Source organism: Sus scrofa, chromosome 5 (assembly GCF_000003025.6).
Source record: "Sus scrofa isolate TJ Tabasco breed Duroc chromosome 5, Sscrofa11.1, whole genome shotgun sequence".
NCBI lineage: Eukaryota > Metazoa > Chordata > Mammalia > Artiodactyla > Suidae > Sus > Sus scrofa.
Window position 1 is genome coordinate 17491667 of NC_010447.5, and position 138182 is coordinate 17629848.

Sequence of the window (138182 nt, forward strand, 5' to 3'; positions counted from 1 at the left end):
GTTCCAAGTCACAGAAATGTTGGAAAAAAAAATGGTAGCGTTGGGAAGGGGGCCCTCAGGCTGGTAAGTCTGGATGGAGTTCCCAGCCTGGCTGTTGGGACGGAGGTCTGGAAGTTTGGCGGGTGTGCCTCCAGCAACGCTCAGGTATATGGCTGGTTATGCCCCGTCTTCCTCAGCTACGTTTCCACACCTAGAGGGCCTCCACCTGGCCCTGGGCTCGCTGAGATGTGGGTGAGCAGGGCGGACTAGAGGCTCTGAAACATGGGCCCTGCTGATGTCTGCCTCATCCGCTACCCCAGCCACTTAGTAGTTGTGGTGGCCTGGTCAGCCCTGACTTGGCCAGGCTGTGGGGAACCATGCCAGGGACAGGAAGCATTTTGGGTGGTCTGCCCACAAGGGCTGCCTCCCTGCCGTGGGCAAGGGTGGTGAGGCTCTCTCTGCTCTGCTGACTCCCATGGCCTCAGACAGGTCTCAGCCCACGGAAGCCCCGGCTGAGAGAGCAGTGAGGCCCACGTGCCACCACGAGGCCCAATCTCCCTCGCCACGGGACAAGGCCATGAAGCTGGGGTCAGCAGCCCTTTATGACTGCGGCAGTGCCTTTGATCCCTGCTCTGCCCTGGGCTGCATTGCCATAGCTTGGCACCAGTGGTTTGTAGCACCCAGGCTGCCAAGCCCTGTCATTCCCAACAATGGTCCTGCCTGCTCATAGCTGAATCAAAGCATCACCCCCATCAGGTCCTCAGCCTTAAACAGAGGATACAAAGCAGGGAACACATGCTCAAAGGATGCTCAGCAGGCAGAGTGGTAGGGCCCATCTGCAGGGCCCATCTGCAGTGGGACAGGCATTGCTGGGCCACTGACTGCCCCCAGGCTCAGCTGAGAACTTAGGGACAAATGAGAATGTGTCAGAGGCGCCTCTGTCTGCATTTACTGGGTCATTTTTGTGCAGCAGAAGCTAGTACGATCTTGGAACCACAGAATCTGACTACAGATCTTCCCTGCCAGGCCCCACATGGCAGAGGGTGCAGTGCAAGCCCCCCTGAGCTAGAACCGTGGGTGCCTGCAATTTAGGTTGCAAGGTTGAGAGAGAGAGAGAGATTAGTTCAGTAAGAATGGCCATTCAGGGCCCCTTGGTTTCCTGCTCTGGAGCCACCTCCTGACGCTTCCCTGGATGTCTTAGTCTCCTGCACCCTCTCAGGGCTCCAAAACACATGAAGGCAGGGCTCTCCCTGAGACAGGCCTTGTGGGCATCTGCCACCTCCATGAAATGAGTGATGAGGGTCTGTGTCAAATTATTATTATTATTATTATTTTGCTTTTTAGGGCCGCACCTATGGCACACGGATGTTCCCAGGCTAGGGGCTGAGTCAGAGCTGCAGCTGCCCGCCTAATGCCACAGCTCCAGCAATGTCAGATTTGAGCGGAGCTCACCCCAACACCGGATCCTCTAGCCCCCTGAGCAAGGCCAGGGATTGAACCCACATCCTCGTGGATATTAGTCGGGTTCTTAACACGCTGAGCCACAATGGGAACTCCTATGGCAGATTACAGATAGCTGCACCAAGGCGTTCAGGAAAGCGTTAACCTCTGTGGTGGGAAACAGTGAGTCCTGCCGAAGTTTCCACACCCCACCAGATGCCTTTGCCTCCCCTGCATCCTTTGCCCATGGACCAGTTTGTTCTTGGCTCTGTGGGACCCTGACCCTGAATTCTCACCTGCTCATAGATGCTTTTCATCAGCTCCACAAAGCTCTGCAGGTCTTTTAACTTGGTCTCTAGTTCCGTCCTTCGAAGACACTCTGTATCCAGGTCCTGGGGGTGGGAGCAGCAGTGAATGATGGGAGAGGGAATGGAGGCGGTCCCGAAGCAGGGGTGGGGGGGTGCTTTGCTTCCTGGGTGACATGGGGGTGATCCCCAGAGGAGACCTGGCTCAGAACCTGGGAGGAGAAGCAGGGTGGGGACAGGTATGTATCTCCCTGCCTATGGTCCTGGGGCTCAGCCTGGGGATCCCGAGAGAAAGAGGGCAGAAGGAGCCCCTGGGGCAGGCTGGGCAGCTACCTTCTTCAGCTGGACGAAGGTGAACTCCAGGTCTGTGCGCTTGGAGAGCTCATCCTCATACCTGGGAGATGGGGAGAAGGGGAGAGACACACAGAGAGAGGCTGCTCAGCTGGATGTGGTGGGACTTGGCAAGGGGTCCTAGAGCCCAGAGCCTCTGCAGTCGTATTTGTGCCTTGCGCCACTTAGGAAAAAAGGAGCCCCTTCATTTAGATGGATGCAGTCCTCTGTCTCTATGACACCACCCTTAGGCCCGTGACAGAGCCCCTAGCGCTGGCTCTGGGGAAGCAGACATTCCACTCCCCCTGCTGCCTCCTTCCCGATGATCAGCCATTCCTCTCCCACTGGCATCTGCCTCTTTCCTGGCTCCACTCCACATTCACCTCCTCCAGGAAGCCTCTCCTGATTGTGCAGCCCTTTCATCCGGACATTGGTTCCTTCATCTTTTCCCCGCCATCTCCTCCTCTGAGAGTCTCTGTTTCAAACAAGCTGTGCCTTTGGTTGCGTCTGTTCTGAGCATCTTGCTGACACGTCATCCTCTCCAAACCCCTCCCTTCCCCGCAGCCCTATCCTTCTTCCCTCTGCTTTGTTAGACAGTAGGACACCGTGTCCTCTTCCTTCGAGAGGGAGAACAGGAAGAGCATAGATGGTGCAGTTAGATGGGCCCCCGCTGTGTTTGGTGGCACGTAACTCCACCCCCTCCCTTGTCTAGCTGTGTGCTTGGGCGCTGGAAGTCCACCCCTGTTGCGATGACAGATGGGCGCTGTTAGCACTCCACAAAGGTGGGTTCCCTCTCTTCTCAGATGTACCTCCTTCTTACTCAAGTCCACCTCGTGTTGGGAACACAGACTGTTGGGTGGGGAGAGGGCATCTCTGGATCCCTGATCTTACCCTCTTGGCTCCCTCCGTAGGTGTCTGCCCGCTGCCCGCTCCCATCTGAAGCCCAGCCTGCGCCAGTGGATGTGGGATTCTGTGGCTTCCTGTTTGCTCCCCTCCTCTCCAGGGAATGCCTGAATCACCAGCAGCTCTAATTACAGCCGCCTGCCTGCCCCGGTTGATATCACAGATGGGGCAGCGTCTCCCATGGTCCACGTCAGCCAGCTGGACCTGCCACCCTCCTTTTCCACCAGCTTACCCAAGGGCTGAGGGGAGCAGACCCCAGGGCCGAGAGCCTGCAGGGCACCTGGGTCTCTGAAACTCAGTGTACAGGGCACACACTCTCCCTGGCCACTGCCTCGGCTTCTGAGAGTCTGCGAGGGGCTCCGAGAATGCAGTGACCTGGGGGAGAGGCAGGGTGTCCAGGGAGACTGTTCTGCAATCTGGGGCCTCCAGGGCGAACAAAATGCCCAAGAAGCTTGCACTCTCTCCTGTGACTATCAGAGCCCCCAGCCAAGGATGTGCTGCGGATCCCATTTCACAGATGAGGAAATGGAAGCTCAGAGAAAGGCTTGGAAGCTAGTGTAGTGTCATCAGGCTTCAGAGCCAGATTATTTGGGCTTCATTCCTGGCTTTCTTGCTAGCTGTGTGACCTTGGATAGGCTACTGATATGTGCCTCTGTCACGATGTCATGATAACAGTGATGCCCCCCCTTTGTCTTTTTAGGGCTGAATCTGTGGCATATGGAAGTGCCCAGGCTAGGGGTCGAATCAGAGCTGCAGCTACCAGCCTGAACCACAGCCACGGCAACGCAGGATCCGAGCTGCGTCTGTAGCCTACACCACAGCTCATGGCAACTCGGGATCGTTAACCCACTAAGTGAGGCCAGGAATAGAACCCGCATCCTCATGGATCCTAGTCGGGTTTGTTGTCCCTGAGCTACGATGGGAACTCCAATAGCAATGTCTCGAGGATTAAATGAGTTAATACATAGAGTGTTTACAACAGTGCTGGGCACCCATTAAAGCTCTTGCTATTATTGTTATCTGAGCTCAGTTCTCTCCAACCCCAGGCCTTGGCCCTTAGCCCCTCTGTCTCAGCATTTCCAGAAAGAAACTGTGCGGAAGCCTCATTGCAGAGTGAGCAGGCAGTTCTTGCACGACCTTCACAAATCCTCAGGGCTGGGCTGACTCGAACTGGCCTCCCTCTGGAATTTGGGGTCCTCTGAAAAATTCTCTGCCTTGGGGACAGGGGTCTGTGGAGCCCTGAGTTGAGAAGCTTCCACTTATGGCCACCCATCGCAAGCCCCATGCCCAACCTCTCCCCTTCTCCCCGCCTCTGGCTAGCAGAGTTTCACCTGCCTGGACGCAGGACCCTGGGGAGAGCTGTCTATCGGGGGGGCCCTCTGAGGCACCAAACCTCCTCACTCCCACCGCACTTCCCAGTCTTTTGTGCAGTCATCCCTTCTCCCTTCTCATCAACTCCCCTGCAATTCCATCCCAATTCCCCTCCTTAACCAGATGCCCTTGTTCAGTGAACAGCTTGCACAATTGTACTTGGCATTCCACATTTGCTGTGTGGCCTTAGGCAAGTGGCTTCCCCTTACTGGGTCTCTGCTTCATCCTTAGTCAATGGAAGGGTTAGCTAGCCAATCCTTAGGGTCCCTGCTGCATCAAGGCTTTTGGAGGTCTCCATTGACAGGCTTATGGGGTGCCATCTCCCCCCATTGCACCCCCAATTCCCTGCCATTCTGCCAGCCATTAGCTCCCAAACCCATTCTCAGCCCTTTTCAGCTTGTCACACCCGTACCCCCGCATGGCGCCCCCCCCCAAACTTGTTTTTATCCAGGAGTGAAGCTGATCTCATTGGCCTTGTACAAGCGGGGCACACCCCTCCCTGCCAGGGCTTGGCCTGGCGCCTTCTGGCTCCTAGGGGCCCCAGGCTTTGCACAGCCAGGCTACAGCTTCCCTGGCTTTAGCCTGCAGACCCAGAGACCCTCCAGCCTCACCTCCTCCAACACGGATGCGTCCCTAACCCAGAGAGAGAGGAAGAGAGGCCCTGAGATTCTATGGTAAAATCAGGCAGCAGATGGAAACCAGGCAGCAGGCCAAATGAGGGGGCTGAGCCAGATTAAAACAACAAGGAGTGTTTGTATAGAGCTTCCAGTTACAAAGTGCCTCCCTGGATGTGATCTGGCTGCTCTCACGGGAGCAGCCTTACACGGTAGCTGGCGAGGTTAGGGATGGGGCTCAGGACACACGGCTGTGTGACTGAGGACAAGCCTCTGCCCTCTCTGGGCCTCTCTTTCCTTCCATCGAAGGAGGACCCAAGTCCCCATCCAGCTCTGCCATTCTCTGAGCCTTTGCAGGCAAAGACCTGTGAGGTATCAGTGGATGGAGCCGTGGGCGCCGGTGTCCTGGCATGATTTCTCTTGTTGCTGTCAGAAAGGGCAGGGTCCCTGAGTGTTTCTCTAGGACTGGGAGGGCAGGGCTGGGGCAGAGGTGGCCTCCAGGTCAGGGCAGGGCCCAGCCACGAGGACCAGCCCAGGACAGGGCTGCTGATCATGCCAGTTGGCTGGGAAATTCCAGCCAGATCCATGCACAGATGAAGAAACTGAGGTCCCTGGAACGGGAGAGCATCCGCCCCTCTGAATGTGGTCTGAGCAGGGGGCGGCTATGCGCAGAGGCAGTGAGCGAGCCACAGCCAGAGCCCAGGTCCCTGGCCTCCTGATGGGCTGCCTGGAGACTCTGGGCGTCCCCTCATATCACAGGGCTGGGGTGTGGCTCAAGCACCGCAGGAGGAGGATGGGGATTCCACCATACCCTGTCCTTCCCTCACCCTGGCTGGGGGCCCCTTGCAGGGAAACTGGCCTCTCTGCTCTGCCCAGCCTCCCTGTCTTTGAAGCCCTGGCCAGTGTCTGGTCAGAGAGGGCCACCTCTCCTCTGAGCTACTTCCTTCCTAGATTGGGCGGTTCAGGGAATTCTCGTTGTGGCTCAGTGGTAATGAACCCGACTAGCATCCATGAGGACACAGGTTCGATCCTTGGCCTTGCTCAGTGGGTTAAGGATCTGGCGTTGCCGTGAGCTGTGGTGTAGGTGGCAGATGCAGCTCAGATCCTGTGTGGCTGTGGCGTGGCTGTAGGCGGCAGCTGTAGCTCCGATTCGACCCCTGGCCTGGGAACTTCCATATGTTGTGAGTGCAGCCCTAAAAAGACAATAAAAAAAAAAAAAGGCACATTTGTAGATTGGTCAGTTCAGCTCAACAAACCTGAATCAAAGACCATTGTGTGCTGAGCACTCAGCCTTCCAGGGGACAAGGGAGTGGCCATTTATAATCGCCGGGCACCACACTGAAGTCTCACACCAGCCTTAGCTTGGTCACAACCATCACGGTTCCCACTCCATATGGAAGGAAACTGAAGCTGGCGTGGGAAGCACCTTGCCTGAGGCCATGGAGCTAGCGAGGGGTGTGGGCGGGGCAAAACCCCCTTGCACAGGGGCCAAGTCATGCCTGAGCCTGGGCCATCCTTCCTTCTAGCTGTTTATTCCCCATCTTCCTGTCCCATTAGGTTATGAAAGCATCCTGCACGCTGGAGCTGTGTTTTCCTCTTCTCTCTAGACCCCCCGAGTCCACCCGGAGGTCGTGCACACATTACCTAGAGGGATTGCTTCTTTTTCTTTTTCCTTTTTAGGGCTGCACTTGTGGCATATGGAAGGTCCTGGGCTAGGGGTCGAATTGGAGCGGCAGCTGCTGGCCTGTGCTGATACCGGGTCTGAGCCTTGACCTATGCTGCAGCTTGTGGCTATGCCGGATCCTTAGCCCACTGAGTGAGGTCAGGGATCAAACCTGCATCCTCATGGATACTGTGTCGGGTTCTCAAAGTGCTGAGCCACAACGGGAACTCTGGGGGATCGCTTCTTTATGCAAGTAAACCCCATCATTTCTGCCCCCTGCCTACACCCACCCCCCCAGCCCATGAGAGATCAAAATCCCATGATACATTCAAAGAAGTAGCTCATCTGTTGTCTGGCTAGTGACCAGTTTCCCATTGTCAGCGGGACCTGTGGGCCAGTACTGCTGAACCAGTGAGGGCCAGTGTGTTTATGGGCATAAGAGGAAGGGGTAGGGGACAGAGGCTGTGACGGTGCCCAGGGCCAGTAAGCAAGCACGGGGCTTAGCTGTCAGCCACTACAAGACTGACTTCATTGTAAGGGTCACTATTTATTTGAGGGGATAGCTGCAGGTTCACTGCCTTGTTCTCCTAATATTTAGAATTCTGTGGGCACATTGCAGGTCTTCAATTAGCGTGGAGTAAAAAGAATTGTTCTTTAAAGAAGTTTTGGAGTTCCCATTGTGGTGCAATGGAAACGAATCTGACTAGTAACCATGAGGTTGCAGGTTCGATCCCTGGCCTCGATCAGTGGGTTAAGGATCCTGTGTTGCCGTGAGTTGTGATGTAGGTCGCAGATGTGGCTTGGATCCTGCGTTGCTGTGGCTGTGGTGTAGGCTGGCAGCTGTAGCTCCGATTCGACCCCTAGCCTGGGAACCCCCATATGCCGCGTGTGGCCCAAAAAGCAAAAAACAAAAAACAAAAAAAGAATTTTCCTCTTTTTCTGGCTTGGGCACCCAGACCTTGCGCCAGAATGCAGGATGGTCCCCATCCTCCTTACAGGCCCACAGCCCCCCCTCCCCCCGGGGCGCCCCCTACCTGATCCGAAACTCCTCCACCTTCTCAAGCATCTGCATCAGGTTGGCCTCCAGCTGGCTTCGCTCCTGGCTCACTTTTCGCAGTTCCTCCTGTAGCCGGCCCTGGTAGTCCTTGTAGAGGTGCCCAAGGTCAAAGGCGGCCGAGTCCTGGCTCTGCAGAAAGCACCAGCGGGTCTCCAGCAGCTGGTTGCGTTGCTCCAGGGCTTGCACCTAGGAGAGCGGGAGAGCTGGGGTTGAGAGGGCCAGGCGTGGCCCAGCCAGCATGGCCCCCCCTCCCCCGGGGACTCCATGCAAGTGGCAGCTCATCTGCTCATCTGCTCAGAGCACACCCACTGGGGCCTCGCTCAGCGCCTTCAGATGGCATCTCCAATTACTGATTGTTCACACCGAAGATGGTGAGATAAGGAGGGAATCTGAGAGAGGTGGGGCCAGTTAGCCAAGGTTTCCTGGAGGAGGAGCGGGGCCAACTAGATGGCGGGAGAGGGACTAAGCCGGGAATGTGACATGAGACAGGCTCTCCAGGCCTTCCCTGGGGCTTGGGTGGGAGGTTCCCGGGCACATGGGTGCCAGAGGCCCATCTGCTGCCCACCTCACCAAGTCCGGTCTCATCTTGCCTTGGACACTCAGTGGGGCAGGGCCTGGTTGGTTCTTTAGTGCTAATCCTCCCAACAGCCCTGGACTTGTTGCCTCTCCCAGCCTCGGTTTCCCCAGCTAGAAGTCGGGGGTGATGTCACCCGCCCTGCCTAGCTGTGGAGAGAAGGACCCGGGGATGAGCTTTGGAGCAGTAAGCAGCAAAGACTCCTGCAGTGCATGCCGGGCCTTCCTCTGTGGCTGGACGTCTTTAACCTGTTAAATCCCCAAACAGCCCTGCAGGGTGGGTATTCTTATCAGCTACACTCTATGGACACTGAAACCTGGCACAGGGAGGCTCAGTACCTTGCCCAAAGGTCACGTGATGAGCAAGTGGCAGGGCCAGGTGTGGAATCCAGGCAGTTTGGGTTTAGAATCTTTGAAACACGGCAACATAGGCCTCCAGGCAGTTTCAGGGTCTCTGTGGGCCCTGGGAACCCAGCCGCCCTTCCCAGGACTGGCTTCTGCTTCTGGTTAGGGCCAGGCTTGCCCTGGGGACAAAGATGGGGAGGGCTCTGGACCCTGTGCTCCTCTCAGATCCTGCGTCCTTCACACTCTCCTGCTCAGACTTCTGCAGGGGCTCCTGTGGTTCCTCCCCCCGACCCCCCTCCTCAGCCACCGGCAGGCTGGCAGGCTGGCAAGGTCCTTCTGGAGTCTTCTCCTTCCCTCCATCCAGTTCAGCCCAGCCCAGCCTGCCCCCTGCCCCCGCCTCCAGTCCTGTCCAGGCACAGCCCCTCGCAGGCACTCACTCTCTTTGCACCATCCAGCCCCTCCCCTGGCTGGGAGCTCCCCACTTCCCTCTAGTATGTGGCCCTCAGCTTATCTGCTCCTCTTCTGTCCTGTGCTGCCCCCCTCCCTTGCAGACTGAGAGCCATCTGCTCGCCTCTTGGGGTCCCTGCCCCCTTGGTGTCCAGGACAGGGCTAGGCCACTGAGGCAGGAGGGGTGGCTGGGGCCAGGCTCCTAGACAGTGCAGCCTATTATTGTCCTGATGATGTTGGACAACCAGCCTGGTGACATTCCCTGTGACCACAGGCAAGTCGCTGGACCTCCTTCTGTCCACTGCTGGCACCAGCTCCCAGAATCACAGCCTGAAAGAGCCAGAACCACTGCCAGGAGCCACCCCCCTCTTTTTTCCTTCTCTTTCAGCCTCCCCGTGTGATATAGAGTTTCCGGGCCAGGGCTCAGATCTGAGTGGCCATCGAGACCTAAACCACAGCTGCCGTTATGCTGGATCCTTTACCCACTGTGCCAGGCTGGGGATCAAACCCTCGCCCCAGCGCTCCCAAGATGCTGCAGCTGACCCCATTGGGCTGCAGCGGGAACTCCTAGGAACCTTTTGGATCAGCCAGTCTGCACCCTTCATTTACAGAGGAGGAGATGGGGGCCGGGGGGGGGGGTCGGGGGGTGGGCACGGACTCAGGGAGGTCAGGTGTTTTGTCCAGGGTCACACAGCAACTTGGTCACCAAGCTTCCCAGACAGGCCCATCTGATGCCAGCTGCTCACTCTTGACCTCAAAGTTCTGTTCCTCCTGAATTTGGGTGCCAGTTGTCCCCCCCCTCCCCCTCAACTCTGCCCATGTCCACAGGTTTCCTGGGATACCGGTGCCCTGGGAAAGGCACCTTTGGCACTTGCGGAATACGGGACCGTGGCATTTGTGGGCTGTCGTTTCTCTCCTTAACTCCCGTTCGTGCTGGTAAATTCTCCTTGAAGCCGACTTTAAGCCTACAGTTTGCTGTCATCACAGCCAGACAGGTTCAGTAGGGATGTGGTCAAGAGGGTTTCCGTCCTGCTTGTGTGTGTGAGGGATCGCCGGTGGGGAGCTTGGTTTCTGCTCACTCCACCTGCCTGCGTCTTGATGGGTAGGAGCCCCGTGTTTACACTGAGGGCGGGGTCAGAGGAGAGCTGTGAGGTTCCTCTCTCCACCCACGAGCAACACAAACCCCTTTAGACCAGGAAGTTCTTCCCTTGGTCTAACCTTACGCCCCTAGGCTTTAGTACCTGCCTCCTGGGAGATGGGGCCCTTGGCCAGCCAGTCCAGCCAAGGGGTGTTTGGGGTCGTGGGGGATCCAGGGAAGCCCCCTCCCCCCTGCTGCCCTTGGGGGAGTTGCTTGTTTTTTCAGTGGGTGGGGATGGAAACTCATCCCCCACCCAGAACCTTCCCTGCAGAAAGGTTCCTCCCTCTGGGAACAAAGGCCTCCGGAAGGGGAGGGCGAGGGCGGGAAGTCCTGGCACCCTGTGAGGTGCTAGGTTAACTGCCTCCAACCTGTCAAGGCTGCTGAGCACTCTTTCCCTTTCCTCCCCACCTGACTGACCTCCTCTCCCTGCCCCTGCTGCCCTGAGATCATTGGCTGACCCCCTGCCCTGAGATCATAGGCAGCGGCTATAGGAGGGCCTCAGAGAGCCAGCCCCTGGTCTACCTGCTTCCCATTTTACAGATGAGGAAACTGAGGCCCATAAGCACAGAACTAACTGTGACCCAACTCCAGGGGCCTGCAGGATGGGGAGAGATGTACTTTTTGTGGAGGGGACTGAGCAGCCCGGGCTGGGCTGGGACCCCTTCTGAGGAGGGAGGCTGACCGCCTGGGAGCCTTCAGGGACCAGCCTGACTGAGGAGTCACGTCCCTGGGGCTTGTGGGTCCTATTCCTCAGGTGGGAGGAGGTGTCATCCCCTGCCTCCAGCCAGAACTGGGCTTTACCCAAGGAGCCTCAGGGTCCCTTCACCACCTGGGCCCCCTCTCTGCAGCCTCCTTGGGCACCCCTGGCAGTCCCTTCTCTTGTCCTAGCTCCATCCCCTCTGGTGCCTGCATGTGAGGGTGACAGGGCCCAGTCAGTGGCCTCTGCTGGATGTCAGCATGGCCCTCTCCCTGCCTCTCTCCGCCTCCTCTCTTGCTGCTGCGAATTCCCCCCTCCACTGGCATAAGCTCAGGGCTACCCTCAGAGTAGGAATCTGAAGCACAGAGAGGGTAAGTGGCTTTCTTGAGGAAACACAGCCTGCAAGTGGCAGGATCAACACTGCTGCAGGGCCCCCTTGGTGGACTCCTGGGGGTCTCCCTGCTGCCACCTCCTCCTCAGCGCTCTCTGGTTTCTCTTGGTGCCTCAGAGGGCTCAGAAGAGGATGTGGAGCTGGAGGGCTGCCCGGCCTGTCTCTTCTCTGCCAGGACCCCACCCCCACCCTGGTGACAGCCTCTCATCCTGAGGCCCATGCCTCTCTTTCCAGCTCTGTGATGCACCCCTACCCATGAAGCTCTTCCACTCCTCCCTCCAGCCGGCCCCTCCCCTCTTCTTTGCAGGTGCCTGTGTGGCAGGGACTACCAGGGTTCAAGGGTTCCCTGGGCCAGGTCCATTTATGGGCTTTATAAATGCTTTTTTGAAAATGATGCCATTTGATTCTGACAAGCCCATTACACTGATATATACTGAGGCACGGAGAAGTTAACTAATTTGTCTGAGATTACACAGCAGGTCAGAGGCTGAGACAGGATTCAAACCCCGTGACGCACCTGCAGATTTCATCTCCTTGGCCCCTGCCCACTTCCACTTGGGTCCTCACAGTCTTTACAAGGAGAGAGGGAGCGACCTGAACTAACTAACCCATGTTCTCCATAGAGCTGGCAGATCAGCCGGGACTTCTTGGCCTTAAAGCTTCCTGGCATCCCATCCAGAAGAGCACCCGTCTCAAGGTCAAGGCTCGGATTTGAGGGTTGGGAAGTTCCAGTTCTGCTAAGGATCTCAGAGGGCATCGCCCTGGCTCTGGGAACAGGACCCAGACCCCTCCTCCTGTCCTCGTGGCAGAGGCACAGGATGATGTCAACCCTGGCGTTCGGGGAGAAAAGCCACCCGTCCGAGCCAAATGACATAGCTCATGAAGCATTCCTTTTAAGGGATTAAGCTGGGTTTGGAGAGGAGGTGGCTCTGCAGGGACCTGCCTCCCCAGGGCAGCGGGCTATTCTCCGAGGGTGGCCGCCCAGCAGTTCCGGCTCTGTGCAGCCGGCCGGGCCGGTGGTGGGGATGCTCCGCCTCAGAGGACTGTTGTCCTCTAGTTGTCACTTCCTCTCCACACCCCCCAGCCCGGGCATCCCAAGTGTGGGTGCAGGAATGTTGGTGTGGGCACAGGAATGGGGGTGGGGGAAGGGAGGAAGGACTCTCACCTCGGAGACTGCTGGCTTTGGGTCTTCACCTCTGGGCTGCTCCATCTCCCAGCTAGCCACTGCGGGGTGCTGGGTAGTGTGGGCAGAGCCAGGCACAAGCAGATGCTCTGGCCATGTTACTTTCTTCCCTCTGCCCCTCTCTGTGGGTGCCCAACTAGTGGGGGGACACTAGCCACACACAGAGGGACACAGAGGTAGGGAGATCAAAGGGGCAGAGAAGGGGCAGAAGAATGGGGCTCTGGTTTACAGGGAAGGGCAAGAAGGTTGAGTTTTCCTCATCTGTAAAATGGGCATAAAGATGATTTCTTTCTGAAGGTTGAAGGAAATAGGGGTAATACACAAAGCCCCCAGCACAGTTCCTGGCACACGGTGAGCAGTTCGGGAACAGCAGCTGCTACTATCTGACTATTATTCTCCGGCAGGGCGGGGCCGGGTGGAAGGGGGGGAGCCGAGCCAGGAGGTTTCTTGGAGGAGGTGGGTGAGGAGAGTTTTGGGAGGTGGACAGGACTTTCTCCGAGCTCTTGAAGACCTGTGCCCAGACCAGAGAGTTGGCCATGACAACGGGGTCCAGGAAGTAGGTGCCGGGGACTTGAATCCTCTCCTGCGGTGGGTACAGGGAGGACTGGCTGGCCACCTGTTTCTGACTTGCAGCATCAGCTCCTCACGTTCCTATCACCTGACAGCCCCAGCGGCACCCTCACTCCGCAGCCTCCTTCTGGGCACCCTGCACGCCCCCTGTCCATTTACCTTGGAGTCTGACTGCAGCCCGGCCTCCTTCAGCTGTTCCTACTTGGGCGCATCCTCTTGGTCACACTCAGAGCCTCTCCCTAGTCCACCCCTGGGGCGGGGAGGCGACCCCAGGCCACGCAGCACACTATTATTCAGACACCCCTCAGGGACCACCCTGGGGTCCTTTCTCGCCCACATCAGGTTGGGGCAGGCACTTGCCGCCGCATCTCCCTGCTCGGAGTTAGCCCGCGGAATTAGCAGTGGCGGCTCCCCATTGGCTGCGGGCGGGGGTGGGGCATGATGCTTCCAGAAATACTGCGCTCAGTCGCCTGCCCAGACCTGACGGGCCTTAGTTTTGGGGACCCCCCCCCACTTCTGCTCACCTTGCCAATCAGGGAGGCGAATTTATCATTGAGGGCTTTCATTTCCTCCTTCTCCTGGTGCTTCTGCTGCTGGATCGCTGGGTCCACCTTGAGGTCCAGGGGTTCCAGCAGGCTGGAGTTCACGGTCACCTTGGGGACGGTGCCAGCCGCCCAGCAGCCTGTGAGGCTGCTGGAGCTGAAGCTCGGCCCGGGGGCCCCGCAGCTGCCCCATCCTGAGGCCTCAGGCCGGGGGCCACCCGCCGGGGTCACCTCACAGCTGCTGAGGCTGCTGAAGCCGACGACACAGGAGCGGCAAGCCATCGCGGGCCCCGGGCCCCGGAGCGGGCAGGGCGCGGGGATGGGTGAGGGAGCCTTTGAGGGGTGGTGGCGGCTGACTCCGGTCGCAGGCAGGGCAGGCTGGGGACTGAGGAGCAGACACCTGTCGCACAGTGCTCATTAGCTCCACGAGGGCGGGACGCCTCCCAGCCCGACCAACCTGTTAGATGATGCGGCTCCCGCCCCTCCCCCGGCACCACGCACCCATCTCCTCCCTGGGCTGGGATCTACCTTGCCGAGGGGGCTTCACAGGCTTCCCAGCCAAGCCGGGCCTGGCTCCAGGGGAGGGGGGCACGGCTGGGATGGCTGGCTGGGTTGGGGGTGGGAAGGTAGCCTGTGAAAGGGCGGATTCGAGGAGGAAAGAGAGAGAGGAGAGAGAGCAAGAGAGCTCTGCCTCTCACTGCGACCTCAGTGCATACCTGAAGGCTGACGTAGCTGGGCTTACATACTTCTGGAAAAGATGAGGCAAGCGCAGGCCCGGGGCTCCGGGTGTAGGGCAGCCGTCCCGGGCGGCGTGCCAGCCTGGCATTGGAAAACAGCGCCTTGACTATTTATTTGCTACCTGCTTATCTTCTCTTCCTCCCGCTCTCCCTGCTTCCTGCCTTTGATCGCTCATTTATGGAGCACCTGCTGTGTGCATCCCACTGCCTCAGAGGCTGGAGAGGAAAGAGATGGTCAAGACCAAGAGCCCTTGGCTTTGGAACAGTGAGACTTGGGCTCAAGGCTGCTCACCGCTGGTGTGGCCTCTGGCAGGGTCCTCAACTTCTGTCCTCATGTATAAAATGGGATGAAGATAGCACCCCCACACGAGGTGGTGAATGCAGACGACTTAGGATAGCGCTGGGCACCAAGGCCTCCTTCTGGGAGCTGAGCCTAGAGGGGAGATGGCCACGGTCAAGGGCAGCTCTGCCTCAAGGGCTGTGAGAAGGTGCCCTTGCCTTCTTCCCATCCTTCCTGCCTCTCTTCTCCTTCTTCTGCCCCTATTTCATCTTATTTTTTTTTTTGGTCTTTTTTTTTTTTTTTTAAGGGCTGCACCCGCGGCATATGGAAGTTGCCAGGCTAGGAGATGAATCGGAGATGCTGCTGCTGGCCTACACCACAGCCACAGCAAGGCCAGATCGAGCTCCATCTCAGACCTACATCACAGCTCATGGCAATGCTGGATCCTTAACACACTGAGCAAGGCCAGGGAGTGAACCTGCATCCTCATGAATACTAGTCGGGTTCTTTAACCACTGAGCCACAATGGAAACTCCCTCCCGGTTTCACCTTAAATATGAAGTATAAATAGAAAAGACACGAATTTGCTCCCACAGAGCCTCTGATGGGGTGGTGGAGGGTTCAGCCAGCCCTAGCACTCCCACCTTCCTGAAGTTTCAGAGGCCCCACTCGTCCACTTCCAGGGAGTTGCCAGCTCTCCTGGGCCTGTCTCTTTCTTCCTCTCTGGTCTGATATCCCTGGATGCTTTCCCACTGGCTGGACAGCTCTGTGTCCTGGACCTGGTGCATCCCTGGGTGGTGGGGCTACAGCAGAGAGGAGTGTGTCTGGGAGAGACTCTGGTGGCTGGGAGTGGAAGAGGTCTCAGCCCCTGCTGGGACAGGAGGAGGAGACAAGCTGGAGATGGGAGCCCCTGCCTGGATCTCGTCACCCCTCCCGAGAATCCTGTCTCCAGGGCCAGACCTATGTCTTACACTGTGGGCATTCCTGGCTCCTTGGGGCATAGGACTCTGTACTGAGGCCACAAGCCTATCTTGAGGCTGGATCCCAGGCTCTGATGTCAAGGATGGGCTCCTGAGACACTTCTGGGTATCAGGGTCACTGCAGGGGTGTCTGCATCCCCACTCCTACGTGTGCTCCCCTCCCTCATTCAGCATCCACCTGCATGGCCCACCCAGTCTCCCTGACCTGGTATCTGATGGCATATGGTCAAACTCAGCACCCCGCCTACCCCTGACCCTGGCCACTCCTGTGTGCTCTGTGGGGAGACAGGGAGGCAGACAAAAGCGTGTGGGCGCTGCTGGTGCCAGAGCAGCCGCCGCCATGTCAGATTTGTCCCAAAAGTTGTACACAGATTAGCTCCCTTAATCCTCACGACAACCAGCCTTTGACGTAGATGCTTTAATTCTCATCGGCCCCGATTTACAGAGGAGGAAACTGAGGCTTGGGAGGGTTAAGTGCCTGGTCTATTTATAGCAATTTGTAAGTAATGGATTTGAACACAGACAATTGGAGTTATGAACCCTTCCTCTTTGCTTCTTAGCCTTGTGGCTCCTGGAAAGGGCAGTGGGACAGAAAAGGAAGCTGCCTTCTTGCCATCTGGGGCTTGATTCCACCTCCTAACTATGATTTTATTTTATTTTATGTTATGTTATGTTATGTTATGTTATGTCATGTCATGTCATTTTATTTTATTATTTTTGTTGTCTTTTTAGGGCTGCAACTGCAGCATATGGAAGTTACCAGGCCAGGGGTCAAATCAGAGCTACAGCTGCCAGCCTGCACCATGGCCAAAGCCACACCAGATCTGCGATGCATCTGTGACCCACACTGCAAGGTCATGGCAATGCCAGATCCTTAACCCACTGAGCGAGGCCAGGGATTGAACCCACATTCTCCTGGATACTAGCCGGGTTCTTAACCTGCTGAGCCACAACAGGGACTCCCTAACTGAATTTAAAGATGCTCAATTCTCCAGAGCGTCTCTCTATAACCTAAATCTGTGATTTCTTGCTAACTTCTGCTAACCTCTGTCAGCCCCCAAATTTTGACAAGTTACAGTTAATCTCCGAGTCCCTGGCTTTGCAACTGGCCTTGCAGGACCATTTTCTGGGGCCCGAGCACTGGGTGGCCTTCCTTGCGGGTGGCCTGGCTTCTTGGAGGGTGGAGGGCACACTAACCTCTGGTGGTGATGAGGCCAGGGCTGTGGTCCCACCTGCTTCCTTGCTGGCCCAGCCGTCTCCCTTGGGCACAGTCATAGAGGTGTCTTTGATTGTCACAACTCTGGCTGCCGAACAGGAAGAGCAGCAAAAAAGCCCCAAACAAACATACCTCCGGGGAAGCATCTGCGCCCCCTCCTCCACCCTTCCTCCTTCCTTCCCCTCCCTTTGCCTAGACCTCCCATCACCCCTGAATTGGCATCCTTGGGGGCCCACTGCACAGGCCCCGGCCTCTCCCCCTTCACTGAGGACCTTTTCATGACCCTCTCCTGGCCTTGCTATGGAGTCTAAACTCCTCGGGGTTCAGGCCCCCGGAGAGCAGGAAGCCTGGCAGGTGTTGGGAGGGGGAAGATGGAAGGTGGGTGACATTTTCAGTCTCTCTGGGGGGTTTTTGGGTACCTGGGCAGCCTTCCAGCCCCTCTTCAAGAGACCCACAGACAAACCTGCTGGGGGCTTCTGGCGGGGCATGAGCTTGGGTGACCTGAGCTGCAGATGGCATCTTGTGCCCCTTGGGGATTCTGGAGCCCTGTCCTGGTTGGTCCTTACACACCCCAATGACAGGAATCTCCATCTCCTTCTTTTCACCTGGAGCCCACATCTTTGTCTCTAGTCCTCTGTAATTGATGAAGGGAGGCAATCGTGATTAACCAGAAGGCAGAGAAAGCCAGGAGAGGGGCAAGGGCTGGCTGGAGGTGAGGATGGGGAAGGCTTGGGTTGCTCAAAAATGTCCTCAAATGGAGTCCCTGTCATGGCTCAGTGGTTAACGCATCCGACTAGGAACAATGAGGTTGCAGGTTCGATCCCTGGCCTTGCGCAGTGGGTTAAGGATCTGGTGTTGCCGTGAGCTGTGGTATAGGTTGTAGATGCAGCTCAGATCTGGTATTGCTGTGGCTGTGGTATAGGCCAGCAGCTACAGCTCCGATTGGACCACTGGCCTAGGAACCTCCATATGCTATGGGTGTGCCCTAGAAAGACCAAAAAAAAAAAAAAAAAAAAAAAAAAAAGTCCTCAAAGAAGCAACGTGGTGTGTTTTCTCATTTCCTCTGCTTCCTCCGTCCTTCTATTTCTCTCTCTATGTCACTACTTCCCACCACCGATCTCTCTCCCACCCACCTCTTCTTTCTTGCCTCCCTGCCTACCTGGCCCAGGACTCCTCCGTCTCTCAGTCCTGGGAGAGGTGAGGCATCTGGGTGGGCCGCTGTCGCCTGGCTGAATGGCCTTACAGGAATGGCATCCCTGTGTCACAGTTTCAGCGTGTCGTCTGTGCCCTTTCCCTATTTGGCTCAAGTCCTGCCCTGTGGCACATGACAGCAAATGCATAGCTGCTGGATGAATGTCCCAGGGAGGACACCCCAGCCTGGTTGGGGCTCTGGGGCGGGACGTGGCTCTTGGGGAGACAGTCAGGGACTCTGGGCAGGGGAGACTCCAGGGCACAATGGGAAGGCGACTCCTCTGGGAAGCTTCCCAGATGAACCTGCTCAAGTTCCTGCTCCATCTCTTCTCCTCTCTCCAAAATGCACATCCACACCTATGCCCTCACCTGGTCAGGGCCCTCTCCCTTCGAGCAGCCCATGGCTGGGTGAAAAGAATTTCTTTTTCTTTTTTCATTTTGGGCCACCTTGTGGTACATGGAGTTCTGGGGCCAGGGATCAGATCTGAGCTGCAATTTCGACCTACACCACAGCTGTTGCAATGCCCGATCCTTTAACCCCTGGTGTGAGGCTGGGATTAAATCTTTGTCCTTGGCGCTGTAGAGACGCCCCTGATCCCATTGCACCAGAGCGGGAACTACATGAAAAGGATTTCTGAGGGCCCAGAGCTGGGGACTGGGGAGCTGAGAGTAGGCTTGGGAAGGGCCAGGGCCAAGAAAGGAAGACTAACTACAAGGATGGAGAAATGAAAACAGTGCCTTTGAAGCTTCCTCTGTGTAGCAGGCAGGCTGTGGAGACACGGAGAGGCGCTGACCTGGGCAAAAGTGTCTGGGTGCCTTTCCAGAGGGGGTGGTGAGCAAAGGCTTAAAGGAAGAGGGAGAGTAGTCCGGGAAGGAAAGAGAAGGTTGTCCCAGGCTAAGATAGTCACAAGAGCTGTGGGGTGAGAAACTGTCCTTTTGGGATGGTGACAATGATGAGAGCCAATGTGACTGGTGTCAGAGGTGCTATGGCGCACAGAGGAGCAGTGGTGTCTTGGGAGGACCAGAAGCCTGCAATCCAAGCAATTCATCCCTTTCCATAAAGTCCTTCAGCAGCTCTTGGTGGATTAAATTCTAGAAGATTCTTTGGAATGTCAAACAAAATCCTTTGCACCTGCTGCCGCTCTTCCTCTCTGTGTCTCATCTTCTCATACTCTCGTTCTGGCCATAGCCCCTGTCCGGGCCCACCCCCACCAGCCTGGCCCCATTTCCCTGAACCTGAGTGTGTCACGTGAGTGATGTCATGTATCCGTGTTGGGCAGCGCAGATACGGGCATTTCCATGCCCAGTACAATTCTGTTGGCCAGTGCTGATCTGCAAAAAAGCCTCTGAGAGGGGTCAGGAGGTTGCAGATCCCTGGACACTGCAGATCCCTGGAGGCTGTGAACTTGTCTGGATAGACTAGGGGTTGCATGGGGTGGTGGCAGAGCCGATTTCTGGTCTGGGCTCTGCTACTCACCAGCTGTGTGGTTTGGAGCCAAATGCTTGGCTTCTCTGAGACTCAGTGGCTTATAAAATTAGGTTGTACTGGATGATTAAATTTTTTTTTGTCTTTTTGTCTTCTTAGGGCCACACCTGAGGCATATGGAGGTTCCCAGGCTAGGGGGTCTCATTGGAGCTGTAGCTGCCGGCCACAGCAATGAGGGATCTGAGCTGCGTCTGCGACCTACACCACAGCTCACGGCAATGCCGGATCTTTAACCCACTGAGCAAGGCCAGGGATCGAACCCACAACCTCATGGTTCCTAGTCGGATTTGTTTCTGCTGCACCATGAAGGGAACTCCTAAATTTTTTTATTAAATTTTTTTTCCACGAGTTCCCGCTGTGGTTCAACAGGATTGGTGGTGTCTTAGGAGCTCTGGGATGCAGGTTCAATCCCTGGCCCCACACAGTGGGTTAAGGATCCGGCATTGCCACAACAGTGGCTTAGGTCGCAACTGCAGCTCAGACCTGATCCCTGGCCCGGAGCTCCATATGCCGCAGGACAGCCAAAAAAGAAAAACAAAATTCTTTTTCCAGTTTGGTTCAACATATGTTCCTCAGACTATGGTCAATCTGCTCATTATGCCAGGTACCCGGTGGTTTCCAGTGTGATCCAAGGTCCTTAGCCACGCAGCGTGCTGGGGAGGTCAGGCAGGTGTGGGCATCCGATAATGAGGGCAGGCCTCTGGGGCCCAGGGAGAGGTAAGCAGAGGCTAATTACACTTTCCTGTCTTCGCAGCACTTAGCCCAATTTGTAGCTATTTGCTGTTGGTTGTTTACTTGTGCCCGCCTCCCCTGCGAAACTCTGTGAGCATGGGGTGGTTTTGTTCCCCTGGTGTCCCAGGGCCTGGCCCCACGCCTGGCACATAGTGGGTGCTTGATGGTGATTTCCTTCTGGAGTGAGCAAAAGGCCACCCCCTTCCACGTGGGGCACTTGTTATAGGGTATTAGCAATGCGGGGTATAACACTGGGCACTTCAGATGGTGGAGAGGGACAGACCCCAGGCGGGCTGCCAAGTGAGTCAGGATGGGGAGACACCCCCTCTTTGGAGGCGGCTCTGGGACCCTCCCCTAAAGACCGGCCGCCTTCTTGCCAGGCTGAGCTGGGCTGACCGGGTTGGGCCCGGCCGTGGTTCAGGCTGTGTCCTCTGCCTGGGGTGTCTCGTTTCCCACCACACGTGGACTCCCAGAGACCTGGCATCTCTCCCCTTTGGTTCCTGCTTGGCACTGGGTGGGAACCCTGACGCCCTCTGGGCATAGTCAGATGCCTTAGGTGGGTGAGACTGAGGCAAAAGACAGAGCAGGAGGAAGCCTCCCTAAGCTGGCAGAAGCCCTACTGCACTTAGAGTTTGGTCAGGCATGCCTTGGGGGTAGGACAGGGGCCAAGCCATAAGCCCCCCAGGTCCTTGTCCCCCCATGCAGAACCCAAGGGAGGGGCACATGGGGGTAGGTCCCCTGGTCCAGGTATAGGGAAGGCCCTGCTTAGCCCAGGAACCCCAGCCTGTAACCAGCTGTGTGGGCGCTGGGTTCATGCCAGTGGCATCTCGGCAGGGTTGCCAGGCCTGCTTCTGGGTGGAGAGGGGCAGGAAGGAGGATTGCACAAAGGGAAACTGGGGGGGAGCGCCCCACTTCCGCAGGCTGCTCGCCGCCTCGCAGGGAGGCCCAGCGGCAGCACAGACACGGGGCTTCTTCTTCCCTCCCCCACGCCCTTACCTCCTGGCTGCCTCTGAGCCTTCATGCTGGCCGCTCAGCCAGCCCGCCTGCTCCCTTCCTCAGGAAGTCTTCCCAGATAGCTGCATCCCCTGTCCTTTGAGGGAGAGAGCTCTCAAAAGCAGCTTCCATAGTGGCAGGACTTGGTTGTGTCCACTCTTCCATAACCACTGACACGTAGTAGGTGCGCACAAAATAGTTGTTGAATCAACACATGATATGTCCTCTATTACTTGGCCCTGTGTCCTTCCTTCTTCCTTTCACCCTCCCTTCCTTCCTTCCTTCCTTCTTCTTCCTCTTCTTCGCCTCGACATGCAGCAGCTTGATGTGGCATCTCAGTTCCCTGGGATGAACCTGGGCCACAGCTGTGAAAGCCAAGTCCTAACCCCTTGACCAGCAGGGAGCTCCCTTGGCACCCGTTTCTATGGCTCTCTTAGGCAAGGGTCTCTTTCCTCCAGTGCCCTTCCCTATTAGACATGATCTGGGGACCCAGTTTCCCCTCCACTGAGTCCCTGCATGCTTGAGATCCTGGTCAGTGGGGAAACCAGCCCATCTTACCTGCCCCTGCCATTTGCACCTGCCTTCAGGAAGTGCTCTCCGCACCTCTCCTGGGCACCTGTTTGCGTGCCGAGCAGTGGGGGCACATCCAAAGATCAGTGAGGCAGAGGGTACCTGGGGATTGTCCCTGTGTTCCTGGGCCCTCTGCCTCCCAGGCCAGTGCTTTCTGAAGTCGGCACTCTCTGTCCATCCAGCCCCCGCCTCCAGGCCAGCTGCCCAGCTGGTTCTGGCCTCCTCCTCTTCCCTTCCTGACAGCGCCCACGGCTGGTTAGGAGGTGACCCTCTCCCTGGGGCTGCTTTCGGAGAGGAACAAAGAAAAACTGGAAGGCCGGGGTGGCTGACAAAGGCAGGCTGGGGGAGCGGTAGGGCATCTGGAGCTGCTTATTTGTAGAAGCCCAAACCACTCCCCGAGCTTCAGCTGCTGCTTTATCTGCCCTGATAATAGACCGAAACCATATTCTGCTGCCTGTGGCGCGATCAGTGCCCGGCCTCTGCGGGCCTGCCAGGGTGGCCGCAGCCCAGGGTAGCACCTGGCACCGCACCAGCTGACACAGGCCAGCCAGACCAGGGAGATGCAGCCAGGTGGATGCAGCCCACCCCCCATGCAAGGATGTCTCCCTCATCAGGGGTCCTCAGTGCCCATATCAGGCGCACAGGAGGCTCTCAGGATGGACCTCGAGAACTGCTGCTGGAGCGATGGTGGCTTATAGTCTTTCATCTTTGTGTGTGTGTGTGTGTGTCTTTTTAGGGCCACACCTGCAGCATATGGAGATTCCCAGGCTAGGGATTGAATGGGAGCTGCAGCTGCTGGCCTATGTCATAGCCACAGCAACACCGCATCCGAGCTATGTCTGTGACCTACACTACAGCTCACAGCAACGCCCGATCCGTAACTCACCGAGTGGGGCCGGGGATAGAACTTGAAACCTTATGGATACCCCTTGGGTTCTTAACCCCCTGAACCACAATGGGAACTCTGATGGTCTTTCATCTTTGTATCCATAGCATGGAGCATGTGCCTGGCATACAGAAGGAGCTCCGGGGTTGAGCAATAAGCACTCAGCACCTATTTATCAGGACCATGTGCAGGCAGGTGTGTCCTCTCCCTCTCCATCTTTTTTTAATTTTTTAATTGAAGATCTAACGGGATTTATTAGGTGATTCAAGAATTGGGCAGCATCCTGCCTCAGAACTAGAAGTGGCTCCCTTCACCTCCTTCCTCCTGTTGGGGGATCTCCTGATGCCAATGCCATGACATGTGGGGAGTCCCCCAGGTGGCCAGCCCCGGCCACCATGTCTCAGGGAGAAGAGGAAGTTATGTCTCCATAACTCAAATTAGCACCTAGGCTTACAAAAAGTGCTCAGTAGGTGACCTGAATTTGTCTCCCCAACACTGCTCGGCCGGCTGAGCATCTTTGCACCCTCACCGTGCAGAAGCGTGGGATCAGTACCTGGACCTTCTGCCTGTAAAAGCAGCGCCCTGGCCCAGGCTTCCTCATGCTACTGGGGCCTTAGATCCTGAGTTGAGCTCTGAGGTTCTTGGGGGGGAGGTTGGGAAGAGCTGGGGTGGGGACAGGCCAGGGAGGTTTGGGGGAGGGGAGGTGGGGTGAGAAGCAGAGGGAGCAGAGTGCCGGGCTGTGCCCTGACCCCCCACCCCCACCCCCATCACCGCTGTCAGGGCTGCTGGATGGAGCGGGACTGGCTAGTGGGAATCTGATGACCTCAGCTCCTCTCTGCGGTGCCCTGTTGCCTCCTGAGTGGGCAAAGAGTGCTGGGCAAGCCTGGGACTAATGAGTGTTTTCCAGCAGGCGATTCCTCTACGTGGGATTTATCTCCCAGGGTCATCGTTCTGCAAGTTGCACTTAGCAGGGTAATAGCAGCCTGGTCTGGGTCTCCTGGCTGCCCGCTGGCCCCGGGCCCCTACAAACAGATGGCAGCAGATGAGAGAGCGGAAGGCAGAAATAAGCAGGGAGCATGTCCCAGCCCTGCCCTGCTGCCCCATCCCAGGTCACTGCAAATGTGTGTGCCCACAGCCACAGGAAGCTGTTCCCTCCTGGAAGGGCCTCAGGCTGCCCAGATCTGAGGACCCTCAGAGACACACACACCCCCTCCCAGCCCACAGCAGCCCCCTCCCTGCTAGCCTCTGAGCTTCCTCACCCAGCTTCTCCTGCAGACACAGCGCTTCTCATTCATGCCACTTTCTTTCTTTTTTCTTTCTTTTTTTGGTCTTTTTGTCTTTTTAGGGCCATACCCGTGGCATTTGGAGGTTCCTAGGCTAGGGGTTGAAGTGGAGCTGTAGCCACCAGCCTACGCCAGGGGCACAGCCATGCTGGATCCAAGCTGCGTGTGCCACCTACACCGCAGCTCATGGCAATGCCAGATCCTTAACCTAGGCCAGGGATCAAACCCGCAACCTCATGGTTCCCATTCGGATTTGTTTCTGCTGCGTCATGATGGGAACTCCCATGCCATTGTCTAAATTCCCAGGACCACCCATGCGGTAGAAATTATATCTAGATTACAGTTGAAAATGCTGAGGCTCTGGGAAGTTAAATGACTTGTTCAGGGTCACCCGGTATGGTAGACATAATAAAGGGCCGCCCCCTGCCCTGACAAATGTCCCAACTCCCAGAGCCTGTGAATATGTTACCTTACATGGCAGTAGGCTTTGTCAACAAAAACAAGTTAAGGCTTTTTTTTTTTTTTTTTTAGGGCTGCACCTGTGGCATATGGACGTTCCCAGGCTAGGGATCGAATCTCAGCCACAGCAACACAAGGGTCCCAGCCGTGTCTGCGACCTATATCACGGCAACACTGGATCCTTAACCCACTGAGGGAGGCCAGGGATCGAACCTGTATCCTCATGGATACTCGTCGGGTTCTTAACCTGCTGAGCCACAACGGGAACTCCAAGGCTCTTGAGATGGAGGGATCATCAGGAATTATCTGGGTGGGCCCAATGTAATCATAAGGGTCCTTTTAAAAGGGGAAGAGGGCGCCAGAAGAGTGCCTTCGTGAAGACTCCATTGGCTGTTGCTCTGAAGATGGTAGGGGACCGAGGAGGGTGGGTGGCCTCTAGAAGCTGGGAAACGATCTTCCTCCAGCACCTTCAGAAGTGGGGCAGTCCTGCTGGCACCTTGCTGTAAGCCGTTGAGACTCATTTTGGTCGTCTAAGCTCCCCACTGTAAGAATGAAATTATGTTGTTTTAAGATACCAAGTTCATGGTTACAGCAGTGGCAGGAAATGAATACACCCAGCAGGTTGTGCGGCTGGGATCTGAACGAAGCCTGCCTCCTGCCTCTGTCCTCCTTACCTGGCTGATGGCTGGGCTCTGCCCACCACCCTCCGGGACGGCCCCCCGCCTCTTTCTGAACTGAGATCCTGCCCCCCCAGCATGAGGCAGGAAAGCCAACTGGTGAGGAGGGTGGGAGGGAAGATTCAAAGGTGGGACAGAGGCTGAATTTCAGGCGCTTCTCTCCTCCTCTGATCCCAGCCTCCCCTTCCTGGCTCTCTCCTGCTGGGGGGCGGCGGAATGCTTAGACACCTACCCCCAGTAGCCGTTCCCTGGAGGTTCAAGGAGGGCAGGGCCTGTGCCAGGCTTTAGGGGTGCGGAGGGGGCTGCAGTGCTAAACTGACGTGGTCTCCCCGCTTAGGGCCGCATAGCCCACCTGCTTCTGCGCTCTGTGTGTTTTCTCTGTCCTGGGTGCCACCCCTTTGAAGCAGGGAGTGGGTGGGGATGGGACAGCGTTGTCTGAAGTCTCTTTCCTCTGAGGCCCCCGGAGGTCTGTGTGTCCCTTTCAAGGCAGAGGTTGACACCTGTGTGTATGGGCACCTGGTTGTGGAGGGAGGCGGGGGGCCACCCTCTTCTGATGTGCGTGTGTGCGTGTGCGTGTGTGTGTGTGTGTGTGTGTGTGTGTGGGGGCATTCCAGATCCTGTGGGCCCCGCTGGGCCATGTGTCTCTTCAGCCCCTGTGCATGTGTGTGAACACAGGAGTGGGCGAGAATGTGAGTGTGCAGGTATATCTACTCACACTTCTGTTTGTGAGTGAACGAATGCCAGGGTGTGTGCATTGCCTGCTTTCTCTTTAGTGTGTGTGCACAGGTGAGTGTGCCAGTGCGCGTGAGCTGGGTTGGGGGAGGGGTGGCTCCCCGCTCGCATCACCAGCATTGCCTCACCCAGTGACACAGCCGCTAATGACTGTTTGCCATTGTCTGTGCGGCGGTGGCATCACCTGCCCTAATGACAGTCTCCCTTGCCTAATGACCTGGCTTCTGCCCCATCATTTAGGAGCCACAGGAGCCCTGGGCCCATGGCCAGAGAGATGTTGACGAGCTCAACACATTTCCCACTGGGGTGTCGGTGGGGGTGGGGAGAAGAAAAATCCCACCCTCCCCCGCAGCACTTTGGGTGCGCGGTGTGGGCTGGGAATTGCAGCAGGCTGATGGCATTTCTGGGCAGGAAGACCCGGCTCTGGGTCCTGCCCGCCATCGCTGGCCGCACGGGGCACCTGCTGCCTGGGCCAAACATTGGTGCCTGCTGCTCCGCCCCACAAGATGACCTTGACCTCTGGCAGCCAGACTTGCATTAGCTCCTGTAGACAGGAGTCTACCTTGCAAACCCCCCTCATCTCTATAAATGAAGATAGCTCCTCTGAGGAAGCCTGTCTATGTCCAAGAAGCTTTGGTTTGGGGTTGACCCTGGGTGGGAGGGGGTCTAGGGAAGCCCAGGAATTTGAAGTATCCAGGGCAAGCCATCCCTTTCACCGACCCTACCAAAATGTCTTTTTATTTTATTTATTTATTTATTTTTTTAGGGCTGCACCTGTGGCATATGGAGGTTCCCAGGCTAGGGGTCTAATTGGAACTGTTGCCACAGGCCTATGCCAGAGCCACAGCAAAGCCAGATCTGAGCCGCATCTGCAACCTACACCAGAGCTCACGGCAATGCCAGATTCTTAATCCACTGAGCAAGGCCAGGGATTGAACCTTCAACCTCATGGTTCCTAGTAGGATTCGTTTCTGCTGTGCCACGATGGGAACTCCCCAAAATGTCTTTTATTATTGAAATAAAGTTAAAAGAGCTTTCTGGACTCAGAAGGAGATGCTGGGGAGGGGCTGTTGGCCCCTTAGTGTGAGCTCTGGGCAATTTGTTCATGTTCTCTTCTTACAGCTTTGAACTTGCTCCATCCTCTTGATGTTTCCCACTTAGAAGTCTGCCTCCTCCTACCATACGTTTATCTAGATCAGCAGATAAGCTTAGTCCTCTGCTTGGTTTCAGTAGGGACACACGGAAGGGTGTGATGAATGCAGCCCTGGACCTAGTTGTGTGACCTTGAAGTGATTTGCAGCATCCTCTGCAAAAGGGGGACCGGCTCCTTCAGCTTGATTTCCATAGTCAACTCCAGTTTTTACCACCCTCTTCAAGTGTTCTTACTGTTGTGCCCATTTTACAGATAGGGCAATCAAGGTCCAGAGCTCTAAAATAAATCCACACGATTAGTGAGCGTGAGAGGTGAGAATAGGACTTCCTGTTGTGGCTCAGTTAAGAACATGACACAGTGTCCCCGAGGATGCAAGTTTGATCCCTGGCCTCTCTCGGTGGGTTAAGGATCCGGCGTTGCTGTGAGCTGCATCACAGTTCACAGATGTGGCTCAGATCCCACATTGCCCTGGCTGTGGTGTAGGCTGGCAGTTGTGGCTCCAATTCGACGCCTGGTCCCGGAACCTCTACATGCTACAGGTGCAACCTTAAAAGGGTGGGGGGTGGGGGGAAAGAGCTGAGATTCAATCCCTTCCCTGAAGGACCCTGCTTTAGCTCTCAGCCTGGTTCCAGAGGCCAGGAAGAGGGAAGGGTTTGCAGCGATCCCAAGAAAGAAGCTTCCCTTGAGGAAGAGCTGACCTCTTCCAGGTACTCCCCAGAGATTCCTGCTCCGAGACCCCCTCGGCAGGGCCTCCCTGGCAATGAAGGCAAAGAACTTGGCCGTGGGAAGACGCTGCCCATTTTTGGGAGTTTCATCAGTGAGACTGCTTGATTATTAAGAGGAGAAAAAATTGCAAGAAGAGAGATGTGACTTAGATTTCAGTCTTTCTTGGCACTCCTTAAGGGCAGGGACTAATCCTCTAGCAAAATGGGCTTAATTAACACCAGGACTCATAACTAGTGATGACCGTGACACTGACAACTTTATGAGAACATTTGCACGGCTCCATATAAACAAGCGCAACTGACTACAGGGAGAACTTGGGATCTCGGTGCCTAGGGGATGCGGAATAAGTGGTGGAAAGAGTTGGGTAGGGTTGTCTGGGAAGGCTTCCTGGAGGAGGTGGCGTGGAAGACAGCTAGAAGAGGGACGAAACTTCCCTTGGGGTGGGGGAGGCAGGAGCAGCAGGCACCTAGCGTCCCAGCCGCATCATTCTGGAGTCAGCCAGTCCCAAGGAGCCGTGCCCCAGAGTCTTGGTGCAGTGATCTGGTACCCTGGGAATTTGCCCTGCCTCCTGGGTGGGGATTATCCAGACACACCGGCCCAGCCCACTTAGTGCCACTTAGAAATGACATGGAGAGGTGGTGTGGCCTTGGGCCAAGTCCTCCTCTCCAGGGAGTTCGGCTGAGTTTTGGCCTGGGGACAGTCCAGGGGTCTTTTCTTGGGCTGTCTGGGGAAAGAGACGAGGGAGGAGCATGGGCCTCTGGGAGGCTGAGGGAGATTCTGAGACATGGAGGAAGGATGCTCACAGGGCCTCCTGCCCATCCTTCTCAGGGGCTGGGCATCCATAGGGAGGACCGCAAGCCTGTCGTTAGCCAGTCTCCATGCTTGGCTGCTTCGGGTTGAGCCTGGAGCAGTGGAGAGAACCCTCAGATTCAAGAGCTTCTGAATGGGAGGGGCTCTACTGTACCCCCTTCCTCTACAGAGAAGGACCTGGAGGGCCGGGAGCTGGGAAGGAGAGGCTAGATGGTGGGAGTGGGGATAGAACCAGGATTTGAGGGAGAGGCACTGCCCTGGTTTTCGAGGTGTTCCCTGGAGGGTGACTGGCACATCCCAGGCCGCAGTCCAAGGCGGGGACATCAGACATGTGTTGGGCACCAGTGCTGGTCGGTGGTTGAGGAGGAAGAGGGGTAGATTCCCTGCGGAGTTAGAAGGCTTAGGGCTGGCTGGGGCTCCCTGGCAGGGACAGGGAGGAGTGCAGTAGGAGCCTGGCTGAGGTGAGATGGAGCTGGGGAGCAGAAAGAGGCCCCAAGGATCAAAGCTGTCTACCCAAGCAGAGGGCTTCACCTTTGAATCCGGAGGTGAGTGGGGCCTCTGATGGCCCAGCAGGTGATGCTCCACTCCCGGGCCTGCGGTTTCCACCAGGTGTGCCTGTGCTGACTCTAGGAGCTGCAGCCTGTCCCGCCCGGGCTTAGTGGAGGAGTCTCTCGACCCCAGAGGTGGATTTCGCAGTGGGTGGAGGGGAGCTCCTGGGGAGGGGCGTCTTGGGGGAGGAGTTGAGGATCAAGACACAGGAGAACCTTGGGATTGGGTCGCCACCTGGTCTCTCCTCACCTCTAGGGACGCCTGGAAAAGTAGGACGGAGGCATCTATTTGGGGACTCATAGTCCTTTTTCACTGGCAGTCAGATGCGTGCCTGCGGTAGCCTCAGCAGTGACAGTATTTGACGGTCAGCCTCTTGCCCAGCAAACTCTCCAGGCTTTGGAACAGTTCATCCTGTTCATGGCCAGCGATGTGGAGCAGAGAGAAGTGGAAAAAGATGCAAATGGAGAGTCTGACCCCTGGGGAGGGAGGAAGAAGGAGGCTCTTGCCCCCTTGTCCATTGTCCATTGGGGAGGGGAAGGCAGTTGGAGGGGGCCTGGGAAGAGCCGAGATGGGGGTGTGCTAGCCAAAGTTTGCACACGGAGGCTCGAGGGACCTCGAGTCTGAGCCCCCTGGGGACAGCTCTGTTGTTGGCCCTCTCTGTCTTCCCGCCTTCTTGTCCTTGGGCTCTGTGCCTAGTTCCTGCTGTCAGTCCCTGCTCCCTGAGCCAGCGCCTGGCACAAGCAGCCATGAGATCATGGGGCGGGGTAAGTTGGCAGGCCCTTAGATCTCCGCTGGAGCCGTGGCAGGTGCATGGCAGAGTCCTGGGCCTGGCGCCTCCATAATCTCCCTCCTGGCCTCGTCCCCTTCCAGGGAGGTGGCTCTTCCAACCAACCAGGATAGCCTCATACATTTTGGTCCCCAGGCTCCAACAAAGGTGGGCACTGGTTCATACCACAGCATGAATGCTTGAGATTATACTTCAGGGGGGACTTCCCGCTCAAGAGACAGGATGGTGGGATAATTAAGGACACATATGAATAAGTGGAGCTGTTCTCACTGAGGGTTTATGCTGTGTCCTGCTGTGCTAAGCACTCTGCAGGCAGTTCTTATACAATCTTTACCATGAGCTTGTAGAATGTGGAAACTCCGATTAAGGTTTCACAGCCAGTAAGTGGAGGAGAGGCACTTGCCCTGGAGTCTCCAGCTCCTTGATACATGGTAAGGGTCCAGTGAGGCGGACACCTGGGGACCATGCAGGCTCCCAAGGGCTTGCTCGTCTCCCCGTTTAGCGCTCAGTGGTGAATAAGACAGGGTTCTTGTGGGTGAGAGATGGACAGCGACGAGGTAGAAAGATAAGAGGTGAGTTCACGGTCCAGAGGGTGGAATTCAGCCACACAGAGGTGGGTGGGCCTGTTTCTGTTTGGCACCTCTTTTTTTTTTTTGTCTTTTTGCCTTTTCTAGGGCCCCACCCGTGGCACATGGAGATTCCCAGGCCAGCGGTCTAATTGGAGCTGTAGCCGCCAGCATCCGCCAGTGTCACAGCAACACCAGATCTGAGCCACGTCTGCAACCTACACCACAGCTCATGACAACGCCGGATCCTTAACCCACTGAGCAAGGCCAGGGATCGAACCCGAGACCTCGTGGTACCTAGTCGGATTCGTTAACCACTGAGTCACGAGGGGAACTCCGTGTTTGGCACCTCTTGAGTCAGAAAGAAGCAGGTGCATCAGCGAGAGGGCTCAAGGTGAGACAGCAAGACCGTCTGACGTGCGTGTCACTGGCACGTGAGGGGCGTGGACCCTGGGGAGGGAGTGCAGTTTGAAGGGCTTGGTCTGGAGATGGGGGGAAGGGCGACCTGACTTGGGGGTCTTTGTGCAGGGGTTTGGGTGTGCGTGCACGCGTGTGCTCACATACGTGTGTCCTCAGTCTGTAGTGATGCATTTTCTGCCTGGCAGGTTCCGAACCCTCCAGAGTCTCTGTGTTATCGGACCACAGGCACCCAAGGGAGAAAGTCCCCTTTACGAATGGTCTGGAATGTACTCTATGTTTGGGTGCAGCACTGTCTAGGTTGGGGACCATTCCTGTTCCCCAAATGTCCTCCAGTTGGGCGGGCCACTCACCATCACTCTCAGGATGTTTTCTCTGCTCCTTCTTCTGGGACCCCCATTCCTTTCCCTTCCCTGAGGAGGAGCTGGGGTCTGGCCTTTTAGTTCATGCCAGGCATGACCTGTACCTGGCCTGGGAGCCCACATTCACCCCTGTGTTCCGCCTTCCCCAGAACTGGACCCCTTCTGGTGAGTCCACACGTACAGCACAGATGCGTGGAGAAGAGGGGTGCACGGTCCATCCCGCATGTAAGTGGGGCCAAGCTCGTGGTGCCCTGTCCGATGCCATGTGGGCTGCTGGCCCCTGTCTGCTCTTGGTATCCAAGCCTGTGTCCCACGTCAGTGGGTCTGGGGTCAGATCCTGTGTTTCAAGGCTCAGTGGCCACATACCTAGGAGACGCCTAGGATGCAGGGCCAGGTGGGACCCCAGAGACCATCAGGGCTCATCTATCCTTCATTTATGGACCAGGTAACTCCCCAGAGAGGGAAGGGCCCTGCTCAGGGTCACACAGCAATTCGAACGACACTGCGGGCCTCCCCACGACACCGCCCTTTCTGCTATGTATCTTGCCTCCCTAATTCTGACCAGCCTCTCTGTCTGTCTCTTTTTTTCTCTGTCTCTGCGTTTCTTGGAATTTCCTCTCTCGAGTTCGCCCATCCAGATCCTGTCTTTCCTGGAGGCCCAGCCTGACCCTCCTTCACTCTGGAACCAACCTGGTCCCTCTCCCCTACCTCCTTCTGCACCATTGGCAGCATGTCCTGCTGATTCCCTAATTGTCTGTAACACAAACGAACGCTTTATTACTTGATGCTCTAATGACCTGCGTTCTAACCAGGCTCAATTACTTCCTGACGCTGTAACCTTGGGCTAGTTACTTAACATTCTTAATCCTCTGTTTTCTCATCTGTAAAATGGGACAGGCGTTTGAGCCTGAGTGAACCTCGGAAGTGAAGCTTAGAGGGCTGGACTTGGAAAACGGCAAGTCTGCCATCCGAGGTGTGGTGGGTGTGGGCCGGGTGGTGGCCAAGGGCAGGCAGGGGCCAGATTGTGCGGTGCCTCAGCGGGGAGAGATTATGCTATTGGCGGCGGCGGGGAGCCTTTGGGGAGGGAAGTAACAAATCCCCATCTGCAAGTTTGGGGGTGGCCACGATGCAAGGTGGAAAGGTGATGGGCTTTGGAATTGGTGGATCTGGATTTGCATTGCAGCTCTTCCACTGTTCAGCTGTGTGATGGTGTACAGATTGCTAGATCTCTCTGAGCTTCTTCTTTCAGTCTGTAAAATAAGAATTATATCTACTTCATAGATGAAGGGGGAGGATTAACTGAGAAAACATCTATAAATTGCTCAGCTTGGAGTCTTGCCCTTAGTAAGTGCTTAATGAGGAGGAGCCATCATTGCGGCTGTTGTCATCACCCCCCACCCAGCACGTGTCCACTGCATCCTGGCCTGGCTTGTTCCTGGGTCCACCTGGTCCCCGGGTGACAGAATCACTTTTTTACTTTGCAGCTTGGAAGCTTCCCAAGGTCAGGGTCCACAAGCATCGTCTCCCTGCTCTAGCTGCTCCAGGAAGTGACGGAGCTGGGAAAGCTGCTGGGGAGAGGGATGTAGTTTGGAGCTTCTGGGTGGCTCTGCAGAGGTCCCAGAGATCTGCAGGCAGGTGGAGGGGCGGGGGTGGTGCTGCCTCAGGCCTTCCTGGCCACCTGTCGCCCTTGTAGAGAAGATTAAGGTGACAGGGAGCTTCGTGTTGATAAGATGTTTTACCCACTTTCCTCACTGGCCTGTTGAGTCATTTCTCCCAGGGTTGCAGTGCCTTGAGGGATGCCATGTCTTTAGGGATGCAGTGCCTTGAGGGATACAGCGTCTTGGGGCCCCAGACTGCAGTGAGTCTGCTGCCCCTTATGAGCACTGTGGAGACGGGCAGGTGCAGTGCCCAGGGAGGGAGCATGGGATGGGGGGTGGAGGGGAAACTGTTAGCTATGCCAGCCCCCCCACCTCCCTGAGCATCTCCTTGGCCTGCACTCGTGGAGAGGGGTGGAGAGGGGAACCAGAGACTCCCTCATTGAAACACAGTCTGTGAGTTCTCTGGTGGCCTAAAGGGTTAAGTCTCCTGTGTTTTTTTTTTTTTTTTTTTTTTTGGTCTTTTTAGGGCTCCGCCCAGGGCATATGGAGGTTCCCAGGCTAGGGGTTGAATCAGCTGCAGCTGCCAGCCTATGCCACAGCCACAGCAATGCCAGATCCTTAACCCACTGAGCAAGGCCAGGGATCGAGCATGTGTCCTCATGGATACGAGTTGGGTTCTTCACCTGCTGAGCAACGATAGGAACTTGAAGGCGCCTGTGTTTTCACTGCTGTGGCTCTGGTTGCTGCTGTGGTGCAGGTTTGATTACTGTCCAGGAACTTCTAGAAAGTGTGAAAAAAAAAAGAAAAAAAAAAGAAAGGAGAGAATCTGAAATAAACACTGCAATTCTCATTTAATAATAACAACAAAAATGTCTAATCATGACCAGCCAATTATAAAACACCTACTAGAAGCCGAGGTACTGAGGATAATAATTTCGCAGAGATTGGCTGGGTCCTGCCTGTGTAGCGGGGGATTCAGACAGGCGTCTGGGGGAGCACGGGGGTTGGGGGCTATGGGAGCTCTGAGGGTGGCAGTTGACCCACGGCGAATGGTGTGAGGCTCCGTGGGGTAAGACAGAGGTGAGCCCAGAGGCTGAGCCAGGATCTGAAAGCAGCTGGGTGGTTAGAGAGCAAATGGGCGATGGGGTGGTGGGGGAGTAGGTGAAGATGAGATCAGAAACGTTTAAATCGTTTTTTAGGAATTCCCGTCGTGGCTCAGTGGTTAACAAATCTGACCAGGAACCATGAGGTTGTGGGTTCGATCCCTGGCCTTGCTCAGCGGGTTAAGGATCTGTATTGCCATGAGTTGTGGGGTAGGTTGGCCGGCAGCTACAGCTCTGATTAGACCCCTAGCCTGGGAACCTCCGTGTGCCATGGGAGTGGCCCTAGAAAAGGCAAAAAGACAAAAAACAAAACAAAAAAAACCCCAAAAATTAAAAAAAAAATTACAGTTGATTTAGGAGATCCTGTTGTGGCTCAGTGGTTAACGAACCCGACTAGCATCCATAAGGATGCAGGTTCGATCCCTGGCCTTGCTCAGTGGGTTAAGGATCCAGTGTTGCCCTGAGCTGTGATGTAGGTCACAGAGGCGGCTCGGATCTCGAGTTGCCGTGGCTGTGGTATAGGCTGGTGGCTACAGTTCCGATTAGACCCTTAGCCTGGGAACATCCATATGCCATGGGTGTGGCCCTAAAAAGAAAAAAAATTATACTTGATTTCCAATGTTCTCTCAATTTCTGCTGTACAGCAAAGTGACCCAATCATACATATGTATATACATTCCCTTACATTATGTTCCATCATAGTCTATCTCAGGAGACTGGTTATAGTTCCCTGTGCTGTTCGGCAGGACCTCATTGCTTATCTGTTCTAAATGTAATTTGCATCTGCTAACCTCAAACACCCAGTCCATCCCACTCTCTCCCCCTCCCCTTGGCAACCATGAGTCTGTTCTCCATGTCTGTGAGCATGTTTCTGTTCTGTAGATAGCTTCATCTGGGCTGTAGTTTAGAGTCCATACATAAGCGATATGATATGACATTTGTCTTTCTCTTTCTGATTTACTTCACTTAGTATGAGAATCTCTAGTTGCATCCATGTTGCTGCAAGTGGTATTATTTTGTTGTTTTTAAGGCTGAGTAGTATTTCATTGTACATATATACTACATCTTCTTAATCCAGTCATCTGTTGATGGACATTTAGGTTGTTTCCATGTCTTGGCTATTGTGAATAGTGCTGCAGTGAACATTGGGGTGCATGTATCTTTTTGAATGAAAGCTTTGTCAGGATATATGCCCAGGAGTGGGATTGCTGGATCATATGGTAGTTCTTTTTTTCTTTTCGTCTTCTTTTTTTTTTTTTTTTTGTCTTTTTGCCTTTTCTAGGGCCACTCCCGTGGTATATGGAGATTCCCAGGCTAGGGGTCTAATCAGAGCTATAGGCACTAGCCTATGCCAGAGCCTATGCAGGATGTGAGCCACATCTGTGACCTATGCCACAGCTCATGGCAATGCCGGATCCTTAACCCACTGAGCAAGGCCAGGGATTGAACCCGCTACCTCATGGTTCCTAGTTGCATTCGTTAACCACTGAGCCACAATGGGAACTCCTCGTATGGTAGTTCTATATTCATTTTTCTAAGGCACCTCCATACTGTTCTGCATAGTGGTTGTACCAATTTATATTTCCACCAAGAGTGCAGGAGGGTTCCCTTTTCTCCACACCCTCGCCAGCATTTGTTATTGTGGACTTAGTAATGATGGCCATTAAGATCAGAGAAGTTTGCAGGGGTCTTGAATGCCATGCGCAGCAGTGAATGCTATATCTCGAGGGGCGGGGGAAGCCATCAAAGGGTTTTTAAGCAGAGGAACAGAGGAGAGATGTGGTTGGATGCAGGGCTGAGGCCCTCTGGGAATGAGGAAGGATGGGGTGGTCTGACTTCGGGTTTCACGGAGGAGACGGTGAGGCGGCTGGCACGCTCCTGGGCAGGGGAGGAGGTGGGGGTGACTGTGGAGAGGGTGTGTGGGTTTGGAGCGAGGAGTTGAGGTGTGGGGGGTGTGGGAAACAGGGGCAGGGGTTGAGTCAGGGCTCTGCTGGAAGGGGAAGATTGAGGCATGAGGCTGAAGCTTTTATGCCTTATGAAGGAAGGGCAGGCCAGAGCCCCGGCTATGGCCTTGACTCAGCCACCTCTTCTCTTTGGGCTTCAAGTGCGAGTCTGCTCCATGGGCCCTCAGAGAGAGCATGCCACCTCTCTGAACCTCAGTGGTCTCATCTGAAAAATGGACAGCATGACAATTTTCTCCCTGCCACTCAGAGTATCTGACCAGTAGACAGTCACGTGTCTTCCATTGGGGCCTGAGTTCTGGGGCACAGAAGTTGGAAGAGGCAGAATCTGTGGCAAAATGGCCCGAGGTGGGCTCTGGGCATGATGCTAAGTTCTCAGAGTGCTCTGGGGTGGGGAGGCAGGGGGAATGGGGCTTATGGGAGTGTCCACGGTGCAGAGTTGGTGGACAGGACCCCAGGCCCATGGCCTCCTTTGCTCCTCTGTAATCTGAGCTGCTCCCTCAGAACCTTCCAGCTTTCTGAGCTCACCACCTGATCTTGTGAGAGTGGGACCAAGCCCTCCAGGGCTGGGATGACAGGGAAGATGGGCTGATGGCATAAGCATAAAGTGATAATCCAGGACTCGCATAGCTTGGAAAGTCTCCTTGTCTTAGCATTTTATGGTTTGCCTTCTGACTCCACAGAGCCCCGAGCAGGAGGCAATAGGCCCACCTGCAGCGGCGGGCGGGAGGGATTCTAGCAACAAGGCGAACTTCCAGCTCTGTCTCGGGGTCCCTAGCTTTCTCCACACTCCAGGAGAGCAGCTGGGTGAGTAGGGGCGAGAGAGGCCCTCTCTCCAGGGCCCCCTCCCCTGCCACCTGCCACCTGCCACATGCCACCTGAGTCTTATTGTAAGTCGACCTCATGTGAGTGTCAGGCAGGTGGCAGGTTGGGGCTGGCCAAGGAGCCAAGGCAGAGTACAGCCCCGGGGCTTGCTGCAGCTGGGGGCAGGGGGAGGGTGGTCCAATCAGCCTAGGAAATCGCCACCCCTCTCCTGGTCCCGGAAAAGGCACTCTGGCCTCCTTACACTGTCTCCAGAGCCGCTTTCCCGTCTCTTCTTCTCATCTCTCACGCACGTGCCTTGACTCCTCCCTCTCGTTTCCTCCCCACCTCTGGCACCATCCTTTCCATCCCCACCCCCCATTTCTCTCTTCTTTTCCCCAGTCCCTCCCTGTCTCCCGATTCTTCCAGGACCACCTCATCTTCCTTCTCGCATCTGCTCCTTGTTCCCATGGTTCTCTTCCACTTGCCCCCACTCATCCTCCTCTCTTGGAGCTCCTGTCCACTCGGTGGGAGGTCACCCCACACATTTCAGAACATGCGGGGCTATCTTATTTCCAGTTTGCCCCTCTTCTCCTGAAGGAAGACGGTCGGGTGCCCGAGGCCAGCTCTGTCCCTGCAGATGAGCGGGCGCTTTGGCCTGGACAGCGGCCCCTGGTGGTGAGGTTGGGGATTGCGGCTTCCTGCCGGCTCAGGCTCCCTGCAGGCTCACATCCTCACCCCGACATCCTGAAAATCACACCTGTTTGTGTGGGGTGTGTGTGACTGTGTGAAGGTGTGTAGAGACTTGGGCCTAGTCTTTCATTCACACATGCACGTGTGTGTCTGGTGTGGGTGTGTGATTGGAGTGTGTCTGTGTCCATGTAGAGCGCATGACGTGTATGTGTGTGTGTGTGTGTGTGTGTGTGTGTGTGTGTGTATGTATGGATTGTGGGCTACTGAAGACTGTTGCTGAAGTGTAAGCCCTTTGTATACAGGTGCATGTGAACACGTGACCATGGAACTGGCAGAGCTTGAGGGGGCTCTGATAGCCAGGAGCTCATCTGTGCCTGGGGACACCAGAGAGCATGGGTGTTGCAGGAGGACACATCAGTGTGCGTGTGCCTGTGTAAGTGTAAGTTTGGGGGGGCTGCTCCCAGCATGCACCTGTGTGTTCAAGACAGCCCAGCTGTCTGTGAGTTTGGTTGGTGTGTGTACATGTTATCACAGCAGTGGGGGCACAGGGGACCCACGGGAGGGTGACTCTTTGGATTTTCAGTGCCATGGACACATGTGAGCAGCTCGGAGGGTGGGGGAGGGGGGTAAGCTGTCTTTGTGTACTTGTGGAATGACTCCTCCTGGGCCTGGGTGGGGCTGGGCTGAAAAGGGAAGTAGTTAGTGATTTATATGCTTTTAAAGAAATGCCTCCACCCGCATCGGGCCCCAGACATAGTGAGACCCACGCATCACTCAGGCCTGACATCACCCAGACACCTGAAACCACAGGAATGAGAGTAGTCCGCCTTTCCCAGCGAGTAGGCTGTCCTTCCCTGTCTTTGCAAAATGTGACTGCCCACCCACTTCGGGCTGAAGCCTGGGAGAGCATGTGCATTTTCTGCTCTGAAGCACCTGTTGGGTGCGGGGGCCCACTGCCCCACTGATGCCCTAGTCCCAGCCAAGGACCCCTCCCCAGCCTCCGAGGCAGCCAGCCAACCAGGAGTTGGGACACCTTGGTGGACCCTTTTCCCAACCAAGCCTGGCTCCTCCTGGTGAGCTAGGGGGTCTCCAGCAGGCTGCCCTCAGGGACTGAGTGGCCACAAAGCAGAGGGCAGGAAGCCCTCAATAAATACTGGCTGGAGGAACGAATGAAGCAGTGGTGGTTCCCAGGGGCGGGGCTGGCTGGCCCCGGGGAGTCCCTCAAGGACAAGTGAGTGGCTGGCTCAGTGCATGATCCTTTATGAACCCCACTTTCCTCCTTTCTAGGAATGACTCCACAGAGTCCTTGTACTGATGAAATGTGGTGGTGTGCCTGGTGCTTGGCACATGACAGATACTCAGAAAATGATGGTGTCTCCTCCCTGAGAGCTGACAGCTGCTCCAAGCCCCTTCCAAAGCTACCTCCAGACCAGCTATGAGTCAGCTACCGCGGGGTAGCAGGAATCCTCAGGTTCCCATTCTGGAAGCATGAGTCAAGCCCAAGTCTGGGAAGAAGGAGGTCATAGTGGGGTCAGATGCTGGACCGAGGCAGGAGCAGGCACGTGCCTGACTGCTACCTTATCAGGATGCAATGCCCGTTGCATTGTAACTGGATCTCAGGAGCTGCGAAGGCAGGACCCTGGGGCTGAACCAAGCACCCTGAGGTCTGTGGGCTGGAGACGTTGTTGACATGGGCTCTGTCATAGAACGTCCTGAAAAGGACCCGGCCAAGCCCTAGAAGCTGCTACTGTTGCTGCTGGGGGCGGGGCCCTGGCCCTGGGGCTGGGCTCAGCCTGGAGATGGTCTCACCTCCATCAGAGCTCCTGAATCCAGCTTGCCAAGCCCAGAGCCCTGTCTTGTTTCCCTGAGAGCCTTCCTTCTTCATCTAGAGTTCAGTGGTCTCCAATGAAGACCTAGATGAATGTTCTCTAGGCTTTGGTGAACATCTGAGATGTGGAAATTCCCACATTGAACTCTCTCCTACAGCCCTGACTCTCTGGGCAGGGGGTCTGTCCTTGCCTGTCTTTGCAAACTGCGATTGTTCAGCACAATGGACAGCACACATATGTTGGGTGGGCTTAGATGGAGATGAGTATTTTCTTGCCCCAGTGCCTGGCTGCTTATCTCTAGGAGCCATTGCTTCTCTGGAGCTGGGACCTTGCTGGTTTCTTTAGGGCAGATAACCATGGCTTACTCATCCCTCAGTAACTAAACACACCACTCTAGACATTCACATGCAACGTGTCACTTGGGATGAGAAGCATCAGAGAGTCTTTGCAGATGGAAAAATGGAGGGAAGTTGTGTGGTGATGGGACTTATCTCTGCCACCTAGGCATGCAAAAAAAGTCCATTAAATCACATGCAGTGCACATAACACACAGAGAAAGAAAACATTCACTCAGCACTGGATGTGGCCCAGCCCTTATTAGGAACAGGGAGTGTGTGGATAAAATAGGGCTACTTGAGCTTGACTTTGCACAGTTCCTGCCTTATAGCTGTTCAGCATTGCATGGAGGAGATATGCATCGACAAACATGTGTGTCTTTTCCATTCTTGAAATTTGCAGAACTATCTCAGGGAAAACATCAAACCTGTTAAAATATGCAAAAAATGAAGCAGCAACTTTGCTGAATGGAAAAAGCCCCAAAACCTCACAAATCCTCAGTGACTGGCCACTGGAACCTGTGACCAAGGCAGCCCTTCCTGGCTGCCCTGGTTCTTGCACCAGGAGAACCCTGCCTCTTCTGCTGGGGACTCAACACTGGGAAAATGGCACAGAGATCCAAGGACCACAGAGTTTGGTGATTTTTTTTTTTTTTTTTTTGTCTTTTTAGGGTCACGCCCAAGGCATATGGAAGTTCTCAGGCTAGGGGTCAAATCTGAGCCGCAGCTGCCAGCCTACACCACAGCCATAGCAATGCCAGATCTGAGCCGAGGCTGTGACCTACACCACAGCTCATGGCAACACCGGATCCTTAACCCACCTGTTTGATCCCTGAACCCGCATCCTCATGGATACTAGTTGGATTCATCACTGCAGAGCCACGATGGGAGCTCCCGAGTTTGGTGATTTTTGTGGATGGAAAACATATGTATTGCATCATCCGTGTGACAATACAAGAAATCCAAGGCCATCCTATCTTCCTCTCCTTCTCCATCTCCTTTCTCCAGGCTTCTCTGAGCCTTCAGGATCTGAACGGAGGGGGCTTGGTCCTACCCCAAGTCCCAGAGGCCATAAACTTCTGAGCATTTCCTAAGTGTTCAGTGCTGAGAGGTTCCTTGCTTAAGCCATGGCCGAAGGTGTCAGCCCAGGCCTCCCAGGCCCAGCCTCTGATCCTGATCCTTTGTACAGAGAGCTGTTTGCCCAGCCCACGCCTGCCAGTCTGTCCCCAACCATCAAGATGAACAGGTTTGGCCGACCAAACTGGCTGCAGCCTTTGTTTTCTGGGAGATAAAGAGTCAGAACTTTCGGCTACCGCCAAAATAAACTTTTTGAACTTTATTTTCGTTTGAATCATTTCTTACATATTGGAAAGATGTAAGAAGAGAATGAAAAACCCTTTTTTTTTTTTTTCTTCTGACCCTTTGAGAGTAAGTTGCTGACCTGAAGTCCACCTCACTCCTCAAATACTTTAAGGTGTGTTTCCTATGAATGAGGTCATTCTCTCTCTCTGTCACTCAGCCGCATGAGAGCCACCAAAGCCAGATTAGTGCTGATTAGATCAGTCCTAATCCTCAGACCCCATTCAGATTTTACCGGTTCTCTCAATCGTAACCTTTGTAGGGAAAGCATCTGGTTCCAAATCGTGTGGTTGCATTTGGGCGTCATGTCTTCATCTCTTCTGCTCTGGAACATTTCTTCAGGCTTGATTTTCATGATCTTGACATTTTGAGGACGATAACAGCCAGTTATTTTGTAGAATGACTCTCGATTTGCGTTTGTCTAATGTTTCCTCATGATTGGATTGAGGTTATGCATTTTGGGCAGAAGTAGTACAGAAATGATGCTGTGTTCATTTTTATTTCTTGGTCTTTTTGTCTTTTTGAGGGCTGCACCTGGGGCATATGGAGGTTCCCAGGCTAAGGGTCCAATTGGAGCTGTAGTGTCCAGTCTACGCCAGAGCCACAGCAACATGGGATCCGAGCCACGTCTGCGACCTACACCACAGCTCACGTCAATGGTGGATCCCTAACCGTTCTCTGATCGAGGCCAGGGATCAAACCCCAACCTCGTGGTTCCTAGTCGGATGCATTTCCGCTACACCACAGCAGGAACTCTGATGCTGTGTTCTTATCTTCCTGCATCCTATCAGGATTTCAGTGTGTCCCATTACTGGTGTTGTTGACTTTGATAAGAGTCTGCCAGGTTCCTCCACTGTAAATTACTTTCTTTTCCCATCTGTAATGAAAATGCACTTTGTAGAGAGACACTTGGAGACCATGTAAATATCCCGAACCCCACCAAACTCCCACCCACTAGCCTGGCATCGCTGATGTTTCTTGGCTTAATTAGTCCTGTGATGGTTGCCAAATCCACAATTACGTCTATATTTCTTAGTTGGCATCTTCTGCATGAAAAAAAACCTTTCTCTTTTTCATTCATTCATTCATTCATTCATTCATGTTAATATAGACTCAGGGATTCCCATTTTCTTGGTTATTTATTTTGAGGCTCAGATTGTCTCAGCCTTGGCCAGTGGGAACACCTTCAAGCTGGCTTCTCTGTCTTCTTGATATGTATATATGCCCTCCATTCTTTTGGCACTTCCAAATCATCTGGAACAAGATAGTCCTGACTGGTCCTGTGATTTATCTGGCCCAGCCTTAGCATTAGTCATTTCTCCAAGGAAACTTAGTTTCTTTTAGTGGAGAATGGTATTTAGAAACCAAGATGTGGGCACTAGGTATGCTCATAGTTTTGGAAATGTTGTCAGTAATTTTCCAACTCTTAAGCCAGGTACAGGATGTTGTATTCAAGCTTTAACTTTCTAGACCAGTGATGGCAAAACCTGCTCAGGTGGTGGACCACATGGAAATAATAAGAATTTTAATGGAAATATATGATACAGTTTGAGTAAGCAAAATATTTTATTGACTCTGAGGCATCAGTGGAGACAAGTAGGGAATACACATCTATATATGTATATGTACATGTACACACATATACACAACTCTCTATGCATTTTAATTTAATTTGAAGGCCATGAGTCTACACCTATACTTTATTTCTTTTTTAAAAAAATGTACCCATTGAGGAGTTCCCCCCATGGCTCAGTGGAAGTGAATCTGACTAGTATCCAAGAGGAAGCAGGTTCGATCCCTGGCCTCGCTCAGTGGGTTAAGGATGCCTCGTTGCTGTGAGCTGTGGTGTAGTTCAAAGACGAGGCTTGGATCTGGCATTGCTGTGGCTGTGGCGTAGGCCGTCAGCTATAGCTTGGATTTGATCCCTAGCCTGGGAACCTCCATATGCCCCGGATGTGCCCCCCCACCCCCCCGCAAAAAAATCCACCCAGTTATTTTTATTTACTTATTTTTTTTTTTTCTTTTTTACAGCTGCGCTCATGGCCTATGGAAGTTCCCAGGCTAGGGGTTGAATCAGAGCTGCAGCTGCCGGCCTACACCACAGCCACAGCAATGCAGGATCCAAGCCGCATCTACGCCTATGGCACAGCCGCAAGCAACACCAGATCCTTAATCTACCGAGCAAGGCCAGGGATTGACTCCTCATGGATACTAGTTGTGTTCTTAACCCACTGAGTCACAATGGGAACTCCCTACACTTATATTTTCAGTACAAATCCCAACACTGCATGGTTCATTCTATTTTTCTCCCTTCCATCACGTCCCCTTGTAGCCACTGTCCCCAGCACAGATGCCCTCTTCTCTGTGGGGACAAGAACCCTCGGGCCTGCCCCATTGCTCTCTGGTATGGATGCCTGCTTTCTTTGGCCTCACCTAGTAGCATTGGGGCTGAATTTTATAGGCAGACAGGCAGGCACCATTTTGGACTTTTTATTGACCAATGAATTGTTACTTTCCCTAATCTTTGGAGGTTTTTCTCAAAACTTGTCCTTAAAAAAGATTTTTGTTTTGCTATTTTAAGTATTCCAAACTGGGAGTTCTCATTGTGGCTCAGTGGTAATGAACCTGACTAGTATCCATGAGGATGTGGTTTTGATTCCTGGCCTCACTCATTGGGTTAAGGATCCGGAGATGCTGTGAGCTGTGGTGTAGTTTGCAGATGTGGCTCAGATGCCACATTGCTATGGCTGGGGTCTAAGCCAGCAGTTATAGCTCCAATTTGACCCCTAGCCTGGGAACGTCCATATGCTGCAGGTGCAGCCCTAAAAAGAAAACAAACAAACCAAAAAACAAAACAAAACAAAACGAAACAAAACAACAACAACAACAGAACTGCATGATGAGTATTTGGAAAACAGAAGAGAAAAATCATCCATGATTTTACCACTCAAATCCAACCATTATTCAGTAATTTTGTGTACCTCCTTTCAGCTTTCTCCCCAGTGCATCAGTTTTCTTTTAAATGCAATTATAGCTGTAATGTTGCTACACTTCCCATCTGCATGTTTACTTGAGGCAACAGTAAAAACACTTACCACTTGTGAAATACCTAGTATGTGCCAGGCTCTTTACAGGTCAATTTCTCTTTCTCATTGAATCCTTAATGTACCTTGCAAAGTAAGTCTTTTCCTCATATTAGAGATAAAGAAACTGAGACTCAGGGAGACTTAAAAGGTACACTTCTAATAAGCAGTTGAGCTAGGATTGGAACCCAGGTATCATTGACTCCAAATTTTGGTTTGGTATGAGCCTCCCTAAAGAGAAGTACTATTTTTCCATAATAAAACATTAGTTCCATAGCTCTGATTTTTGCAACAGCTGAGGCAGTAGTCTATATTCCTTCCCACTACAAGTGAGGTCAATTATGTGTCTCAAACTTGAATAAAATGCCCATAACTCTGATTTTCATCCTGTTGCAGGATGTGTGGGCTTCTGCCCCCCCCATCTCAATCACCACCCCCAGCCTTAATGAACATTTTCATGGATATGGTTTTTTGCTAATAGTTTTCTAAAAGGTTGACCTAATTTGAATGCCACAGTGAAATGACCTTGGCATATTATCGCTTAAAGAAAAGAACCTAAAAAACAAACAAACAAAAAACCAAACAAAAAAAAGAGAGAGCCTTTTAGAAGGCAAAAGACTTTATCTTGATTCATCAGCATCTATTTGAGCACATGTGTGTTTTTATTCAAGGAACGCATAAGGACTACCTGCTGTTTACTAAGATCGATGGTGGGAATGGAAGATAAGAAAGATATTTTTATTGTGCAACTAGGTCAGAAAACCAACATCAAAGCATCTCAATTAATTCAAATTAATGACTAAGCTGATTGCTTTAGAGGCTGTGGGGGAGATGCCCTCCCTGAAAGCCTGAGGGGTGATGTGGGGGCAAATGCCGGAACAATGGGTTGGTTTAGTCAGTTCAGGAAAAATGTGATGCGGGGTCGATGGGATTCCCAGTTGATAGGTGTGGCAGTTATTGTGTCCCAGCTCCAATGTGAGTGGTGAGACTTGGTTTTGCCAGTTGGGGCTGCTAGGATCTGCCAGTAGGGGGCGCCAGAAGGTGACTGCACGGTATTTGCTTTCTGTGGGTTTCCTGTCCCGGCGCAGGGCCCCAGCCTTGCGCCTTCACCCTGGCAGCAGCAGTGTCTTCCCATAGCAGCAGCTGAATCCAGTTGGCAGTTTTCCCAGACCTTGAAGAATAAATCAGCTTCACTGTGCCTCCCCCTGGAGGTACCAGGGCCAGGCAAGCCGTGCCTCCTCCCCGGGGTTCAGCGTCTCAGGGGCCACTCCTGTAAAGTCCTGAGTTTTAACACTTCTAACCTCACCCCTTTGTTCCCTGAGCCCTAGATCTAGCATTCACTTTGGTCAGTGCCAGTTCTGTGCCATGTCTTAGGGCTCTCTTTCAGTCACCCAGTGAATAACCCTCTATCCGGTTAACAATTCTTTGCATTGAATTCCTTCTGTTCCTGTCACTGTGACTATTTTTAACCTATTGGCACCTGACTGAGAAAGGGCAGGTCCTGAACCCCTGGGGTGCAAAGGCCCTGACAGTGCCCACATGCTTTCTTTTTAGTTCTGTGTACTCAGAGGTATGAGGAGGAGATAGCTCCCTGGCCAGTGGGCGTGCGGGAGCTGTAATGTTGGCTGAGAGAAAGCAGCTCCTTCCAGAACATTCTGGCTTTGTTGACAGGTTTTAAGTAAGAAGGGTCTGGCTGGGCTGAGGAACTGCTGACTGGAGAAATTCCAGCAAGAGCATTCAGCTGCTATGTGTTCCACGAAGATAAGGGCATCTCCTGGAGATGGGAATCTGTTTTAAATTGTCTGTCTTCGGGCGTTCCCATCGTGGCTCAGTGGTTAACGAATCTGACTAGGAACCATTAGGTTGCGGGTTCGATATCTGGCCTTGCTCAGTGGGTTAAGGATCCAGCTGTGGTGTGGGTCAAAGACATGGCTCGGATCCCGTGTTGCTGCGGCTCTGACCTAGGCTGGTGGCTACAGCTCCGATTAGATCCCTAGCCTGGCAACCTCTACATGCTGTGGGAATGGCTCAAGGAAAGGCAAAAAGACAAAAAAAAAAAATTACACAAATAGTCTGTCTTCATAAATTCATAAATGCATTAGAAGGCCACAGAACAACTTTCATTTCAACTCTATTCCCCCAAGATTCGTTAGTCCCTAATGAGGGTCAGATGCTGAGCCAGACAGTGGGGAAATGGAGAGTCACCAGTCCTTACCCCAGAAGGTCCCCCTGTCTACTTGGGGGACTCACCCGTGTAAAGAAATAAATATGGAAGCTTGAACACACGTATTTACCTCTGCTTCCCTCCCAAATCTACTAAAACTGCAGTGAGGTTTGTTTGGATACAAATACCAGTTGGTTGTTTGGAAAATGAGAATTCATTTCCACACGATTGCCATGTTAGGGAACAATCTGAGCCTGATGTGACCGTCACATTTGCTCAGGCACAGTTTGGGGTGTGAGGAACCCGGGTGACTACAGATAACTGAACCAGGTAGAAATACACACAGCGCACCTGACTCCGACATCTACCAGCTGCGTCCGTTCACGACCCACCCCCATCCACATTAGGTGCCACAACTTTCTATCAGATTTCAGGTGACCCTCCTCCTAATAACATAACGTAACATAACGTAACGTAACGTAACGTAACATAACATTATAACATATAACATAACGCGCAAGAACTTCACAACGCACAAGCTGCAGCCCCTTCGGGTGCCCAGGTCCGCAAGCAAACATCGTCTTTTTCCAGGTAAAATGCTTTCTGTATTGTCGTTCTTATGCATTTCTTTCTTTCTTTTTTTTTTTTGCCTTTTAAAATATGTTGCCTTTTATTAAAATTTCGCAGCTGTAAAAATAGCACATGTACACGAGTTAAAATACACAAAGGAAATTAATGTAGAGAGTTAAAAAAATGCAACAACTCTAAGGGAAGAAGCAAAAATCCCATTCTGTGCATCAAAATAAAAGGCCGTTTTGCTTTTTTTTTTTTTTTAATTTCTTGTTGGTGTTTTTCTCAATGAATTTTATTACATTTATAGTTGCACAGCGATCATCACAACTCAATTTTATAGCATTTCCATCCCAAAGCCCCAATCCATCACCCCACCCCCTATCCTATGCATTTCTTAACCATTTAATGTGGGTAAAACTGTGCTACTGTTTTGATTGGGCTTCTATCTTTTTTTAGTGGGTCACTGATGACACTTTTGAATATTGTGCCTCTAACCCCCCTTTCCCTTCCATAAGCTCTGTGGTTTTGTTGCATGACTTTGCATAGTATGTGATTAAAAAAATTTTTTTTTAATTGAGGTATAGTTGGTGTACACACTGTATCATGATTTTTTTTTTTTTTAGGAATGCATATATTATGTTACAGCAAAACTGATTGTCTACAAGGCAAAGAAAACAGCAAGGGAGAGAATTGAAGCTAGAAAGTAAAACAAGTTGTAACTAATAGTGAAATAATAGAAAAATCTATATTGATCTCTGCCCCAACCTCCCATTTAGGAGCACAGAGCTCCTCAAACCCCTGTCATTCCCTAACTGATAAGAACCTGATGAGCATCTTTTGTCCTAATTTTTGATCTTTGACCCGGTCCCTGACCCAGGGCTCCTAAAATGCTTATAAATTCCTGAGTGGTAAGAGTATTTTGTTCTTTGTGGGGTGGGCTCCAGGATGGTAAGCCATGATTAGAAGCTTGAAATTTTCAGCCCCCCCCCCCATCTTCCAGAGAGGGGAGAGAGTCTGGAAATGGGGTTAATCATTGATCATGCCTGCAAACTATTGCCTTTGGAATGGATAAGCAATGGGATTCTGTTGTATAGCACTGGGAACTAGGTCTGGTCACTTGTGATGGAGCATGATAATGTAAGAAAAAAGAATATATACATGTACGTGTGATTGGGTGACCTTGCTGTGCAGTAGAAAATTGACAGAACACTGTAAATCAGCTATAATGGAGAATATAAAAATCTCTATAAAAAATTGATCTTGCCTATGTGAGGAAGTCTCCATAAAATCCCAAGAGAAGGGGGGTTGGGGAACTTCCAAATTGCTAAACACATCCACGGATGGGGCTGGTGGCGTGATGCAACTCAACTCCACGGAGACAGGAACTCCTAGTCTTGGGACCCTCTCACAGCTTGCCCCATATATTTCTTCGTCCAGCTGTCCCTCTGTATCCTTTATCATATCCTTAAATTAGAACTGTTTAACATAAATAATGTTTCCCCAAGTTCTGTGAGTCACTCTAGCAAATTAATGGAACCTGAAGTGGGGGTTGTGGGAATGTCAGATTGAGAGCCATCGGAAGCACACCTGACAAGCTGCACTTGTGATTGGTGACTGAAGAGCGGGGACAATCTTGTGAGACTGAGCCCTTCACCTGTGAGATCTGACCCCATTTCTGTCCCCATCTCTGACATCTAGATAAGTGTTGGAATTGAGTTAAATTGTAAGACACCTGGATGGCATTGCACCACACACACATTCGGCGTGACCAGAAGTGTCACAAGCGAAGTGTAACGAGTAACGGAGACACAGAGGAGGAGAACTGTAGGTTTTTAAATTCACTATTTAGACCCAAGAAAGTTGAACCTGAAGCAAGCTGGGAGAAAGAAGGGAGCCTCACAGAGCTTCAGAAATCTGCCTGGCTTCTCCTTGAGTCCATGGGCGAATAATGACTCATACATCATACGTGTTGAGTGTCACACCGTGAGGTTAAGCAAAGAAAGACTGGGGAGTTGTCAGCCGAAAAATTCCCAGAGCTCCCCCAAGTTGCAAATCAGAGAGAAGAGTCCATAATCAACACTTGGGGCACTTGGGAGAGACCCCAGAAGGGCTTTAGTGGAAAGCCCAAGCTTGTCCAGAGTAAAGACTACTCTAAATTCACCCTAACAGAGCTTAATGTTGGAGGACTTATGCTACCAAATTCCAAGACTTAATATAAAGCTACAGTAATTAAGACAGTGGGATATTGACAAAAGGATGGACACATAGACCAACAGAATCTAAAAATAGACCCACACAGGAGTTCCTGTCGTGGCGCAGTGGTTAACGTATCCGACTAGGAACCATGAGGTTGCGGGTTCGATCCCTACCCTTGCTCAGTGGGTTAACGATCCGGCGTTGCCATGAGCTGTGGTATAGGTTGCAGACGTGGCTCGGATCCCGCGTTGCTGTGGCTCTGGCGTAGGCTGGCAGCTCAGCTCCGATTGGACCCCTAGGCTGGGAACCTCCATATGCCGCGGGAGCGGCCCAAGAAATGGCAAAAGGACAAAAAAAAAAAAAAAAAAAAAAAAAAAAAAAAGAAAAAAATAGACCCACGCATATATGGTCAGTTGATATTTGACAAAGGCAAAAAGGCAATTCCGTGGAGAAAGAATAGTCTTTTCAACAAATGGTCCTTGAAGAACTGGATATCTATTAAAAAAAAAAAAAAAAAAAAAAAAAAAAAAAAAAAACCCTGGCCCAGGAACTCCATACTCTGTAGGGTAGCCAAAAAACAGAACAAAGCAAAACAACACAACTTTGGAGTTCCCGATGTGGTTCAGTGGGTTAAGGATCTGGTGTTGCTATAGTTGTGACATAGGTTGCAGCTCCAGCTCAGATTCAGTCCCTGGCACAGGAACTTCCATATGCCCCAGAGGAAGCTGGAAAACAAACAAAAAAACCCAACCCCCCCAAAAAAAGAAAGAAAAAAGAAAAGAAAAGAAAAAAGAAAAAATGTAAAAACAAAGAAAAAGGAGAACTCAATGCTACATACAAGAATTAACTGTAAGTGGATCATAGAGATTGACATAAAAGCTGCAACTATATAACTTCTGGAAGAAAACATAAGCTTTTGGGTAGAGAGAGCGTTCTTTGCTAAGGCACAAAAAGCATGAAGCATAAAAGAAAAAAAATGATAAATTGGACTTTATCAAAACAAACCCTTTTTCTTCTTTCCTTCCTTCCTTCCTTCCTTCCTTCCTTCCTTCCTTCCTTCCTTCCTTCCTTCCTTCCCTCCCTCCTTCCTTCCTTCCTTTTTTGCCACACTTGCAGCATATGGAAGTTCCTAGGCCAGGGATCAACCTGCATGGTAGGAGTTTCCACTGTGGCTCAGTGGTTAAAGAACCTGACTAGTATCCATGAGGATTTGGGTTTGATCCCTGGCCTTGCTCAGCGGGTTAAGGATCTGGTGTTGCCGTGAGCTGTGGTGTAGATCACAGACTCCGGTCTCAAGTTGCTGTGGCTGTGGTGTAGTCAGGCAGCTGCAGCTCCGGTCCATTCCCTAGCCTGGGAACCTCCACATACTGCATATGTGGCCCTCAAAAAATAAAAACAAAAAACAAACAAACAAAACCTGTACCACAGCAGTGACCCGAGCCATAGCAGGGACTATGCCAGGTCCACAACCTTTTGCTTTTCAAAAGACACAATTAAGAAAATGAAAGGTTGATGGAGTTCCCATTGTGGCTCAGCGGAAATGAATCTGACTAGCGTCCATGAGGACACAGGTTCAATTCCAGGCCTCGCTCAGTGGGTTGAGGATCCAGCATTTCCATGAGTTGTGGTGTAGGTCACAGAGGTGGCTCGGATCTGGCATTGCTGTGGCTGTGCCATAGGCTGGCAGCTACAGCTCCGATTGGACCCCCTAGCCTGAAATCTCCATATGCTGCGGGCTCTAAAATAAAAAAGACAAAAAAAAAAAAAAAAAAAAAGACAAAAAAAGAAAATGAGAAGTTGAGCCAACTTGATAGTAAATATTCATAATTAATACGTTTGACAATGGACTTGAATGAAGAATATAGAAAGAACACTTACAATGCAGTAGGAAGACAAATAGCTTAATTTAAAAATGGATAAAATATTTGCTCATACACGTCACAGAATAAGATGCACGAATGGCCAACATGCACATGAAAAGATGCTTAATGTTATTGCTATTAGAGAAATCAAATTAAGACCACCATGAGATCCACCAAACTCTCATTAGAATTACTGATAATATCAAGTATTAGTGACTGTGTGGGGCAACTAGAATGTTCATTTGTTGCTGGTAAAAAAGTAAAATTGCATAACCACTCTGGAAAACCACATTGCCATTTCTAAAGTTAAACATAGATTTACTTATGACCCAGTAATTCCACATCTAGGTATTTATTTACCCAAGAGAAATGAAACAGAATGTCCATAAAAATGCACGTACAAGGGCATTCATATCAGGTGTTCAAAATAACCCCAAACTGGGAACAAACTCAAACGTCTATAAAAGGTATAGACTGTGCGATATCCGTACGATGGAATGCCGCTCAGCAACAAAAAGAAATAAAAACTTATCCATGCAATAGCATGGATGAGTTTCAAAAAATTTATGTTAAATTTTTATGTTAAATTTATGTTAAATGCCAAAGAAACGAGGCACTAAAGAATACTTACTATATACTTCTATTATGTGAAATTCTAGAAGAGACACATCTATTTATAGTGACAGAGATGAGTGTCGGCTTGGGGTCTAGAGTTGTGGATTGATTATAAAGAGACACAAGGGAACCCTTTAGGGGTAATAGGTATGTCTATATCTTTATTTTATAATATGTCTATATTTTTCTTTACCCTTTAGAGGTAATAGGTATGTCTAAATATTCATACATGACTGTGTGAATGTGTACATACATCAAAACAGATCCAGTTGTAGCCTTAAAATGGATGCATTTTATTGTATGCAAATTGTGCTTCAATAAAGTTGATTTTAAAAAAACCTGGAAGATTGGCTGAAGTTTATTTAATAAGCCATTGGACCTTGGAATCCCCTCCCCCATTCAGAATAGGGAGACGCTATTCCCCCTGCACCTTGGCAGGGGACTTCTGGCTTATTCTCTGGAGATGGTGGAACAGAGGGCCTTTATAACGAGGCATAGTAGGATATAGACGCCTTAGTGAAAGTGTGGGGAATGAGAGAAAGTTTATGACAAAATACTGAGATCACCAGCCCTCTCTCTTCTCTCAACTGATTTCCAAAATGCTAGAAGTCAGGCTTAGAGATGCGGCTAGGGGATTTCAAAGATTTTTCTGGCCAGTGCAAAGGAAAGACCCAAACACTGACACTGGGATCTCTCCACGTGTACAGCTGAGCTGGCTCACTCTAGAGAAGCCTGGCACGAACATGTTTCATCCATGCTCATGGCACTCTTAGGGCTGCCCCTGGAAATGTGAATAATCAGCCATGGACTGACTGTCATCTGTCATTTGAGAAGAACCTCCTCCAACACAAACACTGATGCTCAGACAAGAAACAGGAAAAAAAAAAAATCTGGAGGAAGCAGAGACTAAGTAGCGAGATGAAAATATTAAAAGAAAAAGCTCTCCCTTTTATTAATATTTTCCAAGAGAAAGAGATGATATTTCATCCTTGAGACAAGAACAGGATGCAATAGAAAAGGCATAGTCAGAAAAAAATCAGCCCTTGAAATTAAAACTAGGATAGCAGAAATGAAAACTTTAGAAATCATTTTGAAGAGAATGTAGAGAATATGAAGAAAGCCTTGGAAGTAGAGAGAGAGGATAAAGATGTGGGGAATCGGAGATCAAAGATAAGACAATTAGCAGACAAGTTCAACAGGTCCATCATTTAAATAAGAAGCCCAGAAAGTGAGAAAGAGAAATATGAGAAAAAAAAATAAAAGAAATAATCCCAGAAAAATGTCCCTAACTGAAGGACATGAGTTTGCAGATCAAAACGGACCACGAAACCTCTGACAGATGTCATCAAGCCGTTTTACTGGGGAAGAGAGGATTCTATACACTGATAGAGAGGAGAAAAAAGTTTCATATAAAGAATCTAGAATCAGGATTTCCTGATGTGGCTCAGCAGGTTAAGCATCCAAACTTGTCTCTGTGAAGATGCTGGTTTGATCCCTGGGCTTTGCTCAGTGGATTTCAGATCCTGTATTACTGTAAGCTGCATTGTATCTGGTGTTGCTGTGGCTGTAGTGCAGGCCTCAGCTGCAGCTCTGATTTGACCTTTAGCCTGGGAAATTGCATGCTGCAGGTGTGGCCTTAAAAAGAAAGAAAGAAAAAAAAAACAAAACAGAATCTAGAAGCAGAATGACTTCAAACTTGTTAGGAGGAATATTAACAACTAGAAGACAATGAAAACCTTCCAACTGAAAACTGGAGTTCCCACTGTGGCTCAGTGGTAATGAACCTGACTAGTATCCATGAGGATGTGGGTTTGATCCCTGGCCTCACTCAGTGGGTTAAGGATCTAGTGTTGCTGTGGTTGTGGCTTAGGCTGGCAGCTACAGCTCTGATTCAACCCCTAGCCCGGGAAGTTCCATATGCCACAGGTGCAGCCCTAAAAAGAAAAAAAAAAAAAAGAACCAGAGGTATATCTATTAACATAGTGACCTCTGGGGACAGGTGGGGGAGTGGCATTTAGGGAAGTAAAGGGAGAACTTTCATTTTCTCTTCTTAGTTCTTCTTTAAGTTTTGAATTCTTTTATTTTATTTATTTATTTATTTATTTATTTATTTATTTATTTATTTATTTATTGTCTTTTCTTGAGCCGCTCCCGCGGCATATGGAGGTTCCCAAGCTAGGGGTCTAATCGGAGCTGTAGTCACCAGCCTACACCAGAGCCACAGCAATGCAAGATCCGAGCCACGTCTGCGACCCACACCACAGCTCATGGCAACGCTGGATCCTTAACCCACTGAGCAAGGCCAGGGACGGAACCCGCAACCTCATGGTTCCTGGTTGGATTCGTTAACCACTGCACCACGACGGGAACTCCCTTGAATTCTTTTAAACAAGTAGGACACATTGATTAATTGCCTTTAAAATCAAAGCAGGGAAGTAAGAAACTCTGAAAAGTAAACAGCGGTCAAAGATGCATGGTGATACCATCTGCAAAGTCTTTGGAGAAATTGTTCTGCCCTGACTCTCCCTTTATTTCCCAGCATATTTGTTCATTTTCTACAAATGACTGATGACTATTGCTCGAGGAATGGTATGTAGATAACCCCTGAGGCCCCAAGATAAAAAATGAAGGACATAACGCTATAAATGAAGACGGCTCTCTGTGTACTTACACGTTCTCATTTATTGCGGAAGGCAGCCCCCTGGGGGATTCATTGTCTTCCTCTTTAGAAAATTGGACTCTGTGATGGGACTTGGGTGACCCTGGGTTGGTATCCACTAGAGGTGTGGCTTGGTGAGAAGACCTCTGGTCTAGGCTTTCATAACATAGAAGTTAGGGTGTCCGGATTTTAGTTGCATCTCTTGTCATCTTGTGAGCCACCTGTCTTGGCGGGGCAGGTCATTTTACCCTCTGAGACGCATTTCTCACCCCGGAAATATTTCATTGTTGCACAGAGTCGACATTATCTAAATGTTTGTTGAATCAATCAGTGACTAAAGGAAGCAGTGAAGTGACTTGCACAAGGCCGGTGGGAGCCCTGCTTGAAGCCTATGGGTGTCTATGCAGCCTTAGCGCATGTGAAAAGGGTCTCTCCCCTCTCACGCCCCACACTCACTGGTCTCAGCACTCTGCACACTTCCTGGAGGACCCGATCCTGATTCTTCACGGAGCACAGGACCAGGGTGCAAACCACCACATCCACGAAGCCGTCCGCCACCTGGTGCATGTCCTCCCCGGTCGACACCACGAAGCGCTCAAACTGCAGGCGTCGGTTCTCGGCAATGCTCTTGATCAAGAACCTCTCAAAGTTGGGGTTGGGATCAATACAGGCCACCCGGCATCCAGGGGGGTAGAACTTGAAGTTGGTCCCAGTGCCGCAGCCCAGCTCCAGCAGGGAGAGCTTCCCAGAGGGGCCAGCGAACTCCTGCAGGTTGCTGAAGAGCTCCCGCTTCTTGCTCACTATCTGTTCATTGTATGTCACACGGAACCTCGCCAAGAAGTAGGGGAGCCATTTTTTGGCATATCCAGTTCCACATGCCCAGAAAGTCCAGCTGGTACTTGGGAAATGCCAGGATGCAGATGAAAGGGAAGAGAAGGTGGGTGAAGACTGCCAGGGCAGCGTGCAGGAAAGAGAGGGAAGAACCAGGGCATGGGGGCTGGGAGCCGGGTCCGGGGTGGTGGCACCACCACAGGTAATGGAACACCCCCCAGTAGCACCATGTCATCAACTGATGGACAGATCAAGGGAAGCGGTGTCTCAAGTCCCAGTCTCCTTGGGCTCCTACCAGAAAAGGAGGGTGGGAATCGCCAGGAGCAAATGTTTGATGCCACAATCATTTCAACACCAGCAACAGATCCCATTTATTGTATCTTCAAGTACATTTCCTACGCTATCTTCTTCCATACTTAAAAGAGCTCGTGAGATAGACACTGCTACGTACCCATTTCCCAGAAGAAGAAACTGAGTCTCAGAAAGGGCAGCTGCAAGGTCGTGTAGCTGGGAAGTGGCAGCCTGAGTCAGAGTCCTCACCTTTCACCTGGGGCTGCAAGGTTTCCCCGAGACTGCTGATCTCTTCGAGGGAGAGTCACTGTCACATGGGCTGAGATCAGAGAAAATACATGCATAGGATGACCAGGCAGAGGGTTTGGTCAGAATAGCCCCATAGAATGTTCTGGAAGCCGAAGCAGCCATTCTCTTAAGAGTCTGTAGAAACTTCTGTGAACTAGCCTCCTCTGCCCACCTTTGAAGATCTAGCTCCTTGTCTACCCCTTCGCTCATTCCTGCCATAGACAGAAGTGTTTCTCTTCTACACCAGGGTGGGATGCTCCACCCTCATCCCACCTACTCCCTGATTTAGCCTCACCCCCTCACACATTTAACATCTTTCTTTGTAGCCTTTCTCCTCCTCTGCCTACCTGGCTGCTCAAGTCTCATATTCTACAATAATCCTTTCCTTTAGTTGGCTTTCCTTTCTAGCTAATTTCCCATCTCACTTCCTCTTACGGCTGAACTCCATTTGAAGCTGTGTTTGGCGTCACTCTTTCTGTTTCCTCACCCCATTCAAACCTCAGCCCGCTGATGTTTGGCTTCCACCCCTACAGCTCCAGTGAATGTGCAGGCAGAAAAAAATAGGAAGGCAGTCAGAGAGAGGGGAGGGGGAGGGGAGAAAGAGAGGGCGACAGTGTTGGAAGTGGTGGCCATGAAACGGAATCCAGTAACTGAGGAGATGAGGGAGGCTGGCATCCAGGGTACAGGGGGAGAGTCAATCTGACTTCAGATCCTGGAGGGACAGAGAAAAGATGGGTGGAGAGGTGTACGTTTGGGTAGCGGGGAGAAGGTAAGAGAGTTTTTAATCAGAGAGCGTGGATTTTCTCAGTGACCCATTGTTGAGAGTGAGGTGTAAGGTACAGGGTGGGGAGTAGGAAGAAAATAAAGAAACGTTGCAATAGCAACCAGGGGGACCCGGAGAGGGTGTTGAACAAAAGCAGAAAGAAGTGCTTAGCAGAAAAGAGATGTAGCTGAGCCTGGGGGCTGTGAGTCGGTGGTGAGCCCGGGTCTTGAGGATCTGGTTTTCTTCATGATGCTTTGCAGTTTAGAGCAGAGAAGGTCAGCCTTCAGGCTAAACAGGGCTGGGGATTTATCCCGCTGGAGGAGACTGAAGGGTAGGGGATCAGAGTGGGAGGGGTCCAGGGAGTCCAAGCTGCAAAAGAAAGATTGAACTGGAGGGGGGCAGAAAATGGCCAGCAGCTCCAGCTCCAATTGGACCCCTAGCCTGGGAACTTCCATAAGCCACTGGTGCGGCTCTAAAAAGACAAGAAAAAAAATTTTTTTAAAAGACATTTGGGAGTTCCCTGGTGACTCAGTGGGTTAAGGGTCAGGCATTGTCACTGCTCTGGCAAGGTTTTGATCCCTGAGATCACTGGGATCTTCTGCATACCACAGGCAGAGCCAAAAAAAAAAAAAAAAAAAAAAAAGGAATATTAAAAACTTCACCTTAAAAAAATGAAAGTCTTTGCCCCAATAAACAAAGGGATGAATACACTTTGTTCTTGACTAAGTATTTCCACTGCCAGGAACTTATCCTACAGATATTCTCACCAAAAGTGCACACATACATGTGGTCTCTGCTGCCAGGAACCAACATAAGGGTCCATCAGTGGGGGGCTGAGGGTCAGATTGGAGCTGCAGCTGGGGCCTATGCCACAGTGAGAGCAATGCCAGATCCGAAGCCACATCTGCAACAGCTTGCAGCAACATGGGATCCTTAATCCACTGAGCGAGGCCAGGGTCAAATCCACTTCCTCATGATACTGCATCTATTTCTTGACCCCCTGAGCTACAAGGGAACTCCTTACCTTTATATATCGATTGCACAAATCTCCATTATTTTTAAAAATCCCAGGATGCTCATGCCAGCAGCTGTATCATGTCTACCCTGTCCCTGTGGGCCCTACGGTCACCTCCTGTCCCCCAGCCGCTCCCTCACACTCACCAAGAACTCTGGCACCTGGTTCCTGGTGCCCCTTTCCACCCTGGCCCCCTCATCTCCAGTCATGTGACCCAACATCACGTGACCCAACATCACTCAACATCTTAATTTAATCATTCTTTAGCTCCTCAGTTCCAGTGACTTTCACATCCATCTCTTTCTCTTGTCTCTGCTCATGGCCCCTCTCTAGACCCTAAACTGCTCCAATGTCTCAAACTCTGATCTCACACCATTCATAAATCTCTCACTCTCAGCAGATGGGTTCTTTGGCTGTACCAACATCCCCAGGCCTGATTGCAATTGTTCCGTTTTCTGCCCCCCACTTGCTTTTGCAGCTTGGACCCCTCCCACTCTGACCCCTACCCTTCAGTTTCCTCCAGCTGGATAAACTCCGAGTCCTGTTGAGCCTGAAGGCTGACCTTCTCTGCTCTAAACTGCAAAGCATCATGAAGAAAACCAGATCCTCAAGACCCGGGCTCACCACCGACTCACAGCCCCCAGGCTCAGCTACATCCTCTTTTCGCTAAGCTCTTCTCTCTGCTTTTGTTCAACACCCTCTCCGGGTCCCCCTGGTTGCTATTGCTTTATTTTCTCCTCCTCCCCACCCTGTACCCTACACCTCACTCTCAACAATGGGTCACTGAGAAAATCCACGCTCTCTGATTAAAAACTCTGTTACCTTCTCCCCCCTACCCAAACGTACTTGTGACCTACACCACAGCTCACAGCAATGCTGGATCCTTAACCCACTGAGGGAGGCCAGGGATTGAACCCTCGTCCTCATGGATACTAGTCGGGTTTGTTACCGCTGAGCCATGATGGGAACTCCCCAAATGTTTTTAATTTTGATAGCTATTGCCAACCTCCCCTCTAAGAGAAAGTGCCAATGGATGACTCCACAAACAAAGGACACAACTTTTGGTCACCCACATACTCCCCAACACTTCCCGAACTATTTAGTCTTTCATAAGTTAACAAAAGCAAATAGCTTTTTATTGCTATTCTTGATGTATTTCTTCAATTTGGGTGAAGTTGAGCATCTTTTTTTTTTTTTTTTCCATATTGGCTATTTGATCTTGTGTCTTTTCTTTTTTTGTAGTAACCTAGTGGTTCAAATTGCCAAAGTTCAAATCCTGGCTTTTCTACACACTAGCCATGTGACCATGAGCCATTTACTTAAATTCATTGTGCCTCAGTTTCCTCTCTTAAAATGGGATAATAACCTATGCTAAGCGAAATGCTTGGAGCAGGGCCAGTTGCATGTAAAGTAAGTGCTCTGTTGGGAGTTCCCATTGTGGCGCAGGGGAAATGAGGCTGGCTAGGATCCATGAAGATGTGGGTTCGATTCCTGGCCTCGCTCAGTGGGTTGAGGATCTGGTATTGCTCTGAGCTGTGATGTAGGTCACAGACGAGGCTGGGATCCCTAGTGGCTGCGCCTGTGGCGTAGGCAGTCCGCTGTAGCTCCGATTCGACCCCTAGCCTGGGAACCTCCATATGCGGCAGGTGCGGCCCTAAAAAGACAAAAAAAAAAAAAAAAAGCAAGTGCTCTATAAACACTGGCTGATATTTATCGGTGTCTATTGCCCACTTTTCTTCAGGCTTATCTTTTTCTTACGGATTTGTCTCTCTTGGAAAGTAGCCTGTTGGCTGGCATATACATTGCTTCCTTGTGTTTCATCATTTGACTTTGTTTATAAAGTATTACATTCCATGCGGAAATGTTAAATGGCTTTTGTTATGATTGCAATCTTTGGAATTCCAAGATAATGAAAACAAATTATGCCTTAAACATTTTTTTTTTGTCTTTAGGAATTTGAGGAGGTGTTTTTAGGGCATGGACAATAAATAATGGATCTGCAAGTGCTGCCAGAGCTGGAAAGACGGTCTCTCCCAGCTCTCAGGAGGGAACCACCTGCGAGGGCTGCAGGACCATGACGTCTGAGCAGGATGAGTGAAACCAAGCGGGGCTGAGAACCTGGGGCTGTTTGTTTGTTCATAGCTCTGGGTCCAGAGGTGTAGGGGAGGCCAGGAGGGTAGTGGGAGGATAGGTGAGGGTGCATGGCACGTAGGGGTGTGTGTGTGTGTGTGTGAGAGAGAGAGAGCGAGAGAGAAACACAGAGAGAGAGAGAGATTGAGAGAGAAAACACGCAGAGATGGGAGTAAGTGTCTAAAGTGGGAAAGGACAACTAGGAAAGGTTTGGAGAATTAATTCATCTCAAGAGTCTACCCTGAATCTTCGAAGGGGTTCTCTGTGAGGCCAGCTGAAAGCATGGGCCTGTGGGAGACTGAGCGTAGGTGACCCACTGAACGGGGCACTCTAGGGGGGCAGGACTTTGATGGTCCTCAGCCTCTCGGTGTCAACAGCCCCTTGTAAGTCCTCCAGGGGATGTTTGTGCGGGCGGCCTGGCACCCCACGGGCTCACGGTTCTGGCCTGGGCCTGGAGCAACAGGAGGAGCCTGGGCAGGGCTGGAGCTGCCCGGAAGGCTTGGCGGGGGGATGGAGAGGTGAGGGGCGGATCCCGGGCAGCTCTGGAATGGGGAAATGTGGCCGGAGGTGAGGCTGCGTCCTGGGCCTGAAAAGCCTGCAGAACTTTTCTTCTTGGCAGGGTCCTCCCAGCTCCCTCTCTCCAGGAACCTGGGGATCTCACCTTTGGTGGAGAAACTGTGGCCCAAGGAGGGGCAATGACTTGCTCAGGGTCACCAGCATTGCCCGGCTGAAGGTTTCCCAGGCCAGGCTCTAAGGGGGCAGTGTTGGGGGTGGGGGGTCAGTGAGAAGAATTCCTGGAATGGGCAGGGCATAGCCTCCTGGGCAGGCTCAAGTTGTGGGGGCGGGGGGTGCAGGTGGAGGTGCAAAGAGGGACCAGCTGTGGAACTTGGGTGGGTTTAGGGGGCAGAGGGCTAGGAGGCTGGGGGTGGGAGGTAGTGGGAAAAAGATTCGAGTGTGAGTGCTGAGGGGTAAGGACTTTGGAATGTGTGTGTGTGTGAATGTGTATGTGTGCATGTGAATTTGCATGTGACTGTGTCATGTGTACGTGTGTGTGCTTGTGTTTGCATGAGTGATGTGGTATGTGCGTGTGTGTGTGTGTGTGTGTGTGTGTGTGTGACAGTGTGTATGTGTAATGAGTGTGTGGGTGTGCATGGATATGTGAGTGATGCGGTGTCTATGTATGTGTGTGTGTACGTGGTAGTGGGTGAGGGGATGGAGATTAAACGATTGGTCTCTTTTGCCTGCTTGGAGGTTGGGGGCAGGGAGGAGTGGGATCCCCAGGGTTAGGAGGGTAGAGGTGAGAGAAACAGAGTTTGGAGCAGTGAGATCACAAGCAGGTTTATCCACCAACAGAATGTCCGGGAGCACTGATCAGAGAGCACTCAGGACCCCTGCTATTGGGGCAAGGGCTTTTTTATAGTTAGGGTTTCATGTGATAGGTCACATAGTATGTCGCATAGTCTCCAGGAGAAAGGGGAAGGGGGCTTGGGAAACGGAGAAGGAAGATGTAGGCCATTAAGTGTGATTTTTTTTTTTTTTTTTTTTTTTGGTCTTTTTACAACCACACCCTCGGCATATGGAGGTTCCCAGGCTAGGGGTCCAATCAGAGCTGTAGCTGCCGGCCTATACCTCAGCCACAGCAACGCAGGTCCCAACTGTGTCTGTGACCTACACCACAGCTCACGGCAACGCTGGATCCTTAACCCACTGAGCAAGGCCAGGGTTCCAACCTTCGTCCTCATGGATGCTAGTCAGCCTTGTTTCCACTGACAGCCCTTTTGACTCTGTTCATTTAGAGGTTTAACAGCTCGTTAAAGTATCTTGGTCCTGGAGCCTTCATCTGTGCTGGAGTCTGTGTTTCCTGTTTGTTTGGTCAGCTGGAATCGTGTCTGGAGCCTGGGTGGGATCTTGATGATACGGCTGATTTCAGGTCCTCCGTTTTTGTTTTTGTTTTTTTTTTTGTCTTTTTGCTATTTCTTTGGGCGATCCTACGGCATATGGAGGTTCCCAGGCTAGGGGTCTAATCGGAGCTGTAGCTGCCAGCCTACGCCAGAGCCACAGCAACGCGGGATCCGAGCCACGTCTGCAACCTACACCACAGCTCATGGCAACGCCGGATTGTTAACCCACTGAGCAAGGGCAGGGACCGAACCTGCAACCTAATAGTTCCTAGTCGGATTCGTTAACCACTGCGCCATGACGGGAACTCCAGGTCCTCCGTTTTGAACTTTCTCTCCATATTACAGATACCACTGCAGCGCCAGGAAATCTGTATGCTCTTCAAGCTGCAAGTGAGAATTCCAGGGTAAATCTCTCTCTCTCTTAGATACACACACACACACACACACACACACACACACACACACACATCCTGCAGCAGACACACTGAAGGTCTCCTCGGGCATCCTCGTGGCCTCTGGCGTGAGCTGTCCCAATACCTTTATGGAGGAGAGGGAGGGGAGGGGGGGTCTCCAGTGCGATCACTGAGGAGTGGCTGCTGCCGGCTGGTCCTCCTGGTGTGGCCGAAATGGAAACCAGGAAGGGTGTTCCCCCCCAACCTCCTCCAGACGATGCCCCCAAGGGCTTGGTCTGTGTAAGGTGAGTGCGGAGAAGAAAAAGCCAACGAGCCGGGTGTTCGGGCAAAGAGAAGGAAATTTATTAAAGGGTAAGGATACCCTTGAGAAGAGCCCCCCCCACCCTCCGCGCTTCTGGCAGGTCCTTCTTGTACCCCACGCATGGGCGATTGGATTCGCTGGGGGGAGGTTAGTTTCTCTTTTGCCTGCAGCTGGACTCTGGTGGTCACATAGTCTTGAGAGAGTCGGAGGTGTCTCAGGGTAGGGTGGTCTCATAATCTTGAGAAAGCTGGAGGTGTGCAGGGTCCCATGGTCGGGGGGGGGGGTCTCATCGTCTTGGCAAAGTAGGCACCAGTGGCGAAATTAGGATGTCACTTGAGCAAGGCGGTCCATCTCATGGGTCACTGTGCTTCTCTTACTTTATTTGCGAGGTCAGCACGATGAGCCATTTTAACAATGAGCCCGCACGTCGCCTTGACCGTCTAAGGTGAACAACCTGGCCAGCTCCCTGGGTGGGGCTAGAAAGACGTGGGCGAAAGCTGTCAGTCCTGTCAGCTCTTTCCGGGGGGGTCCTCAGGCTGCCCCTAGAGCTTAGCTAAAGTAGGGGTAGGGTCATGCAGAGGGTGCGGCACATGGCCCGAGGCTACCGGGAAGTGAGACCTGCACTTAGCAGCCTCGGTCCGGCATTCCCTGTTCCAGCACATTTAAGGCCCATCTTGGGCTGAGTTTGCACTGCTGAGAACTGTTTGGTGGTGGCTTCCAGCGGAGGAGATGATGAGAGCTGGGGACCTTTATATAGGACAATGGCAGGGGTGAGGGATGGGGAGGAGAGTTTGAATGTACATGCAAGCCTGTGGACAGTGTGAGTACACAAGGTGCACCTGTGCTTCCCTGCCCCCAGAATATAGACTCCCACTTGTGTGTACATTCACAGACATGCACACACATATGTAAACGCACACACGTTCACAGACATGCACACACATATGTAAACGCCCACAGCCAAGCCCAGGGGCCTGCAGGTGTGTACAACACAGCAGTGAATAGACATTCACACAAAGTGTCCCAGATACACAGGGGTGTCCTTTCCTCTGGGAGGACAAATAAAATAAGTGGACAGGAATGTGCTTTGGGGTGGGGGAAGTGCAGGTCCAGGGGGACCCATCCATTGCCAGAGGCCTTTGCGTTTCAGATGCTGATCAGAGTGGGGAGGAAGGGGGTGGGGTTTGGGCCCCACCTGGCCTAGTTTCTGTGTGGAAATGGGATGTGGGGGCATGTGGCCAGGCCCACCTTGGGGTTAGCTTACTCAAGAATGGAGCTGACCTCTCAAGGAGGAGCTGGACTTGGGAGGCAGGCTGTCAGGGATTGCCTTCCTGGTTTTCAGGGCACTGGGGTTGATTCCTGGACTAGAACATTTTGTCCTGCCAATCTTTTTTTTTTTTAATTTTTTATTATTATTATTTTTTGCTTTTTAGGGCCACACTTGCAGCATATGGAAGTTCCCAGGCTAGGGTTTGAATCAGAGCTGCATCTGCCGGCCTGCACTATAGCCACAGCAATGCAGGATCCGAGCTGCATTTTTCTTTTTCTTTTTGGTTTTTAGGGCTGTACCCACAGCATATGGAGAGTCCCAGGCTAGGGGTCACATTGGAGATGTAGCTGCTGGCCTATGCCACAGCCACAGCAAAGCAGGATCCGAGCAGAGTCTGCGACTTACACCACAGCTCACAGCAACGCTGGATCCTTAACCCACTGATGGAGGCCAGGGATCGAACCTGTGTCCTCATAGATGCTAGTCAGATTCGTTAACCAACGAGCCACGACAGGAACTCCCACTTTCCCCAATCTTTCACCGCCCGATCTTTCTGCTCTTTCTCAGGAATCTGGATATTCTTTACCACGTCCCCACTCCTCCTCCAGGAAGCCTTCCCTGACTGAGCTTCAGATGGCTGGCACCGCTGTCTCCTGCCGCTCTCCGCGTTGCCGGCATCAAGGAATCTGGGCGCCTATGACCCTCCTCCATACTCTGGACGGTTCCGGCTTGGACCGAAAGCCTGGGCCTCGGCGGAGGGCGGAAGTGCGGCCCGGGGAGGGGCCGGCAGGCAGAGAAAGGTGGCCGGCGGCCAGCCCCGCCCCTACCTGTGTAAGCCGATCCGCCCCGCGCCTAGCGGATAAAAGTGGCCAGTCTCCCAGAGGTCAGCGAGTTCGGCCCTCTGTCGCCTGCCGCTCAGTCCAGCCCGCACAGCCAGCATGTCCGTCCACTTCAGCTCCCAGGTCTTCAGCTCGCGCTCGGCCGCCTTCCCGGGGCGCGGCACCCAGGGGCGCCTGAGCTCAGCGCGCCTTGGTGGCTTGGGCAGCAGCAGCAGCAGCAGCCTCTACGGCCTGAGCGCCTCGCGGCCGCGCGTGGCCGTGCGCTCATCCTACGGGGCCCCCGTGGGCGCGGGCATCCGCGAGGTCACCATCAATCAGAACCTGCTGACCCCGCTGCAGGTGGACATCGACCCCTCCATCCAGCAGGTGCGCCAGGAGGAGCGGGAGCAGATCAAGACCCTCAACAACAAGTTCGCCTCGTTCATCGACAAGGTGAGCCTGGAGCGCGGCCCGGAGCCAGGCTCCAGGCGGCAGCAGGCGCCGCGCCCTGACGCACACGGGCTAAGCGCGCTGGGAGGGCTGCGAGGGCTGGTGCGGGCTCTCTTCCTGCTAAAATCAGGGACCGTACCGTGCCCAAGCACCCTGTGACTCTTGTCCCTCTCTTTCGGCAAGCTGCCCAAATCATCCTGCTTTTTCCTCTCAGAATGTGCGATGGGTCTCTCCCGCTGCCCTGGCCGGCTGTGTCTGTGATTCCACTGGAGTTCTTGTGCCGCTTTTGTCACCAGACTCAGGTTGCGAGTTCCAGACACCAGGGCCAGGACTTCTTTCTCTGGGCCCCTTTCTCTGCCAATTGGCTGTGTGGAGTCAGAGATGGGGAAGGGTGACACCCCTCCCCGGGAGCTACTCTCCAGCAGATGCTGGAAATAAAGGGCTGGAGGCAGAGAGGCTCCTGGGTCCTTCTGCCACACCTACCTGGTCTTCCATCCGCCTTTCCATGCTTACAGGGGAGGTTATACCTGACCTTGGAGATAGCCCATCTGGGGACACTAAGGGCTCTGGGGAAGGCCATTTAGGAGGTATCTTTCCTGGCTGTTTAGGTCCCAAAGGTGTTGGGGGATGGAGGCAGGGGGGGAGGGGCAGACTCGTGGGGCTGGACCCAGGAACTGAGGGTCCCCTCTGGCCAAGGTCTCCTCCCTGGGCATGGAGCAGGCTTTCCCTGTCCTGCCTCTGTGTACCTCTCTGATTCCCTGGCCCCCTGTGTCCTCCTCTCCTCGCCCTCCAGACCTTACACAATCTTCAGGTTCCGCTGCAGCCTCTGCAGGAAGCGCCAGGCCCAGGTTCCTCCAGCGGCTGCCGAGCAGCAGCCCCCAGGTCCTGCTCCCTGAGCTGCTGGTTTTGAGGAGGCTCGCTTCCCATCCCCAGTTATACTGGTCTTCCTGAGGGGCTCCTTTTACACTGACTTGATTCTAGCATCCTGTCCTGAGGTCTTGTTGGAGGAAGAGGGAAGGGGAGAGAGGCTACTGAGAGATGATGAGATGAGGTCCCAGCCTGAAAGGAAAGGGCTAAGACAGGTTCAAGAACGCAGACAGGAAGAGGGCAGCCCTTCAGAGAGGGAGATGAGACCATCACTGGTGACCAGATGGGGAGCGGAGGAGGGAAGAGACCCGAAAGCACCAGCACAGGGACACAACAGTGACCTGAGCCCTGGACACACTCTGAGACACTTGAGCAGAGGCCTGGAGGACAGGCCTATTCAGGGTGGGCTTCCTGGAAGAGAGGGCAAGGGCTGAGGACCCAGGGTGGGAACAGAGGCAGTGGGAGCGCAGACTCTGCTGAGTGGCTGGAGACCCTCCCAGATCCGCTGTGAGGGGGCAGGTCTGCCCCTCTTGAGTTTCCTGCTCCCCTGCCCCTTCTAGGTGCGGTTCCTGGAGCAGCAGAACAAGCTGCTGGAGACCAAGTGGGCGCTGCTGCAGGAGCAGAAGTCGACCAAGAGCAGCCGCCTTCCTGGCATCTTTGAGGCCCAGATTGCTGGCCTGCGGAAGCAGCTTGAAGCACTGCAGCTGGATGGGGGCCGCCTGGAGGCGGAGCTTCGGAGCACGCAGGACATCGTGGAAGACTTCAAGAATAAGTACTGTACCCCGGTGCGACTGGGGGGATCCACGCCCTGGGCCAGTGTGCCCCTCTCAGCTTACTCTTTGCAACTCCTCTCTGGGTCAGAGGTCAGAGGTCAGAGGGTGCAGCTGCTTCGTGCAAGGACTCCAGGAAGGGAAGGTCTTGACTAAACTGTCCCCTGCTTCTCTGCTCTCCTCTTTGTCTCTGGGGGCTGTTTCCAAGTCATTCTGGTCTTTTCTCCTGACTTACTCTCAGTGCGACGGATCTCAAACCAGCCCTGATCTGCACTGTTCCCTTTGGGAGCCTGACCAAGGCCCAGGAGAGGGCAGGGTGAAAGGTGTCCTGTGACACACGTGCATCAGAACTTGCACAACTCTCAGATGGTTCTGGGCCAGCTCCATTTTTTTTTTTTTTTTCCTGATGAAGAATTAGGGTCAGAGAGTTTCAGGGACTTGATCGAGATTCTGTAGCAGATCGCTGAGAATTCTAGGGCTTGTTTTTGGGCCCCTGACTCCTGGGAGGAGACAGGGAGCTGACTTGGGATGGAGAGAAGTTACTTGGGATGGAGGGAAGGGATGAAAGCCTGGTCCTTGTGAGCGAGGGAGGGGGTGCCAGGACTGGGGGCTGGGTCTGCCCAGGTCAGGAGCCAGAAAGGAGGCTGTTAAGAGGGGCAGGAAGTGCGGACGCCTGGAAGAAAGGGTCTTAAGCCCAAGCCTTTGAGGTGCCTGCTGAACTCTCTGTTCTCACTGAATAGAAACCAAAGCCCGAGGCTTGGGGTGAACAGCCCTGACTGGTGGGCACTGAGGGTGATGAGCTCTGGGCGCTGCCTGGGGGTGTATGACTAAGCCGGACACTGGCTCTGACTGGAGGTAGAACAAACAAAGGCCTCTCCCCCCACCCCCCCACTTCCCTAGGGCAACAATCAACAAGATTAATCCCAGGGCAGGTGGAACCAGACAGGTGCAGGGTGGGGAGGGCCTGGGGCAACCAGCGAGCCCCTGCTGGCAGGTGTGCTTGTGTCTCCCCCCATCCCCCACCCATCCCCACCCCCAGAGCCCATCCAGCAGAGCACTTTCCTGGGGAGCCAGGTTGAGCCCTGGGTGGGATGGGGGAGGAGGAAGGAAGAGCTGGAAGAGGATAAGGGGATGCTGGGAGGGCCCTTGAGTGCAGGCGCCCAGGGAGCTCCCATCTGCACCCTCTCTGGGACCAGCAGTGCAGAAGCGTGGACAGATGGCCTGGCGGATGTTTTCCTGACAATTCTAGAGGCTGTGGGGGGGAGTGGACTTTGGGGGTCTGAGCTCCTGGGGGGCCTCTGCCTGCCCCAGCATCCTGCTCCCCACTGACGTTGCCCCACCTTGCTCCTGCTGCTCTCCAGAACCTCATGGACATGGCTGTGTTTTCGTTTCTGAAACCTATTTTGGGTCCTCACGTAAATCCTGGGTCAGGCCCACCTGCTGGCTTCCTCTGTGATCTGCTCTGCTGATGTCCACCTACAGGCAGGGGGCAGGCTCCTTGGGAGAAAGAGGGATGGGCGGGGGGCTGCGGGGGTGGGGATGGGGGCCTGACCCCCTACTTGGGACCTGGTTCTTCCCCCTTCCTGAGTCCACAAGGTTCCTCTTTTCCGGCTCCTTCTTCACCCTCAGGGGGTGGGACTGAGTAGTGGTTATGGTGTGGGCTCAGGACTCGGACCACCAGGCTTCACGTCTGGGCTTTACCACTCAGGAGCCTAGTGACCAGGCAGAGTGCTCGGGCTCTCTGTGCCTCTCTTCCTCTCCCTGTGAGTCACAGCACTGTTGTTATCATATCGGATCGGATCGTTGTAAGGATGAAATGAGCGAATATATGGGAAGCACTTTACAGTGCCGGCCCTTATGCAGTGGTCTGTAAGCATGGCTGTTATTTGCCTTCTCACGCCCAGTGTAGGCAGCCTTTGTCCTTTAATTCACACCTGTTCCCTGCTCCCCCACCCCCATCCCATGCCAAGATTCAAAGCCCCAGGAAGAACCCTATGGAAAAGTTAGGGGAGTTCCCTGGTGGTGCCACAGGTTAAGGATCAGGTGTTGTCACTGCTCTGGGTCAGGTGGCTGCTGTGGCTTGGGTTTGATCCTCAGCTTGGGAACTTCCACATGCCGCAGGTGTGACAAAAAAAAAAAAAAAGAAAGAAAGAAAGAAAGAAAGAAAGAAAGAAAGAAAAGTCCAGAACATTTTGTTTTGTAGCTGACACCTGTTTTTTTAGGCATGCATTAGGAGCAAAGGTCATGCAGGGCAGATAGGTTAGGACGGAGGCAAAGCTGCACCAACACTCTGCTCCCCTTCTGTGCCACAGGTATGAAGATGAAATTAACCATCGCACGGCTGCTGAGAATGAGTTCGTGGTGCTGAAGAAGGTGAGGGGCCAGACAGGCAGGGTGGGGAACACCGTTTGAAAACACAAGGGACAGGGGACTACATGCCTCTCACCTGAGCAGCTAGAGGGAACCCGAGTTCAAGGTCTGGCTGGCATCTCCAAGAAGGGAGTGCTGGGCTGGGAGAAGGAGAGATCTGGAAGTCAGGCCCTCATAGCACATCCTGTCGTGTGTGTGTGTGTGTGTGTGTGTGTGTGTACGTACGTGCACGCATGTCTGTGTGTGTATTTATGTGTGTGTCTGGAGAGTCACTACACTTGTTTCTGGAAGGGTTAGAATTAAGACTCGAGGATGGAGGTTAGAAAGGGTGATTTCAACCCTAAATCAGGAAGAGCTCAATCACAGAACCTTTCATTACAGACAAGGGTGACACATGGCAGACCTGAAATATTTGCTAAATGAATGGGATGGGCTGCCTTGAGGTAGAGTGAGCTCCTCATCCCTGGAGGTATGCAAGCTGAGGTGGGAAGGCCTTAGGAATATCTTTGAGGGGCTTAAGATTCTAATTCAAAGCACACTCACTCAGGGTTCCTGGCCCCTCCACAGAAACCTTTCCCAGCGTACTGGTTTGGTTCCTTGGAGGTTCAAGGGTGAGCCCGCCACAGGAGCTTAGCCACAGGGAAAGACCACATCCTCTGGACCGGCGGTGTTATCTGTGGCCTGCCTGCCTTGTATCGCCCATGCGGCAAGCTACACATTTAGGCCAGAGAGTTTCCATCTCTGGGAGCCGTGTCCTGGAGTCTGAGTGATTTCATGCTCTCCTATTTGACTGATGAGAAGTTGAGGCTCATCGAGTTGAAGCGATTTGGTCAAGGTCGTAGAGCTAGGAGGTGGCAGAGCTGGCGGTACGTCTCAACCACCAAAGCCTTTAGGAACTGGTGAAGTGCTAGGTTTGGGGCTTCGGGCTGCTCCAGGCAGCAGTGCTGAGAAGGCATCTGCGGTCCGGGTGAGGTGTGGGGACGATGCCCGTCTCAGCCTGGGTGGGTCCAGTGGCGGGTGCTTCCTGCCCAGGGCCTATCAGGCAGCCTGGAGGACTTCGTGTGTCTCTTGTTGGGCAGTGGTGTTTGGTCCTGGGGGTCGGACAGTGCTAGTTTGCTCCACCCCTGCTTGGTGTTTCTCTTACTGAGGACATGCTGTCCCTCGTCCCCTTTCTGCCACCGCCCCTCCCAGGATGTGGATATCGCCTACATGAACAAGGTGGAGTTGGAGGCCAAGGTGGACGCCCTGAATGATGAGATCAGCTTCCTCAGGACCCTCTACGAGGAGGTGAGGATCTCAGGGGTGGGGGAGAGACACCGTGTCCTACACAGCCTAACCACCGGGCCATCTGGTCTACCCCCCGCCTCAGGGTCAGTCTGGCTGTGTGTAGGGAGTCGATCCTGCTCTTTATTCATTCTGGATTCAGGAATCTATGGTGGGTGAGGAGTTCAGGAGGAGCTAGGGCAGCACAGCAGGGTGGGGTCCGTCAAAATTGGCCTTTCCGAGACTTGGGATGACCATTTTCCAGGAAGGGGAACTGGGAGGGGCTGGAGGAAACCAGGAGGCTGATGAAGGGATCCCGGCTGTGACAGGGTTCACAGGTGGGCTGGGTAGGCTGGCAGGGAAGCCCGAGTCAGGAGTGACTGGAGTGCCACCACCCAGCCACTTTGTCTGCTGCCACCCTGTCTCCTTCTCTCCACTCATCCTAGCCCTGTCCCGGGCTTCTCGCTCCTTTCCCTTACAGGGATTTAAAAACCTTTTCATTCCATCAGTGTGTGCCTCTGACTTTAGACAGGAGATAGGATAGCCAATCATGGCTGGTCTGGAACGTGAGGCTAATTACAGACCAGTTCTCATTTCTCTTCAAGCTGGTCTTTGCCTGAACATCCAGCCTCCACGAGCTTCCCTGGGAGAATTCCCACGCGCGTTAATTTCAGGGGCTGGATCCTGGAGGCTGATTTTGGGCACTTCTGGTCTCAGGGTGGGTCTCCATATGTCTATCACATGTTACATACATAAGCGAGTGTGCATATATACATGTATACACATTTTTTCCTCTTATTATGAGAGAAATACATACTCATTGCAAAAAACTCAAGAAAACTAAGAAACGCATAAAATTGAAAACAGGTCTCCTATACCTACTCTTACCATCTTGTTATCTACTTTTTCAGACTTTTTTCTGTGCATATCTATACATAGAGTTATATAGAAAGATATATATTTAATAAAATAGAATCATACCTTTGTCATGTAATGGTATACCATGGGTTCAATTCCCGTTCATAAATACGGCTGTATCATCAGTGTTCAAGGCGGCAGAGTTCGCCGTGATGGGGTGAATGTGACATAAAATAAGTCAGACCCATCCCTAACGATCCCCTGCGCAATAGAGCTCAACCCCAATACCACCTCGTAGCCAGGAGCTGCCACAATTTGCTATACTCTGTCACTTTTTTTTTCTTTTGGTCTTTTTTTAGGGCCGCACCCGTGGCATATGAAGCTTCCCAGGCTAGGGGTTGAATCGGAGCTGCAGCTGCTGGCCTACACCACAGCCACAGCCACAGCCACGTGCGATCCAAGCTGCACCTGTGACCTACAGCACAGCTCACAGCAACACTGGATCCTTAACCCACTGAATGAGGCCAGGGATCAAACCCTCATCCTCATGGATACTAGTCGGGTTCGTTACCACTGAGCCACTGAGACCGGAACCCCTCTGTCACTTATTTGTCTGCTGTAACCCCGCCAGACTCTTTGATTTGAAAAGGTGCTAATGGGTCCTTTCTGGGAGCCAGGGCTGGGCGGCTGTTTAGAAGGTGCTCGGTCTGTGTCGCCTCAGGCCTGATGACTCCCTCCCACTCTGCCTCATCTCCCTTTTCCTTTCCCTAGAGTGCAGGGAATCCCAGGATGGGTGTGGGGACAGGGATGGGTCATGCCCCACATCCCGAGGTTCTGTCTGGTCCCTACAGGAGTTGAAAGAGCTGCAGTCCAAGGTCTCGGACACCTCCGTGGTCCTCTCCATGGACAACAGCCGCTCCCTGGACCTGGACGGCATCATCACCGAGGTCAAGGCCCAGTACGAGGAGATCGCCAACCGCAGCCGGGCCGAGGCCGAGGCCTGGTACCAGACCAAGGTGTGTGGCCCCTGGGGGTCTATTTTCTCTTCCTGGCAGAGTCCTTGGTGGCGGCTTCCCCTACTCCTCACCCTGTCTCAAGCCTTGGGGGCCTGAGCACCCCTGTGCTGACAGACACAGGGTTCAAGTGTGTGGTGGTCTCCAGGGTCCTGGGAAGAAGAGGACGAGAAGGCCAGGTTCCTGCGCAGGGACAGAGTTGAGCCTGATGGGGACAGGACGGGGGAAATGGACATGGATTAATGATTATTACAGCTGATAGTTGGCGAGTATGCACCGTGAGAGGCAGTGTTTCAGATGTTATACCTGTATTGACTCGCATAAAGCACAGAAAAGCTTTATTAGGTGGGTACTATTATTATCCCCCTTTTACAGATGAGGAAACGGAGGCAGTGGGAGGTTAAGTAGCTTGTCTAATTCCACGCATCTAGTAGATGGAGGAGCAAGGGTTGGATCCTGGGTCCACGGGCTCACACCTGCCAAACATCTTCATTGCAGGCACTGGGTGGGCGCAGGTGCTAAGGGAGTGGGCAGGGGCAGGGGTGGGGTAATAGCGTCCTGGGGGAGGGGGTCTCAGGTGGGGGTTAAAAGCAGCGGAGAAGTGATGTCTCTGCAGAGCTAGGGACATGCGAGGACACAGGTAATGCCAGTGAGGATGGCTGGGTTCAGACTTGCTCCGTGACCCTCGGGCAGTCCCTTCTGTCCTCTGGGACTCGTTCTCCTTCCTCATCTGTGAAATGGGAGGCTCTGACAAAGGGGTTAACAGGTGAGGGTCTCAGACTTCCACGGATCCTCCAGCATCAGGACACCACGCGAATGGGAAGAGCCCTGGGGTCAGGGGGATGGGCCCGGGGAGCCATCCTTGTCCACCCTGTCCCCAGCCCCACCTGGAGCTTCCCAGGGAGGGAAGATAAGCTGGGAGGGCTTGTCACTCAGAACCTGGGGGCATCTTTGGGTGCAGCGAAGACGAGGTACCTGTACGCATGGCCCACCCCCCGCCATACTTCTCTTTGTGGCCCCTCCAGTTTGAGACCCTCCAGGCCCAGGCTGGAAAGCACGGGGACGACCTCCGGAATACCCGGAATGAGATTGCGGAGATGAACCGAGCCGTCCAGAGGCTGCAGGCGGAGATCGACAACATTAAGAACCAGGTGGGCACCAGCCCTCCTCCCTGGGGCAGGTGAAGGGCAGCCAGCTGGGGCCCAGCTCGGGATGAGGAGCAGGAGGCTGGGGAGTGGGGAAGGGGAGGGGAGGGCCAAGGGTGTCAGCCCTCCCGCTGCCACCCAGGCGGCCGAGGCTGGTACAGTCAAGTCTCTCAGGCCCACTTGTGAGCTCTCCAGGACAAAACGTCCTTGGCCAGGTCCTGGTTTGGCCCAAGGGAGGACACGAATTCCTGTGGAGGAAGCCTCGGGCTGGCTGGCCAGACTAGAACCATCATTCATGACCACATCGATACTCAGCCCTCTCCTTGCACCTGCCTCTGGGTGCAAAGGTGTACTTGGGTGCGATGGGCTGGAGGCTGGCAGAGTCCCTCACTGTGGTTCCCAGTGTGCCTCCCCCACTCCCCACTGCTTCCTCTTGCTGCTTCCTGGAGCTTACATTTGCCAAATATCTTTTTTTTTGTTGTTCTTGTCCTTTTGCCATTTCTTGGGCCACTCCTGCGGCATATGGAGGTTCCCAGGCTAGGGTCGAATTGGAGCTGTAGCTGCCAGCCCACGCCAGAGCCACAGCAATGCAGGATCCGAGCCGCGTCTGCAACCTACACCACAGCTCACGGCAATGCCAGATCGTTAACCTACTGAGCAAGGGCAGGGATCGAACCCCAACCTCATGGTTCCTAGTTGGATTCGTTAATCACTGTGCCACGACGGAAACTCCTTTTTTTTTTTTTTTTTTTTTTTTTTTGCTAAACATCTTCGTGCTTCGGGACCTTGGCACTCGGCATTCCCTCTACCTGGAATGCAGTTCTCCCAGCTCTGCCCGTGGCGGCCCCTCTCTCAGCCCCCGGGGTCTAGGACAAGAGACATCTTCCAAGAGATGGCTCCCTCAGCAGGCTGTGTGAGCTTCCCGAAAACACCTCTCACTCTCTGACATTTTCTGTTTGATTAATTTAGGATTGACTTATTAGATAAATCATATTCATTAGGTATAAATAAATACTGCCGCCCACCTCCACTGGAATATTAAAAATGCCTTAAAATATATTGGAGTTCCCGTCGTGGCTCAGTGGTAATGAACCCCGCTAGTATTCCTGAGGATGAGGGTTCGATCCCTGGCTTCACTCAGTGGGTTAAAGATCTGGCATTGCCGTGAGCTGTGGTGTAGGTCGCAGACACGGCTCAGATCCTGCATTGCTGTGGCTGTGGTGTAGGCTGGCAGTTATAGCTCTGGTTTGACGCTTAGCCTGGGAACCTCCATATACTGTGGGTGTGGCCCTAGAAAGCAAAAAAAAAAAAAAAAAAAAAAATGCCTTAAAACAGAGACCCCCGGTCTGGGGTCTGGTTCCTAGCTCCTCCCTTCTCAACACCTGGCATATGGTCAGGGCTCAGGTCTCAGAGAGAGGTCATTTGGGAGGAGGTGCTGTGAAGCTGGGGTGGGGGCATTGATGAGGAAGGGTCCCCCAAGCCTTGGCCAAGGCGTGGGGGTCAAGGGGTAGCTAAACCTGAGCAGGTGTCCGCCGTGGGGAGGGAGAGAGGGGAGCTGATGACTGCTGCAGCTTCAGAGGGCTTATTTCCAGATGAGCCCAGGGATGGGATACAGGCTGATCTACCCAGAAAGGCCCCCCCCCTTGGAGCCCTGCAGCCCTGTTTACATGAGGGCGAGGGCGGAGGCTGCCTCCTGACCCAGATGCAGGGCCTTGAGTCACTGGTGCCGTGAGCCAGCGACCAGGCCAGGAGGGGAGGGACAGAATAATGAATGGCAGTTTCCCAAACCCCTGAAGCTTCTGCCACATCCGGTTCTCATCTCACACAGCAGGGCAGAGTCAGGCCCCAACGCTGGAAGTCTACCACCGTGGAGAGGCTCAGAGTGGCACTGCCAAGGGGGCACCACTGTGACAGAGGAGGATGCTGACCCGTGGATGGGGGCAGAGGGCATCAGCCAGCCTCCTGGGCGAGCCTGGGGGCATTGGGCAGAGAGGCAGAGTGCGTGTGCTGAGGCAAGAGGATCTGAGGGCTGAGGAGGGGTGTGAGAAGGAAGGAGGAGAAGCGCTGGGCTGGAGGACAGGGATGGTGGCCCTCGGAGCTGAACCAGAGGAGGCCCAGGACATACAGTCTTCGCTTGTGGGGGTTGGGCCACACGAGAGGGAAGACTAAGGCCAGGCTGGACGTGGCCCCTGCTGCTCAGGCTGTGAATCAGACCACCCCTGCCCACTCCTGGGGGGTGGGTGTTGATTAGGCATTTTGATCTGGGGCTTCCAAGCAGCATCTCTGTGCTCCAAGTTTCCCTGTTCTGAGCCTGTTCCCAACCAGTTCCTCTTTTGAAGGTGGTTTTGGTTCTGGTCAACGACCTGAAACTTGAGGACTGAATTAGGATCCCACAGCCTTGGAGCTCCTCCAACTGGGGGTTGGGTGGGCGTAAGATTTATTAGTAAATCATAATGGCATTTGTTAAATGCTTACTGTATGCTAGACACTGTGCCAAGGACTTGTGTGTAATTTCATTTAATTACTTGCAATATCTCTATCTACCTATCTATACTGTGATTATGCTTTTTTTTTTTTTTTTTTTTTTTTTTTTGGTCTTTTTAGGGCCATACCCACAGGATATGGAAGTTCCCAGGCTAGGGGTCCACTTGGAGCTATAGCTGCCGGCCTACACCACAGCCACAGCAACGCCGAGACGCGTCTTTGACCTAGACCACAGCTCATGGCAACACCAGATCCTTTACCCCTTGAGGGAGGCCAGGGATCGAACCTGCATCCTCATGGATCCTAGTCGGATTCATTTCCGCTGCACCACAACGGGAATTCCAATTACTGCTATTTTAGAAAGAGGAGACTTTGACTTAGCGGGTTGATTCATCCAAGATCAATTCCACGGCTTGTAAGTGGCAGAGCCAGAATTGGGACCTAGGCATCGGGTATCCAAACCCGTGCTTTAAACCCTTGGGATTCTCTGGTGCCACTGAAGCCACCGTGCGCAAGTTGCCCAGGTGCTCACTGCAGGACGGGGAGGCGGGAAGGCAGTGACTGGTGAGGCCTGCCCCCCAGCTCACAGCCACACTGCTCCCCGCAGCGTGCTAAGTTGGAGGCCGCCATCGCCGAAGCTGAGGACCGTGGGGAGCTGGCCCTCAAGGATGCTCGCGCCAAGCAGGAGGAGCTGGAGGCCGCCCTGCAGCGGGCCAAGCAGGACATGGCCAGGCAGCTGCGCGAGTACCAGGAGCTCATGAACATCAAGCTGGCCCTGGACATCGAGATCGCCACCTACCGCAAGCTGCTGGAGGGCGAGGAGAGCCGGTGAGGACACAGAAACTGGCTCGGGCTCTGTGGGGCCTGGGGCTTGACATGCATCCATCAGCAGGCATTTCCTGTGTATCCTCGTCCATGGGGCACTGGGGATGGGAAGTGCAGGGAAGGCACAGCTGATGCTTGCTTCCTTGCCCTTGATGAACTGACTTTCTAGAAGGAAAGGCCATATGGCATAAAGCTAGTGGGAAAGTTGGAGTAATAGTTGCGCTTTCATGGGTGGGGCCATTACTAGGGTCATCTTATTTGTTTCTTCTTCTTCTTCTTCTTCTTTTTTTTTTTTTGGTCTTTTTAGGGCCACACCCACGGTATATGGAAGTTCCCTGGCTAGGAGTTGAATCAGAGCTGCAGCTGCTGGCCTACCCCACAGCCACAGTAATGCCAGATTTGAGCCGCATCTGTGACCTAAACCACAGCTCATGGCAACACTGGATCCTTAACCCACTGAATGAGGCCAGGGATCGAACCTGAGTCCTCGTGGATACCAGTTGGGTTCATTACCGCTGAGCCACGATGGGAACTCCAGGGTCATCTAATTTGATCCTCAGAACACTTCAGGTAAGCAAGTCAGGTAGTGCTGACCCCTTAGTTTACAGAGGGGAAACTGTGGTTAGTTTTATTAATGGAGGGGACAAGGCCAGTGTGCAGTCAAGTTCTGCTGATTCGTGGTCCAAGCATCTTCCATGGCAACAGGCTGCTTGTCACTATGTAATTGAGGGCCAGGTCATGTGGAATTGACTGAATGTGGTGGAGGACGTACATTTTCCCTGTCCCCAGAGAAATTTGCATACTCACCTGCAGCCTGAGATGAAGCTTGGCTGGGTTCATCTTACAGGGAATTCTTCACGAAAGACATAAAACTTATGTCCAGGAAGTTGGATCTTCATTCGTACCTTGATGGATTGGTGAATTCATTCCATCCACAGATAAGACATCTGGAAACGTCCCAGCGTCCCCATCTCTTGCCCTTGGCTTTTGTTTCGCCTCCTTCCTAGACCTGGGGCTTCGGAGGCCACTGAACTTCCCTCACTGCCTCCATAAATTGAAGCCTCCTCTCCCCCTGTTGAGTAAACTCATCCCCAAGGCCAAGGGCTTGGTGACCGTTAGGCAGTGAGTCACCAAACAAACACACCCAGCTGTCTCAGATGGATTTTTAATTTCCAGTGCAAGACCTGTTTCAGCCCCTCAGGCTGCTTAAAGCCACCCCCCCATCCCTCTTTCTCCCCCCCCATCTCTGCTGGAGCTGAATTCACTCAGTCAATGATTCACTAATTATTTCAACACATATTAAGTAATTAGTATGCGCCAGACCTCATGTTAGGGGCTCGAGATTCAGGAATCAATAAGCCGCAGCCTTCTTTGGGGATTTTATGACCCCTTAAGGCAAGGCAGCCATCTGCATAAACAATAAGAGCAGCTGCCATTGACCGAATCCTGTGTGCCCAGGGCTTTAGGTAAGTTATGTTGTTTAACCCTCACAAACAACCCTGTGAGGTTGGTACTGAGTTAGACCTCATTATCGGTAAGGAATTGGAGGCTCTGAGACATCCTGAGGACACGTAGCCAGGAGGTCGGAGGGCCTAAATGAACCCCTCTCCTCACCCCACATTTTATTTTTCTTTATTTTGGCATGGGGATGTTCCTAGGCCAGGGATCGAACCCTCACCACAGCTGTAACCGGAGCCATAGCAGTGACACCATCAGATCTTTAACTCCCTGAGCCACAAAGGAAACCCACTCCGCATATTTTTTTTTTTTTTTTTTTTTTTTTTTGGTTTTTAGGGCTGCACCTGCGGCATATGGAAGTTCCCAGGCTAGGGGTTGAATCAGAGCTGCAGCTGCTGGTCTACACCACAGCCACAGCAGCATGGGATCTGAGCTGCATCTGTGACCTACACCACAGTTCACGGCAACGCCGGATCCTTAACCCACTGAGCAAGGCCAGGGATCGAACATGTGTCCTCATGGATACCAATTGGGTTTGTTAGCGCTGAGCCACAACGGGAACGCCTCCACTCCTCATGTTGTCACAGGGGAGGGGGGAAGGAAATCGGTCCTGCGTGGGGCCTGGATGGAAGGGTGGGGGGCGCTTCCTCCGGTGCTCAGAGACAGCCACCCTCACAGGTCTCTGCTCTCCTCTGCCCACAGGCTGACTGGAGATGGAGTGGGAGCCGTGAACATCTGTAAGTCCCCGGCTGCGGGCGCATCACCTGTGCTGTCCAGACAAGGCAGGGTCGGTTGGATGGTGCATTGGCCTGAAGGCCCAGCCTTATGGAGGCCAGAGGCCCCTTCCCTTTAACAGTTTTCAGCAGGGGCCCCGGAGCCCCCATCCAGCCGGGCTCAGCAGCCCAGGGAAGCCATGCAAGAGGGCAGAGTTGTGTGTGTGTGTGGGGGGGTGCGGTGTGGAGAGGCTCCTTCTGGACTGGCCCCCGGATGCTGGTGGAAGGGGAGGGGGTGGGAGTGGGGGAGGAGACGGGGCAGCTCCGGCGGGAGGCTGGGGCCTTGGGTGGTGGGCCTCCCAGCTCATGGGGCCTCCTCCCCTCTCTCTCAGCTGTGGTGAACTCCACGGGTGGCGCTGGCAGCCGGCTGAGCTTCGGGGGAACCATGGGCAGCAACGCCCTGAGATTCTCCAGCGGTGGAGGGCCTGGGACCCTCAAGAGCTATTCCTTTAGGACCACATCTGCCACTGGCAGGAACACCCACAACTGAGCCCTGGGTGTGGGGAGACCTGTACCACTTGCCCCCATTGTCACAAGAGGACTCCCATCCCTGGTCCCAAGACTGAGAAGCAGTCTGAAAAGTGATGTCAGAACAGCTTTCAATAAAGCAGCCCCTTTCTGAGGCCTGGGTGGGCCCCATGCCCAGCAGCTGGTGTCCTGGCTTTGTTAGGCTTGGAAAGTGGTGGTGGGGGCCGTGGGGTTCGGGGCTCTGGAGAGCACAGTGTCTGCCCTGGGAGCTGGGAGAGCACAGTGGTGACATAGGGTGCTGCTCTAAGGAACTCGGTTCTCATCCATAGTGAGGCCTTGGCCCCCTCCCAGGGCTGGGGCTGATTCCAGCTCCTCTCTGGAAGAAGCCCAGAAACTCCCAGAAGTTCTGGCTTTGCGGGGAAGTGGGCGCTTAGAGTCCTCTCCTGCTGAGGTGGTGGGAGGGCTGTTTGCACACAAACCCTCCCCCGCCCCTCCCCCCATGCCCTGTGCTGTCAGTGAAAGAACATTCCGCAGTGGTGAGATGGCCACAAACATTTAGCTGCCCCAGGCCTGGGTTTCGGGTTGAGCAGCCAACTTGAATATCAGCCACCCTCAGCCCTTCCTGGTGCCGGATCTGCCAGGCCCTGGGGCCTTGGACCGTGTGTGCGTGTGTGTGTGTGTGGGGGGGGGGTCTTGGAGGGGGCTCTGGGGGCCCCAGAGTCTGTGGGGGTGGAGGAGGTCTGTGTGTGTTTGGGAGGGGTATAGGGTGAGTGGGGGGAGGGTTCCAGACTCTAGATCCCTGGTGGGGGGACTCTGTGCCTAGGTCTGCGGGCAGAGGGGCGGGCTGTGTATCTGGATCCCTGAGGGTGGGAATGGGGGGTCGGGGGAAGACATCTGGGTGTTAAGTCTGTGTCTGATGGGGCATCTGTATGTGTCAAGGTCTCTGATGTGGGGTCTGGGTGTCTGTGTGTGTAGGGGGTGTCCTGAGGTCTGTGCTTGGGGAGAGCAGCACATATGATGGGTACTGGGGAGGTGGGAGGTCTCTGTCCGGACCCCCCTGAAGTGATGACGGTGGTATGTTGGGGGGCTGGGGGACCATCTCAAGAGTGTTTGCTTTTGGGAGGAGGTGAAGTTGCTTGATCCCATCGTCAGGGAAATTTTATGTGTGGGGTGAGGGTGGAGTGAGGGAGTGGAGGAAGGAGACTACTGGTGTCCTAGCATCCTCAAGTGATGGGGTCTCCACGGAAGATGTCAGGGAAGCCTGGCTCTTCTCCTTCTGGCTGAGGATCCTCCCCGAAGCCCTTCTCTCTTCCCTTCCAGCTCCTCGTGCTTCTCTGTGTTTGGGTTTTGGGACCTGGGTGTCTGTGTTCCCCCTGCACCCTCCAGTGTGGCTCTAGGGGCAGGGTGCCTCCGAGACAGCCCTCTTCCTTGCTGAGAACCGCTCCTTTGTTGCCTTGGAAGGTGGCGAAAACCGAGCCGCAAGGCCACCTGCTGCAGGCACCAACGTGTGTAGGGAGATTCTTGGAGCACAGTTTTTAGGACCCAGGAGCTTTATTGGAAACTTGGAGACGGAGCACAAAGGAGAGAGAGAGAGGGAGAGGGCGCGCAGGTCCACATCAGAGGGGCTCTGGGACCAATCTGTCCCTTAGAAGCCACAGGCGTCCAAGACCCCGGAGCAGCCTGAGTCAGGTTGGCTCTTCGCCCAGGGTTCTAGGAAACAAGTTGTTCAGACTCTTGAGGATGGAGGGAGCTACCAGACCTGCGCAGCGAGGAGCCCGTTTCTCCCCAGAAGAAGTGGAGAGTCGAAGTGGAAGAAAGATGCAGGAAGGGAACGCAGTAGTTGGGGCAGATCAGGCAGGTCGGTTCCCCAGCCCTTGCGCCGCAAGTCCAGGGGCTTCGGAGCTCCGGGACCGCCGCCAGAGGCAGGGAGGGTTGGCTGGTGGAGCGGTGCATTACAAACCCGGAGGCTCTACGCTAACCGCACTGAGCGGCTGCAGCTGGTCTGGCCGCAGGGAGCGCACAGGCCGGTGCTCACTGCCACGTTCCCGCTGCAGGGGGCGCTACAGACGCTGCCCGTCACGGGCCGGGAGCCGGACACGCAGAGGTCCCCGCACACGACCCCGCCCCGGGAGCTGCTGACACCTGCCGCGGGGAGGACAGAGATTAGTCCCCATGTGAACTGGTCGCCAGTGGCCCGTGCCTGCTGGCCAGAGTGCCTCCCTTCCCCAGACCCCCTGCTCAGAGCTCCTTCTCTCCATTTCTATTCCTCTTTTCCCCTCAAACACCCTCAATGCGTAATTCTTCTGCAGTCTAACCTCAAGCATCCTTGATAAACTGTTAGCCCGGGCCCTCCTTATATGCAGAAACAGCCATTTACATGATCAGAATCACTCATGGCCGCATCCCTCCCCTTCCTTTCAGGGTCGGAAACTGGGGGCCCATGCTGGCCTCCTGTTTTTGTAAATGAAGTTGTATTTGTTAAGTATCCCTATGGCTGTAGCTGCTTTCCCAGCACAAGGACAAATTGAGCAGAGGCCGCATGACCCGCAAACCTAAAATATTTACTGTTTGGCCCTTTAAGAAAAAGTCGGCCCACCAGGAAGCCCAAGACTTTGTTTCAGACCCCACAGTACAGATTACTTACAGACATTCACAGCGCCAACGCCCTCACACAACCTTGTGGGGAGAGCAAAGGGACAAAAATTAGTTCAGGGGTGGGGGGAAGCAGAACTTGCAAATGCCCTCCTCCAAGCCATCTGGATGCAAATTTAATGTAAATGATATGCAAATAAGCTCCTGGCTCAAAGCACAGGTTGGAGGATGTAGAGACATTCCTCAGGAGTGGTACCCACCTCTGCTCCTCGCCCTCCAGCAGGCGCCGGTAGGTGGCGATCTCGATGTCCAGGCCCAGCTTGGAGTTCAGCACCTCCTGATACTCCTTGATCAGGCAGGCCATGTCCTGCTTGGCCTTCTGCAGGGCGGCCTCCAGCTCCGCCAGCTTGCACTTGGCATCGTTGAGGGCCACCTGGCCCTGCTGCTCAGCTTCAGCCACGGCAGCCTCCAGCTTGGAGTTCTGGGGGACAAGGGAAGGTTATTAAGGCTCCCTGTTCTGGATTCTGTGTGGGTCAGAGGCCAGGTATGCACAGACCACTGACTGTCAGAGGAAGAAGGGGCCTTACTCATTTGTTAAGTCAGAGGTTGCAAATTCGTGCTCCCGGGGAATGCTGACACAGTGTCTTTAATTTTTGAAATTTAACATAAAAGTCCAGATGCCTGGCTTCTCTTGAAAAAAAAAATCAGAGGATCTGGGCACACTGGACCTGCATTTCTGTAGCGCCTGCCTCATCTGGATCTGAGGCGGATCTGCCCTTTGTGCTTTCCAGCTTACCATGCCCTAGGGCCTTGGGTACAGCCCGCTTCACTCACTAACCTGAGTGACACCTGAGCGTATGATCATCAGTCTAGAACAATGGGCCAAAGAAAAGAAATGCTTCCCCAAATCACATGGTGAGCTAGTGGCAGGGCTGGTTTGAGAGCCCGGGATTCCTGCCCCTGAGGCTGGCACTATTTCTTCTGCCCTATTCTGCCCCTCAGACCATGAAGGCCCTGGTCCTTCCATTCCCCTTCATACCTCTCCCCCAACCCCATATTCAGCAGGAATGGAGAGCATTTTCCATGGAGGGGGCTGGCCTAAAGTATGATGTTCATTCCTTTTCCCACACTCTGGCAAGGTGCCTGACTTAAACCCCCCTGCTGCAGGCCAATTCTGTTCTCTTTCTACACTGAGAGGTGGGCCAAGCTCCCGTACCTGGCACTTGGCATTCTCGATCTCGGCCGTCAGCCTCTGGATCATGCGGTTCAGCTCATTGATCTCCTCCTTGGTGCGGCGCAGGGTCTCTCCGTGCCGGACCACCGTGGCCTTGATCTCCTCACACTGGAGGGAAGCAGAGAGGCTTATGTCATCCCGTGGAGCCACACAGCACACATCCGCCATCCCATCCCGAGAGCTGCCTGCCCTCCTTTGTCCATCCCACACAGACAGAGGCTGAAGCCCTTTTAGCATCCCTCCCACAATGCTTTTAGCTTTTAGCATCCCTGTTCTGGGAACGGGGCACTGGGCCACTCACCTTGCTGCGGTACCAGGACTCAGCCTCGGCCCGGCTGCGGCTGGCAATGTCATCGTACTGAGCCTTGATCTCGGCGACAATGTTGTTCATGTCCAGGTCCCGGCTGTTGTCCATCTTGACGATGACGGAGGTGTCTGAGATGTGAGCGTGGAGGACTCGGAGCTCCTGGGGTGGGGGTGGTGGTAAGAGCTTCTTGACTCAGCCCAACTGCTGGTAGCCTGCTCTCTCAGGGTCCTTCCCTGTCCCCTCCCCCTCCTTCCTCCACCGCCTCACTGTCTGAAGCCCCCACTCAAAGGTGACACCTCCTCTCAACCCCGGATCCTCTCAATGCTCCTCAGGCCCAGAACCCAAGGATGAAAGGAGCCCAGTCTGAGTCTGGCTGTCAGGGCCTCCTCTCTCCATCCTTTGGGTCTAGGACCAGGATTTACTACTTTTGATCACTGTCACCATGGTAACCAGGAACACCAGCTTGTCTGGGCATGGCAGATAAGACATCAAACTGTGTTTCTTCACCTTCTGTGGGTAACCCTGCCTTGGGTCTCTCAACTCTGCTCTGTCGTCCCTCATCCGGAAACCAAATGGTGGCAGTCCTTTCCAATGTCTAACTCCCATCCTCCTTGCTTCCTGCTGCTCCGTGGTCCCTCACCTCCTCATACAGTCGCCGCAGGAAGTCGATCTCCTGGGTCAGGGCCTCCACGTTGGCCTCCAGGTCTGATTTCTGCACGTAGGCGCAGTCCACATCCTAAAAGGAGAGGGTGGCCCTGGAGTCTCCTCTCCCATCAGGCTGAGCACAATCCCTGGACCTTCCTTAGCTGGTGTCATGGCGTTGGTGAAGTTCAAGGGGTCAGGAGCAGGTCTAGGTAAGGGAAGGGGCCCCAGCGTTTCCAGACACTTCCTCTGGGCTCCATTGGGATCTTCCCTCTAGAATCCACATCTTGCACTACCATGAAACTTAGGATCTAGTGTAAAATGGCTCAGTTCTAATGATGCTCCACCCCTCTCTGCTCTAGAATCTCATGGAAAGAAATCTAGAGATCCGGGCTTAGAAGAAGAGGTCTCCAGAGAGTTCCCTGGTGTGCTAGCTGTTAAGGACTCAGCATTGTCACTGCTATGGTTTGGGTTCCTGCTGTGGCATGGGCTTGATCCTGGGCTCCAGGGAACACAAAAAAGAAGAAGGAGGTGGAGCGGGAGGGGGAAGAGGAGGGGGAGGAGGAGAAGTTTCTGGGATCATCACTGGCCCCAAGCCCGTGACTCAGGGCGAGACCCTTGACCTCTGAGTCTCAGCACACCGATGGTGGCTCTGCCCTGTCAAGTCCAAGAGGTGAGTGAGCAACGGCACTGTTCACGCCAGCATTTCCTAACTTGCCCAGCCCGAGGATGCAGGCATCACTAGCGTTCATGTGCTCTCCCATTCACAAAAATTAATGGAGGCACAGGGCGGAAGGATGTGGGAAATCACTGGCCAGATGGGAGTTACCTTGGATGGGGGAAGAGTGCCCTGCTTGAAGCAGGCAGTGTACCCAGATGTCTAGAGCCACCCAGGGAGCACTGGGGCATTTGGGAAAAGGAAAAGGGGAGAGGTTGGGCTGTGTGATTCTGGGGGAGTGGCTCAGCCTCTCTGAATTACAGAGGGCGCACTCCTGCCTCTGTCCTTGGTGCTGAGTCGTAGGATGTCTGTTCTGGGGTCACTCACCTTCTTCAGAGCCACAAATTCATTCTCGGCGGTGGCCCTTAGTGCCACCTCCTCTTCATACCTGGGGACAAAAAGGGCACAAGTTTCAGTGGCTAGAATTTCCATAGGCTGAGATTTGAAGAGAAAAAAAGAGAAGGAAGGCTAGACAAACATTCTAGGAACTGGATTTTTGGATGTAGTCATAGAATCAAAAAATGTCCATGCTGGAGTTCTCATTGTGGCTCAGTGGTTAATGAGCCTGCCCGACTAGGATCCATGAGGAAATGGGTTCAATCCCTGGCCTTTCTCAGTGGGTTAAGCATCCGACATTGCTGTGGCTGTGGTGTAGGCCGGCAGCTGCAGCTCTGATTTCACCCCTAGCCTGGGAACCTTCATATGCTGAGGGTGCAGCCCTAAAAAAAAAGACCAAAAAAAAAAAATGTCCATCCCTTTCCTCTGGGCACTGAAACCAACCACATCCCCCGCTGCCCTTCCTGTTTCAGGGACACGCATTCCTGATGTGGGCAGGGTGGTGCCTGGCACATTTCTGTGGGCCTCCTCTCAGTTTCTGAATTGCAATTCCCTCGGGCAGGGGGGAATCCCTGCCCTAGGTCTGGTGCCACCCTTTCCTGTCCTGCTTACTTTCTTGCCCCCGCCCCACCTCAGGGCCCAACACAACACCTGGAGCCTAGAGTAGATGCTCAGTACATGTTTGATAAATTAAAATGAAATAAATACATAATGATGAGGTCGCTGGAGCAGCTCAGAGGCTCTTCCATGCTTAAATTCCCATCCCAGAAAAGAAAAAATTTCCCCAAAGGCTTCCTGTCACTGTCTTCCTCCCGGTGGAAAGTTCTTCCTGTGGTCTAGCCCCAATCCATCCTGCTTTGACTTAACCCTATTTCCTTTCTCCACACCCTCCTCTCTGATGCACTCACTTCTTCTTGTAGCCCTCCAGCACCTCCTGCACGTGGTTGAGCTCGGAGGCCAGCCTCCCGCTGTCGGCCTCCACGAGCTCGGCCTCCCGCCTCAGCGTCTCGATGTAGCCATTGAAGAGCGGCTCCAGGTTGCTCTCGCAGCACTGGCGGTTCTGGTAGAACTGCAGCTTGGTCTCCAGCAGCTTGTTCTGCTGCTCCAGGAAGCGCACCTGGTATAGAGGCAGGAGAAGCTCGGTGAGGTGCCTGCATCCCCAGCCCTCCTCAGAGAGCAGGCAGAGTGAGACGGAAAGAGCAATGAGGCCTGCAGAGGCAAGGGGTGGATGGCACAGCCCCAGCTGAGCTCTCCCGGCCTGAGGAGGCAGCAAAAAAAAAAAAAAAAAAAAAAAAAAAAAAAGAAAATCCCTGTTTCATGACTGCTTGTTCGGGCCTGAGTGAGGGTCTGTCCAGGTGGTCCTGGATGGGAGGAGTGAGAAACCAAGGGGCCTAAGGGTGGTGCTGGGTTGGGATGGGAGGATGGTGAGGGTTCAAGGGTAGTGACAATCAGGGAAGGCTTCCTGGAGGAAAGGGCTATAGAGCAGATTTGGGAGGCATAGAGGAGGAATCGAACCTTTTGCTGCAAGCTTCCCCAGGACGGGGCCTATGGCTTATTTATCTTGTCTCAGGGGCCAGCCTGGAGCTTGTTGAGCAGGTGTTTGCATGGATTGCCACGGTGGGAAGGGCTCCCTGGCTGGGGAGCTTGGTGAGGGCAGTGGCTCACTAAGCGGGATGACTGGGGTCTGAGGAGGCAGGGGAGGCGTGGTCTAAAGTGGCCTAAACTCCTGTGCTGGACACTCCTGTGTGTCTGGATGCCAGGCGGGTGGTGTGACTGGGGGAAGGTTTTGGAAAATAGGGACAGTGGCGCCTGCAGGAAAAGACAGCAGACAAGCCTTTCCCAGAAATCATTCAACCTGGAGAGAGGTGCCGGCAACAATCCCTGAGCGGCCAGAAAGGACATCAGCAAATAGGACCAGGCTCCCTGGCCTCTGGTTTTCCCTGGCGTTGAGACGTTACCTTGCCTTTTAGCGCTGGTCCCTTTTCATCCAGCTCGGTGAGAGCAGCTGGCAATTCCCCGGTTGGAACTTCCAGAAATGGGGAATGGGAACTGCAGATATTATGTGGGGTCATTTTAGGTGCTCTCAGCTGACAGGGCTTGAGCAGAGGAGTCTCATGGCTGTCGTGATCCCCACATTTCCTTTCAAAGTCATGGCCAGCTCACACATGGCACCACGTACAGCTCTGGTGCGGGGAAACTCTGGGGCCGAGAGGGGAAGCCCCTGTCCAGTGTCATCCAGAGAATCCGTGGAGAAACTGGAGGCAGAGCTGGGCTTCCTGCCTGTGGGCCAGGATGCTTTCTCCCACACTCCCTGGCCGTCTTTTGCGGGTCTGAGCGCCAGCACACTGGGGATGCAGCAGCTGCTGAGGCAGACCAGATCCTGCTGGAGGCCAGTGGGGTGGCTGGGCCCTCGGCTTTGGACCCTCTAGCCCCAGGGACCTAGAGAGAGTCTGGGTTTGGAGTTCTGCTCTGCCACCCATTATCAGGGGGCCCTTGAGCAGGCCTTGCCCTGTGTCCCTGTCCCCTTCTAGGTCTCTGTCCACTGTGTGCGCTCAAACGGCTGCACTGGTAGCAGTGATTCTCAAGCATGAGCCCTTCATGGGCTGACTTCAGAATTTTGCCATCCCCTTGGACTTGTTTCCTTGTGATTTATGTATAAATGGATTTTTTTAAGCATTCACACGTAAGTGGGACTAAAGGGGTAACTATGTAACCATCATAGGTGTAAAACCAGTGTCAGTAGGCATACATAAGAGGAAATAAGAAAGCATGACATTCTAGCTGAGCCTACTGTCCCAGACAGTTCTGAAGCTGAGCCTTGCTCTCTTTTATTAAAAGCATGAAAGTCACAAGTAGGAGAGGGATATGAAAGACATATTAATGTACCCAATGAGATGGTCTCCATTTCATCTTAAGGATTAAAAACAAACTAAAAGAGATGAATTTTCTCATCAGGTGTTGGAATGTTATTTAATGCTTTAATGGACCACCTACCAATAGCACTTAAAATATCAGCAGTCCCCATACCCCATTTCTAAGAGAGACTGGTCTGGAAGTTCTCAGGTCCTCCCAGGACTTCCAGGCTCAGGATGGGTGGGATAAGGATATTCATCTTGCCTGTGGGGACTCTGCCCGTCTGGACAGAGGTTGTATATGATAACGGTGCTCTCATCAGGAGCCCCTGGCTCTGTACTCATTTCTCTGGTCGGTGTGTGCCCCGGATCTGTGTCCCTCGCCTCCATCAGCGTGGGAGCTCATCTGGACCCCATCTCTTCTGCGCCCTGACTACCCCCTCAGGGCCTGCCCAGGAAGGGAAGGTTCAGGAAGGGTGTGATGAAGGACACCCACCTTGTCAATGAAGGCGGCGAACCTGTTGTTGAGAAACTTGATCTGCTCCTTCTCCTCTTGCTTCACACACTGGGCGTTGGGGTCGATCTCCAGGTTGAGGGGCGTGAGGAGGCACTCGTTGATGGACACGGTGGTGATGCAGGGCGGGCTGGGACGGACCACGCCGCCAGAGCGGTACCCGAAGCTGCGGCCATAGGAGCCAGCGCGGAAGCCTCCGCCGACGCTGCGGCTGCCAAAGCCCCCCGTGAGGCCGCGGTAGCAGGAGATGCCCCGGTAGGGGGCGGCCGAGATGCAGCAGCGGCCGGGCCGGGGCCCGCAGGCTGAGGCGCAGCTGAAGGATCGGACCCCGAAGGGGGCGCCGAGGCGGGAGGAGAGGCAGGACATGGTGCGGCGGCGGCGGCGGCAGCAGGCGGCTGGACCCCGACACCGGCGCTGAGCCTTATATCGGGCCGGCAGACCGGGGGAGGGAGCGCGCGGCCAGCCCGTTTACGAGCTTGGAGGTCGGGCCTCGCATCTCTGCGAGCCGAGAAACAAAGCTAGTCCGGCCGCCCGGCCAACTCCATAAAACGGCGTTCGCCTCCTGCCCGCGCTTTATGGGGCCAGGAAGCGCATGGTCAGCTCCGCGGGCCGTGGGCGGCGGGATCGGGGCGGGCCCCCTGCGCCCCTTGGCCGGGAGTCGGCCGGGTAGCGCGGGTTGGTTTTAGCCCCACGCTGGGCAGCTGGGCACACCCGGCCGTCACTTCGGTCCCAGCCGGCGCCACCGCCCTGCAGGCTGGGAAGCCTTGGTCTTAGTTACCTGTGCGTCTTCGCATGGTGTGGGGGCACGTGTGTTATGTGTGTGTGTGTGTTGAAGGGAAGGCATCTTAGAGTCAGTCTCAGAAATTCTTTCCATGACCTTGGGCAGGCGAATAACCTTTCTGAGCCTCAGTTTCTTCATATGCAAAACAGGGATCGTAATAGTTTCCATAGTTGTTGGGAAGACCTAGTGGCACAAGGGACAGGAAAGCGTTTAGGGCCCTACCTAGCACTTAATAAGAACTCCATAAATGTTTGTTTGTTTGTTCTATTTATTCTACTGTTATTAATTTGCCATTCATTCTGTCTTCCTGGGGGCAAAAACTTTCTCTTCTCTCCTTCTCAGGACTCAGCTCCCGTCTCCTCTCCTAGAAAGGTCCAGTCCTTCCCCCTCATCCCCCACGTCCTTCTCCGCTCTGCTTGGGGGAGGGGAAGGGAGGTTGCATTTGTGGGGTACCAACAATATCATGCATTATATCCATTATCTCATCTAACTCCCAGGGCCTTTTCTGAGGTCAGTGTGTTGTGCCTGTTTACCTGCTCAGGAAGAATTGTCCGGTGACTTGTTTAAGGTCAGGCATAGAAGGCTCCATAGAGGGGCAGAGTCAGAATCTGAAAGGAGGCTCCCATCCCTCCCCTCCCAGGGTCTGAGTCTCGGGAACTGAGTGAGGGTTAAATTCCTCCTGGGGGCAGGAGACCAGATTATGAGGCTTTGAGGTCTTAGAAAAATCAGTGTGAGCCAAAGCCTTCCTCTCAAATGATGCTTGGACAGGGCCACCAACCCTGGAAGGCTATAACCCATCATAATAGAAGTTAATTATGCATTCAATTAAAGACAGAGGAAAGGAGAGTGTGAACTCAGCAGCCAGCATTAAAGAGAAACATGCAAGTCACCCTTAGCTTCCTTTGCTTTTAAGTGTGAGTTGTTATTGTGCAAGGGGTAATTAAATCCTGGAACCCAGAGGTCACTGTGGTCAGTGCCCGGCTTTGGCTGCCTGGCATCCCATTTCTAGGGATTGGCTCACTGCCCCCTTTGCCGTCTTTCCCGACCCTCTTGTGGACCTGAATCCCTTTTGTTCAGCTTTGATTTTGCAGGGGTTTCAGCACAAACTTAGTACCATCCTTGACGGAAGATGGACCCAACTCCACAGTGTCTGGGCTTCCACTCCCAGCTCCACCTGGGGTGACCAGTCATCTGACTAATGGCTTCAGCATTTTTAGAATTTCTACTCCATTTTTTTTTTCTTTTCTTTTTAGGGCTGTACCTGTGGCATATGGAAATTCCCAGGCTAGGGGTCAAATCAGAGCTACAGCTACCAGCCTATGCCACAGCCACAGCAATGTGAGGTCTGAGCCTTGTCTGCGAGCTACACCACAGCTCACAGCAGCACTGGATCCTTAACCCATTGAGCGAGGCCAGGGATGGAACCCGAGTTCTCATGGATACTAGTTGGGTTTGTTACCACTGAGCCACAATAGGAACTCCTACTCCAATTTTCTTAAGGGAATAGCCTTCCCTTAGTACCTCTCTCATAAGAGGAACTGGACTTACATTGAAGCACGGAGGATTTAAATTAGACTTATGGAGGCACTTACATAATGCTCGCTTGGAACTCCTTCTGGATCTTGGTGGGTGGATGGAGTAGAATTTCTGCACTATCACAATCAATGGGGAGGCTAATTATCAGCCTTTGTTCGTGCTGATAATTAAGTACATTTAAAGTCCAGAGAGATCAGGAGTTCCTGTTGTGGCACAGTGGTTAACGAATCCGACTGGGAATCGTGAGGTTGCTGGTTTGATTCCTGGCCTCGCTCAGTGGGTGAAGGATCCGGTGTTGCTGTGGCTGTGGTGTACGCCAGCAGCTACAGCTCCAATTGGACCCCTAGCTGGGAACCTCTATATGCCACAGGAGTGGCCCTAGAAAAGGCAAAAAGACAAAAAAAAAAAAAAAAAAAAAAAAAGTCCAGAGAGACCAGAAGGCTGCAGGCTGAGTTATGCCCTCTAAGAGCACAGTCCAAAGTGGATGGAATTGAAAGGTTTGACAGCTAGAGCACAGCGGCCCCCCACCTGTCAGTGGTAATCCCTGACCCAGCCTCAGGGCCACTTGGTCCCTGGTGTCCCTGTTATTATTCTAGAAACCCAGTGGGGAGAAATGGGCTAAAGCATGAGGGATTTCAGTTCCCGTTGTAAACTGAGAGATTTCAGTCCCAGGTTCAGCGGTAATGAAACTGACCGTATCCAGGAGGATGTATGTTCGATCCCTGGATCTGCCCACTGTGTTAAGGATCTGGCATTGCCGTGAGTGGCTGTGTAGGTCACAGATGCGGCTCAAATCTGGCATGGCTATGGCTGTGGTGTAGGCCGGCAGCTGCACCCCAATTTGACCCCTAGCCTGGGAACCTCTATATGCCTTGGGTGTGGCCCTAAAAAGAAAAAAAAAAAAAACATGAGAGATTTCAGGTGCAATCAAGGACAGGCTTCCCCCGGAGAGAGGGTGAGTGGTTGCAGTGCTGGGGAAGGGGAGGGCTGCTCCATTCTTGGCCCCATCTTCCAGAAACCATTCCCTTGCCCCCTTTATCTCCAGTCCGCCAGTCTATGGATGAAAAACTATTGCTCTCCCTTGCTGTCATGTCTCTCCTGTACCTCCCCGTGGGCCCCTGGGCCCAATTCAAGACAGGGAGCAAATAGGCCCCCAGCAGGAAGCAGGCCCAGATCCCAAGGACTCTGCAGTCCCCAGGCAGGGCAGGCACCCCCGGAAGGGCCTTAATATGAGGCTGCAGGGGGCCTGGCTCTAATGCAGGAGCCTCACACCAGAGAGGCTCAGTGGGAAGGGGAGCCTTCAGTTCAGGGCCTTGGGGGCAAGAGGTCAGGGCAGGTTCCTTGGAGGAGATGACCGTTTGTCTGGGGCTAATGGTGACGAGTTGGATGCATGGAGATAAGAGAGGGGAGGAGGATTCAGGCAGAGGGAATGGTGGACACCAAGATGCAAAGCCAGGGAGGCAGGGGATGTGGGAGGAACAGCTGGCGGGCAGTCCGAGCCGGCTGAAAACCAGGGGAAGGATGAGGGCGGGGGAAAGGAGACAGGCTGGGGTCACTGGCGGGTATGGTGGCTGCACAGGCTTAGAATGTCGAGCCGAGCACCAGAAGTGCTTGACCTGGGAAGGGCCATACTCAGGTGTGTCAGAGTGAATGGGACGTGGGGCTGGTATATGGAGGGTGTGTGTGTGTGTGTGTGTGTGTGTGTGTGTGTGTGTCTACTTTTGGTAACGCAAGGCATCCTTGGGAAACATCTAGAACATCAACTTGCCCATTTCAGAGACACTTTTCCTTTTGCTCCGTGGTCCAGTGGTCAAAGTGTTTCTAGCATCAGACCCACTGGGGTTTAAGCCTGGGCTTTGCCTCTTACAATCTGGGTGAAAAGTTCCATAACCTCTCTGAGCCTCAGCTTCCTTTATATCTAGAATGGAGGTAATAAAACTTGCCTAGGGAGGTGGTGAGGAGAAAGTCTGGTGTGTACGTAAAACATTTCTACAGTGCTGGGACATAGTAAGCAGTCAATAAATATTAGCTGATATTATTATTGTTGTTGTTGTTTCCCCTCTATGGCCCATTGGCCCAGGTACCTGTCCTGGTAACATCCCCGTCTCCCCACTCCCCCAACTCCCACCCTGGGCCAGCCTCCTCTTCCGGGTCTGGGACCCCGGGCCTCCCGCACACTGAGGCTCTCCTGGCTGGGACCCCAAATCCCACCACTCTGTCCAGGCTCAGAGCTTATTGGAGAAGCTCTTCTGAAAGTGCCCCAGAAAACAGGCGGCCCTTAGAAAGTGTTTGGGGAATGTGGCCTTGTGCTTATGGTCTAGTTGGTAGAGAGATTCTGCCTTGGGTGGGGGTGAGGAATCTTTTTTTTTTTTTTTTTTTTTTTTTTGCTTTTTAGGGCCTGCACTCCAACATATGGAAGTTTCCAGGCTAGGGGTTGAATTGGAGCTGCAGCCGCTGACCTGCACCACAAGCACAGCAAAGCTGGATCCGAGCTGTGTCTGTAACCTATACCACAGTTCATGGCAATGCCAGATCCTTAATCCATGGAGTGAGGCCAGGGATTGAACCCACGTCCTCATAGATACAAGTTGGGTTCATTACTGCTGAGCCACGACAGGAATTCCGGGGGTGAGGAATCTTGAAGACATATGAAGAGGGATGGAGGTGGGTAGACAGGTTGGGGCTTGTAGGAATTCACTTATTTGAAGCGCTCACCCCACACTGCTCACACACATCCAACAACTTCCTGGATCCTGTAGCCCAAAGTGGCTGAACAAATAATTTGTTGGTGTGTGATGGACTTTTCCATGCTTTGGTGGGAGTAAACACCATGTCCCTCTGGCCATGCTAAGGGTTAAGTGTTATAGGTTGCTTTGAAGAATTGTCCCCGGAGGAGTACCCATTGTGGTGCAGTGGTTAACGAATCCGACTAGGAACCATGAGGTTGCGGGTTTGATCCCTGGCCTTGCTCAGTGGGTTAAGGATCCGGTGTTGCCGTGAGTTGTAGTGTAGGTCGCAGATGCGGCTTAGATCCCGAGTTGCTGTGGCTCTGGTATAGGCCAGTGGCTACGGCTCCAATTAGACCCCTAGCCTGGGAACCTCCATATGCTGCGAGAGTGGCCCAAGAAAATGGCAAAAAGAAAAAAAAAAAAAGAATTGTCCCCCGAGTCCCTGCCGCGAAGCCCCCGGAAGACTCTTCCTCTCTAAGAGCCCCTCCACCCATCTCTGATCCTCAGGATGGCTTGTCCTTTGTCCCTGGTCTCAGCTCATCTTGAGACCCAAACTGAAAGATGGAGGTGATAATTCCAGCTGAGTGCCGGAAAGAAATCCTCCCGCCACGGCTTCCCCATTTCTCTTTAATTACCTCGCAAATTGCAGAGTCCCCAGGCCTTGGCTGACCTTGACTCCTTGGCTCTCAACTGTGGAAAAAATGCTGCCAGAGCTTCAGAGTTGCCTGAGTCTAGGATTTTCCAAAGCTCCATCTCGATGTTATCCCATGAGAGAGGAGAAATGAATGAGAAATTCCCCAAGCCCATAAAGGTGACAAGAAGCCCACTCCGCGTGGCAAGGCGGGCAGCCCAGGTGTCTGGGCTTATAAAAGGGACGGGCAGTGAGGGAGAAGTCAGACTGCTTCTCTCCTTCCTCTGGCTTCATCTCCTCCAGCCCAGAATCACCATGACCTGTGGATCGTCTTGCCTTAGCTCCCGTAGTGGAGTCTGCAAATCCAGCTCCTGTGTGACCACTCAGAGATTCAGCTGCACCTCAGCTTCTGGGCCCCGGCCGGGCCGCTGCTGCATCACGGCTGCCCCCTACCGAGGCGTCTCCTGCTACCGCGGCCTCACTGGGGGCTTTGGCAGCCGCAGCGTCAGCGGAGGCTTCGGTGCTGGCTCCAGTGGCCGCAGCTTCGGGTACCGCTCGGGTGGCGTGGTCCGTCCCAGCCCGCCCTGCATCACCACCGTGTCCATCAACGAGAGCCTCCTCGCGCCCCTCAACCTGGAGATCGACCACAATGCCCAGTCCGTGAAGCAAGAGGAGAAGGAGCAGATCAAAATTCTCAACAGCAGGTTCGCCGCCTTCATTGACAAGGTGGGTGTCCTTGATCACGCCTTTCCTGAACCTTCCTTTCCTTGGTAGGCACTGAAAAGGTAGTCAGGGGGCAGGAGAGATGGGGTCCAGGTGAGTGCTCAGGCTGATGGAGGAGATGGGCACAGGGCACAGATAGATACAGAGAGATGAGTATAGAATAGAGGCTCCTGATGAGAGCACTGTTACCATATACAACCTCTGTCCAGACAGACAGAGTCCCCACAGACAGACAAGGATGGGCTTGGGACTGCTGCAGAGGGAGAAGGACACACACATACACATATAGCACACAAGAAAGGCACCTAAGATGTAGAAACAGGACCACAGGTTCATCCTTCATCCTGCCTTAAATACTGGGGAGAGTTAGCCAGGGAAGTGTTCCCAGGGCAAAGCTTTGTCAGTCTGGAGGAGATTCTGATCCCTGGCACAGTGAGGCCAAGCATGAGAAAGGACTTCTCCACTCGATCATAGGACACTTGGAATAATACCTGCAGCCATTTCAAATGATAGAGAAAGGCCCTTGGGTGTCTGTTGGGAGGGGAGGAAAGGGCTGGTTTGGAAGCTGGGGGTGGGAACGGATCCTGCAGGATGCTGGAATTAGGGCTGACTGGATGGCTGTTCCTCTGGCGGCAGGTGCGCTTCCTGGAGCAGCAGAACAAGCTGCTGGAGACCAAGCTGCAGTTCTTCCAGAACCGCAAGTGCTGTGAGAGCAACCTGGAGCCACTGTTCAATGGCTACATTGAGACGCTGAGGCGGGAGGCCGAGCGCGTGGAGGCCGACCGTGGGAGGCTGGCCTCCGAACTCAACCACGTGCACGAGGTGCTGGAGGGCTACAAGAAGAAGTGAGTTGGCGGGGAAGGTCCACTTCTCTCAGAAGTGTGGTGTGACATGACAACTGGGGAGCCACTGAGCATGCTGACCATAGAAACTTCTCTCTTCATTAAGCCACTTTGTGCTTTTAGCAGCTTTAATGGCAGTGACAGGAAGACACAGAAGAGAAAAGGGGCTGAAACCTCACAAAGAGCCTTTCTCCATTGCATGAACTTCTTAGGATAGGGACCACATCCCCATCCATCCATCCGTCCATCCATCCATCCATCCATCCATCCATCCATCACATACACCTGTTCTGAGCACCTGCATTCCTTTATTGTGCTGGGTACTGGGGGTACAAAGAAATGACTGAGCCCTGCTCCACTGTTCATGCCTACTGGTTTGTCTGTGGGTTTTTTTTTTTGTTTTTGTTTCTTGCCTTTTTTTTTTAAGGGCTGCACCCATGGGAAATGGAAGTTCCCAGGCTAGGGGTTGAGTCAGAGCTGTAGCTACCAGCCTACGCCACAATCATAGCAACGTGGGATCCGAGCCGCGTCTGCAACCTATACCACAGCTCATGGCAACACCAGATCCTTAACCCTCTGAGTGAGGCCAGGGATCAAACCCGCATCCTCACAGATCCTAGTCGGGTTTGTTATCACTTTGCCAGGACAGGAACTCCCATACCCAGTGGTTTAAGTTACTAATTCCATCTGCCTTTCCAGACCTACGTTCAGGCAACCAGCTTACTATATTCGAGTAATAACAAAACCAAGATCTTGAAAATGAACCATGTTTAATTTAGAGAAATGTACTATCAGGGAGGTGGGTGAGAGAGATGTTTCAGACCTGGGGAGAGGGAAATAGGCAAGAGGGCTCTTTGGGACACCCTGGGGAAGGGGTGTGATGGGTCAGCTCGGACCCGCCTCTTTTCCATCCCTAGTCCAGTCTCTGAATAACTTCCCTTTTTCCAAATCCTCTTCTCTTGTGGAGGTATGAAGAGGAGGTGGCCCTGAGGACCACGGCGGAGAATGAGTTTGTCAGAATCAAGCAGGTGAGCGGGTCTAGCAGCCTGGGAGTCTGGCAGCCCTGCTTCAGTTCATAAGCTCAGATCTTCTTCCACTCCCTGGAGGGCATCTTCCTTCTCACACCCCGGAAGATGGATCTGGCAGGAGTTCTCTGGCTCTTCCTTTATGGAGAAGTCCGGAGAGGTGGAAGGACTTTCCAAAGTCACATATGACATTTGCTAATTGATGGGAGACCTTCGTTCCCAGACCCTTGACTTCTGGATCTATGCCCTTGACTTGCTTTGCGGGGCTGGGAATGGGACTGGGGGCTTTTCTGGTTGGGCTGGGGGAGGCGGAGCTCCCTGGAAAGCCTCTGCCATGATTAGCGACTGCCGTGTATTTTGTGTCTCCAGGAGGTTAACAGTCTCAGCGTGCAGAAGGCAGATCTGAAGGCCAACGCTCAGAGCCTGGCGGAGGAGGTGGGCTTCCTGAAGACCCTCTATGAGGAGGTGAGCTCCAGAGGGAAGACATGACGCAGCCCTCCTTGCTGAGTCCCAGGCCAACCTGTGCACAGAGGAAATGGGCAGAAGGGTCTGCAGGCCCAAGGGCTTTGGAAATGGCAGTTGTGTGTGTGTGTGTGTGTGTGTGTGTGTGTGTGTAAAGGGAGAGGTGAACTCTGATCTCCTTGGTTCTGGATCGTATATGTAATGTGAATGGCTCTTGGCCCCACAGGAGATCAGAGTCCTTCAAGCCCACATCTCAGATACTTTGGTCATTGTCAAGATGGACAACAGCCGGGACCTGAACATGGACTCTATCATTGCTGAGATCAAGGCTCACTATGATGACATTGCCAGCCGTAGTCGGGCTGAGGCTGAGAGCTGGTACCGCACCAAGGTGAGTGGCCCAGGACACCTGCCTCCTCGACCTGGTGGTGGGAGGGATTCAAAGTATATGTTAGAAAAGGCTTCTTTGTTTGGGGATTTTGATCCTTAAGGAGGGTGAGTAAAATGTTAAGAGCTCTCAGGTTGGGGTGTAAAGGCGAGGCTGCCATGTGTGGTTGCACAGGCTGAGCACTGTACAACCTGCATTATCATCTGTGGTGTCCTCAGTGGGAGGAAGTCCCTCCCTGAGCCTCACAAACCTCTCTGCTTCCCCTCAGTATGAGGAGATCAAGGCCACAGTGGTCCAGCACGGGGAGACCCTGCGCCGCACCAAGGAGGAGATCAATGAGCTGAACCGCGTGATCCAGAGGCTGACAGCCGAGATCGAGAATGCCAAGCGCCAGGTAGGGGTTGTTGGAGGTCCACCCAGGGTTTCACGGGCGTGTGCGCCCAAATGGATCTCACCATTCATTCTCCAGCCCATGTGCATGACTAGGTGGTGGCCAATCCTGGACACCCTCGTGATGAAGGGGTGAGGCCTGTTCCTGGGGTGATCCCTGCTGGGTAGACAGACTGGACACATCCAGGACATGGGCACAGAGACCCAGGGACCATAACCCACCTTGTTCTCTTCTGGGCCCCCAGAACTCCAAGCTGGAGGCTGCTGTGTCCCAGGCTGAGCAGCAGGGCCAGGCGGCCCTCAATGATGCCCGCTACAAGCTGACTGAGCTGGAGGCGGCCCTGCAGAAGGCCAAGCAGGACATGGCCTTCCTGCTCAAGGAGTACCAGGAGGTGATGAGTTCCAAGCTGGCTCTGGACATCGAGATTGCCACCTACCGGCGCCTGCTGGAGGGCGAGGAGCAGAGGTGGGTACAGCCAGCTCAGCTGGAGCCAGAACCTTATTTGCATAAATCAATTTTTTTAAAAATTTCCTCCATTAGTTCCCCAGCCCCCCATTTCTTCTTCTGCTCCCATCTTGTAACCCTTTCTGGACCTTTCCCTGCCTTGAGGAGAGCCTCAGGAGAATTGTCTTCGTTGAGGTCCACTGCCTGATTTCCAATAAACTTATGTACAAAACTTAGTTAGGCACAATGGTTTGCTGGCTTAAGAGCTGACTCTCTGAAGAAAAGTCTCCAGTTCATAATAGTTGCTGATTTCAGTGGTATAAATACTTCTATCATGGCTGATCTTAAGCTCCCACTGTGATGACGTCTAGCCAACTTCAGTTGGCCGGAAATGTGCAACACAGACTCCGCGAACTGGTGGGAGCTAGTGCCAGAACCCTGTTGGTTTGGTTAGGGGGGAGAATAATAACGGCCTTAAACTGAAAGGGCAAATAGAATAACACATTTCCATTAAAGAGAGATGGAAAACCCACGGCCCGGGGGAGACTGAGTTGTTCAAGATGGTAGAGCCAGTCAGTAGGGGTGGGGAGGCAAATCGGGGGGCAGGCAGAGAGATCTCCGTGTCCTGCAGCGTTTTGGCAGGTTCCACTTCCCAGAAGGATCTGGGAGTACCTGGCCCTTGTGTTCTCTTGTGACAAGGTTGGGGAGATGCTAAGCCTTTGTGGGTATTGGACCCCAGATCTTCTCTGACCTTCTGGGGAGGGACTTGGGTGGCTCCTTAGGGGACTGGGTTCAGAGCTGGTGACCACGTGACTCTGGGATCATTGTCAGGAACTAATGCCCAGTCCTAATGCTGACCTTTTCTTTCCCGCATCAGGCTGTGTGAAGGCGTCGGCGCTGTGAACATCAGTGAGTAATCCTGGCCCTGAAGGGGAGACACTGCCGTTAGATTGTGGGAAGAATGTTTTAGCTCTAAGGATGGAGAGATCCAGGGAGAGGGACTCCATCTTCAGCCACATGGTTACAAAGAGGGAGCTGGACGGCAGGTCGTGAGTGACGAGTAATTCCTCATTCCAGACATGTCAGAGCGTCAGTCTGATTTTCCCCATCGTAGGGAGCTCTGCCTTTCCCCCTGTCCAAACACACTTGTCCATGCCCCAGAAATCGAACACTTTTCTGGATCAAAACAAGTAGTTCAGCAGTGTGGTTGTTCCCAGAGAGATCCTCCTGAAATCAGCAACAGAAAAATAGATTAAGGGACTGAGGTTGAACCAGAAGCTGGACTCCCTTCCAGTGAGGGTGGAAGTTCCAAAGACAGATCACAGGGAAGCTTATAGTCTTTCTCCTGGGAGATGTGGGTGAGCCAGAGCCATGCTCCTGAGTGCTCTTGGCTGGTAGGGAGGGAGTTGTGTTTGGGACCAGCACCTTTCCACCCCTGAAGGTTCTGACTTATCATTATTGTCCCCGTGCAGGTGTGAGCAGCTCCAGGGGTGGAGTCGTCTGTGAGGACCTCTCAGCTACTCGTACCTGTGGCATCAGGTCCCGTGGAATAGCAGCCTGTGGCAGCAGCTCTAAGAAGTGTTAAGTTGGCAGGACTTGAGGATGCACCCAAGCCCCCAGTCCATCTCTCCCTCCTGGAGGATTCCAGCTGCCCAACCCTACCATGCGCAGCCCAGGGCATGGGTGCAACTGCTGGTTCTCCCCCTACCCATCTTTCCTACTGTCCACTTTTTATTTACTGATGTGTGGGAATCCCCCCTCTTTGTGGCCTGCCTCCCTCAGGCTGAGAAAGGCTGCTGGGACGAGTGACCCATGGATGTATTCTGTTTGAGGATTCTGGGCTGCCTGAGCCCATGAAGAGGACAGCCCCTCAGCCCCCGTTCCCCGCCCCCTACTTCCTTCCCTTTGCATTCTTATTCTTCCTTTCCTTTCCTAAAGCTTCGTTCCCTCCTTGCTACCCATGCTTAAAATAAAGTCACCTAGTTGCTATCATGCATGTGCATCTTTCTGTCCATTATTTCAGGTCCAGAGCAGGTGGGTGGGGCCTCCAGAAGGCATTCAACCTGGTGGGGGCATCTTTTGGTCCCTGGTAGTCAGTGGGTGGAAGGGAAGCCCACTGTGGTCAGGGGACAGGGCATAAAGCCTAGGCCTGTGGAAGGGAGAATTGGAGGCAATGTCCCTAATAGAAAGTTGGGACAATCCTAAGGGAAGCAGGAAAAACATCTGTGAAGAGAGAAGAAGGAAAATGCCTGTCTTGACCTTGGCTTTGGGTAAAGGAGAGAAAACTTTTCCCAGATAACCATAACAAGGTTTGCCCTCATATAGGTCCTGGCTGGAGTTCACATGGGGTGTGTGTGGGGGGGGGTCGGCGGCTGGGGGGGGGGACAAATACCTACAATACTTAACGTGAGAACATAGTTTAAAATGAGTCCAGGTTGGCAGTTCTCCCCCAAATCTGGCAAAAGCAAATGCAGATCTTCTCTTAAAAACCCAGGCTTTCAGGAATTAGTCCAGAGAGTGTTCTAACAAAAGCAAGCTCACAATTAATAAAAAACCATGAAATGTGGGACAAGATGCCATCATAAATGAGACTGAGCAGAAGCATTCCAAGCCAGAATCATCCCCAGGAAGATGACAGATACCGGAATTAAGTAGAGCCGGAAAAAAAGAGATGTGTTCCATATGTTCAAAAAAAGAGGGTATTAAAATATAACTGAGGAGTAAGAGCTTTCTAAAAAAGGTAATAGGCTGATTTGAAAAAGAATCAAACAGATTTCTAGAAATGTAAACTATACTAATTATATTAAAAACCCAGTGGACATCTAAACAACACATTAGACCTAATTAAAGAGAGAGTAAGTTGGCAGATAAATCTGAAGAAATTGCCTGGAATGCAATGCAGAGAAATAAATGGAATATATGAAAGAGAAATCAATAAAAATGGAGCCCCAAATGGCCTAGGATTGGATTTAGCAAATGAAGAGTTAAATGCAGCTAATACAAATATGTTCAAAATCTAAAAGAATATATAATCTTAATGAGTAATGGAAGAAGAGAAGATATAAAAAAGAACAAAATGGAGATTCTAGAATTGAAAAGTACAACTGAAGTGAAAACGTCAATGAATGGGCTTAACAACAAATGAAGATATCAGAAGATAGGGTCAGTGATCTTGAAGACAGATGAATAGAACTTTCCAATCCAAACGACAGGGAAGAAAACATTGAAGGATCATTTAGCGTCTGTATCAATAGGTATCCAAGAAGGAAAAGCACCAGAATGAGGTGGAAAAACATATTAAGGGATCATTACTCATATTTGATGAAAACATCAACTTAAAATCCAAGATCTTAGGGCCCCAAGCACAGGAAATACAGTACCATACATGGGTATATCATAGTGAAAATCCTGAAAACTGAAGGAAAAAAGTTAGAAAAAAAAAAAGACACATGATATACAGGGGAATAATAATAATCACTGTGGCCCCTTATCAGAAACAACAGAGCCAGACAACAATAAACCCAGAATTCTTTAACTGGCAAAAATGTCGTTCAAAACAAAGGTGAAGTGGAGTTCCCGTCGTGGCGCAGTGGTTGACGAATCCGACTAGGAACCATGAGGTTGCGGGTTCGGTCCCTGCCCTTGCTCAGTGGGTTAACGATCCCGCGTTGCCGTGAGCTGTGGTGTAGGTTGCAGACGCGGCTCGGATCCAGCGTTGCTGTGGCTCTGGCGTAGGCCAGTGGCTACAGCTCTGATTTGACCCCTAGCCTGGGAACTTCCATATGCCGCGGGAGCGGCCCAAAGAAATAGCAAAAAAAAAAAAAAAAAGAAAAAAAAAAACCCAAAAAAACAAAGGTGAAGTAAAGACATTTCCTAAAGACAAAAGTAAAATGAGTGAATCACTGCAGTACAAAGGATGGTAAATGAGATTCTTCGGACTGGAAAGAAATGACACCAGACTGAATTTTGGATCCCATGAAAGATAAAGAACACTGGAAATAGAAAAAAAGTGAGTAAATATGAAACAGTATTTTTTCATAATTTCCTTACCAGTCAACTGGCTGTTTAAAGCAAAATTAATGACATTGTTCGTAATGTGTGTGGATGTAAAAGATATGGCAGCAATTACAATTGTACTGTTGTGAAGGGTGAAGTAGTGAAGGAACTCTAAATAGAATTTGGCAAATTAAGGGTGCATATTTTTTAGCTCTAGAGCAATCACTAAAATTAAATGCATTTATTATAATGAAAGATAAAATATTGCTAAAAGCCAATAGCATAAGTTATATCAAATCTTTAAAAACATTTGATTAACTCAAGGGAAGGTAGGAAAGGAACATTAGAGAACAAAAACCACATGAGACAAATGGGGAACAAAGGAGTGGATAAAGAAGATGCAGTACATATACACAATGGAATATTACCCGGCCATTGAAAGGAAAGACATAAAGGCATTTGCAGCAACATGGATGGACCTAGAAATTATCATGCTAAGTGAAGTCAGTCAGACAGTGAGAGTTGCGGTTAAAAAAAGTTTGACAGCCAGTATCCTAAGGAACCTCTTGCTAACGTATACTAGCAGATATACCCAAAAGTTCGTAACAGCATTGTTTGTTATAACAATAAGCACACATGTGCATATCCCTAGTAGAATGGAGAAATAATCATACACTGGAATACGATACAACACTGAGAAATAACTGAAAGCTACATGCATCAAAATGGATGAATCTCACAAGTAGAACATTGAGGAGGAAAAAACAAGTCATAGAAAGGCACAGGGAGTTCTATTTATAGAAAGCTTACCAGTAGGCAAAATAATTTTGGGGGATTCTCATGACACAACAGTAGGGAAAAGCAAGGGAGTGCTTAACACAAAAACCCAGGGTAGTGGCTACTTTGGAGCTTGGGTGGGGTCAGAGAGGGGAAATTGCCGTGATCAGAAGGGGCCGTTGAAGGTACTGGTGGGTAAACAAGGTTTTGTGTTATTTATTTTTTTGCTTTTTAAGGCCACACCCTTGGTATTCCCAGGCTATGGGTTGAACTAGAGCTGCAGATGCCGGCCTACGCCAGAGCCACCGCAATGCCAGATCCGAGCCACGTCTGTGGCCTATACCACAGCTCACGGCAATGCCAGATCTTTAACCCACTAAGCAAGGCCGGGGATCAAACCCACATCCTCATGGATACTAGTTTGATTCGTTTCCGCTGCACCACACCAGGAGCTCCCACAAGGTTTTGTTTTATTATTGTCACTATTTATTTATTTATCTGTCCTCCACACTGTTACCAGACAGGCTTTCCTAAATTGCATCACCACACGCCGGACTGCTGGGCTGCTTTCATGCACCTTCTATGGCTCCCTACTGCCCACTCCATAAGTCCAAACTCCTCAGCTCCACGCGTTCCCCCACTTGAAGCACCCTTTCCTCCCCTCCACCTCTCCTCCCTCTCCTTCCTTCCAGGCCCATTCCAGCCCAGAGACCACCACCTTCCCATCTGGGCTCAGGGGATGGGCCTCGCTATCCCCCATTAGAACCCTGCAATTGTGACAAGGTGAGGTCACAAAGCCCCCAGGGAGGGGAGGCCCCGTCCTCAGAGTGAGCATTCTGGGAGCTCCTTAGGCTAGAGCCAAGCTTCGGGTCCCAGAGGCGGTCGGAGGAGACACCAGCTCCGTTCATCATGGTGAGACTTGTCCATGGGGCTCCCTGGCTCACACAGGGTGAGGGGTCTTGGACTCCACCCAGATCTGTTGGACCCAGCGGGACACAAACTTGTCTGCTGTGTCTTCAGCTTTGGGGAAGGGGGGCAGGAAAAGATGGGCAGTGGGAAGAGGCAGGGATGGGTGGGAGGTGAAGTTTTGTCATCTGTTTTTGTCCATTCGCCACCACCTCATCTGCCTTGGAAGGACATTTGCACTGGGCTGGCGTGAAGGGTTCCTGTGCTCTGGGTTGAGGGGTGTGCGTGTGTGGCTGGATCTGTTCACCAGGGTGTAGAGCAAAGTGCATGGGCTTTGGACACAGCCTGGCTCAGCTGCTGATGGGCAGGGTCAGGCATGACCCTGTGGCTCCCTCCTGCCTTGCTCCCTCCTTGCCTTGTAATGAGCATCGGCTTGCCCCGGGGAGAATAACAGAGACTGTAGCATCTACCTGGCTTCCTTCACAGGTGGACGTGAGCCCCAGTGAGAGGGACAGTGCAGGGAAGAGACTTTGGAGTGTGTAAGGCACCTTGAAAGCATCATCACTGTGCCTGGCTGGTCAGGGGTTGGCATGAGCAGACAAGGTGCAGGAAAGGAAAAGACCCCCTGATTTTGGTCCCCTGTAGATAGCACTTCCCTTAGTGGCCTTAGGTTTGGGGAAGGAGCCGGAATCTGGACCACTTGTCACTGATTAATAGGCAACATCAAGTTAGGAGAGTTTCCTTATTGTTTTAGACTTTAAAAAGTATTGTTAGGAGTTCCCTTCATGGCTCAGGAGTCAACGAACCTGCCTAGGGCCCATGAGGATGCAGGTTTGATCCCTGGCCTCACTCAGTGGGTTAGGGATCTGGTGTTGCTGTGAGCTGTGGTGTAGGTTGCAGACATGGCTCGGACCCCAAGTTGCTGTGGCTATGATGTAGGCTGGCAGCTAATGCTCCAATTTGACCAATTTAGCCTGGAAACGTCCATCTGCCTCGAGGGTGGCCCTAAAAAACAACAACAAAAGTATTTTTAAAATTAGGAATTATTGCTGAGCTTCATCAGATGCCTTTTGTAACCATTTAGATGATCCTATGTGGGAAAGGACAATAATTGATTTTCTAGAGTTAACTGTTTTTTTTTTTGTTTGTTTGTTTGTTTGTTTTTGTCTTTTTGCCTTTTTCTCAGGCCGCTCCTGCAGCATACGGAGGTTCCCAGGCTAGGGGTCTAATCGGAGCCATAGCCACCGGCCTACACCAGAGCCACAGCAACTCGGGATCCGAGCCACGTCTGCGACCTACACCGCAGCTCACGGCAACGCCGGATCCTTAACCCACTGAGCAAGGCCAGGGATCGAACCCACAACCTCATGGGTCCTAGTCGGATTCATTAACCACTGCGCCATGATGGTAACTCCAAGAGTTAACTGTTCTTATGTCTGGGCTAAACCTGTGTGATTTTCAGTCCAATGACTCAATAGACGGTTACCCCTGTTACAAAGGACTACTGCCCTTTGTGGCTGAGTTTATGCTACCTTTGGCATCTCCAGGCTTGGTGGCCCACCTGCCCCTATGCCCGGCAAGCTCATCCTTTCTCTCAGCAACCCTTGGGGATGGGAAAGATGATCACCCCCATATTACAGATGGAGGAACAGAGGCCCCGGTCGTTAAATGATCTGCCCAGGCGAGAAGGCAGGTGGGCCGGGACTGGAACGGCCCTCCGTGCCGCTCTCCTGATCTCCCTGACCCCGCCCCCCATGCTGCTGGCCCCGCCCCACAGTGCGAGGAGATAAAGACAACTGCACAGAAGCACATGCAGAGCCTGAGACAACACAGCAAGGAGGAGCTGAACAGGCTTAACCAGGCCATCCAGCGGCTGACGGTGGAGGTGGACAGCACCAAGAGCCAGGTGAGGGGGAAGAGGGGACAGCGGGGTGGCGATGGTAGGAGCGTGTCCACTATTTAGGGTGGTTAGACTAGACCTCCTACCCCCCACCCCACCCCCATCCTTTGGAATAAATGGATAGACTGTCTCTTTGCAAGAAAGAGCCTGTGGCTGCCTGTGTGCATCATGCTTACGTTTGCCCAGGACCCTCTGTGTGTCCTGTGGGTAAGTAATTAACACGTAGGTACATATCTCTAAGGACGCATGCTTGTTAGTATTTTGCTTCTTACAGGCATGCACACTTTTACGTGCGTATGTTTTGTGGGTCCTACACAGCATGACATTTGAGCCCACCTTCAGGAATGGCAAGATTTTCCTCTAGAAATGCAGTTTTCTGGGTTCTCTCTGAGAACCTGTAGAGCTGGCGCTCTTACACTATGATCCCCCATGGTAACATGTGGTGAGAGAAGAGAGGTCTCTGTCCTCTCTGTCATCCGCACCCTGGGGACATGCTTCTTTTGAGCGCCGCAGTCCCCACTGCTCCAAATTGCATCCCTTGACACCAAGGCAGAGGTGTCTTTGCCATCTGTCATCACCGTGGCTGGTACTGTTATCTTTGTAAGACAGAAAAGGCTCTGGACCTAGGTCTGTCTCTCTCTAAGGTAAGAAAGGAGAGAACTGAAAATATGAAAGAGGTCCTTGTAATTTCAGGAAAAGGAAAGTGTGTATATTTCTTTGTGGAGCTGGATAATATTAACATATACATTTGGCCTTGATTTTTTATGCCTCTGGCCAGACTCTGTAAGCATTTGTGTCCAGGACCCAGGCTTTAGGTCTTAGAAAGAAGAGATTCCCACATGCATGCTTGCTTTTCTCTCGACCTCTCTCCCTCTCAACCTCCTCTCTTTCCTGCCAGCCACCCTCTCTGTCAAGGCCCGCTCGCCTGTGCTCCACCCAGCAGAGGGAAGGCGTTCTGCTCCCGGTCTGATATTGTTTTCTGCAGATACAAGTGTCTCAGGCTCTGTGGGATATTCTCGGGGGGCCCTCCCTTCTCCAGGGACCCATAGCTGTCCAGATTCCTGGGGATGGCAGAGCGGGTGGGTGGACCACCATGGTTCCATCTCCCTTCCAGCCGCTCTGATTTCCCACTGGCTTCCTAAGCAGCCCACACATGTCATCAAGGCAAGACTTTATTATTATTATTTCCCCCCAGAGACTGCAAATTCTAGTCTCTTGTGAGGAAAGGAGACTCTTCCTGTTAGTTTCCCCAGTGAAACAATAATCCCACGTCAGCATGTTAGCACGATATGCTAAGAAACACGTGCTGCTTCCTGGACCCTAGCTCATTTCAGACGTGTCATGAAATTAGAGGCAAAAGGCTCTCAGCCACCCCAGACGGCTGGCCCCCAACCTCCCCGCTGGAAGCGGGGCAGACACACAGACACACCCTTCAGAACAGGCATGCTCACGTCTCACAATGATCTCTAATCCCTCCTTGGCTCTCCATCCCCCGAGAAAGGTCTGGATCCTCGAGCGGGGAGAGGGGAGCGCCAAGGACGTCCTCCTGTCTATGGTCTGCCCTTCGCCCCCAGCCCTGCGAAGCAGAGAGACGCAAGGACCCCCCAGCTCTGCAGGAGGAGGGTGCCTCAGGCAGTGCCAAGAGCAAGCTGGCCTGGCTGGAGGCCGCCTTGCAGCGGGCCAAGCAGGACATGGTGCGGCAGCTGCGTGAGTACCAGGAGCTCATGATTGTCAGGCTGGGCCTGGATTTTGAGATCGCCACTTACCGCAAGCTGCTGGAGAGCGAGGAGAGCAGGTGAGGGTGGGCGGTGCTTCAGATGTGGAGGTGAGGGGTGCGAGGGCACAGGAAGGGCCCCGCTTGGGACTTTACCAGCTGCAGAGGGGTGGGGAGAGGTGACCTGGGGATCTAGGGCTTTGTTTTGGAGCTAGTTCTCCCCCCTGCACCGTACAGCCCTTTAGACAAAAGTTCCCATCTAGTAAGAACCCTTGGCACCTGGAATAGGGCCACTCACAAAGTCAAGATAAGAGAGCAGGGGCTCATTTGTCTGTGGAAACAATTGCGGGGACCGAGGGCTGGCTAGGGAGGGAGGAAGGTCCCCAGTGTGAGGTGCCTTCTCCTCAACGCTGCCCCTCTGCCCCAGACCTGAGGGAGGCAGGGTTTATGGCAACAGGTAGGGCCTGGCTTTTAACCTTAGGCAGGTAGGGACTCAAGGGTTGCCCATTCCACCTGGGCCCACCAGGCTGAGGGGAGGCAAAGGGAACCCCCCATGCAACAGACCTGCTGCACCAAGTGTCTCCTTTATGCTGCACAAAACCCTGGGAAGGAGGTACTCTGATCCCCATTTTACAGATGAAGAAACTGAGTCTCCGAGAGTAAAGGACCACCTCCAGGACACACAGCTAGAAAGTGACTGGGTGAGGCTTGAACAATCCTCTCCTGCCAACTGACTTATGGCCTCTGTCCTCTCCTTCAAAACGGCCCCTTCTGGTCTCTAATTTCAAGATAAGTTGAGGCCAAAGACAGTTGTAGGCCTTCTGCCTTCTCCTTTCTCCAAGAATTCATCAATAAAAGCGAGTTATTGGGATTGATGGCAGGAAGGGTTGAGTTTAAACATCTGGAAGGAGTCTTTGCTCCAAAGGGCTGAGGCGACCTGAGAGAACCAAACAGCTTGCAGGCGGGTAGGATTTCTGCCTGTGCGGAGAGGCCCAGGAGGGTTTTGTTTTGGAGAATGGAAAACATTCTGCTTAGTAGCTGGATCCCCTCACCCGCTTTCTCTTCCCTGCAGGCTTGGTCTGGGACTTGGGGCACAGAGCATCAGTAAGTAAAAAATGGAGTAACTTGGGTCAGAGGGGCAAACCTCTTTTTTTTTTTTTTTTTTTTTTGTCTTTTTAGGGCCGAACCCACGGCATATGGAAGGAGCAAGGAGCTCTGGCCACTGGCCTACGCCACAGCAACACCAGATCCCAGCTGCTTCTGTGACCTACACCATAGCTCACGGCAACGCTGGATCCTTAACCCACTGAGCGAGGCCGGGGATGGAACCTTCCTCCTCATGGATGCTCGTCAGATTCGTTTCCCCTGAGCTACAACGGGAACTCCTTTTTTTTTTTTTTCCGTAGAGGGGTCAAATCTTATTCCAGCTCCCCTCCTCCCGGGTGTCCCCCTTTCTTGGCGGGAGTGGGGGTGGGGGGGCTGTTTCTTTACGTGGGGGTGACTTTTTGTGTTTATGTATGTTGGCAGAGGTGGTTCTGTGGTCTGCTCTTGGTGGGGAGCATCTGTTGATGTGTCCTGAGGAAGTTGTTTTGGTTTGTCCCAGCAGGAGAGTCTGTATCTCACGTCAGGGAGGAGGGGGTCGCTGAGTTTGTTTCTTGGGGGATGACTTCTGTGTAGCTATCATTTTGGAGAGTTTGCACATCTGTCTCCCGCGGCGAAGGAGGTTCTCTGCATCTCTGTATGCCTGTCTTCTGGGGCGGCGCGGGCAGCAGGGAAGAAGGGGTTTTCCTCCTCCGATAATCGCTCTTCGCTCAGCCCCGGGCAGCGCTCCCACCGGCGGGTCGCCCTCAGCCTCGGGGTCTGCCAGCCTCCTGCCGCCTGGAACAGGCCCAGGCGCCCTGGACACGAGCGCCCCTGGCGGCGGCTGCGCGCTCTGCAGCTCCCCCGGCTGTGTCGCGGGCTGCGGCTGCAGCGGCTCCCCGAGATGCTGAACCTCTGCCGCCCAGCCCCGGAGAAGTCAAGGAACCCTAGCTTCTGCCCCAAAGATTTGGCCCTGTGTCTCAGACACCCCCTCCCACGGTGCTGGTCCTGGCCTCACCTCTCCCTCTTGTCCCCCGCCCCAGAGTGGAAAGTCTTGGAATGTAGTTTAATGGACCATGACAGACTCGTCCCCAACGCAGGGACTGGCTGGACGCTGTGCCACTGGGAGGCATGGCGTGTGACTTACCCGGAGCCAGCACCCCGCCCCTTGGAACACCTCCCTCCTCCGCCCCTTTTCCTGAGACTCCTCCTTTGCAATAAAAAGTTGTGCGGTGGAAGGATGGAGCCTGCGGGCTGTTTGTGCCTGGATTCCTCAGGCTATTTATCCTCAGAGTAAAGACAAAGCTGGTTTGATTTGGGGGAGGGGAGAGAAAAGGGGGAACACTACCAGGAAGCAGCCCTCCCCTTGGAATATGTGGGTCCACATGATTTCAGTTTACAGTGGCATCAGAGAACCAGCATCTTAGAAGTTGGGTGTGTGTGTGTGTGTGTGTGTGTGTGTGTATGAGAGAGAGAGAGAGAGAGAGAGAGAGAGAGAGAGAGAGAGAGAGAGAGAGAGCGCACCTGGTAAAAGGGAAGGAAGGGGTGACATCATGCATGAGGGTGGACTTATTCCCAGGACGGGTCCACAGGTGGCCGTTCTTGGCAGAGTTGCTGAGAACCGCATTCATTCAGCCACTCACAGGCCACTCCACAGGCACAGACTAGTCCCCTGAGGGTCAGGCATAGCCCTTGGTGGACAAGACACTCCAGTCCCGGCCCCTCTGAAGATGGTGGTCTGGTGGGGAGGCAGGTCAGAAACCAGGAAATGGACCAGAAAGAAATACAGTGAGGAGTTCCCGTCGTGGCACAGCAGAAACGAATCCGACTAGGAACCATGAGGTTGTGGGTTCGATCCCTGACCTCGCCCAGTGGGTTAAGGATCCGGCATTGCCGTGAGCTGTGGTGCAGGTCACAGACGCAGCTGGGATCTGGTGTTGCTGTGGCTGAGGTGTAGGTCGGCAGCTGTAGCTCCTGTTAGACCCCTAGCCTGGGAACCTCCATATGCCGCAGGTGCGGCCCTAAAAAGACAAAAAGAAAGGAAGAAAGAAACACAGTGAGATGGAGGTGAAGGGGAACCTCCCGCTGCTGCCCTGGCAGGGGCATTTGAGGACATGCCCAGGGGCCAATGGCCCTCGAAGATGGGGGCTGGAGGAAATCAAAACAATAGCATGGCCCCGGTTTTAGCTGAACAAGTGATGGGACATTGGGCTGGGAGCAACAGAACCATAGAGCATGGCAGAGGAAGGCATGAGCTTTGGAGTCAGAGGATCCAGCTCTGCTTCTACTCCCAGGTCTCTGGTGTAGTTTGAGTTTTCTCAAGGCAGCTGGACTTTGGGTGAGCAGAAGGTGGGCCAGTTTGTGGGGGAGTGTGGCCAGGGAGAGGCTGGGTGTCTGAGAGAAGCCTCCATTCAGGGAGCTCACATTCTTTTCTGTTGCAAAAAGGATTACATCACTGAAGCATCTGGGGAACAATGGTTCCTGCTTTCTGTGTCCTTGGGTGGAGCGAAGGTGCGTCATTGGCCTGAGGCCTCGGCTTTACCTTTTAAGGTTCGCTAGTGCCAGGGTGTCTGCTGTGTTCTCTTGGGTCTCTGCCCAGAGACCAGGTACCCAAAAGGCCCCCTTCCTGGATAAAGAGAGCAGTCTCATGCAAGAGGAATGGGACCAGAACTTGGCTGGGCAGGCTGCCACCCACCTGAGGGGTAGGGGACATGGGCCTACTGAACTCACACCAGTCCCATTTGATCCAATCTGACCAACACCAAGGGTATAAATGTTTTTTTCCCAACCTCCCCCCCTACCCCCGCCCCAATGTAAAGCAGCTGCCTGAAAGCAGAGCTGCTCCTCTGGAAGCTTGTTTCAGTTGGATTTGGTGTTCCCTGCATTTTTCGAGGAGTTAACGACAGTCCCTGATATTCAAGTTCAGGTTTTCTCAGCTCCTGCTGTGCTGGTGATGTGAACAAAGGAACTTTGGGGGAAGCGCAGAAGGAAATACCCCCGCCCCCCAGAGCTGTAGGCAGGAGTGATGGTGAGCCTGCTGCATCCAGCATCACCGGGGACCCATCATGGATCGGTCATCGGCCACATGTCTTCTTTCCAAATACACAGCCCTGATGTCCTCCCGGGAGATCCCAAGGGTCATGGGGTCAGGTTTGAGGTTCTTGCTGGGCCAGGGCCACGGGCCACCAGCAATGTTTGCGGTTTGGGGACCAATTTTCTGAGTGACTTCCTGGGCCACAGGCAACCTTCCAGGTCACGTCTGGAGAGTCAGTCCCCGCCCATTGACAAGCTTTGTGAGTCAGGGTGACTTCTGAAGCGTGGAGGGATGTTACCCGTTCAGTCATCGCTTCTCAGCAAAAGGGGACCCCAAGGGATCAGCCCTGTTGGCTCACCACGCCTGCCTCACACTTGATAGCAGCGCTTAAAGGGTTGGATGTGACTTCACTGTGAAACTGACAGCACTAACAGCCTGAACCTAGCCAGAACATGGCTTGGGACTTGAACCCGTGTTTTAAATTAGCCCTCACCCGATGTCTGGACTTACTGAGGTTGAGGTTCTTTATGCCTCTGTGCAGAAGGAATTCAGCAAAAGACAAAGTGATAGGCAAGAAATAGATGTATTAGGATAGGACGCTTGTGAGATGCCAGGGGGCAGGGAGGCGGATCCAGTGGGCTACTGTTTTATCCTCCAAGGGGAGTGGGGGTTGGAAAAGCCTGCCTCTTCCTTTCTGGGAGTAGTGGCTCCTCCTTAGTCTGGTAAGGAGTGTATTCAAATCATCCTGCCCTTGGTTTGAATCTGAATGCAAACCTCATTCCATCCCCCATCCAACGACCTGAGGCAATTGTCACCCCTCCACTAGTCAAGCAAGCCTGCCTTGTTCTGATGGCTTTTTTGAGCAGTTTATTAACTTATAGTGACCTCCCAAAGTCCCTAGATTTCCCTCTCTATCTATGATCCTCTACTGGGACTTCTAAAACTACCTGTGCCTACTCCATCCCTATCAACTGTGTTTGAGTCTTTATTTGAGCCCCTCAAGGACCGTGACCTATTTCAGCCATCCGTCTCCAGAGCCTGCCACGTAGTAGGGATGAAGGGACCGAGGGTCTAGGAATTGGGCCCTATTCTTCCACTATTAACATGTGTCATTCTAGGAAGCCCCCTTGGGAATTTCTCAATGCATCTAAATGTGCTGCTAGGTGCAATATATCAACCTGTCTGGACCAAAATAAAAAGGAAGGACCCAGGTTCTGTTCCCAGTCTTGCTGTTACTTTGGTCTAGTTCTGGGCCTCAGTCTCATCCTCTCCAGATCTAACTGGTGGAGATTCACTTATCCCTTTTATTTTTCCTCCCTTCTTAACCCCTCTGCATTACAGTTTATCTGTAAAACAAGAATAGCCCCAGTCATAGGATTGTTCCAGAATTAAATGTATTACCATACGCTTAAAACATAGTAAACATTGTAATTAAGTTTTCATTTACTGGAGTTCTTGGGAAGGATTTCGAGCACTTTTTAAGAAGGCTCTGAACTTCAAGTAGGAGCTACAGTAATTACAGGACAGGCGGTGTAGTTTGGGGAGTCCAAGGCTTGGAGCTAGGGTTCCCTAGCCAAGGGCATCTCCCCAGGGTGACCCTCAGCAAGACTTGACATCACCAGTCCCGCCGGAGCCCAGTTCTCCATCTGTGACCCCATCTCACCAGCACAGGTCCACTTGTGTCCTCACATTGCACCATACCCGCATGTACCCACAAAACTCTCTTCACACATGTACACAGAGGTACACATTCACACACAATATCACATCATATTAGAACCCCCACAGTCACCCACACACGTACATGTTTCCACACAGGTGCCCAAATGTGTGCGATCAGGCACCTGGAGCCCATCATTCCCTTCCGAAACTCCCAGTAGCCTAGAGACAGTGAGTTGTGCTTGATGAAGATACAATCAATGTGCACACAACACAGTGTGTGGCACCTGGGCTCCCTACTTCCCTCTGGGTTCTCGTCCTGTCCCACTTCTCCTTAAGAGTCCTAGAACATTCCCTATTTATGGCAGTCAAGACATGGAAGCAACCTAAATGTCCATGAGTGAGCAGATAAAGAAGATGTGGTACATATACACAGTGGAATACTACTCAGCCATAAAAAGGAATGAAACAAAATAGTGCCATCTGCAGCAACATAGGTGGACCTAGAGATTCTCATACTAAGTCAGAGAAAGACAAATATCATATGATATTACATATGTGGAGTCTAAGAAAAGGATACAAATGGACTTATTTGCAAGACAGAAACAGACTCACAGACTTTGAAAGACTTACAGTTATCAAAGGGGACAGAGGAGGAGGGGTGGACTGGGGGTTTGGGATTGGCAAGTGCACACTGAGGTATCTGGAATATTTGGCCAAAGGCGACCTGCTGTATAGTACAGAGAACTCTACCCAATATTCTGTGATCATCTATGAGGGAAAAGAATCTGAAAGAGAATGGGTGTGTATATGCATAACGGAATCACTTTATTATACAGCAAAGAAATTACACGAGAAAGAAGAATATGAAGTTCTCATCATGGCTCAGTGGTTAACGAACCTAACTAGTATGCATGAGGATGTGGGTTCCATCCTTGGCCTCGCTCAGTGGGTTAAGGATCCAGCATTGTTCTGAGCTGTGGTGTAGGTCGCACACGTGGCTCGGATCCTGTCTTACTGTGGCTGCGTCGTAGGCCAGCAGCTACAGCTCCAATTCGACCTCTAGCCTGGGAACCTCCATCTGCTGCAGGTGCAGCCCTAAAAAGACAAAAGACAAAAGACGAAAAAATGTTTCTTACAGAAGAAATGACCGCAACCTTGTAAATCAACTATATTTCAATAAAACTTTAAAAAATGAGATGACACAAATGAATTATTTACAAAAGAGAAAGACTCACACAGGAAACAAACATGGTTCCCAAAGGGGAAAGGGGAGGAGGGAGTGGGATGGGGAGTTTGGGAGTAACAGATGCCCCCTAGTATATATAAAATAGAAAACAAGGATTTATTGTAGAGCGCAGGGAAGTGTATTCAATAGCTTGTAAAAACCTATAATGGAAAAGAATCTGGAAAAACATATAACTGAATCACTTTGCTGTACACTTGAAACACAACGTTGTGAATCAACTATTCTTCAATTAAAAAAAAAAAGAATAAAAAGAATCTTTCCATAGAAAAGAAACTCATGGACTTGGAGAACAGACTTGTGGTTGCCAAGGGGGAGGGGGAGGGAGTGGGGTGGCCTGGGAAGCTGGGGTCAATAGAGGCAAATGATTGCCTTTGGAATGGATTAGCAGTGAAATCCTGCTGTATAGCACAGGGAACTGTCTCTAGTCACATGATGGAGTGTGATGGAGGATAATGAGAGAAAAAGAATGTGTATATGTACGTGTGATGGGGTCACTTTGCTGTACAGTAGAAAATTAACAGAACACTGTAAACCAGCTATAATGGAAAAAATAAAACTCTCTAAAAAATAAAAATAAAAAAAATAACAATGCTTTAAATGGCTAAGGGAACTCAGCAGCCATTAGCCATAGTCCAAGCATTTCCTCTTCCCGCCCCCCACCCACTAGAGAATACATTGAGGCCCAGAGAGGGGAGGTGACTTGCTAAAGGTCACACAGCGGGGGGGGGGGGGTTCATTTTCTTCGCCATTCGGCATCTCGGGTGTTATGGATGTGATTCATTCATACTTGCTGCTCTGCCTGAGCCTGTCCAGGAGTGGGAACCCAGAGGGAGGTGAGGATTGTGGAGCCAGAGTAGGAAAGAGAAGGTCAGAGGTCAGAGCCAGAGAGAGGGTGAGAGAATGAAGGCCCAGCTGGGCTGGTGAGACTAGTGATACAGGGAGGGCGGGGTCGGTTGACAGAGCTGAGAAATCCCTCAGGACTGGTGGCTTCTGAACTGGGGAGGGATGGTGGGTTCTGGAGCCTCAGGTCTGCTCTCCTGACAGGGCCTGTTTCTGAGCTGTGTGGTGTCAGAGCACAGAGGGCTGGTTAGAACAGTTGCATATTCTGGAACTCTCCGAGGGTTCTGTCCTCAGAATTCCATTGGAGGTGTGGAGGGGACAAGTTGGTGGCCAGGAGCCCTGGAATTAATCCTACCCCTCAAAAGAGCCTGTGTCTTTTCAGACCATTCACTTCTGGTCTGTCAATATTCTTTTTTTTTTTTTTTTTTTTCGTCTTTCTGCTTTTTCTAGGGTGGCGTCCCGTGGCATATGGAGGGTCCCAGGCTAGGGGTCTAATTGGAGCTGCAGCCACCCGCCTATACCAGAGCCACAGCAACGGGGGATCCGAGCCGTGTCTGCAACCTACACCATAGCTCATGGCAACGCCGGATCTTTAACCCACTGAGCAAGGGCAGGGACCGAACCCACAACCTCATGGATCCTAATCGGATTCGTTAACCACTGCACCACGACGGGACCTCCTCAATATTCTTAATTATGTCTATTGCCCTTAGAGGTGTGGATGGGGACTTTCATTTCTGCTACGGTTTCCTGGGCCTGGAGTTGGAAACTTAGAGATTCACTCTATGTACTGATGTATCTTCAGGGACTCTCCTTGACCTTTAGTGAAGCTGAGGGGCCATCTCCCCACTCCCACCAGCACTCGTAAGATCCTCATCAGTGTTGGGACTGCATTGCCTGCATAAAGGAGTTTGATGGCCTGGAAGATGTGGGGACCTCTCTCAATGGGCTTGCCATCTCTGATCACAGATAGAAGTGTAATGAGAGGCTGGCCATGGCCTTGGTCCCTGGAAGGATTTGCGCTTTCCTTTCTACAATAGAATCCTATGATGATAAACATGTATTGGGATTATTTTGTGGCAGGCGCCATCTAAATATTGTACGTATATAAAATTCCTTAAGCTTCCCAACAACCCTAGGAGGTAAAAAGAGAGGTGCTTTTTTTTTAAAAATCATTTTTCATGGGAGACATATGGAAACTGAGGCACAGAGAGGGTAAGACAGTTGCCTAAAGTCACTCAGCTAGGAACAGAGCCCATGTTTGGATCCAGGCAGTCTGGCTCCAGAGTCTGCATGCTCACCTGTATGCATGTCACATAATCTTGCTCTTTTCTAGCTTGGAGGCAATTTATCAGCTAATGGCAGTTCTCCAAACTCCCAAAGAACTCTATTTTTAAAAAGGTAGCCATATCAAAGGCTGTTTGAAATTTGTCATGTTCATGTAGTCGCCCCTTAAAGAATTCTCATAAATGACTCAGGCATGAATGAGTCTTTCCCACCAAAACCGGGAGTGATATTTCCTGAAGCTTTGAGTGACTGGTGAATCTATCCATCAGTTTACAAATGCACAGAGTTGTCTTCTGGGAGGCAGGTGGGATTAAGTAAGATGGGCACTAGATATGCACGCGAAGTTCAAATCCCAGCTGCGCCAGGGAACTCAGGTGTGGGGCCCTGTCCTGTCTACTTGGGGCCCCTGAGCTCTGATTTCTTCATCTGCAGGATATCTGGTGAAGGAAGTGGGGATACAGTTGTAGGATGTAGTGATTCAGCACAATGCTTGGCTAAATCTGAGACTGCTGTGAACCGAGGGACAGGGGACTGGAGTGGAGACCCCAGATTTGGGGGGGTGGGATTCTCTGCTCCATGTGACTTTGGGGACCTCCACCCCCCAAACTCTGAGCCCTGAGAAGGATAAGAGAAGTGCAGACAAAGTCCAGGGTTGGCTACAGTGATTTATTGGAAGCACAGATAAAGAAAGAGATGAACACGGCATAGGAGGAAGGGAAGATGCTGCGACAGAGTGGGGGCTTTGGCCATTGTCCCCATGGCAGCCCAGGGTAGGGTCCTGGTTCTGGTTCTCCCTGCCCAGGGATGTCCTTCCCTTGGGCGCCAAAGAGATTTCTTTCTACGGTAGCCTTTCCCAGCGCGGGCGCACAGCCCAGGGACAGGGGATCAAGCATAGGCTTGAGAGGTCAGGAGTGGGGTGGACTTTGCAAGGTGCCAGAGAAGAAGCCCCGGGCTGGCTTCGCCCAGGGGTGGGCGGGGCCCGGCCAGGCAGGGCGGGCTTGCGGGCTGCGCGCCTGAGAGGTGCTGGGACGTGCCTGAGTTGGGGCGCCTAACACTTGCGGCAGTTGCTGGTGCAGGAGCCCACGCCGCCGGTGCCCAGGCCACAAGACGTGACGGAACTGCAGGGGCCGCAGGGCGCGCACAGGCCGGTGCTCACTGCCACGTTCCCGCTGCAGGGGGCGCTGCAGACGCTGCCCGTCACGGGCCGGGAGCCAGACACGCAGAGGTCCCCGCACACGACCCCGCCCCGGGAGCTGCTGACACCTGCGAACCCCAAAGGCTGAGTCAGAATTCTTGGAGTGTAGAGACCCCCGCCTCCCTGGGGATGGTCCCTCCAGGCATCTTTACTTAACAGCTCTGGGTCTCTCTAGTCCCAAGCTGTGGCCTCTCCTGCTGTCAGACCCCAGATCCCTCCCCGTGTGATGCCAGCTCATTCTTATATGCAGGTCTTAGGCACTCTTATCTTTAAGCCCCCTCCTTCCATCCCTTACAGGAAGCCAGTAAATCCATCCACGGCGGGCCTGTGTTACTCACAGACATTCACGGAGCCAACACCTTCACACAGCCTAAGAGGGAAGAGGAAAAAGGCAACATGAGTGATGGCCAGGGTTGCAGACCAAGCTCCACAAATTCTAGAAATGAGGTCCAGCCGTGGTCAAGACAGTAAAAGCAGAGGGTCTGAAGGAACAGTCCTCCAAAACTACCACCCTATCCCGAAGTGATAAACGAAGGGTTTGTCCCAGACCTTGGGCCATAGTGCAGCCAAGATCAAGGGTGAACTTGGGCAAAGGGTGGGAATGGGATGGCTCACCTCTGCTCCTCGCCCTCCAGCAGGCGCCGGTAGGTGGCGATCTCGATGTCCAGGCCCAGCTTGGAGTTCAGCACCTCCTGGTACTCCTTGATCAGGCAGGCCATGTCCTGCTTGGCCTTCTGCAGGGCGGCCTCCAGCTCCGCCAGCTTGCACTTGGCATCGTTGAGGGCCACCTGGCCCTGCTGCTCAGCTTCAGCCACGGCAGCCTCCAGCTTGGAGTTCTGGGGGCCCAGAAGAGAACAAGGTGGGTTGTGGTCCCTGGGTCCCTGTGCCCACGTCCTGGATGTGTCCAGGCTCTCCCCAGCCAGCAGGGATCACCCCGGGAACAGGCCTCTCCCCTTCATCACACGGGTCTCCCTGAGCGACCACCACCTAGTCACGCACATGGGCTAGAGAATGAATGGTGAGATCCATTTGGGCGCACACGGGCTGTGGGAGGCTGGGTGGGCCTCCAGGGACCCCTACCTGGCACTTGGCATTCTCGATCTCGGCCGTCAGCCTCTGGATCATGCGGTTCAGCTCGTTGATCTCCTCCTTGGTGCGGCGCAGGGTCTCCCCGTGCCGGACCACCGTGGCCTTGATCTCCTCACACTGGGGGAGGCAGAGGGGCCTGTGAGACTCAGGATGAGGCTTCCTACCCATTCAGGACACCACAGGTGTCACATTCAGGTGATGGTGCAGGCCGTACAGTGCTCACCTGTGCAATCGCACATGGCAGCCCCGTCCCGCACTATAACCTGACAGCTGCCTGCCCTTCTCCCACCAGCCCTAGGAATCAGAATCCCCAGTCAAAAGAGGCCTCGTTCATATGCCCCTCCCATCCCTGCCACTGCCGTGACGGGGACGCAGGTGTCCTGGGCCACTCGCCTTGCTGCGGTACCAGCTCTCAGCCTCGGCCCGGCTGCGGCTGGCGATGTCATCGTAGTGAGCCTTGATCTCCGCCACGATGTTATCCATGTTCAGGTCCCGGCTGTTGTCCAACTTGACAATGACCGAGGTGTCTGAGATGTGGGCTTGGAGGACGCGGATCTCCTGCAGATGGCGGGGGTGGAAGGATGCCAGGGGCTTGTTCACATCATGGCCTCACCCCCGCCTCCCCCAGTGTGGACCCAGCCTCCTCAGCCCTTCCCTGCCCACAGCCCTGCCCCCCTCTGACAGCCTCTCCCGCCCAGATCCCCGTCCAGCTGGGACCCCAGACCGACACGTGCTCTCGGCTAGGCCAGCTGCTGCTTTTCTGCCTGGACCACAACTGCTCACCTCCTCATACAGTCGCCGCAGGAAGTCGATCTCCTGGACCAGGGCCTCCACGTTGGCCTCCAGGTCTGACTTGCGGACGTAGGCGCAGTCCACGTCCTAGAAAGGTGGGCAGCGGCTTTGAACTCAGAGGTCCCCCGGGGATCATCACCTCAAACTCCTCTCTCTTCTCCCCCATGGCATGGAGGTGGGGCAGGGGGACCTCTCAGTGGTCCTCGTCCCTTCCCATCGCCAGACCCTCTGCCCTGCCCTGGAGGTTCGTCCCAGTCTACTCTCCTTCGGAGAACAAACCCCTCGAGCCTTGGAGACGGACCCAGCATTTCAGCCCCCACGTGAGACCTTTCCCCTCCCACCCAGCTCTCCTTCTTACCCTCCGCTGCACCAGGAAGCCTGCAGACCGGCGGACTCTTGTTCAGCCACCTTGACCCTTCCCTGTGCCCTAGCACTCCTCCAAAAGTCCACTCCTGGCTCTGTCCCATCCTGCCCCAGACCCCAGGACTATGCGCCCCCTCCTGATCAGACTTCCTGCAAAGCTAGACAGCCACTGCCCCTCAGCAGAGAGGCTGAAGCCGCCACGCCTCCAGGGGATGCCAGCCCCAGACCCAGCCTCTGAAGCAGCACCCAACATCCCGAGGTCAACTCAGCCATCCTCCTGCCCCAGGGCAGGGGGCCAGTGGACCTTCCAAGGTGATTGCCCTTGGCAAAGCCCTAGCGAGCCCTTCGCAAGCTGATCTCTGGAATTTCCCATCGTGCCTCGGCAAGGTCACCGCACCCCACACGGACGGAGCTCGAGTCCATGGGTCTTCCCAGCAGAAGCCCGGCATTCTCAGACCCCTCACGTGTGTGCGTCCTGATCCCGTGTCACTCACCTTCTTCAGAGCCACAAACTCATTCTCGGCCGTGGCCCTCAGGGCAACTTCCTCCTCATACCTGAGGCAGAAGGAGGCAGAGGGTGAGGTCAGGGAAGGGCGAGGGGCAATTTCAGCAACTTCTCAACCAGCCGGAGCCCTGGCAGCCCTGCCAGGTCCTCTCTGGTTGGGTCTGGGATGTGTCTGTGCTTCTCTCTCCGCTTTGAATTGGGGGGGAGCGGTCCGTGGGGCTACTCCTCTGGGACCTCACAGCCCTGTTCCCAAGGCGGCTCTGAGGTCACCTCTGGGGGAAATAAGGACTCAGCCCCAGCCCCTGCTAGGAGTGGACACAGCACCTGGGGGGCACCGCAGCCCCGGCCTCCCCTCACCCAGCTCAGCTGTGGGAGGGCCTGGGAGTCCCAGAGGCCCTCGGTTAGGTCAGCACCTTGAACTTGGCAGCTCTGAGTGACACAGAGGCTCCTATCAGATCCAGGTGCTAAGGTGGGAGCCTGAGAGGCCAGGAGGAGAGAGCCTGGCAGACCGGAGGCCTCCCTGCTCTGAGAAGAGAAGCCCAAAGGAGGAGAGGTGGCTCCTGGGGGATCACGGCCCTGCTCTCAGGCGTCTGATCAACAACTGCGTGATGAGCACTCGACCTGGCCTGCAGGGTGCTCGCCCTTCTTGGAACTTCTTCTCTGGTCTCATCCAATGGGCTTTCACCCAAGTGCATTTCCTGAGCCCAGCATCACCCCTGGCCACACTCACTTCTTCTTGTAGCCCTCCAGCACCTCCTGCACGTGGTTGAGCTCGGAGGCCAGCCTTCCACTGTCGGCCTCCACGAGCTCGGCCTCCCGCCTCAGCGTCTCGATGTAGCCATTGAAGAGCGGCTCCAGGTTGCTCTCGCAGCACTGGCGGTTCTGGTAGAACTGCAGCTTGGTCTCCAGCAGCTTGTTCTGCTGCTCCAGGAAGCGCACCTGCCATTTGGGGTGGGAGGAGGGGTCAGTTGGCTCCTAGTGTCCCAAAGCCCATGGCGGGGGGGGGGTGAGGAGTGGGCTGGGGAGGGTGCTGATTGTTTTAAGACAAACCACCAAACTGAGAGCTCCGCAGAGAGTAGATAGAGAGAAGCAGTGGGAGATAAGGCAACTTCTGGATTTCAGGATTGTGATCTCTGTTCAAATTTTCCAGCTTAGGAGTGAGAGCAAGGGGCCGGGAAAGATCATTCCTTGCTCTCAGCTGAACTGAATTATCCTGACCCACTGAGTCTGGGTGGCATGTCGGGTAGAGGTCTTTTTGCCTCTGACTCCACCGTCAGTGCCCAGCCCGATTTGCGAATGGGTGGGTTCAGGTAAGGTGTGATCAAGGACACCCATCCAAAGGATGACCTGTGATCCGGTTCCTATTTCTTATGTGCATTCTTTGTGTCTTGTTTGCATGTGTGGCTTTCTTCCTCTGGCATGCCTTTCCAAGCCTTGTCCTTGTCTGTCTGTGGGGACTCTGCCCGTCTGGACAGAGGTTGTATATGATGACGGTGCTCTCATCAGGAGCCCCTGGCTCTGTACTCATTTCTCTGGTCTGTGTGTGCCCCAGATCTGTGTCCCTCGCCTCCATCAGCATGGGAGCTCATCTGGACCCCATCTCTTCTGCGCCCTGACTACCCCCTCAGGGCCTGCCCAGGAAGGGAAGGTTCAGGAAGGGTGTGATGAAGGACACCCACCTTGTCAATGAAGGCGGCGAACCTGTTGTTGAGACACTTGATCTGCTCCTTCTCCTCTTGCTTCACACACTGGGCGTTGGGGTCGATCTCCAGGTTGAGGGGCGTGAGGAGGCACTCGTTGATGGACACGGTGGTGATGCAGGGCGGGCTGGGACGGACCACGCCGCCAGAGCGGTACCCGAAGCTGCGGCCATAGGAGCCAGCGCGGAAGCCTCCGCCGACGCTGCGGCTGCCAAAGCCCCCGGTGAGGCCGCGGTAGCAGGAGATGCCCCGGTAGGGGGCGGCCGTGATGCAGCAGCGGCCGGGCCGGGGCCCGCAGGCTGAGGCGCAGCTGAAGGTGTGGCTGCTGAATCCTGATCTGCAGGTCATGGTTCTTCCGGGTGTTTGGGTTGCAGAGCACAGGATGGGAGAGCTGGAGTCCTGTGGAAACTCCAATGTGCCTCTGAGGGAGCCCCGGTCCTATTTATGCTCATCTGGAAAGGGCTTGGCTATGCAGATGGGGTTGTGGCAATTTGTGCTTTATGGGCTTGGGTGGCTGGCTGGGTCCAACGCCTCTCTAGAATGTGCTTTAATAGTGGAGTGGCCCGCACCCTCCTCTGTGTAAAGGATGCCAATACCTGGGCTACAGGGGGACTCAGCATGTTTCATCTTCAAAGTGCCTGCCAGCCTGGCATGAACGCATCTGATGATCCTGGACAGAGAAGGGCAGGGCAGTGCTGGGGAGGGAGGAATGGGGTCATGTGAAGGGGAGGCGAAGGGAGGCCAGATGTGGGAGAAGCTGGGGACCTGTGTGTGTGGGGGGTGAGAATGGGGGACCTAGGAACGACTGCAGTATCAACCAATGATTTCATCCCATTACTGTCCAAGGTGCTAGTTAGTATAACATACATCTATATTTCCTCCGTCTCCAGATAGTCCATTTGGCTTCTCAGTTACATCTGACGTCTCCTGTCAGGCCAGCAGCCAGTAGATTATTAACTATTTGTGTTGTATGTCTTCTTCAGGTTTTATCATGAGAATTTTCAACTATACAGAAATGCTGAAAGAATAGTACCTGTATAACAACCTCCCTGATAGATTCTGCCCAGGAACCTAGATTCAGCCGTTAACCTTGTGCCATATTTGCTTTTCCCATTTGCCTAATTATTTGACAATAACAGAGAGCATGAAATATAACCCCTAAATACTTCGGCATGCACTTCTTAAGAATAAGGACAGTACCATTTTCACATGCACGAAAATAAATGATAATTGCCATGAATCTTTTTTTTTTCCGTCTTTTTGACATTTCTTGGGCCACGGCATATGGAGGTTCCCAGGCCAGGGGTCTAATCGGAGCTGTAGCTGCCAGCCTACGCCAGAGACACAGCAACGCAGGATCCAAGCCACGTCTGCAACCTACACCACAGCTCACGGCAATGCCGGATCCTTATCCCACTGAGCAAGGCCGGGGATCGAACTGGCAACCTCATGGTTCCTAGTCGGATCCATTAATCACTGAGCCACGACAGGAACTCCCCATAAATCTTTTACTACCCATTCCATATTAAAATTTCCCAATTTTCCTATGAATTAAAAAAACTGATTTTTCTATAATTTCACATATGGCTCTATCTTTTTGTTTTGTTGTGTTTTGGCCTTGGTGTGCTGTGGCTTGATGTGAGATCTCAGTTCCCAGACCAGAGATTGAACCCGGGCCACTGCGGTGAAAGCACAAAATCCTAACCCCTAGACCATCCAAGAAGTCCGATCCTGTGTTTTCTATAAACTGGCAGTGTAGTCTAGAGCTAGGCTGTTCAATGTGATCGCCAATAGGCACATGTGGCTATTGACATTTTAATTATTAAAGGAAATACATTCCAAATCTAGCCGCATGCCACTCATGAAGAATGGCCACTTTACTGGACAGCACAGATGCGGAACCTTTCCACCACCACACCAGCATCTACTGGATAGCGCTGGTCTAGAGGCTTGATTGGGTTTAACTGAAACATTTTTGGGCAGAATTCTTCATCAATGATGCTATGTAGCTCTTCTTGTATCATCTAAGGAGGCACAAAATGTCAGTTTGCCCTGTTATTGGCGATGCTAAATTGGATCACTTGAGAACGTTTCCCCTTTACAACTGGAAAGAACTCTATAGGGCAACAGAGGTCCTATTTTTTTTTTTTTTCATTGTCTGTCTACTATGTGACCATCCTTATATGTCATACATGATCTCTAATCCTCATATCAACTATATATCATTATCTCCATTTTACGGATGAGGAAACTGAGACACAGAGAGGTTAAATAACTTGCCCAAATTCCCCTAGCTAGTAAGTCGTGGAGCTCAGGAGATGCCATGCCTTCTCACCTACAGGCTATGCCAACCCCTAGATTTCCTAGGGGAAATGGGATAAAGGGAGATCCCATTGTGTGACTCATCAGTAATGAACCTGATTAGTATCCATGAGGATGCAGGTTCGATTCCTGGCCCCACTCAGGGGGTTAAGGATCTGGCCTTGCCGTGAGCTGCACTGCAGGTCGCAGACCTGGCTTGGATCCGGCATTGCTGTGGCTGTGGCATAGGCAGCTCTGATTCCACCCCTAGCCTGGGAAACTCCATATGCTGTGGGTGTGGCCCTAAAAAAGGGGGGTGGTGGAGAAAGTTGTTCGGGAGAGCTTATCTGTGGATGGAAGGTTGGGAGAGTCAGTCTAAGGAAGTTGGGCAGAGTCAGAGGAGGTTGGGCTGGTTAGAACCAGGCGGGCCAGTGGGCATGCGTGGGGCGCGGGGCAATGAGTGGCTCAGGGCTGGAGTACTGCAGGGCCCTGTGGCTGAGAACTGAAGGGAGGGATGGAGAAGGGCAGTTTTAGTTATTTGTTTACCTCTGGTATATTGTAGGTACCCTGATAGATTGTACTGGGTTCTACGTACCCATGACGCACCTCATTCCAATAGAGCAGGTCTAAGAAGGTGACCCCCTAAAGTACAGGGAAGAGAAGTGAAATGCCATGGCTGGCAGCTGCTGTGCCTTAGGGTAGCGCAGCTTAGGGCAGGAGGGAGGATGGGGTTGGTGGGAAAAGAAGGAAGAAGGAGAAGAGAATAGTGTATCTGAGCAAAATATTCAGAAGTGGGGCCTTGTGACAGGACGGACATGGGGTCATGGACTGTGTCAGCCATCTGGCCATCCCAGAGAAGGGCGTGGTTCCTGAGGTCACTTTATATGTTTGGGGAGCTGGGCCAGCTCTTCTGACGCCCTTTATGCCCTCATCTGCCACTGGGCACTGCCCACCACGGAGCAGTAGTGCTCCCAGCCAGCTGGCTGGGTATCCCCCAAGCAGAAGCCTCATGAGTCAGAGTGCAGCTCACACTCGCTTTGCGTTTTCTACCAGTGTTACTCCCTATAAACATGATACTCATAAACACGAGCTAATTATTTTTGGCTGGCTCTTGCCAAGCAATTTCAAAGAAACAATTTAGGACAAGATATTTAAAAAATTCAAATGTGACCCCATTTTATTTAACTTCTGCTATTATTAATGTCTGCTCCTTTCAAAGACCTAAAAGGACTTCCCAGTCAAGGAGTTCCCACTGTGGCATGGTGGGTTAAGGATCTGACTGCAGCAGCTCAGGTCACTGCGTGGGCGCGGGTTCAATCTCTGGCCCAGCTCAGTGGGTTAAGGATCCGACACTGCCGTCGCTGTGGCATAGGTTGCGGCCACGGCTCGGATTCAGTCCCTGGCCTGGGAGCTTCCACATGCTGCAGGTGTGGCCAGAAATAAGTAAATAAATAAATGAAAGGATAGTTAATGTGTAGATTTTATTTTTTCTTATTTTATTTTCTTTTTCTGACTGCACCTGTGGCATATGGAAGTTCCGGGGCTAGGGGTCACCTTGAAGTTGCAGCTGCTGGCCTATGCTGCAGCCACAGCGATGCTGGATCCAAGCCATATCTGCAACCTATGTCACAGCTTGTGGCAACGCTGGATCCTTGACCCACAGGAGAGGCCAGGGATGGAAGCTGCATCCTCACAGACACTAGGTTGGGTTCTTCATTCATTTAGCCACAATGAGAACTCCCTGTAGATTTTCTTGGAGTAATAAAAGCTTGTGGTGGGGAAAGGGGAGAGGTAAGGGGAGAGGTTGGCAGAATCACCACTTTATTATCTTGGCTCTGGCAATGGGCACTTAATGGAAGTTAAAATTGCTCTTATTGTGAAATATATCACCCCCAGAAGAGAATGTGTCAGTAGTGTGTCTACCACTTATGGGAAGAAATAGAACATATGTATAACTCAGGAGCTCCCTCTGAGCCGTGTCCTCACGGGACCGCCTTCCCTCCTGACCCACGGATGGCTCCTCTCTGGGCTTTTGGGTTGCATCATTCCCTTGCATTTCTTTACAGTTATAAGACTAAGGAACACATCCCTAAATCATACACTATTTAGTGTTCCAGGTTTTGAGCTGCATAAAAATCCATTACATTGTGTGTATTCTTTCATCTCTGGTTTCTTTTCTGCGGTGTTGCCTCTCGTAACTGTATTGTGTTCATTTTCACTATGGATTGTACTCACTGTATGAATAGGTCACAGTTTATTCATCTTTCTACCCTGATGGCCTCATGGTTGTTTCCAGAGTTTATATTATGCAGAGCTGCTGTGAACATTTTCCTCCATGTCTTCTGGTGTATTTGTGCAAGAGTTTTTCTAGGGTATGTGGCTATTAAAAAAAATTATGTAGGTGGCATATGATTAGCATAGAAAATGGTTTTATAATTATTCTTCCAAACTTAAAATATAAGAATATCTTTTGGAGTTCCCGTCATGGCGTAGCATAAATGAATCTGACTAGCATCCATGAGGACTCAGGTTTGATCCCTGGCCTTGCTCACTGGGTTAAGGATCTGGCATTGCTGTGGCTGTAGTGTAGGCCAGTGGGTACAGCTCTGATTCAGCCCCTAGCCTGGGAACCTTCATATGCTGTGGGCGCAGCCCTAAAAAAAAAAAGAATATCTCTTGATGTTTGTTTTCATCTTCAGAAAATATTCTAATTACCCCACATGGATTAATGCATTTCATGGTTACGATTACCTTCTGAGGCAGGTGTTATTATCCAGTTTTACAGATGAGGACACTGAAGCCTAGAGGATTAAGAGATTTGCTCAGCTTGTGTCGTTGGAGACAGCGCTGGCCCTCAGTGCCTGCTGTGTTTGATCCCAATGTAAGGGATGAGTTTAATCTCATTGCATTGCACTCCTATTCACTGTCTGCCATCGATCAAAGCACCACATAGTAGATGGTTTATATTTGGCACATTTGCAGACACTCACTAATTGCCTTCATCCCGTACCTCTTCAGGGTACAAGCCCTTTAATGTGCTCTCAGAGTTCAGGACCAGAGGTTGGAGGAGAGCTTATCCTTGTTTGTTGGGAGCCTCCAGTTCTAAGAGCAAAGCTTGACATGTAGCCAGATCAGGAATAAAAATGCAAACCCTGAACACACCAGTGAGTACAAATATTTGGTTCATGGCTATAGTCCAAGGGCTTGGCACATAGTAGGTGCTCAATAAATATTTGTTGTGTGAATGAAATGAGTACCAGCTACATATTAAGTGCTGAGTAATGGAGCCATCAAAGCTTGAAGATTAACTATGCAAAGCTTTTTGGTAGGATGGGGTGGGGCCCAGATGAAGCAGACCAGAGGGCAGCCATTCCTGGGGGGCGGGGAGAGGTTCCTGGCTGGGGCCTGAAGGAAGGGTGAAGTGAACAGATGTGCCCTTTACCAAAGCGAAGACCTTGACCTGAGTGATGATGGGGATGGTAGGGAGAGGTGACCAATAAAAGCAAGAATTCTGAAGGCCACAGGCCAGAGTAGAGATGGGGGAGGGTTGGGGAAGGAAAGAGAGAAGTGGATGGAAGGTAGATTTCTAGAGAAAAGGAGGGACAAGATGCTTGGTCTTGGACAATTACTCTCCAGGGCCACTGGGAAGAAGGACAGAGACTGGCTGGGGGTAAGGAAAATGGGAGGGGAGACTGGGGGAGACAGAGGGGAGAGGAGGGAAGTGGAAGATAGTGGAGGAAAAAGAGGGAGCAGACAGAGAGGAGGGTGGTCAGGGGACACTCCTGGGGTGGAAGGGCAGGGGAGGAGGAGGTTGAAGGGGGAAGGGACACAGAGTTGAAGACAAGGTGTAGACTGATCCAAGAGGTAGGCAACCTTGGCTCTGGCTCTAAAACAATGAACCATCACGGGGCAGGGACATGGCTGGGGGAGGCCCAGGGGCTCAGCCTGTTTATGAGAAGGGACCTCACCAAGGGTGGAGCTCCTGAATCTGGCTTCATCCTCTGCCAGACTCTCCATGAAAGCCTTGGCCCTCAGTCCTCTGGTGAGTTCTCACGGGTAGTTGGCCACTGTCCCAGGCTCTCTTGGCCGATGTGAGGCTCTCCTCGAATCCCTGTGCTGCTGCCTGGTGGCAGCTGGATCTGAGGTCAACTCCCTGATTAACAACAGCCCAAGGGTTATGTGAATAGCCATGCCCTCACCCCTCAATTTCCCTCACTGGAACCTGGCCTTGCACCTGCTTTCTGTGAACAAAAAGCGTGTGCTTCCAGGGTAGAAATGTCATGACCTCTTGGATATCTGTAAGTCTAGAATACAGTTTTGATATTCTCCAGATGTAGAGTCCACAGGCTGTCACCACAGAGCAGAATGCCATGAGCCTTGCTTCTGTGGTCTCTGTCTCAACTGACTCTCCACTGTCATAGCAGCTCATGACCCTTTACTCTTCTGCAAGGGCCCTCAAGGGCTCCTACCATCCACTCTCTGAAATACCTCCAGGCACATCTTTTAAACCAACAATGTCCATCCTGCTGCCTTCCTGAAACCTGTCCTCACCCTTCCTGGGAGCCTTTCTTGTCTTTCTCATCAGTCTGGCTGTACTTGACATCGCCCCAGAATAGGCACTGTCAGTAGGACTTGTCTTCCTGAGCATCTGGTGGTCTAGCTGAAAGGCAGCCCTCTTCAGATGTCTGGACTTTCTCATGAACTTCTGAACTTCTGGGTCTGCCCCATTAGATCAGGAGCTCCAGAATCCATGTCTCTGTCCTCCTCTTAGTGCCTCCCTCCCTCTATCCAAAATTAAGACAGGGTTCAGCATATTGCAGGGACATAGCAACCACAGAATCCCTGAATCCAGCAACACGATGTTGTCTTGTCTAATTCACCGTCTATCTTGGGGAATTTGTCTTAAAACATCCTTCACAGGAACAGGATGGACTGAAGGAAGAACTTCTCAATGTTAAAACCGCCTGACCTACCTCTTCTTTCCAGGCATCCCTTGAAACAAGACCTACTTGGTCTAAAAGAAGAGGCTCTGATTTCAAGATAAGGAGGCCTTTTGGTTCACCCGTTTTCACAAACATGGCGGCCACTCCAGAATAAAGAATGTTTTCTCTTTTACATAAGTTTCCCCTCAGTGGGAGACATAATGCAACCTCCTTAGGAAACCGTAAATACCTGCTCTCCTTCTGGCAGATTTTTCCTCAAACCCAACTTCCATTGGTCCAGCCTGACTTCTCTTGCCCTCTTTGGAATTCCATTATACCCAGATGGATTACCAAGGTCATATCCCCTACCTTCAACTCCATGGTATCCTTGGCTACTGACCAATCGGGAGGTTTCAGAATCAGGCAAAAAGCAAGAAGAATGAGCTTGATTTATGGCTCATGGATTTTGGCTGAGGATTTCTGATGGCTGGTTAAGCCCAAGTGAGAAATACAAATTGATAAATCATTTCAGATAACACACTTTTAGGACTGTCCGAGCTTTTCTTTTCATCCAGTAGTGTGGTTGCCCATGGATTGGTGACATTTCCTCTTTGCTTAAGAGGAGAGATTCTTATTGGGCCTTTCCTGGGTGAGACAGGCTAGAGTGGGTATTGAGGGTGGACAGTTGATTTTAGGTTCTTTTCCAGGATAAAGGAAGTAACCATAGTCAAAGGTCTCCAGTTCTCCCTGTCCCTTGGACTGCCCTCCCCCCATGGTAGAATAATGGTGGATAACATTTATTGAGCATTTATTATGTGCCAGGTGTTGTGTTAAGCACTGTCCATATATTTTAAAATTCAGTCCTTCTATTAGTCCTTTAAGAGAGGCACCATTAGTGGTAATTTTATATAAGCAGTTTAGGGATGTGGGTAGGTATATTCCATCAAAACTGCTGATACATCCACAGGAGCAGCAGCAGCAACAATAACACCTACATCTACCTCCCCAACAAGTCTGCCACTATAACTACAGTGGCAGTAGCAGTGGCCCCTACTAGTAATGTGATCATGTACTTAGAATGTGCCAGGCTCTGTTCTAAGTGCTTCACATGGATTAATTCTTTTAATGCTTATAAAAACTTTATGAAGTGGGTACCTTTATCACTATTTTACAAATCATGAAAAGAGGTATGAAGGGGTTACGTCATTGCCAGAATTTACGTGGCTAGAAAGTGGCAGAGCTGGACTTTGCAACTAGGTAGTTTGGAATCTGGGTCTGCATTCTTAAGTGATAGGTCACATATTTAGACTTTTTAGTTTCAATTATATTAAGAAATTATTTTGCATAGTGACTAAATATACACATAATACATGTCATATATTTTTGAAAAAAAGGTCCTGAAATGTTATTTTTACCACATGTGAAACACTCTGATATTTTCCATTTTCCCTTCTACTTGATTTTTGTCCTAATAGGTTTCATTAAAATTCTGGTTTCTCCTATTGCTGAATCACAATGTGAACTCTGAAAAAAATGCAGCCCCAGGAATACCCGTCATGGTGCAGCAGAAACAAATCTGACTAGGAACCATGAGGTTGTGGGTTCAATCCCTGGCCTTGCTCAGTGGGTTAAGGATCTGTCATTGCTGTGAGCTGTGGTGTAGGTCACAGACGTGGTTCAGATCTGGCATTGCTGTGGATGTGGCATAGGCCAGCAGCTGTAACTCCAACTGGACCTGTGGCTTGGGAACCTCCACATGCCATGGGTATAGCCCTAAAAGGACAAAAAAAAAAAAAATGCAGCCCCAGAACCTCCTGCTTTTTAATGATTCCAATAAGCATATCTACATGGTGCTCAGGAGTTTACTGAGCATGTGCATATTTCTGCAATTCCCCAAGGAAGCCCTGGTAAAAAAGAGGCTTAATTCATTTCCCAGAGAAGTGAAATTCCTTGTCCCATCACACAGAGCTAGTTAAGACAGAGCCTTGGTTCCTAACCAGCCCTTTCGGGTTCAAGGCCAAACCTATCCACACTGGCTGGATAGCACACACCGATATAAACCTGTTCTGATATCTTTCAAGGATACTGACAAACTGCCATAAAGGAAAGGGGGTTGCAGGGTTTGTATCAATAGCAGAGAAAACAGCACAGGCTCAAGGAAGTGATGGCAGGGGGCTGGATGCTGTCCTCATATGGCTCTATGTAGAATGATTCTCTTATATTCTGAGCTGAATGCTATACAGATTTACAACAGTGATGGTCCTTCTGGGCTCTGGAGGAGACATGGTGTCTTGAGGTGAAATCCAGTCATGCTATTGTTCCTGGGAAACTTGTTGGAAATAGTTGGGCATTTCTGAGGCCATTGAGCCAGTGTGTGCCTCCTTAGGCCTCATAGGAGACTCTAAGAAGAGAGAAACTCCTCTCAGTATAGGCTGACCAAGAGGTCTAATGAGTTGGTCTATGTGCAACTGGGGGTAGATGAGTATGTACACGAGCAGGTGTGTGTGTGGTGTGTGTGTGTGTGTGTTGTGTGTGTGTGTGTGTGATTGGATGGAAAGGCCAGCATGTGAGTGCACTATGTGTGGGTGGGGAGGTGAGGGGAGAGAGAGGGAGAGAGAGGGAGGGAGGGAGGAAAAAGAGAAAGTGAGAGGGGATGGAGGATATGTTGATGGGTATAGGTGAGGGATTTGGGAGCAGGTCTGGTGGCATTGGGGACATATGTGTGATTAGGTGGTAGACTGTGTAAGTGCGGAGCTTTGAGATGCAGAAAGAGGCCATGGCTGCCAGGCAAATCACCAAGCACACCTGAAGTTCCACATCATCTGTTGATCTCATGCTCCCCCAGTGGTGCAGGGCCGGTGCAATCAGCACCACGGACAGCGGCGTGACAGCATCAAATGGGAGGGTGGGGAGGAGCCACAGCCCCGCCTCCCACCCCCTTTCCAACCTGAGTCACGGCTCCTCCATCCTCCAAATCCTGAGTTTTGCCAGCTGTGAAGGGTGAGGATACGGTGGATGTGGGGGAGGATGAGCTGGCTCTTTGAAGACAAAAACGTGCAGTTTCGGGTAAAAGACCGTAAACATCTGCCCACATGTGGTCGCATCTGGCCCCCAATCAAACGCATTGAGGAAGGCACCACAGCAGTTAAACAACCGAAGCCCATAAATATGTCTAATTGCTCCTAACCCGGGGATACGTCACGCTCCCCACATGTATAAAAGGCCGACTGGTGTCGAAGAAGTAAACACCTCCACTGTGCACTCCATTAGGCCGACGCCTCCCTCCTCAGAGCCTCCCCTGCCCAAAACGAGCACCATGACTTGTGGATCTTACTGTGCTGGCCGTACCTTCAGCTGCACCTCTGCCTGCGGCCCGGCCGGCCGCTGCTGCATCACGGCCGCCCCCTACCGGGGCATCTCCTGCTACCGCGGCCTCACCGGGGGCTTTGGCAGCCGCAGCGTCGGCGGAGGCTTCCGCGCTGGCTCCTATGGCCGCAGCTTCGGGTACCGCTCTGGCGGTGTGGTCCGTCCCAGCCCGCCCTGCATCACCACCGTGTCCATCAACGAGTGCCTCCTCACGCCCCTCAACCTGGAGATCGACCCCAACGCCCAGTGTGTGAAGCAAGAGGAGAAGGAGCAGATCAAGTTTCTCAACAACAGGTTCGCCGCCTTCATTGACAAGGTGGGTGTCCTTCATCACACCCTTCCTGAACCTTCCCTTCCTGGGCAGGCCCTGAGGGGGTAGTCAGGGCGCAGAAGAGATGGGGTCCAGATGAGCTCCCACGCTGATGGAGGCGAGGGACACAGATCCGGGGCACACACCGACCAGAGAAATGAGTACAGAGCCAGGGGCTCCTGATGAGAGCACCGTTATCATATACAACCTCTGTCCAGACGGGCAGAGTCCCCACAGACAGACAAGGACAAGGCTTGGAAAGGCATGCCAGAGGAAGAAAGCCACACATGCAAACAAGACACAAAGAATGCACATAAGAAACAGGAACCGGATCACAGGTCATCCTTTGGATGGGTGTCCTTGATCACACCTTACCTGAACCCACCCATTCGCAAATCGGGCTGGGCACTGACGGTGGAGTCAGAGGCAAAAGACCTCTACCGACATGCCACCCAGACTCAGTGGGTCAGGATAATTCAGTTCAGCTGAGAGCAAGGAATGATCTTTCCCAGCCCCTTGCTCTCACTCCTGAGCTGGAAAATTCGAACAGAGATCACAATCCTGAAATCCAGAAGTTGCCTTGTCTCCCACTGCTTCTCTCTATCTACTCTCTGCGGAGCTCTCACTTTGGCGGTTTGTCTTAAAACAATCAGCACCCTCCCCAGCCCACTCCTCACCACCCCCCCCCGCCATGGGCTTTGGGACACTAGGAGCCAACTGACCCCTCCTCCCACCCCAAATGGCAGGTGCGCTTCCTGGAGCAGCAGAACAAGCTGCTGGAGACCAAGCTGCAGTTCTACCAGAACCGCCAGTGCTGCGAGAGCAACCTGGAGCCGCTCTTCAATGGCTACATCGAGACGCTGAGGCGGGAGGCCGAGCTCGTGGAGGCCGACAGTGGGAGGCTGGCCTCCGAGCTCAACCACGTGCAGGAGGTGCTGGAGGGCTACAAGAAGAAGTGAGTGTGGCCAGGGGTGATGCTGGGCTCAGGAAATGCACTTGGGTGAAAGCCCATTGGATGAGACCAGAGAAGAAGTTCCAAGAAGGGCGAGCACCCTGCAGGCCAGGTCGAGTGCTCATCACTCAGTTGTTGATCAGACGCCTGAGAGCAGGGCCGTGATCCCCCAGGAGCCACCTCTCCTCCTTTGGGCTTCTCTTCTCAGAGCAGGGAGGCCTCCGGTCTGCCAGGCTCTCTCCTCCTGGCCTCTCAGGCTCCCACCTTAGCACCTGGATCTGATAGGAGCCTCTGTGTCACTCAGAGCTGCCAAGTTCAAGGCGCTGACCTAACCGAGGGCCTCTGGGACTCCCAGGCCCTCCCACAGCTGAGCTGGGTGAGGGGAGGCCGGGGCTGCGGTGGCCCCCAGGTGCTGTGTCCACTCCTAGCAGGGGCTGGGGCTGAGTCCTTATTTCCCCCAGAGGTGACCTCAGAGCCACCTTGGGAACAGGGCTGTGAGGTCCCAGAGGAGTAGCCCCACGGACCCCCCCCCCAATTCAAAGCGGAGAGAGAAGCACAGACACATCCCAGACCCAACCAGAGAGGACCCGGCAGGGCTGCCAGGGCTCCGGCTGGTTGAGAAGTTGCTAAAATTGCCCCTCGCCCTTCCCTGACCTCACCCTCTGCCCCCTTCTGCCTCAGGTATGAGGAGGAAGTTGCCCTGAGGGCCACAGCCGAGAATGAGTTTGTGGCTCTGAAGAAGGTGAGTGACACGGGATCGGGACGCACACACGTGAGGGGTCTGAGAATGCCGGGCTCCTGCTGGGAAGACCCATGGACTCGAGCTCCATCCGTTTGGGGTGCGGTGACCTTGCCGAGGCACGATGGGAAATTCCAGAGATCAGCTTGCGAAGGGCTCGCTAGGGCTTTGCCAAGGGCAATCACCTTGGAAGGTCCACTGGCCCCCTGCCCTGGGGCAGGAGGATGGCTGAGTTGACCTCGGGATGTTGGGTGCTGCTTCAGAGGCTGGGGCTGGGGCTGGCATCCCCTGGAGGCGTGGCGGCTTCAGCCTCTCTGCTGAGGGGCAGTGGCTGTCTAGCTTTGCAGGAAGTCTGACCAGGAGGGGGCGCATAGTCCTGGGGTCTGGGGCAGGATGGGACAGAGCCAGGAGTGGACTTTTGGAGGAGTGCTAGGGCACAGGGAAGGGTCAAGGTGGCTGAACAAGAGTCCGCCGGTCTGCAGGCTTCCTGGTGCAGGGGAGGGTAAGAAGGAGAGCTGGGTGGGAGGGGAAAGGTCTCACGTGGGGGCTGAAATGCTGGGTCCGTCTCCAAGGCTCGAGGGGTTTGTTCTCCGAAGGAGAGTAGACTGGGATGAACCTCCAGGGCAGGGCAGAGGGTCTGGCGATGGGAAGGGACGAGGACCACTGAGAGGTCCCCCTGCCCCACCTCCATGCCATGGGGGAGAAGAGAGAGGAGTTTGAGGTGATGATCCCCGGGGGACCTCTGAGTTCAAAGCCGCTGCCCACCTTTCCAGGACGTGGACTGCGCCTACGTCCGCAAGTCAGACCTGGAGGCCAACGTGGAGGCCCTGGTCCAGGAGATCGACTTCCTGCGGCGACTGTATGAGGAGGTGAGCAGTTGTGGTCCAGGAAGAAAAGCAGCAGCTGGCCTAGCCGAGAGCGTGTGTCGGTCTGGGGTCCCAGCTGGACGGGGATCTGGGCGGGAGAGGCTGTCAGAAGGGGGCAGGGCTGGGGGGCAGGGAAGGGCTGAGGAGGCTGGGTCCACACTGGGGGAGGCGGGGGTGAGGCCATGATGTGAACAAGCCCCTGGCATCCTTCCACCCCCGCCATCTGCAGGAGATCCGCGTCCTCCAAGCCCACATCTCAGACACCTCGGTCATTGTCAAGTTGGACAACAGCCGGGACCTGAACATGGATAACATCGTGGCGGAGATCAAGGCTCACTACGATGACATCGCCAGCCGCAGCCGGGCCGAGGCTGAGAGCTGGTACCGCAGCAAGGCGAGTGGCCCAGGACACCTGCGTCCCCGTCACGGCAGTGGCAGGGATGGGAGGGGCATATGAACGAGGCCTCTTTTGACTGGGGATTCTGATTCCTAGGGCTGGTGGGAGAAGGGCAGGCAGCTGTCAGGTTATAGTGCGGGACGGGGCTGCCATGTGCGATTGCACAGGTGAGCACTGTACGGCCTGCACCATCACCTGAATGTGACACCTGTGGTGTCCTGAATGGGTAGGAAGTCTCATCCTGAGTCTCACAGGCCCCTCTGCCTCCCCCAGTGTGAGGAGATCAAGGCCACGGTGGTCCGGCACGGGGAGACCCTGCGCCGCACCAAGGAGGAGATCAACGAGCTGAACCGCATGATCCAGAGGCTGACGGCCGAGATCGAGAATGCCAAGTGCCAGGTAGGGGTCCCTGGAGGCCCACCCAGGCTCCCACAGCCCGTGTGCGCCCAAATGGATCTCACCATTCATTCTTCAGCCCATGTGCATGACTAGGTGGTGGTCGCTCAGGGAGACCCGTGTGATGAAGGGGAGAGGTCTGTTCCGGGGTGATCCCTGCTGGCTGGGGAGAGCCTGGACACATCCAGGACGTGGGCACAGAGACCCAGGGACCACAACCCACCTTGTTCTCTTCTGGGCCCCCAGAACTCCAAGCTGGAGGCTGCCGTGGCTGAAGCTGAGCAGCAGGGCGAGGTGGCCCTCAACGATGCCAAGTGCAAGCTGGCGGAGCTGGAGGCCGCCCTGCAGAAGGCCAAGCAGGACATGGCCTGCCTGATCAAGGAGTACCAGGAGGTGCTGAACTCCAAGCTGGGCCTGGACATCGAGATCGCCACCTACCGGCGCCTGCTGGAGGGCGAGGAGCAGAGGTGGGTATTATTGCCAAATTCCTCTCCCAGCCCTGCCTGGGTTCTCAGTGCTCTGTGACCCTCACACCCCTACTTGACTCAAACCTCCCATCCTGCTAATGGACAGGCAATTTGAGTATGTCATCGGGTATGTTTCTGCCTTCCATTTAAGTTTCTCCTGCCCACCTGGATGCTGGTGGGGGATTATGCAAATCTGTTCCTCCAACCCTGTAGTCATGGCCATAGTAATTGCTGTTTTTGAGAAGCTGGGTCCGGCTTGGGGCCACCTTCCCGTGAGAGTGCCTCCTTCCTCTGGGGCCCTCACTGCCCGTGCCCCTCAGCATCCCAGCTCTCTCTCAGTCCTGGTCCTTGTCCCAGTCCTGAGAGTTTAGCTTTATCCCCAAATGACTGCTTCACTACCACTAGTGAACACATGTATATATTCTAACTACAGACAGTGCCCCTAAGTGGTTTCCATTGTAGCACGTGGAATAAGGGTAGACAGACAGCGGGGAATAGTCTCTGGAGACAGCTACGCCTTACTCTGGGTGTTTTTGCTTGTTGACTGCTTTGGGGGGCAGGAGGAGACCCACTGGTCAGCTGTCTTCCTGTGTTTGCTGCTTTCCCCGGGTTAGTCCGGAGCTCACACCCTGAGCCATCCTCGTCTCTTATACAGCCAGGCCCCTGGCCTTGGGTAGAGCAGAGTGGAGGGTGAGGATGCAGGGGGAGCATCCTCTGTCCTGGGGAGATGGGGACACAGGTTTGGTAGCTGGAAGCAAAGCGATCACATGGTGAGTCTCGCAGCAAACTCATGTGATTGCATCAGAGCACTTGGAGGCGCTGGGGCTTGCCGGGCCTGGGGTGTTTCATCGGTGAAGACTTCCAGGGGCAGTTTTTCAAGACTGGGTTTGGACCTTGGAGAGACACGGAGATAGAACTGGAAACAGAGCCATCTTACCTCCGCCCCGCAGTGTTCTTGGAGTGAACTCAGAGGCTATGGTGTGGCTTCTCTAGGAATCTCGGGCGTGGGCTGGTGGATGGTGGGGCTGCAGATTCTCCTCATCCCGAAGCTGATTTTGACAACCCTTTGCCACAGACTCTCAGAAGGACCTCCGTGTATTTTCCTTAAGGAGACAGCGTTGTGTGGAAAGGAAGGGCGGGCTGGGTGGAGTTAGGTGGCTGGAGTGATCGCCCTGCCTCTAGCATTGGTATTTTCCTCTCTCTGGGCCTCCGCTTCTCTATCTGTCAAGTAAGGGAATTGGTATAGCTAGTCTCTGAGCCTGCTCTCAGTGGGTTCTAACACCTTATTCATTCATGCAAGTTATTTCCTGAGCCAGGCATCATTGGAGGGCACTGTGGATTCTGCAAGGGGGAAAAGAAGAGACAAAAACTGCTGTGGTCCAGAAGCCCACCTTTTAGTGACACCAATCAAACCAGATTCAGGAGTTTCAATCTGCTGCCCCTCCGATGCATGTACAAGTCAATCAGAACCCAAAGAAACAGTAGCAGCTCCCGCTT

General features: G+C 52.8%; 7 protein-coding genes and 1 long non-coding RNA gene across 10 annotated transcripts in view; 4 read left to right on the plus strand and 4 right to left on the minus strand.

Annotated features, from left to right (window-relative positions):
• The window catches only part of KRT80 (keratin 80), a 24009-nt gene extending 9213 nt beyond the window's left edge, over positions 1–14796 (minus strand). For 2 of the 3 annotated variants that reach the window (XM_021091678.1, XM_021091679.1), the window contains exons 1-5: positions 14265–14796; positions 13531–13948; positions 7640–7848; positions 2058–2118; positions 1716–1811 (exon numbers count right to left, since the gene is read on the minus strand). In XM_021091678.1, the coding sequence (XP_020947337.1) occupies positions 1716–1811; positions 2058–2118; positions 7640–7848; positions 13531–13948; positions 14265–14374 (894 nt within the window). In that variant the 5' untranslated portion in view covers positions 14375–14796. The other variant, XM_021091680.1, reaches the window with a different exon arrangement.
• LOC110260568 (methyltransferase-like protein 7A) lies at positions 45438–55747 on the minus strand. Its single transcript, XM_021091217.1, is given in 5 exon segments — positions 45438–45673; positions 54424–54829; positions 54831–54919; positions 55343–55384; positions 55729–55747. Coding segments are annotated over 5 exon segments (777 nt in total). The 3' UTR covers positions 45438–45452.
• Positions 61526–78916, plus strand: KRT7. The gene is made up of 10 exons (XR_002343948.1): positions 61526–61594; positions 63742–64445; positions 65870–66081; positions 68392–68452; positions 69641–69736; positions 71422–71586; positions 72609–72734; positions 75820–76040; positions 78198–78232; positions 78601–78916. It is a non-coding gene; the product is annotated as a keratin 7 (long non-coding RNA).
• Positions 80269–88343, minus strand: LOC100621844 (keratin, type II microfibrillar, component 7C-like). Its single transcript, XM_021091682.1, has 9 exons — positions 87914–88343; positions 85474–85682; positions 84557–84617; positions 83510–83605; positions 82864–83028; positions 82545–82670; positions 81589–81809; positions 81381–81412; positions 80269–80878 (listed from the first exon to the last, which is right to left on the minus strand). The coding sequence occupies exons 1-9, from the start codon at positions 88295–88297 to the stop codon at positions 80706–80708; spliced, it is 1467 nt and encodes a 488-aa protein (XP_020947341.1). The 5' UTR covers positions 88298–88343; the 3' UTR covers positions 80269–80705.
• LOC100621639 (keratin, type II cuticular Hb6-like) lies at positions 93418–99852 on the plus strand. The gene is made up of 9 exons (XM_003355394.3): positions 93418–94334; positions 94968–95176; positions 96141–96201; positions 96568–96663; positions 96887–97051; positions 97317–97442; positions 97684–97904; positions 98761–98792; positions 99356–99852. Exons 1-9 carry the CDS (start codon positions 93735–93737, stop codon positions 99466–99468), a joined length of 1623 nt encoding a protein of 540 aa, XP_003355442.2. The 5' UTR covers positions 93418–93734; the 3' UTR covers positions 99469–99852.
• Positions 104964–109207, plus strand: LOC100621024 (keratin, type II microfibrillar, component 5-like). Its single transcript, XM_021091218.1, has 5 exons — positions 104964–104969; positions 105340–105447; positions 107037–107257; positions 108249–108280; positions 109044–109207. Exons 1-5 carry the CDS (start codon positions 104964–104966, stop codon positions 109205–109207), a joined length of 531 nt encoding a protein of 176 aa, XP_020946877.1.
• LOC100523123 (keratin, type II cuticular Hb1) lies at positions 116971–122395 on the minus strand. The gene is made up of 9 exons (XM_021091683.1): positions 121949–122395; positions 121000–121208; positions 120259–120319; positions 119393–119488; positions 119003–119167; positions 118601–118726; positions 118136–118356; positions 117859–117890; positions 116971–117588 (listed from the first exon to the last, which is right to left on the minus strand). The coding sequence occupies exons 1-9, from the start codon at positions 122315–122317 to the stop codon at positions 117374–117376; spliced, it is 1494 nt and encodes a 497-aa protein (XP_020947342.1). The 5' UTR covers positions 122318–122395; the 3' UTR covers positions 116971–117373.
• Positions 132430–138182, plus strand: part of LOC106507258 (keratin, type II cuticular Hb6) — a 7016-nt gene continuing 1263 nt past the window's right edge. The window contains exons 1-7 of the mRNA XM_021091685.1: positions 132430–132874; positions 133615–133823; positions 134502–134562; positions 135333–135428; positions 135655–135819; positions 136096–136221; positions 136465–136685. Of these exons, the coding sequence (XP_020947344.1) occupies positions 132509–132874; positions 133615–133823; positions 134502–134562; positions 135333–135428; positions 135655–135819; positions 136096–136221; positions 136465–136685 (1244 nt within the window). The 5' untranslated portion in view covers positions 132430–132508. The remainder of the gene's footprint in view (positions 132875–133614; positions 133824–134501; positions 134563–135332; positions 135429–135654; positions 135820–136095; positions 136222–136464; positions 136686–138182) is intronic.

Coding starts and splice junctions, on each gene's coding strand:
- LOC100621844 (XM_021091682.1), bottom strand. CDS start 88,297: ATGTCCTGCCTCTCCTCCCGCCTCGGCGCCCCCTTCGGGGTCCGATCC. Junction 82,671..82,863: donor AGTCCTGGTACCGCAGCAAG/GTGAGTGGCCCA, acceptor GCTTCCCTCCAG/TGTGAGGAGATCAAGGCCAC. Junction 80,879..81,380: donor CGTTGGCGCTGTGAATGTCT/GTAAGTAATCTG, acceptor TCCCCGCGGCAG/GTGTCAGCAGCTCCCGGGGC.
- LOC100621024 (XM_021091218.1), top strand. Junction 107,258..108,248: donor CTGGAGAGCGAGGAGAGCAG/GTGAGGGTGGGC, acceptor TCTTCCCTGCAG/GCTTGGTCTGGGACTTGGGG. Junction 108,281..109,043: donor ACTTGGGGCACAGAGCATCA/GTAAGTAAAAAA, acceptor GGGGTCTGCCAG/CCTCCTGCCGCCTGGAACAG.
- LOC100523123 (XM_021091683.1), bottom strand. CDS start 122,317: ATGACCTGCAGATCAGGATTCAGCAGCCACACCTTCAGCTGCGCCTCA. Junction 121,209..121,948: donor TCGCCGCCTTCATTGACAAG/GTGGGTGTCCTT, acceptor CCCAAATGGCAG/GTGCGCTTCCTGGAGCAGCA. Junction 118,357..118,600: donor TCGAGAATGCCAAGTGCCAG/GTAGGGGTCCCT, acceptor CTGGGCCCCCAG/AACTCCAAGCTGGAGGCTGC.
- LOC100621639 (XM_003355394.3), top strand. CDS start 93,735: ATGTTATCCCATGAGAGAGGAGAAATGAATGAGAAATTCCCCAAGCCC. Junction 97,052..97,316: donor AGAGCTGGTACCGCACCAAG/GTGAGTGGCCCA, acceptor GCTTCCCCTCAG/TATGAGGAGATCAAGGCCAC. Junction 98,793..99,355: donor CGTCGGCGCTGTGAACATCA/GTGAGTAATCCT, acceptor GTCCCCGTGCAG/GTGTGAGCAGCTCCAGGGGT.